Genomic DNA, 144,179 nt, shown 5'->3' with positions numbered 1-144,179 from the left:
CCACTGTATTCAGGCTGAGAGGGCTGCCTTTCCGTATGGCCGCAGATGACAGATAGGGAATTTCTGGCAGGAACGTCAATGATTGGCTAAATTCTACTACATCAACCAATGATAGCACAGTCTTTGTTCCAGCAAAGCAGAACAATGGCGTACCTCTGAGTACGATGTTTTTTTCTCTAGCACTTACAAATACACGTTCACTGCAGCACTAAATCTACTTTGCCAGAGGAAGCGTTCTGTTTTACTTCGCTTTGTGTGAGAAGCGATTAACCTTATTCCTTCACCAACTACCATGATGATGAACATCTTCTGTACTAGTATAGTAGCATGTTTGGATTTGATGATCAAAACCTGATGTCTCTAAGTAAACAAAAAATCCAAACGCACAATTGTTAGCACAGTGCAAAGATCAAGTGGAGATATCTATTCCCTGCCAATAACCTTGGTATGAATTCAAACAGTATAAAACTACCGTTATCTCTGTTCCCTTTAAAGGTCCAGTTTACCTTTGGGAGCAGTGATTTCAAAAATGTTCAAGATATCACATTTGATGCATATGTGTAGGTCTGTTGTATCATAAAACATCCTACCATATGAAATATTTGCAATAAAACCTAAAATATAAGGAGATATCAGGGTTTTTCTCAATAAACCGTAACTGTATACGGTTTAGTCTGGAAACATTTTTATTATAACTATTGTTCACATTTTGTGTATTTAACAACACTTAACATCAATTATATGGATTCAAATTTTGACAGAGGTTGTTTCTATCCGTAACTCACATTTTACAACTATTTTAAAGCACTAATGCTGGGTTTTTGTTTCATCTGCAAATGGTAAATTATGCCTTTAAGAGTGTTGTTCAATTTGAAGTGTGTTGACATAGATTATGGTTCCAGAGAGTGAAAACTTGTGTGATGGTAAAGTTAGATACCTTAGTTACAAAGTTATAACTGACTTATTCTACTCATACACCACACTTCAATGAAGAGGAGTAGATTTATTTACTCAAGACATATTTCAAGTAATCAGCTTTCCTTGTTGAGATTACATTCTCAAAATGTTATCACTATAAAACATTGAATATGATAGGCTTACCTTTGCCAAACAAAATTGACATTTCTCCCGTCTATACAAATGTTTCTGTGCTATACCCCACACTCAAACATTTTTCCTTTCTAGCATAAGTTTTGGAAAGCCTATGTTCACCTTCTTCGTCAATAATTATGTCAATTATTAGTATTCCTCTTTTCAAAGGTCCACATACATTTTGCACACAGTAGTCGGCTTTCAGACATAATCTGAAAGATTACGAAATGAAGACTGCTTGATACTGAGAAAAAATTCACATACACGGTACTCCATTACCAGCAAGCAATTTGGTGAACAAGAAACAGAAATATCATCTCATTGGAATGTGCAAAAAAGGTAACATGATCATTGACATAAAAAAGTACTAGTACTTGATAATAGTCCATGGGCCAAGACCAGATTTTTACGATATTGGTACCACTTAAAGGGACAAATTCTGCTTATGCATTTTGAAATGGTATGTATCTGTAGATGATATTTTGCTATGATAGCAATTCCAGAGAAGTAGCTTAGTCTCAGTATCAGTCGTTAACCCTCATAACCCCAAATACCTGTTTTAAGCTCCGTAAACCATTGAGGGCACAATCCGCTCCCTCTATAATTTCAATTTTTTTTTTTATCGATTGCTCTGAAATGTGGCACAAATGTAAAACAAGACATACCTTACAAAATGGCACCATCAAAACTTTTCTTGGAAACCACAAAGAGGGAGCAACACGTCAAAATACAAAGAAAATAAAGAGAATCCCATGAAATAATATTCAATTATTAACAAATTTCAAGACATAAGTCGGGCAATTAAGGCAAAAATGCAACTAGTTTTTGATGTTGATTTCTATGCAGACATATCAAGACACATTTGAACTTTATTTTGACCTTTTCAGAGCATTAATTTACAGGTCCAAATCTTAGGAAAATGGTGTTTACCACAGAAAAAAAAAAAATCAAGACAAAACATAAGCGGGCGCTGTAGCTATTTCAAAAATAATTGAATACTTCCTTTAAAAATATATATTTTAAAGAATGAATAATCTGAATACATCATAATGAGGAAGTTTCAACTCTGTAAGCGCATCTTTAGTTCGAAATGATTTTTTTCCTTTTTTTTGTTTACTCCAATAGTATATCAACTTGAAAACACAAACAATTGCAGATGTCATGTAAAGAACACTCAAACAAAGTCTGCAGATTTCTTCAGTCACACATAAGATAATAGATAACAAGAAACTAAAACTGGGTTAAAATTTGAAACCGAACTTGCTTATGTTTAGGCTGTTGTCATGGTAACCAAAATACTTTAACACAAATTAAACATATCATCTTTACAACATATAATTTATGCGTAATAAGTTTTAGGAAACGACATCAAATTTGAAGGTGATCAGACAAGATATCAAGAAACTTATGGTGAAGAAAATTTAATTTTCATTATCAGCAGAGTACCTCCCTCTCCAAATATTTGTTATTTTGGGGATGATAACAATTCATCCACTGTCATATAATCAAATGCGAGGGCATCCCCATTCACACATGAGAGCGATTGTATTCTTAGAGTTGTTATTCAACGATGCGATCAACATTTTGTGAAATATTTAGGGGAGTTAAAAAACGGCATTCAAGGACAATATCAAAGGCAAAACTGTATCTGTCACCTTTAAAAAAAAAAAATCATGATTACTATAATATTCGTAATCAAATAACTCTGTACTTCTCCAACTAAGCAGAGCCACTATCATCACCAACATTTCGATATCAGTGACCTATATAAGGCACCTCAACAAACAACCCCAAGTACCAACTCGCCAATAGCGAGATATCTACATATTCAGCAAAGAGCGCAACGAGAGATAGCAAGACATCCTTCTTAATGCTAATAATTCTGTAAAACGGGTGAGTTAATGTTACTAAAATATACGAAACACTTTATAGAGCAAATTTACTTCGACACATAATGGAAAAGGATGAAGTGACATGAAATAGGATAGATAGTGCCATGATAATCATACCAAAAGATATACGAAAAACGAACATTAATATTAATTTAAAAAAAATAATGAGCAGACACTGAATAGGCACGCAGATGTATATCATGGGCATTAATCCAAACCAGAGAGTTTTGGGGTGGCTTTATTCTTCTGTTTTGTTTTTGTTGGTCACCGCCATGTAACTTTAGAAAGTCACTAAGCCTCGGTCTAGCTGGGGAGTAGCAAATGTCTGCAAATGCAGATAGAGCTATGTCGACGGAGCAAATTAGTGTTTGTTGCAGAGTATTTGTCAGAATTTTCAGAGCAGTTGCATTTTGGTGGAGTTTCATAAGTCTCGAACAAGGAAGTTATTATAACGATCCCCTCTGACACAAGGTATAAAGAATAAAATCCAAGTAGGCCCTAGATACTGAGGAACAAAATTAGAATTGCTAAATTGACATTACTTTTCTCCTATAGCCATGCGTCATGCTAGGATAACCAATTTGCGAGAAGCACAATTAACACCCCCCCCCCAAAAAAAAAAAAAAGAAAAGAAAAGAAGAAGAAGAAGAAGAAGAATTTCTTTCATTGTTGAATGACTTTTTCAATATCTGATAAATCATTTGAAAATGTGATGTCCAAGTACAAAAACCAAAGTCTGGGTTTGGGGTAAAAGTTTTGGAATGTGAATGGGTAAAACCCTCCAATTCCCTATCTGCATACAACCCTTGGGGTACGACTGCGGTTATGTGCTAGCATCAAGATCTGCAAAGACCTTATTTTAATGTATGTTTGATGCTGTAATCTATATGTAATGGAATGTACATCAGTACTATCTTCCGCTCTGTATAATCTTGTCATTTTGAACTGCCATCTTTGTTGTGATTACTCCAGAATTCCAACTTTCACTGTTCTTACAAACAGGAAAACTCATCATCACTTATCTTATCATAATCATATGTAAGCCTTTATTAGGCTATATTGATAGTCACTTAGCCAAATGTAACCCTTGAATTGGCTGTAAAACTGTATGAAAACAATTGTTATTTTTTGTTCGGCATAAGATATGAAAAGATGCACAGTGGAATGTAGCAATTTATTGTAAAAATCAATTTCCATGGGTGTTTTACAGAGAACATGAATAGCAATAAATAGTAAGAAAATATCGTTGTGCAGTAACGTCTCCCATTCCATACACTTTTTCCTACATAAAGAGAGGTACATAGAGGGATAGAGCCTCGACTGCCTTGAACGTAGACTATCACTCCACAGAGATACACCGCGTTCAAAACAGTGAGAGCCGTAGAGACCATGCTTTATTGGTTTGCGTATAGTCTCGATTCAGACGCACAGGCTGATTATTAAAGCCCAGAATGCATTGATTAAAGACTACATGTTTCATGACTAAGCTACTCATTTGGAATTGCTATCATAGTTTGATACACTTATATATGTCTAAGAAACAAAATGGCACCACAAAAGTTTTGTCCCTTTTGGTGGTAGCAATATCTGACCTGGCCCATGGACTATAAGGGTCAATACACCAGTGTTTGGAGGCCAAAAGGGAACCAATTAATTTGACTTGGTATGATACATATATTGACATCTATTTTGTTTTCTTTAATAGGGAAAAGTGATGTTGGTGCTTATTTACAAACATTTCACAGCAAATTTCTATTTGACTACAAAAGTGATATTCATTATCTGTCAAGGAATTTCTAAATGAAAATGCCTTAAACCTCCCAGTATAACATTTCACGCTTAGAAACATCAGTATTAAGTGTTATATAAGTGTTATTCATTATCATTATCATTCAAAGACCTCAAGATTCCTATCATTATGTCTCCTCACACATGAGTGATAAACAAACAGCAGTCTGGTCCTTAAGTTCACCTCTCTTTCTACAGTCACACAGACGGATGATCATCAAGCACTGATCAAGCATACATCTGTTCTCACTACTTAACACACAACCTGAGCCTGATTAATCACCTCTCTACAACCATATGGTTGATATTCAAAAGATGAATTGCTAACTACAAACACTACAAGCAGCTTTTAGCTCTGACATCTAGGAGTCAGTATAACTTGAGTTTGTGATCTTACCACACTCAGCTACACCTAATTCCTCTACCAGTTAGTACTTCATTCAATTGTGTCAAGAGTACATTACCTCTGTGACATCGACAAAACTTTCGTCTCCAAGGGCGCTTCTCTTGGCATAGGCAAACTTAAAGGCCTCGATTATGCGGTGGTACGTGAGAACTTTGTCACTGTCGGATCTAATACTGGCAGCAGTAAAATCATACCCTGTAAAACGGACACAGAAGTCGCAATCAATTGGAAATATATTACAAAGGGATAACACAGTGAGAATGATAGCAAATAATACTGACTGGAATCATATGGCCAGAATAAACTTTAAGTATAGATTGAGTGGATTGCCATTACTCCGCCTACACTTGTTCTGAATTTAATACTAACATTTGGACTACTAGCACAGGTCTGCCAACATTCCCACATCCAAATCAGGGAGATTCCACACAGCAATGAGGGATATATCTGTGTGTTACATGCATTTAAATGGGCAAAAATAATCCCCAAATCAGGGAGATTTTAATATTCTCTTATTCAGACATGAACAGATTTTGACATTTACATGGAGACTCCTGCAGAATCAGGGAGACTTGGCAGCTCTGCTAGTACTAAATATCGGGCCTGACAATAAGTGCCCTGCTATGGATTATTAAGATGTTTTAAATGAAAGCAGAAAAATAAATAGAGACTCACCAATGAAAGATGGACATTTAAAACAAGATAATAGCATATGACATCGGCTATATTGTTCAACAAAGAAATCAAGATATTAATAGTGGAAACAGCCATTTAAAGATAAAGATGGACACAACCATTTAAATAGCTATGAAGCAATCTATTTCTTTCTGTTTCTTCTCAGGCACACTTCTCTTACCTTCAAGGATGTTGAGTATTAAGGCATAGACAGCTCCACTGCATGGTGGCCTGCCAGAGTACACAGTCATATCATTGATTCGGAAGCTCAGTGGTGTTCTCTTTTCTACACTGTAAGCCACCAGATCTTCAACTGTGATTATACCATCTGACCAGAAACAACAAACATACTCTTTGCAGTAACATCTTATTTTTCTGTGCCTTATATCTACAGTTTGTTTGTTTCAGAAATTCATCACGCACAAATACATTTTGGATTATTCTTTTATTAACCAAAACTAATAATACTGTACAAATATACAATATGTTGATATTTGAAGCATCAGACTAATTTTTGGAAACACCAACGAGAATATTATGTAAAACTTTATTATTTGCTTTATATGAGACTCAAATCACAAGACAGGTAAAAGTACACACAAAAGGCAAGACATACATCATCCGGAATTGAGTACATTTCTTTTTCCAATCCCATCACTGTCGCGTCATTTTTCAATAAAATAATTGTACTAAAAATAAATTTTCCAAGTTCCAATTATTATATGAACTGTTCAATTTCTCATACAATGAAGAAAACATAGGATTTCCATTATAACAAAGTCCTTGGGACTGGTACTTTTCTTTCGTGGAATCCCATTTTCTTTGCTCATTTTTCCACTAATAAAGAAATTTCATTACAAACAATAAAAAAACATAGAGCAGGTAACGCTTGGGTCAGAATTTTTACTTCATTGTAACCGGAATTTTGTCATATGTTTGTTACAACGGGAGTGCACTGTATGTGAGTTATTGTACATTAAAACTTTTATTACTTACTATTTGAATGATTATATACATTGTAGTTCAGTGGCCATTTCTGGTGACACAATCACATTACAGAAATTGTTATTAGGTTTAAGATGAAAGATGTGGCAAGATAATGAGATATCAACAAGCACATTTCATGACAGAACCAGAAAAAACGAAACATGTTTGTTTGAAGTATGTCCACTTCACCTAAAGATGCATATTTCCACAAAACAGTTTGGATTATGACTACAGAATGCTACCCAATCAGAGTCAAGGGGAGTTCCCATCAACCGCAGTAACTCACCTCTATTCTGAACCTCGGCTGCGATGCTTTCAGCTATCGACCCATTGTAGAATTCACTCGCTCCGTTAACTGCAATCTGGCGAAGTGTGTTGGCTAACTTCCTTCGGTACATAGTATCTCCTGCTGTAAGAAGTCTTCCATTGCTATCAGTGAAGATCTCTCTGCCATAGATAAACAAAGCATGCCAAATGGAGAGACTGCACCATGACACAGCACTGAGATCTACTAACCCTTTACTGACTCAACCCATTGAGGACGGACTGATTTTGCTACAACATGCATTTCTCATAGACACCTGCCCGAGTATACTCTGTACTCGTCCTCAACATAATGAGCCTTCTAGAATAAAAATGAATTGATATGCATCATCATCACATGTGGTGAATCTTACTGCCAACCAGATTTTAACCCTAACTAGGCCGGGCTATTTAGGTAGTTGAGCCGGGGGGTGGGGGGGGGGGGGGTGGGGGCCTCCCAGGCCCCCCCTCCAGATCTCGGCCATCGATTGCGCGATCGCGACGAAAATTGGCACACACAAATGTAATAAAAAAATTGTGATATCAGAAAAAATTCTTAAGTATTTTATTGTTTTTTAAATTTCTTATGTATTTCTCTGTTTTTTCGACTTTATGTTTTTCATTATTTTTTCGATGAAATTTGTCCGCGACATCGCTCCGAACAAGAAAATATGTTATTTATTGATTTTAATCAATAAAACACCAAAATAATCATGCTTTTATGAAATTTGCCTGTAAGCACAGTTTGCATTGAAATTGTACACGAATTCACGTTTTTGAGCAATTTTTGGTCTGACATGCATGTACATATTTATGCGTAACTTCGGAACCGCACACCCGGGCGTCGCAAATTTGGTGTCAAAAGATGCGGGAGACTCGAAAGAAAAAAGTCATGAAACATCGCCGCGATAGCTTTTTGCGATTGCGATACATCGCGTGGAACGTCGAACTAGGCCCCCGGAACCCTAACTAGGCCCCCGGCCTAGTTAGGGTTAAATCACAGATTTTTACCATTATAATTAAGGTAGCTTTGCAGAAGAAATAAACCACAGCAACTGATGATTCTCTTTATTAACCTTAATCATCAAAGTATGCTGTGTTCAGCAGATAACATGGCCTTACATACTAGCAGTCTAGTTCAATATATTTAACAATTATTTGAGAAGAAAAATTTGCGTACTGCAATGATATGATAATTGGCTTTTAGATTTATTTCTGGTATGTAAATTACATCAATCATCACCAGTAGCAGTCATCATGGCTGTCTTTAGAAGGTGTTTAGATGAGTCTTATTTTACCATTTATATGAACTGTTTTATTTGTCATGTTTAGCAATTATGATTATGAATCCTATGTCAGCAACACTCTATTCCCAGACACTCACAATATGATATTAAGATATAATACCTGAGACTCTCATCTGCCAGTATTCTCTCTGACTGTGAGTTGATGGCATTTCCAAGAGCAGTGCTAATAATCAGACCATTCTCTGCTAGCTGGATGGATGGTTCAAACAGCCGTCTCCATGGCAACCTGCCAAACATTTGGTGGGCTTCCCAGTAGCCATTGATCTCTCCAGGCACCCCAATAGCCAGGCCACCTGGGCAGGGCACAAAAAAAGACCCCCCCCCCAAAAAAAAAAATAATAATAATAAACCTGAATAGGACATGAGAAAGATACCGATGTGGGTGAAGTTCCATTCATAGGATCAATGGAATAGTACAAGCACTCACAAACACATACAACACATACTAATAGGTTTCACACAGGAAGAGACTTTTCTCCCTTGGGCTGGGACTGGGCTCATGGTTAGAACACATCAATATTGAGCTGGTGGACATAGTGTCACAAACAAAGTCATATACACCCAAATTAATTGACTCCAACAATGCACTTCATTACAGGGATGCAGGGAACTGGTAAGATGCACACATCATAACCCTTACTGTAAATCACAATATATTCGCAGCATGAAATTTTCGCCAATTGGAGCCGACGGCCTTCTTGGCAGTATGAAATTTTCGCGAATTGTCACTGGCATTCAATGCATATAGAGTAGGTAAGAATTTTCATGTGCATTTTAATTTCATGAATCTTGGCTCTAGCAAAGTTCGTGAAATTAAAATGCACGAGAACATTTCTCGTTTTACAGTAACTGCAGAATGTCAGGGGATGTGTGCTGAGGGAATGAATCTCATAGCTGAAGATAACAACATTGGGCCAGTGTAGCTGATCAACACGAATTCTGGGTGAGATCCTCATATTTTGTCTCATCAGTTGACTAGTATATCTCTGTGAAATTTAAAACATATTTTTGAAAAACCACACAAATGATAAGCATCCAGTGAATAATTTGATTTCTCTGAACAGAGAATCTAAATACTAAAGGTTGACTTCCCTCAAGGTTAGAAGTGAAGCCAAGGTGAAGGAGGTCTCAAATATTGAGAATGCGTTGCCCTTTGGAACCGTTCAACCTAAAAATGATTTATAAGAGTGGGACAGTGTGGGTATAGTATGTGAGAATGTTAGTAGCACCACAATAAATACCTCAAAAGAAAAACAGAAGAAGATATTGGGGGGGGGGGGGGGGGAGTCATCTGATACGCATAGTATCCTTTAGAGATCTAATTTATCAGACAATCAAAATTATTACATGAAGAGCCTGAACAACAAAATATCACACTACTACTGCCAGTGTAGTGTGAAGCCCTGTTTTTGTTTTTATGTTGTTGGCGTTGTTATTGGTAATGCAATGTAATGATGTGAAGTCCAACTATAGTGCCACAAATGTTAGAGACCAAAAGTCCAAAGGTATCAAACATCTCATAAAAATATGTTTGCTAAAATTTCATCACTATGAATATTAGTGGCAATATTTGTTTCTTATCAGGGGGTGTTTCATAAAGCTGTTCGTAAAGTTACGAACCACTTACGAGCAACTGGTGATCAGTTCTGATGTGCTATACTTATCAGAATTTCCATAATTCAGCACAAGAACTGATCACCAGTCACTCGTAAGTCGTTCATAACTTTACTAACAGCTTCATAAAACACCCCCTGGTAATTCATTATGAAAATTCGACCTGCAAGCTTGATGTACTCTAACCTTTGAATCTCACTTTAATCTTCTGCTCCATCAAGAAATATTGCTTTCTCATCACTACTAATTTATTGACTCCACAAACAGGTTATATCATTCTGTATTGTAAGCAAGATATGACAGACTTTGTTTTCTGCTAGACCTTCTAAATATCATGAAACAGGGTGAGGAAAAATGATGAACCACTACATAATGGTGGTAGAGATGTGGGAAATAATCTCGACACTCTTTGCATGATTTCCTTTTTGGTTTTCTTGTGTGTGTGCATGTTTGTTTGCGTGTGTTTCTTTTCTTTCATGACATGTCTAAATGATTTACAATTGGCCTTACATTAGAGTCTGTGAATATGATCTCTGAATATGTTTGTAACACTATTCTCACAAATAGTTGTCCATATTGACCTGTCATGCCATCATACTTTGTGGCAAAGCTCACATATCATTCTTACTCGAAACAGACCTTAGGCTTGAAAAGAAAATCAGATAACAAACAAATTATCAAGGTATAATTTCCCTTCCTCATTACCTTTCTATTTTTTTTTTCATATGTCATACAATATGGCTGTTTAATTTTGATGAAATGATAATGCAATATCAAAGTTTTCAGTTGAAATAAGATTGCATATGAGGAATATTCTGTTTCAAGGGGAAAAATGAAGTAAAAATTCTTGATTCAAACAGCAAGAATTAGACTCCTGTAAAAATTACAGATTGTTTTCTGTTCTGATTCAAATCACAGAGGGTCCTTTCAACGGTCTAAGGTAGAATTAAAACGAACAAACAAACAAACTCCCTACCTACTGTTGAGGCGTCTTCTGATTTGTTGACATACATATCTTTGTGAGCTGCAAGAGGCGCCTTCTCACGGGAATCCCAAAAGTGTGCAGTCCCCTCCTGCTTATCATAGTAGAGAGTGAAGCTTCCTCCACCGATGCCAGTACTGTGAGCATTGTACAGTCCCACACATAGCAAACCAGCGATGGCTGCATCTATTGCACCACCTCCATCAGTAAGAACATCTCTGTTATAATGATAGACAGGAGAAAATATGGACAGTTGTTGGACAGGGATGATAACACATAATTTGTCAAAGAGCTACAATGTATCAACTGTTGTCAATGCCCATCACTGACCACAAAACCCTTAAATAAAATACAGATTGTATATGGACAGTTTGTGTTTCTTTTAAATCTTCAGCAAGTTTTTGAATATATACTCATCAACTGGTTCACCAAAGTTTGAAGGGGAATTCATTAGTATGCCGACTTGGATGACTTGACTGTGCTAAAGCCTGGCCCAAGAAGAGAAACTATTTTTCAGTCATCAATGTACTACTAAGAGGATGAGGTGATAGAATGAGTCTCAGATCTTGGTGTTTTTTTCCCTGTCTTGTTGCTGGGTGACAGGCTGAGCTGCACAATTCTGAATCACAACATCCCACTGAAATGCCAACAGTACAGCAATCTTGCTTTAGTTTTAAAACTTTCCTGCTAAAGCCTTGACTTATCAATGCTTTGGACATGGCATAATTGAATATAACACTGTTGTGTACCCCTGACATCTGATGGGATGAGTTATCAGGCATTTAATGGTCACAGAAAAAAGACATTTCTCCTACTCTCTCTTTATATTGAATCTTGGTGGACAACTATAAAAGACCCCCCCCCCCCAAAAAAAAAAAAAAAAAAAAAAATTAAAAGTATTTAAAAAACAAACAAATGAATTCTGCCAGTCTTTCGCTGTCACTTTTTTCCTCGTCGATGTAAACAGTCACTTGTGAAAGTTTGGCTGTTGATCACATGACCATTCTAACCCACTATACTGTAACATTTAGGCCTCTTCATTAATTAGTCACCTTCCAATCTCAGAGCAGCCAGCCGCATCTGCGGCTACAGCTGCCCTCTGGTAGACAAAATCTCGACTGGGCTCACTCTGGCTTGGTCTGCTGTAGATAATGCCAATTGCTATACCTCCCCCGATGAACGCTGCCAAGATGACAGTAATTCCAAGACCTGCAAGGATTCTGAAGAGAAAAGACAAAGTCCGAGGGACACAGATGGGATGAACGGACGATATAAAGTGTACAATCTGCTACACTCTAAGAATTGGTGTTCCAGTGCACAAGATCTCATCTCGGTGATATTTTATCCAACACACGGTATAGAAAAGACAGAAACAAATGATTCTACAACAGAAAGTTTTTATTGTGATAAATTTTACAGTCTTTCAATTTCTTCAATTTACTGTAAAAGTGGATATTTTCCTGCAACTAATTTTTCGCGCTCGGCAGGGTAAGAAGAGTTTCGTGTGTTTTTGATTCCACAGAATCAAGACATCAACTACAGGAACATACAGCAAGCAAAAATATTCGCGTGCTTTTATTTTCCCGCTAGTTTTGGGATGCGCGAAATTCACGAAAATTTCCACTTTTGGGGGGGGGCATTTTTATCATTGCTATAGATGAATCTAATAATGTATGGATATATCCTTTAGACAAGACTACCTCTTTTATATACATGTTTAGCAAAGCAGAATTACTCATTGAGATCTACTAACAACAAATTCTAAATTTTGACTCCTAGGTCACATGTTGAGTCCCTCATTAAATGAATCACCCATATATATTTCTTTTTCCCACTGAATGTTATTATAACTTCTCAGCTATTGCGTTGTCATTGCTCATCTTCAAAGTCACCCTTAGTCCTATGGTCAGTGATTTGTGGGGACATGGTCACTCCTACTGCAAGCTAATGCCCTGAGAATTGACTCTTGAACCTGCTGTCTTGTTTTGTGTACTCTCAAAATTTGTTATGATCGCTTTATACTCCTGGAAAGGATGCAAAATATATGTGTATATAATATTATATAACACAATTACAGCTGACAGGGTAAACAACGAAATAATGCAGAAGAGTTTGTTGTGAATTCCCTTTCGTTCAATTGCAAGATAACAAATATCATTTCTATGTTAGGACTATGCCCAGCAAAAAACTTTTTACCTGAGAAGAACTTTAGTAGATTTACAACAGACTTTTACCTACTAGAGGTGTGAAAGTCAATGAAGTATCAGACTAATCTGAGTTTACAGTTCTTAGGATCAGTGTTTTTCCTCAGGTTAATCGTTTTATGCAACAGGCCCAGTGGTCTGCAATCATTGTTTCATTGAACATGCATCACTCTTGACAATGCAACATGGATCACTCTTGGCAATGCAATTGCAGCACACAGAGTATTATTTTGATCACCCCTTAAGTGATTCAAATATTAGGTCAGTAAGTTAAGACACACAAAAAATATATCATCTTTGTTCTAGATGCACATTGTTCATCCCAAGTCTAGATCAAAATCTATTTTGATGTGATACTCTGATCATCATGCAGATAATGTGTTTTTGTAAAGTTACGGTAATTATATTGTTACACACTTTGAACGGTTGGCTGGATCATGGCCAGGTGGAGTGGTGTCAAACATAAAATTGATGGGTTCATACTTTCAAATCTTGTCCAGACCAATCTCAATGCTGTATAGACACTTTGTGATTTATAATCTATAGACTATTCCAAGGTTTCCTAATGAGTAGATAGGGCCTATAGATGTAAAACTGGCAGTTTTATGTGTATTGTTGAGTTATCTAGGAATAGCTGTGGGGGTTTTCATTATGTCCTCTTAAGTGCATTCACTTGTCAGGCCCATGTCTGGCACTTTTCTTTGCTCATATTCCATGAAAGAGCTTCACTGCTTCAATCATATGGGCGAGGGGTGATATCATCCCTCACCCATTGGTATATAAGCTGGTATATAAGCTGGGAGTGGTGTATAAGTTGGGAGTCCAAGGTATACATACTGTAGATCAGCCTACATGTAGATATGTTCATGACAAAGCTCTCTTGGTGTGATCTCACATACCAGTTTCACGGCTCTTCTTTCAATATTCTCAAGAGCTATAATAGTACTGATATTATGTTTGTTTTTTTTCAGTAAGGACTCCAAGCTTCATGGGCAAACTGCAGGGGCAGATCCAGGAATTCCATAAAGGGGGTGGGGGGGGGGGGCAAACAATATTTCTTGTGTTACTTTTGGGTTTCATCTCATTTTTAACATTTTTTGTTTTTGTTTTCACAACAAATAAAGAGGGAGCGCATGCCTGGTGCACCCCCCTCCCTGGATCCGCCACTGCATAATGTGACAGCTAGATTATACATCATTTCCAATATTCATAGCATCTATAGATTTCTACCCAAAACATTTTTTCACTTGTTCTCGATCCGACCAGGCAATGAGACATTCTAGGCCTTTCTGCAAAAAGTTCAGCATCACTTGCAGACCCATGTAATGATATTTGTATCATCCACAAACATATCATAGATACTGCTGGATGTTACCTACTCAGGAGGTCTTAATTCACATTATCCAAAAGCTTGGGACTAAGACACTCCTCTGTGCCCTGGTGAATTCCGCTCGTTACATCATTCCAGTGAGAGAAGGGTTGACAAACATGTTGCTTCCTCCCAGGAAGAAATGACATCAACCAATTAAGCAAACATGGCAATGCTAAAAGACTCATCTATATAGATGTCAGTGTAGCACCTTGTCAAAGGCTTTCATGAAATCAACACTAGATATTAGCAGAAGAATTTTGCTTTTTAACAAGCCTGCATGTTCATCTGCTTTGAGTGCCTGCAACAATGCGCAATATGTTAGAGTGGCCAGCAACAAAAATAACTTGTTCATGTGAGATATGTATCAATGAATAATTTTTGAAATTTTGAAATTTGAGAAATGGAAAAAAAAAAAGGAAAAAAATTATGTTGCACAGCTACAACAGAATTCATACCAAAAATCACTGATCAATTCAATGCTTATATTGTCTCAGGGCAACCTGTCCATCAGCTGAGTTAATGCCACATTTCAACCTATTAGTAAATCTCATCCATCCATTCTAAAATGATCCAGATAACAATATCCCTTGAAAAGCTCCTCTTTTCCCTACAAATTATAAGTTATCAGAATTTGATTCACACTATTTAGTATGAATTCTTCCCATCCAACACTTTTTACAGGTGAGCATTACCCCATATTTAAAAGCTGTCAAACACATTTTGTCATTTATATGATCGAGTTGTTTACCTTCCGTGCCATAGAGACTTGCCATCCCTATACGAGATATCGGGAGACTTTCTTGTGCTACCAAATATTAGCGGTTCTGCTTCGTTATCTCCGACATCCAGACGGACATCGTCCTCCAAGTCATCGTATTTCCACATGTCGTTTGTGTGCGTCAGTAAACATGGACTTTCTGACAAGCTCAAGGCCTCATCATTGCTGGAAATAACGGGTTGTTCAGCTACCAGTGCGGATACTAAAGTCGAACTATCATCAACACTGCCTGAAGAAGTTCTACCCGCCGAGTCTCTCTGGTTGCACTCCGCCTGAGTAAAATATCCCGAGTCATTGTTTGTTTGGTTAAACCTTTCTTCCGAACCGGTCGAGTGTGTAAACTGTTTGAAGTCCGCATTGTTCACATGACTAGATTCCCGTGAGCTCACGAGGGCGAAATCACGGTTTCTCTGTGGCTGTTCTGTTCTATTTTTGAATAAAGATAGTTTCAATCTGGCTGGCCACGATAATACTTTTCCCGTTGCCTTCTTCGTCCCCTGTCCATGTTCTCGCAACTTGCTGTTCGTAGTAACTAGGTCTGCTTGGAATAAAACAAGGTCTTCTTCAGAGTTAGCGGCAAGGAGATTGCGGTAGTCGATGTCATCGAGCATCGGACGGGACAGAAGATTCCCACACTGATGTGGACAACACTAACACCAAACGGGCAGACAGACAGAAGCCGCCACACGCCACGGCACGGGTGGGACTATCGCTAAATTTGGCAGATGCGCTGTTGTTTACATTGCACTTGCAGTAAGGGGCGTGTCGATGCGGATAACGGAGCTAGCCCACCGAGATGCCCGCGCCCCTGACCAGGGAGGGATGTGCTCGGGCTGATGATTTAAACGAATGATATTTTTAGTAACAACTTTAAATAATCGGACCAACGTTTCAAATCTGATGCAACACGTTCGTGTTTCGGGCACAAAGAATTGAGAAAACGAATTTGTGATGACAAGCTCTCGAAGCGGAAGTCGATCAAAACACTAACGTGGAAGGCTTCGCAGCTGCCGGTGATAAAACTGAATGACATCCTCTGTATATACGAAATTACGAAACACACACACATCCATGCTCCAAACTGGCGATCACGCGCGTCACATACAGGCAGGAATCTAGCTCACACTGTGTATAAAATACTCCGAGTAGGCTGGCAAATCTGTACCTGGCTTTATCACATGAACTTCAAAAATATGAATTTTCACCCGAGTGATTTTTATGCTCTAGCGGGTAAGATGAATTTTGCGTGTATTCAATCATTTCTGAATTCCGCGGTTTATTACAATATCAATGGGGCGGATTCAGGAATTCTGTAAAAAAAAAAAAAAAAAAAAAGGGGGGGGGGGGGGACGGTGCCACCACTTCCGGGTTTGATCTAATTTTTTTTCTTTTTTTTTTAACGAAAAATAAGGTAAACTGGCACCTCGTCTACAACCAGACTGTCCACTGTTCACCTAGTCTAATGCCATCTCGTCTAAACTCGCTTCGTTTACTACCAACTCGTCTACGAACCATTTTGTCTAAATGCCAATTAGTCTAATTGCCATTTCGTCTACTAACCATTTAATCTAATCTCTAATTTGTCTAAGTCACATTTCGTCTAATACCCATTATGTCTATTGACCATTTCGTCTATTAATCATTAGGTCTATAAATGAAATAGTCTACAGCTCATTTTGTCTAATGTAATAGCCAATTGGTCTACATCCACCTTGTCTAATACTCAATTAGTCTAATAAACAGTTAGTCTACTCCCAACTAGTCTACTCCCAACTGTTTTACTCCCAACTGGTCTATACTCCCAACTGGTCTACACCCAACTCGTCTACTCCCAACTGGTCTGCTCCCAACTGGTCTACTCCCAACTCGTCTACACCCAACTGGTCTACTCCCAACTGGTCTACTTGTTATGTAGTTGTTGTTGTTTTTTTGTCTACTCCAAATTCCTTACTTAAGTCTACTTTATCTAGTTTCCTTTCCCATTGAAATAGGTTGAACACTCTTGGTGCCCCCAGTGGCGTATCTAGGGAAAACGGCGCCCAGGGCAAGCACGAAAATTGCGCCCCTAATTTCTGAAAAAGTGTTCAACCCCAACCCCATCCCGGTAGGGACTTTAAACAAAGTCCACATGATGCTTTTCAAGCACTTAAAAGGGATCTTTTGAGGGTGATTTAAATGTAATGAATTTTGATAGATTTTGGCGAGCGAGCGCAGCGAGCGAGCCGAAAATTTTTGTGTTTCAGCTTACAAAACATGGAAGTCTTGTCATTTTTTGCTTACCAAATCTTACAATTCTAATCAAGATATAATAGTGACGGCCTTCATAGATAACGATTTATACCAAAAAACTGAGGACTTTAAAAAATACTCTAAATTAGTGCGCGCGAGTGAGCTGAAACTTGTATACGGTATGTCCTCGTCATCATCACGTATTGTTCTTATCTTTTTTTATACAAATTTTGACGAGCGAGCGCAGCGAGCGAGCCGAAAATTTTTGTATTTCAGCTTACAAAACATGGAATTCTTGTCATTTTTTGCTTATTAAATCTAACAATTATAGTGACGACCTTATAGATAACGATTTATACCAAAAAACTGAGGACTTTAAAAAATACTCTAAATTAGTGCGCGCGAGTGAGCTGAAATTTGTATATATCCTCGTCATCATCACGTATTGTTCTTATCTTTTTTGTATTTCAGCTTACAAAACATGGAATTCTTGTCATTTTTTGCTTATTAAATCTCACAATTATAGTGACGACCTTATAGATAACGATTTATACCAACAAACTGAGGGCTTTAAAAAATACTCTAAATTAGTACGAGCGAGTGAGCCGAAATTTGTGTATTTCTGTGTCATCATTACGTTTTTTTCTTATCTTTTTTGAATTTTTTTTTGCGCCCCCCTCCCCCGTATGTTCGAAACCGTTGGCGTCCTCTTTTGATCCAATCGGCGATCGCTTCAGAACGAATGAAATTGCAGTCGCTGCTCCGTGTAACATTTTTCCTGCTAAATATAAAATGACACGAGTGAACACAATAGACATTATCATTTTGTCCGCTTCATCGTCACGTTTTGTTTTTATCTTCTTCTCTTTTTTTTTATACAAATTTTGGCGAGCGAGCGCAGAGAGCGAGCTGAAAATTATTGTATATCAGCTTACAAATCATGAAATTCTTGTCATTTTTTTGCTTATTAAATCTTACAATTCTAATCAAGATATAGTGACGGCCTTATAGATAACGATTTATATACCAACAAACTGAGGACTTGAAAAAACACTCTAAATTAGTACGAGCGAGCGAGCCGAAATTTTTGTATTTCCGCGTCATCATTACGTTTTGTTATTATCTTGTTTGATTCGGGGTTTTTTTGCGCCCCCCTCCCCCGTATGTTCGAAACCGTTGGCGTCCTCTCTTGATCCAATCGGCGATCGCTTCAGAACGTGAAACATTTTGCCTGCTAAATATAAAATGACATGTGTGAACACAATAGACACTATCATTTTGTCATCATCACGTTTTGTTCTTACCTTCTTTCTTATATAAATTTTGGCGAGCGAGCGCAGCGAGCGAGCCGAAAATTTTTGTATTTCAGCTCACAGAACATGGAATTTTTGTGTGAACACAATAAACATTGTCATTTTGTCCGCGTCATCATCATGTTTTGTTTTTATCTTGTTTGATTTGGATTTCTGCCCCCCCCCCCCCCCACCATTCTCCCTCCTCCCCTTCCGGGCGAGTTTTTTTTTTTTTTCTTCTTCTTCTTCTTCTTCTTCTTCTTCGTTTTTTTTTTTTCGGTTTTTTTTTGCGCCCCCAAGGAGTGGCGCCCGGGGCACGTGCCCCCCTTGCCCCCCCCCCCCCCCTAGATACGCCACTGGGTGCCCCATTTGGTTTGAATTTTTTGTTCTGATTATGACTTTTTATAAAAAGAATAATGTCACAGTGTGAAAAACTTGCTGTGTTGTAGTGCTGGATGTGTAATTATACGGTGTCAATCCAACTCCACACACACATCGCTCGGATCGTTGTAGGGAACGAATGGATAAAGGCGGCTCGCTCCGCTCGCCGGCCAACAGGTTTGTGGGGTAAACGCGCTATAGATAATACGGGGGCACGCAGAGCGAGTCGCCTTGTTTAAAGGCTAAGACTAGGGTGGACGGGGTGGGCGGTCGAAACGTAATTCTGTTTCGTATGACTGACAATTCGTTTGTGATGGAGGATTGTAACTGAGCTAGTTTATTATTATTTAGTTATTTTTACGGATGTTGACTGGATAGTCGTGTCTCACCATTAATATGTCTTCATATTCAGCATGTGCGGAATAATTAACAACTTTAAAGAATAGACTATTATTTATTTTTGTACCAGGGCAGGGTTATGAATAGTTCGTGACAGTGAGACGGACTGGACACTAGGCAACGTGGTATAATAAGCATGACCAGTTGGGAATGATCAGTTTGGGTAAATTGTTGAGAGTATACCAGTTGGGTGTAGACGAGTTGGGAGTAGACGAGTTGGGGAGTAGACCAGTTGGGAGTAGACGAGTTGGGAGTAGACGAGTTGGGAGTAGACCAGATGGGAGTAGACCAGATGGGAGTAGACCAGTTGGGTATAGACCAGTTGGGTGTAGACCAGTTGGGAGTAGACGAGTTGGGTGTAGACGAGTTGGGTGTAGACCAGATGGGTATAGACCATGTTGGGTATAGACGAACTAAGGGTTGGACGATGATAACTAGACAAAGTGAATGTAGACGAGATGACTTGTAGACGAGGTGGGAGTAGACAAAGTGGCAGTATAGGCGAAATGGATATTAGACGACATGACAAGTAGACATTGTGAGTGTAGACGACTTGGCTATTAGATCAATTGCTCAGTAGACGAAATGCTCCTTAGACGAGTTGGGTATTAGACAGTACGGGTAGTGGGCAAAGTGACTATTATAATTATGTGTACTAGACAAAACAAGTTGTAGACCAAATGGGTATTAGGACGAATCGGTAATAGACGATTTGCCAGTAGACCAATTGGAAAATAGACAGAGTGGCTGTAGACGAGGTCACTATAAACCAAAAATAAGGGGGAGGGGGCGTGCACCGGCTGCTCACGGCCACTCTGGATCCGCCACTCTGCAATATAGTATTTCATATACCAGTACCATGCATCAAGTAACAAGTATAGGTCCTATATACAGTAACATGCTTTTCTTTTGGAGTGAATCTTGTGGAGTGAACAACTTCCACAGTTTTGAAGCAATTGAAATCAAATTTGGTATACTATAGGCACTATGGCCTTGAGGTATAGATGTGGAACACATAATTTTTGTGTTTGTCGGACGAAGCGTTGCCATGGTAATCATAATTTTATCAAAATTTTGTGGATTGAATAACTCCCATAGTATTTAGGTAATTAATTTTAAAATTGCTATATATTTATAATGATTTATAGGTGTAGTTATGCAAGACACTCTTTGTGTCTGTATCTGATAAAGCGTTGAAATGGTAACCGTATTTTTTTTTTTTTATTTAATGGAGTGAACAACTTCCACAGTTTTGAAGCAATTGAAATTAAATTTGGCAGGCATTATGGCCTTGAGGCATAGATGTGAAAAAAAAATGTTCATTAGAAGTGGAAGATCTGCTGAAAGTTGAATTTTTGATAATAAGTATAATGATTATAGAATTTATCTAAATGAATTAATTGAATGAGATATTTGTAATATGTATTATGAATATAATGGTTATTATTTTCATTTTTCTGCAACAAGTATTGCAAAACATTTACTTCATGTTATTCGTAATCTGTGACGTATATGTTGTTCAACGAACAATTGTTATCTGTTTGTATCTTTTGTATGTAACGCTGGTGGAAGGCGCATTTCCACATTCGCATTGTGGACAATAAAACAATCAATTCAATTCAATTCAATTTTCGCGCGAGTTTCATGTTAGGCAAATTTCCATGCGCACATCGAAAATTTCCACCGTCGATACAGATTTATAACTTCTGTTATATTCAATTCAATTCAATTCAATTCAATTCAAAGTTTATTTCATTTTTCGACAAGACATTATAATATGTTACACTTCTTTCGACAACAGAGAATAAGGTACACAGAGCATCATGTATTGAAAAGAATGTATACACTATTGTGGACCTTAAAAAAATTATATATATATATATATATATATATATATATATATATATATATATATATATATATATAGTTGAGACAATGTAGATAACAGAAGATGTCGCATGAAACCGGCAGAGTTGTGAAGCTTTCGACCGTGGTCTTCCTCAGCTTTAATATCTGTTTGTGAAACGAATTATATGTTTTTGAGAATAACAAATCTGGAGTCATATATAAGTTGAGCATGAGTTAATAGTTACATGGCATACTTGGCAATATTTTTTGGCACTTTGCAACACATTCAACAATGTGTAACTGTAAATAAAGTATATAGTGAGTATATGTAGCATACAAACATATCATACAATAAAAGTTATCAAACATATATCGTAAATAAACTAAATAAAATAATTACCTGCTAAGCAGACGTTTGAGTTGCCTGGATGTCTTGTGGCTGTCTGGTGGCGGGATGTGAGTGATCATGTGATGTTGGGGGAAGGTTTGTGTGCGGTGGTGCATGTCGGGCAGGAGTGGGGTAGTATAAAGAATTGCCTCCTACTACCCCACTCCAGATTTGTTATTCTCAAAAACATATAATTCGTTTCACAAACAGATATTAAAGCTGAGGAAGACCACGGTCGAAAGCTTCACAACTCTGCCGGTTTCATGCGACATCTTCTGTTATCTACATTGTCTCAACTATAATTTCATTTAAGATGACAGAGGCGTAAGGTAGGAATATCAGCATCATCACACCATATATATATATATATATATATATATATATATATATATATATATATATATATCTGTGTACAAATTTCTCCAATCCAACTTAGGAAGCTGCGCTCGAGGGCTCAGAAATTATAAATCACTCGAGCTGTTCTGTAAGCTCATACTTACAGAGATAGATACATTCAATAGCTTATGACACCCCTGTATAAATAGGAAGACTTCTAATTTGCACAACATTTTTACAACACTTTTTTTTTTTGGGGGGGGGGGAGTCTTATTTGCACTTCAATTATTCTTGTACAAGTCGATGGGCCCTATATGCTGTCATTATCAAGATACTATAACAGGGACTTTTTTTTTTAGAGCTGGGGGAGAGGTAGTATGCTTGCGCCCCCAGTTGGTAACCTGGACAAATACACATTAGTATAGCATTTCTCATCCTTATCGTTTCCTGACAGAGATACGCCAGCCTAGGTCAATCGCACTTTCAACATCCTATAGAAACTAATAGGGCCTGTTAAAAAAACAACAACAACAACTTATGCAAATTGATGCCTATTATCAATTCTTTATATGTGTATCATAGGTCTACTATCCTTATACGTCTAGCGTATAATGCACGTCTACGGTACCTGTGACGTGGCGAGTTAGATGTTACTGTTCGCTTACTATCTAAATATAAGAGAGCGCCTGGAATTATATTCTCTTCACTCTACATGAAAAATTTAAGAATCGACCCGTTCAGGGGCGGATCCCCCCCCCCCGAATTCCAGAAAGAGGGGGTGCCTTTACAAAATTAAAGGGGGGGGGGGTGGTTCACACGCACCCTCCCCATTTTTTTTTCTTTTTATTTCTGTTATTTTAACAAAAATAAAGGGGGCGGGCCCGGTGCGCTCCTCCTGAATCCGCCACTGCCATTCACACTGGCTGAACCTTTGAACGGATTGCCTGATTTCCATCAAGCTTTCATTGTGTTTTACGCATCCTTCACCCGAACTAAGTTTGGCGAAGTTTCCCATTGAAAAGTCTCTTTTTTTTGCCGAAGTGAACGCAAAATGGCAAACAAAAAAAGTTATAAACATTGAAACATAATGTGTTATACATTGTTCCACCTAATCTAAGCAGAGGGCAAGGCAAAAGCCCTGGGTCTTTGCGTCATGTAGGCGGATTTGCCTCCTTCGATTAACCCTAATCCCACCGGGTTTATTGAGGGACCTCAAACCACGGGAGGGGGAGGGGCCTTTTTTGTTCCCCTTTCAGATCTCGATATTCGCAAAAAATTTGCACTACGGTAGAGGCCAATGTAATCTACAAGACTGCTTAGTTAGAGTTTTAAAACTTTAATTTATGTATTTTATATTAATTTATGCTAATTTATGCAAAAATATATATATATTTTTTTTGCCTATGAATGAAAAAAATAAAGCTCCAAGACTTCTAATCTTTGGTGAACATATTCTTTTCAATGTCCTCAACAGCAATATCGAAGCAAAAATTCGGTTTCATATTATTATTTCTTATGTATTTCCTTGTTTTTGTTTTTTACTTTTTGTATTTGTTTTTTATCAAAATTTGTCGCAGAAACTTTTTAAAGCATAATCAAGCTAAAACAAATCATTATCAGCCATTGAAAGTAAAAATATTTATCTTATATGAATTAATTGCAAAAACACAATTTACTGACCTTTGATTTGTACACAAAATCATGTATTTGAGCAATTTTTGGGTGGACCATTTTTTTTCAAAAGGGCGTGGCTTTAAAACGGTATGCCCGGAAGCAACAAATTTGGTCTCAAAAGTTGCGCGATACTTGAAAGAAAAAAGTCATAAAATGTCGCGGTGAGAGCATCACGCGTTGCGGAATAATCACGCGAAACGTCGAGGGGGGGGGGGGCAAAATGCTCCCCGTGGGAATAGGGTTAAGAGTCAATGTCGCCATACTTCTCGCACCATGCAGTAAAGACAGTGACATCAAGCCAGAAAGTGAACAGGTTTAAAACCAGGACTGTTCAAAGTGGAAATATCACCGCCTCGGTGTAGCAACTCAAAACAGTTTCGTTCCTTAACAAAAGACCATTGTGTTAAACACATTCTGGGAGGACTCATCATAAAAGGACAAACGACTTCATCACAGAGTGAGAGTCTATAGGGCATACTGTTTACATTTGCCTTAAATGGCGAGAAATGTGGGCCTTAATCCTATTCTAAATGGGCTATTTCAGACCACATTTTTACTGAGGGGGTCAATTTGACCCCCCCCCCCCCCCCCCTTCAGATCTCGGCTGCTGATGGTGCGATTGCCGCAAAATTTTGCCTGAACATAGAGCCGCATGTCAGCTACAAGATTGCAGTCATACAATCCAAAAATGTTGATTTTCTATTTTCAGTAAATTAATCATGCAAATCTATGCATGAAATCATATTCTCCCCTGTAACTCCATTAAAAAGACTGAAGAATTTCTAAATTTTTGCGTCAGAATTCCTCAAAACACATTAAACAATTTTCTTGTAAAAAGATAGCACAATCAAAATCAATTTCTTTTATTTTTCATTTGATTTGATTTGATTTGATTTTATTGTTCCACATTTCAAAACATCAAACATGATACGATCGATTGAACATAAGATTGAACATAGCGTCGTAAATTACAAAGAATACAAGAGAAGACAATTTAACAAACATATAATAATATTATGTGGGGACCTACTAAAAAGCAAAGCTTGTAATGTATAGGTCCCTGTATATATGAAAGTGTTGGTCTTCTTAAACAACCTAGAAACGAAAACTTTGAAAGGAAGGAAAGGGACGTAAAAGAAAAGAGAGCAAAAAGAGCAAAAGAAAGGAATAAAATATACGAAAGCATAGCGAAATACAAAGTAGCCACCTGTAACGCGTTTACAAGACTCCTTGTCACCAGAGCAACACAGTTACGTAACTGTAAGAATGCGCAAAAACGCACATGATACATAATGATTCATTAATTCAGGAATAGCCTTGACATAAATAACTCAGTAAAAAAAAATTGTTTTGTTAATTGCTTATGTATTTCACTGTTTTTTCAACCTTTTTATTTTCTATCGTTTTTCCCCAATTTTTTTGGCAGGCACTCTTTCAAGCTTATCTACATTAGAATTAATTAATTTCAAAGATTTAAAGTTGAAATAATCTATTTTTTTTTTCAGTTGGAAGGGAGGATGAAAATGTTAATTGGTTACTCATTATAGTTTGTTTACTTGTTTGTTTGTGTTATTCTCCTTCCCCATCTCGGAATATCGCTCTTGAACAAGATCTGATTTGTATATGGTAACCTTATGTTCTGCCTTTTTTTTTTCTACAATTCCTCTACATTGTTCAGTGATTGTGTTATACTAATCAAGTTAATTGTTGTAAATAGTGTGATTCTGTATAATTTTTCAATAAAACATAAATATAAAAAAGAAAGAAAAAAATAATTTATGTCAATTTAAAAACAAAACAAAACACAATTTGCATTGGATTTGCACACGATATCATGAATTAGAGCCGTTTTCGGGTTGACATGCATATGCAAAACATTACGTAACATCAGAACAAAGTACCCGGACGTCGCAAATTTGGTCTCAAAATATGCGGGAGACTTCAATGAATAAAGTAATGAAACGACGCGGCAAATTCTTTGCACGTTGCGGAATCGTGGCGCGAAACGTCGGGGGGGGGGGTCAATTTGACCCCCCTCCCCCCAGTTAGAATAGGGTTAATGAATAATTGAAGGACTTTCTTGAATCGGAGCTGTCTTCCATTCTCCCTCCGTCATATCCCTTGTATTAAGCAGTCTTCCGATCAGATCATTCAACTGTTCTAATATTCTCATGCTGAAAACCAACGAAGGTCGGAAAAGTATATTTGCGATAAAGATTTCAATGTATAAGATCCGGATTTGTCAATACAAATACACAAACAAATCAATTCATTGCCATTGAATACCGCAGTGAAAATGGCATGCCTTTAAGCAACTGTAGACAATCCCTTCTACTTTGTTTAACAGATAGAAATGTGATTCAGAGATTTGGGTGTTTCGATTGATGGTTGAGAAGGTAGGTGTGACGCAGAATGTTCCATTTTGACGCCCATGACATAAATTTTACAAATTGATGTAATCCTGAATCTTTCTGTTAAAAACCCCTAGCTGTCATCATGGCCATAATCTAGGGAAACACTCTCTTACTACTAAAATATTCCATCCTAAAAGACTAAATAACCACCCTATACAAACAACCTGCCTAAAAGATATAATGAACAATCGTATATGCATATATGTATATATATATATATATATATATATATATATATACATATATATATATGAAGAGTTTGTTTGCAAACACCGATAAGTCCATATTTGCCAAATGGAGATATTTGCGATTAAAGGTCAAGAAAAATAAAGAGAATAATAAGAAAATTTTTGCTTCTTTTGACCATAACTTAAATAATATACCTTTTTATGTAGTGACCAATATATCATTTAAAAGGTATTATTTTGTACTTTGTGACAGAGACCGTACTTCAAAATCTTCAAAAATGGACTTATCGGTTTTTGCAAACAAACCCTTCATATATATATATATATATATATATTATAATACGAGCTGAAAAAGGGGGGGGGGTTCCGAATAGGATGGGCATTATAAAGGGAATAATAAGAATTTAGATGGTCAGGAAGTAGATAGGGCAAAGCATAGGGTGAATGAATAAAGGGAATAAAAGGGGAGGAATAAGGTTCAGACAGCGGGCTTAGGGCATAGTAGGACATTGTAGGGAATCAGACGAAGGGAATGAAGAAGAGTTTTGTCGGCGGTTTGCTTGGGACATCTCTCGTAATCTACATTATTTTGCTTAAGATGATTCACGGTGAAAATGGGTGACAACTCCTATTTGTGAAATACCTGTACTTGGTATGGCTGCTTTTTTGTTTTGGTTTGCTTTGTTTTGTTTTGTTTTTTTTTTTTTTTGCTTTGATTGTCTTAATTTTATGCATGATTTGTTTTTGAAAATCAATAAAACACATAAAGAAAAAAAAGAAGGACATTTGATAGACAGCAGGTGATTTTTTTTTAGGGGATAAAGAAATAGATAGGACCGGCAGGATGTTAGGAGTATATGTTTGACAAGGAGTTGAGGTGTTTAACGAGTTTAAAGTTAAAGGGCTCGTAGCGAAGCTAGGTTTTGTTTTATAAATAATAGGATAAAAGGACAGTGTCAGGTTGGGTTCGAGACGCAGGTAGGTTACGCAGGTGAGAGGAACGGGTCAAGTTGGGGACAGGTATGAGCGGATTGGTCTAAAGAGGGTTGTCAATAATTCAGGTGGAAGAAATTAATTGTAATGATTGGATGATATAATATAGGAGGGATTTAAGAATGAGTTTAAAAGGGAATGCATTGTAAGGAGAGAGAAGAATTTTGCACACTTCGAGAGATTTCTGCAGAGAATTTTCGGCACCCACTTTGGGAGGAATTTCCGCCCAGACTTCTGCACACAATTTTTGGAGAGAACTTCTGCGAGCACTTTTGCAAGAATTTTTGCCCTGGTCGGGAGAGAACTCTGCCAGATATTTGAATCTTAGCGAAGATGAAGTCCTCAGAGTAGCAGATTCGAAGATGTAGCATAATTTCCTTCTGAACATTTCTGGGGAAAGGCCGAGTTTGGCAACACATAGGTGGACTGAATTGAATTATAGTGGTGTGTTGTCCTTGAACAATGATTGATCCCTGTCAGATCATCTATCCACGATAGTGCCTTGAGCCGAACTTTAAATTTCTGATGTAGGGACCTGCCATAGCAACTTTGAACTGACAATTTGATTAGCGGAAAATCGGAATCTGATTCAAATGGGAACGCCTTTTCGTGCCACTGTCCGCACGATTTTGACGTGTTAAAAGTGATTGTGAACTGTTGCACAACCACACCCGACGCCACTAATACCCCCGATGAGTGCAAGGTGAAGCAGAGCCCGGACAGCCGGATCGACGCAGCCGTATACCAGCCGCCGGAAAGATGCTGCGGGCGCGGCGGAAGCGGTACGGGTCGAAGACGACGAAGGCAGCCACCAGCGAAGTAGCGCCAGCGACAAGGACTGAGCGAAGAGGACTTCCGTGAATGATTGCAGTTATCCGCGGACAATTTCCCTTCCCTATTACCCCCCCCCCCTTTGCACTTGCACCCGAAGCTGTATGTAAGTACAATAACCGAGATGATATTGTAATAATGCGCATGCCCGTTTAAATTGTATAATAATGTTTGAATCGCCCAGTGCCATGTGATCATTGATGGGAATTGATTGAACAAGAGGATATTTTTCTCTTGAATGATAGGCAATTAACTTAATGAATTTGACGTAACGGTTTTTTTTCTTCCGGTCCTTAAATTAACTTAACTAATTGATGATGATGTGGCAGGTGAGTCTGCGAGTACGAGTGCACTAACTAAATCCCCCCGCGTCTTACAGACCGGGCACCCGGGCGCTAGCCCAGCCCAGGGTAGTGAGCTGGGTCGGGAGCCGTAGAGGGTTATATAATTATATATATATATATATATATATATATATATATATATATATATATATATATATATATATATGTATATATTTGTTTATTTATTTATTTATAATATTTCCGTATATTTCAGTACAATATACTCATCTTCTCTCACTTAGCAATTTTATGGGTAAGGGGAATGAATCTTTGAAATTCTGCGCAGGCTTCATAAAATCAGATCTTCTTTTTTGTCATTTTACTTTTATAATATTATGATAACAATATACGTATAATGAGGTGTTCGTTAATCTAATGGAAAGAAGACGCGTTCAACGAACATTTGGAATAACGAACCTCGTTGTCCTTATTTATAATTGAGTTGTTGAAGCTGATAATGAAGAATGCAAGGCCATATAAACAAGTTACGTGAACTTCATGCTCTGCCTATAGCTATACCTGCTAAAATACATGGGTCTAAATAGCTTGTTTTCACCCCCAATACTCTCTAATGTCGATATTTCTCTCAAAGCTGTTTTATGAAGAGTTTGAATATTATAGTTGATTTCTATCGTAAGTCTATGGCAGCCTGTGTATAAGGAAATGTATAATCGATTATACCTTCTGATAAACGGGGTCCTGGCGTTTTTTTGTTTTTGTTTTCCACTGAGGCTCAAAGAGACACGTACTCTGCCGTGTCTCAAGAAATCATCTCTCGATCACTCAGAGATGCAACAGGATACGGTCTCGACTTTGTGATCAATCGATGTTAACATAATTATACTGATAGGATTGTTCATTTTTATACATATTATATCATACAACAATACTATTTGAAAATGGCTGCACCAGCTTATTGATAACAGGAAGGGTGCATTTTTTATTTAGTTGGATTCGTTTTTACAGGGAGACTCCTAGTGCGTTGATAAAGTGGGAAGTCACACCTTATACCGATCTTGGGTTAACAGTGTGGCATGAGCATACTGGGTTTCATCAAGAGGGTTTCGCAAAATATAAACTGAAACTATAAAATGAAGGCAAAACAGAGTTTATACCACCCAAACTTAAGCACTATTTAACTAAATAAGTCACAGTAACTATAAAGTATGAGTGTATTTTGAATCTTCGCTATCAATGTCCGACCACATACGGCCTAATAATATACCTTCATTATGTAAATCTCTTAATTATCTTTTTTTTTTAGCATCTCAATAGTTGGAACATTTCTGACCTCTCATGCAGGCTATAAGGCGCTCAATATTTTTGAGTAGGTTAGATTACTTTAACTCCCTTCTTAAATTCAGGTGAGCGTGCGTCAGGGAACAGCTTACAAAGACTTTAACGTGTTCATAACCGAGCAGCCCATGTTCCTGGTGAGTGCTTGAAGCATAGATGGGGGTATGATTGTGCCTCTGCACTATACCTATCGCGATATAGACAAAAGAGTCACATATTAAATATTTTTGTTGCTTTTTTATTTCCTATGCAATTCTGCTCCTCAATATTAGTCCTATCGCAAATGTTACACTCTCGATCCCCACCGTTCAATTATATAAAGTGTGCTCTGCAATACTAATAGGTGCATGTTCCACAGGTACCATGACGTGTACTCAATAAGACTGTAGCTAGTTTCTCACTTTGTAGACCATCAGCATGAAAACCAATTGAAAGCAACTCCGCTCATCCCCTACGGTGTCAATTTTCAAAAAGAATCTCTAATAGCTCTGACAATGTTTTTGACCTTATAATTCTGCTCTTCTCCAATGCCGTTGCTCTCGACAATATCATCATTGTCTCATGCAGATCCAACGTTAATGTGAAACTGCCATCATCTTTAGCAAGATTCCTGTCCATATAATAATCTTAATATAAAGGCACATGACTTTGGTAATTCCACAACCAGCACTGACCAGTATGATATGACAATATAAATTGTTTGTGTTATTTCAAAGAAAAAAAAACCCCAGCGATAAATAGAGACACATGCAGAGAGAGAGAGAGAGAGAGAGAGAGAGGGGGGGGGGAGGGAGTGAGGGTGGAAGGGGTGGTCGAGGAAAAAAATTCTTCCTTCAATTAAGTCGTCAAACTTTCAAGCATAGTTTACACGATCATAGATTTTGTGATGTTTAAGGTCAGACTATAGATAGATATACCACAACATGACCTCATGCGGGACTATAAACTCAGATTGTATTCTTCCCTCCACACGATGGTCGTAAAAAGAGGTGCAAATTATGGAATCCTTGAATGGACGTCCCACAATACTTTTCTGCTTTTTTGAAAGGGGGCTGCAGCCCCTCCCCTCCCCCCCCCCACACACACACACACAAACGCACACACAAACACGCACTTCAGGCTCATAAAAAAAAGAAACAAAAACATTGACAAAGCCCATGACTTTCAGTGGCTTCGTCCGTAGATTCTTCCTGTCGAAGGGGGGGGGGGGGGGACACACGGTTCAATTCAATTCAATTATTGATTTTCTTCACACACACAAAAAGTAAAACATGCTAAAAGAATGCATTATGTTTAACAACTTGTAAATAGATGCCCGTCTCTGAATCACAAAAGCGTGGGTTCGAGTCCAAATAAACCCGAGACGTCTGCCCTTCAGCAAAGCACTTTGTCCACACTGCTGTACGATATGCTATCTACCCTGGAGCATAATGGTACCCGGTAGGATTACCGGTTGGTTCATCGTTAATGTCCTCTGAGCCTTTTTTCAAGTTCTCTTTTTATTTCACATTTTAATTTCAGATTGTAAGAAAGAGCTGATTACAGTATAGTGTATTGTATGCATTGTATTTGCTGTATTTTTTATTTGAAATGGAAATAAATAAACGAAACGAAACAAAACAAAACAAAATGTTGACTGTTTGAATGCTCTCGATGGAGAGTGAGCATTGTTCGTGCTCGTCGAAAATAATGTGTCAAATGACCGGGTGAGAAAGAAAATGAAAACATGTAAGGAGCTTTGAAATTATAGCAACAAGTCCCAAGTCCAAATTGCCGTGTGTAAAAATCAATTATTATTATCATTAAGTCATATAGTATACAAATTTACTTTATCTTGACTTGACTTGACTAACTTGACCCTATATAAAACTATATGAGCCATGCAGGTGACTCCATTATATACATGATATAGGTCTACTATTCACTGTGGGTAGCAGTCCCGAAGTGAAATAGTTATTTTAGAGATATCGAGGCCAATGGTTTTAACCAGAAATTCGAAATTCGGCAGAATATACAATCTGCTTTATATTTGGTATTTAAAAAAAAAAAAACATAAGAAGGAGAAAATATGAGGGAAAAAGAAGTGTTGGTTCAGCGGTTTCGGCCATCCATTATTATTTTTTTTTTGTCTTAGCCATCGTCTTCTCCTTTTTTTTTTTACATGTCCTTATTGGTTTTACTTTCTTCATCTCTCTCTCTCCCACTCTCTCTCTCTCCCTCTCTCTCTCTCTCTCTTTTTCTCTCTTTTTTTTTCTTTTCTGCATGACAACGAGCTAGTGTTGGCATTTGGTCTGCATGGGTGTTTGTTTACAATTAGGGCTAGTTGTATAAGTTCGTGCATAAATTTAGTTTTGTAAGTCCGCTTTTGTGAGGATATTGTAAGGGCCTATATCATTATGCAATGTACATACTGTAGTACTATCAGTAATGGGGGGGGGGGGGGCATCCGACAAGCATTGTTTCTATGACAGCATTCCTCTTCACTCGTCCACCATTTTCGTCTATTCAAAATGTTTTGCAAACATGTAGATTTCATTCATTAGCAATTGTGATGTCAGTATACATGCATTTGCCTTCGGTAAAATTTCATATTAATGCTTTTGTTATGGAGATGGAAGTAAATGGATAATGACTAAATTAATTAGTATAAAAACATTTTGTAATAGGAAAACATATTAGACACAAAGACACACATTATTATGCAAAAAAAAAAGAAGAAAAAGCTAATAATGTTAATAAAAAGTTCCGCGGTCCCTGAGTTAATAGCCAATGCAATCAGAATAGCAGACATTTAACATGTTTAAATCAGAGTGACGTATAGTGGAGCCGAGATAACGGCACTTAAAGACCTGCTATCTCTTCCTGTATCACAGCTCTTTAAGGAAGGTAACACGAAATGCTAATGGCTATTTTATAGTGTCATATTCACGATAGGTGGATCACATGGGGGCAACGGTCGAGTGATTGGAGTGATGGGGCAGTTTATCACTCTTCCAATCACACAATATTACCTTAACTTGAGTATTTACAAATTAAACTGGATTTTTTATTTCGATGATACCAATGCGGTTGCCGTGTAATTCTCAATGATCCTACAAACATATTTCAGCTACATGAGTTTGCACGATGTCGTGATATCAATGAACAAAGACACATTTTGGTGCCGTTCTTTTGATATGTCAATTCTCATCGTTTTGGTCAGACATTCAAAATATCGATGTTTTATTTTCCTTTTCTCCATTGCCACAACTATACCGGCATAATCCGATTACCGTGACTTAAAGACCGGGAGCCCATAAGATTTATTCCACTGAAAAAGGTCACAAGGTTTGATGGTCTCATCATATCAGCATGTGGCCAAGGGTCAATAAAATAAATTGCTGGCAAATCACATCCTGTACCGTAAGCCCATGAGGGGCCACAAAAAGGGGGCCCCAAAATTCATCAATTCGGCCGACGGGAGCCAAGGACAAAAGTTGGTGGATATTGTCCCTTTGGGTGTACCTATCATGAAAGCAGCAAAGCCAGTTATTTCATCCTGTACGGGGCCCCAGACAGTAACCCAAAAGGGCCCCACTCATATGGTGTTATTCAGATGGAAAGGGTCACGGCTGGTTTTTTTTTTTTTTTTTTCAATGGAAGCAGTGCACAACAGAGATACCCAAAACACCAAAGCCAGTTATTTTGTCCTTTACGGGGCCCCAGACAGTAGCCCCAAAATGCCCCACCAATATGGCGTTAATCAGCTGAAAAGGGTCATGACTAATTTCTTGTGCAATGGAAGTAGTGCGAAACACAGATACCTCAAGCACCAAAGCCAGTCATGCTATCCTTTACGGGGCCCTTTAGGCTACAGTAGCCCAGAAATGCAACCTCATATGATTTTAAAGGTGAAAAGATGCATGACTAATTTCTTTAGTGTTGCAATGAAAGTAGTGCACAACAGCTGAGATACCTCAAACACCAAAGCCCGTTATTTTATCCTGTATGGGGCCCCTACACACCGGTAGCCCAGAATAGCCCTTCCATGTGATTCTGTTTAGCTGAAAAGAGTCGTGGCTAATTTCTTTTCCAGTGATGGATGTGGAACACAACACAACCTGCAAAGAGAGTTACTTTATCCTGTACGGGCCCCGCAGACAGAACAGGGCCGGAGGAACCGGGAACCCTCCCCTCAACTTTTTTGTTTGCACCATACAATAGAATACGTACGTGTCACCACTTTTGGCCCCCACTTTTTTTTTTTTTTTTTTTTAGCCCGGAAGTGGCAGTAGAAATAGAATGAACCTTTGAGTGTGGCAACACAACTCGGAAGGCCATTTTTGTTGTTGTTGTTGTTGTTGTTGTTGTTGTCGTCGTCGTTTACAACATATGATTTTATTTAGCAGAAAAGAGTCATGGCTCATTTCTTTTGCAATGGAAGTATAGGCGCTAGGACACACCAGATAAACACGAAACACCAAAGCCAGTTATTTTATCCTGTACGGGGCCCCAGCCAGTAGACCGAAGTGGCCCCTATAAATGATTTCAAAGAAAAGTCATTGCTAACTTCTTTGGCAATGGAAGTAGTACAAAACGGAGATACCCAAAGCACCAAAGCCAGTTTATCCTGCACACACTGCTGTACGGGGCCCCAGACATAACCCCAAAGTACCAACCTTATAAATAGAGTCATGGCTAATTTCTTTTGCAATGGATGTAGTACAAAAGAGTGACATTCCCAATATACCAAAGCCCCATATTTTATGCTGTGATATGACGGGGCTCCGTCGTGTTAATGCTAAAACATATTTTCATGTCTTTCTTCTGATGAATATATCACCTGTGGAATTTGGGGGCAATTCAGGGCTACTGTCTATAGGGCCCTGTACAGGACAAAAGGGCCAATAGATGTTTCGGGTATCATTGCAAAAATAAGATTAGCCATGGTGATTGTCTTTATTAGCTAATTAAAATGACATGTGGGGAACTTTCAGCTAATTAATAAGATCATAATGTGAGGGGGCACTTTGAGGCCACTGTGTCGGGGCCCCGTAGGATGAAATGACTGGCGTTTGTGTTCTGGGTATCTCTGTTGTATACTACAGAAGTAAACTTCCATTGCAAGAGAAATTAGCCACGACTCTTTTCTGCTAAATACTAAAACCATATGTATGGGGGTGGGGGCATTTGGGGGCTACTGTCTGGGGCCCCGTACAGGATGAAATAAATGGCTTTGGAGTCTTGGGTATCCCTGTTGTGTTCTACTTTCATTGGAAAAGAAATTGGCCACGACTCTTTTAGCTAAATAGAATCATATGGAAGGGCAATTCTGGGCTACTGTAGGGGCCTCATACCAGGAGTCTTGTCTGGATGAAATAATGGGTTTTGGTGTTTTGGGTATCTCTGTTGTTGTGTACTACATTCATCGCATTAAGAAATTAGTCATGAATCTTTTCAGCTTTAAAATCATAAAATAAGGTTGCATTTCTGGGCTACTGTAGCCTAAAGGGCCCCGTACAGGATAACATGACTGGCTTTGGTGCTTGAGGTATCTCTGTTTCGCACTACTTCCATTGCACAAGAAATTAGTCATGACCCTTTTCAGCTGATTAACGTCATATTGGTGGGGCACTTTGGGGCTACATTCTGGGGACCCGCACATGATAAAATAACTGGCTTTGGTGTTTTGGGTATCTCTGATGTGTAGTACTTACATTGCGAAAGAACTTAGCCGTGACCCTTTTCAGCTAAATAAAATGATATGTGTGTGTGTGTGGGGGGGGGGGGGGACTTCGGGGCTACTGTCTGGGGCCCCGTATACAGGATGAAATAACTGGCCTTTGTGCGTTGTGTTTTGAGTATCTCTGTTGTATACTGCTTCCATTGCAAAAGAAATTAGCCGTGACCCTGCTTAGCTGAATAGCACCATATTGGTGGGGACCCGTACAGGATAAAGTAACTGGCTTTGCTGCTATGATAGGTACACCAAAAGGACCAATCTCCACCAACTTTTGTCCATGACCCCCTTCGCCTGAATAAATGCATGTGGGGCCCCCTTTTTTTGTGGCCCCTAGGCTTACGGTACAGGATGCGACTTGCCAGTAATTCATTTAATTGACCCTTGGCCACATCCTAATTTGATGAGACCATCAAACCTTGTGACCCTTTTCGGCTGAATAAATCTTCTGGGCACCCGGTCTACTAAGTAAACAGTCTGATATCGTTCGTATATACATGATGTCATGACAAGGACGAAGATAAGGCTGCACATTAATCTGATCACGCGGTCATAAGAGACGTCGAGAGAGCTGGCCAAACTGTGTAAATGGCTACAGGAATCGCTGACTCACTGAGAAAAAGAGAGCCTTGCATTTCATATAATAATCGATATTAGCGAAATTCCTTACTCCGTCACATGAACATTTACGAACAGACCTGACAGACTCTCTTGCTATCAAGAAGTAAGTAATTAGGATAAACTTTTGTGATATCACATGACAGTTATTCACACATCTTTATTTAGGCCAGAGACCAAATTCCAGACATTAAAGTTTGTCGAATGGATAGTAACTAAGCGACTGATTAGCTCAACTATTGTTAATTGTAATTTTCTTGTCAAGGTCGTATTCTGCAGCAGGATCAAAAATAAAAAGAAAGCGGATGGGCAGTAGAACACGTTGCAGGCACACACTTTGGGTCAAATATTCGTTTCTTTAATTTTGACATAAGAAAACTGTGAGAGAAAGAAATACACAGCGTAAATTCAACGTCAATCTAAACCAAATTCAAGATGATATGAAAAAGGAAATGACGACTTCTATGAAGACCAGCTCGATTTCATACATGAATTTTAAACATGAATAGCCTGAGTAATGACTTCAACTTTCTTCCGTGAATGAGGAATTTTTTTTTCTACCTTTTTCCTTTCGTATTTTCCTCTTGGCCTTCGAATATCTTGTTTCTTTCTTTCTCTCGCTGCTGTCTCTCCAACTGACATGTCTGACATCTAAAAGCTTTAAAGAATGAATGCCGCCATTCGACGGATCAAAGAGACTAAATCTAATGACTTTACTCTACGTCTGTCAATATAGAGGTATTTTCCGATCTTAACTTAATTGTTTACTTGGTCTTGAGGATAAGGATGCCAAGTGTTCAAGATTTTTCATTTTTTATATTTTTACTTGCCCAAAGGGTTCATAATATACAGAAAAAAAACAAAGAAATCTTTATTTCTTATCAATCTCAACGAGTAGAGTTTTTTCATGGCTTAAAGTTTTTTACCTTGAATTTGAGGCTACAAAATTTGTCATTCATTATGAATTTTAAACATTTTCTAATGAACAGATTAGATGGGTGGGTATCATGGTGATTTCAAGACACCTGCGATTTTTTTTTTATGATTTAAACTTATTTTTCTTCAGGTAGGAAATAGAAAGGCTGAACAGGAGAGAGCCCTGATTTTAAGGGGACGACAAAACAGATCTGATTTACAGTGATAAAATGAGGTGCGCCTCGATAAGTTAGATTCAAATTACACAACCCTATAAAAAAAATAAGCTAACAAAAGAAAGAATGACAAAAGAAAGAAAGTAAGTAAGTAGATAAGAAAGAATAATTGGACATGTCTTCAGCACCATATTTAATCAAAATATTCTTATTAAGAGGTGTATTTACATTCTATTTTGTTCTGATCATATCCATTTTGTTTTTCTAACAGTATACCAGTGAACATTGTAATCAGTGTTAATCAGCAAGATGATGATTTTCCATTCGCTGTTCACTGCTTGAATGATTTTTTTTTTGTCCAATGTCGACTGGTCGAAGTGTGGTAGTGGATGGGAAAAATGAGAGGAATGTTATTATTAACATGGGTCTCCGAAAAGTATTGGTCAATGTTAGTTATGACACTTGATTATCACTTGTCACGAAGAAAAGCATTCATTGTTGATGACGTTGTTGACGGGGGACGTCTATTTATACTCTATGATTATGCGTCAGTAGACATAGCAAGGGATAGAGATAAACTTGTTGATCAATAAGTCATGTAATTGGACTATAGCAGCAGTGCAGCAAAGACGGAACTAATTAGTGGAAATATCTCACGGAGGACGAAGCTGTGTATCCACCGAGTCGGGAAGGAAGGAGATTGTTGCATACCTGTTACAGTTACAAATATTTAAATCTTTCTTACTTGTGACTCTTTGGCGTCTTTTTCTGTGACTTGCTCTTCTCCTCCGCAGCCAAGGCGGTGGTCGAGTTGTAATTCATGATGTATAGAACTAAAGGGCGTGGTGACGAAGGATCCAACTCAACTTACTGTTCCCCGTGGAGGCTAGTCAAGTACTGCGATAAGTTAGTTGTTAATAAAGCTCAAACCGCGAAGATGGTCTATTTGCGGTGAGTTCTACGATTGCAAAGCAAACTTGGTGTACGGATGAACAGGTTTATATACCTGCGGGCGTCCTTGTGGAAGGCTGGCCTGAAAAGCTGATATTGACTACATGCACGGCAAAGGATTCAGAATCAATGTGTAACAAATCCATAAGGTCGTTGTAATTTATTTTCAAACTGCATCCAACCTAGCTCTTCAGTACAAATATACTTCCAGATTTAGGTCAGAAGTGAAATAGAACACAATTAAGGTTTCGAGATTTTGAATCCAATTGTTGTAAAGATCGAAACAAATTATGGTAAGAAGAGAGAGAGAAATAATAAGTAGCCATAAAAACTTGTGCTTGTACCTGTTCTATCTATTCAAAGCTTTAAAAAAAAAGGCTTTCCTCTGTACATGACAAATCTGAATTCATACCAAAGATGATAGTTACTTCAGGTCTTAAATAAATCGTGTAGAAAGTTCAACTCAAATGAAGCACTTTTGATGAATCAAAGGACCATAAAGTTGCTATACATTATCATAGCACTTCAATCAATTCTTTAAGTTAATAACGTCAATATTCAAATCTTTCTCTGACAAGGATCACGGCATATTCATAAAGGCTAGGTTTAATACTAACTTATCAAAGTTCTGAGTTTTAGGACGTCGAAATTATCAGTGAACTTGATAAATCTAATTTGACGAAGATGAAGAAAGCAAAGTGCTCCTTTCAGGATGAAATCGTCCTCAAAACGTTCAAGATGAAATGAAATATGTTTATGTGTGTTCATATGTTTATATGTGCCTAGGCATAACAAAAATCTCCAAGAACCTTCACTTATATAACTGCAGCATATACCTGACTATAGTTTGCACAACACCGGAAAGGTCTGCAATAACAGAGTGTGACAAAAGTCAATAGAAGTGTACAAACTAAGAAGCCCCGTTTCTTTAACACCAACGACTAATCCTTTCACGTTATTCATGATTCTGGAGAGGAGTGGCTGGCATTTGCCAGCTGGTCCTTCCTATATCTCCTCTTCTCAACTCTTATCTTTCAAGTTTTGTAAAAATTTATGTTTAATCCGATCGAAATCAATTATTGATTGGTAGATAGTATTGTTTGTAACTAAATATCAACGGAGAGAATAAATCAGTAACTATTTTTAAATTGTTTATGGTGAAATTGATTCACATTCTGTTTACACTCAGTCATCTTGGGTGAATACATCTCAGTGTTGATAGGCCTATAGCTTCAAAATCCCGCTCTGTCAGGTTTGACTTACAGCAATAGAAATTTGTCCACATTAAATCGTATCCTTTCTATTTAGCTGAAAACAACTTTAATTTTCTTTCCTCTGGAGAGTCTACCACATCCTGCTGTTTGTCGAAATCATGGGAACCACCCATCACCGTGTACCCATGCACCTGTTGCACCATGCACCCAATCACCGCATGAACTCGTTGATATTGGGTACAAGAAAAACCCACGACCCATTAAGAATGAGATCTGTTTATTACTATCAAATATAGAAAACAAGTTCGTGCTTAATTGTGCCGGCTGAGTAAAACAGCTGACATATATTTCAAGCAATGCTTCCATTTCAAGGTTTTAAACTAATAATCGAACGGAAGTGGTCTTAGAATCTAAGTCGGCGGGGGGGGGGGGAGTGGCGGGGCTGGCCTGTGTGGAAAGGAAACCAGATTTCATGTACCTGGGTATAATAATTTGTGTTCAGTCCAATAATTATGATGACAATATGAACATGTTAAGTTTGTGGTGGGAAAGGGGTACCTATCAGACCCCCCCCCCCAAAAAAAAAAAACAAACAAACAAACAAACAAACAAACAAACCCACTAACAGCAGTAGACCCTTTAGTACACGCCCACAATATCTAAGACATGGAAAATAAATCTTGCCTGCAGCTATCTGCACTTTCATATCAAAACGATAAATGGATCAAATTCATTAAAGTCATCACACCGACGTATTGGCAAACGGATCAATGGTTGGATTCTTAAAGGTACTATTTACCTTTGGGAGCAGTAATTTAGAAAATGTTCGAGATATCATATTTGATGCACATGTGTAGGTCAGTTGTATCACAAAACATCCTATCATTAAAAATTTTGCATTAAAGGCTGAAATATAAGGAGATATCACTATTTTCTCACTAAACCTAACTGTAGACGGTTTAGTCTAGAAACAATTTTACTACAGCTATTGTTCACATTTTGTATAATTAAAAATACTTAACATCAGTTATACTGATTCAAATGTTTACATTGGTTGTTTCTATCCCTAACTCACATGTTAGAACTATTTTTTGAAGCACTAAAGCCGGGTTTTTGTTTCATTTGCAAATAGTAATTAACCAGCGAATTTTACAACGGGTGTAGAAAAATCCATGAACTTTCAAAGTCTCAGTATTATTCGAAGTGTCAGACTATTACGTGTAACTTCATTTGACATAGAATATCAAAAGCGCTATAACTTATTCGACATATTTAACATCTTAGACACAATAGTGTACTAAGTATGTTGGGAGGGGGGAACTCACATTGAACCCAGTACGGTTTTTTTTTTTTTTTTTTTTTTTTACCATTTCCTTCACCCCCCCCCCCTTCCCGTGAGCACATTGCCCCCCCCCCCCCTTCTGTAAGGAAATAATCTCAAGAGCAATGCATAATGGAAACCTCAAAGACAAATATTGACGATCTACAACACATGTAGCGTAATTGTTGTCGAACCAAGTTTGTCGGCGGAGCATTTGTCATTGGAGCAATTGGCGGAACAGATATCGGGGGAGCAAGATGATGCGGGGCATTTGTCGCAAGTCTCGGAGCATTGTCTGCGGAGCTCGCTGAAGTATATGTTATAAAACCAGTAACATACACTTCCCTGTGGCTGTCATGACGGTGGTGGAAACCAATCCGCACCTTGTTTACTGCTTTCTGGAAGAGTACGTTTACACATCAACAGTTTGTCATTTGTGAGAGGTATAGCGCCACCTCTTGGCAGTAGTCAACAAAGCTCACAGTCCGACTCCAAGAGTGCACTGCGTGCGTTTCTATACTCTTTGGTTGGAACATGGTGAGAGCCAGGCGAGTGTGAAAGGAGATACGGTTACCGATAGTTATTATTGCCCATTATTGAGAATGATGAAGAACTCGAGATATTGATTGGCTCTATACAAGACCCAACAATGCTACAATATACGTACGGAACTATATGTTATGCATGTAGCGAAGAATACTAACGTGTACTATATTATCATACTACATGGAGCTGCTCAGTAAAGATGATGGCGATTATGACACTAATAATCTCTTCTTCTCCGTCTTGTTCTTCTTACTATTGATAACACTAGTGCTATTCTTACTTTTAGGACAGCTATTACATTTTGAATCCAAATTAATCCTTCATGATAACACTAATGATTGGTTGAACGAACTTCACGTGATTATTAAGTATTTTCAACTATTTATATAATATTGGATGACCTTGAGGTTAATACAAGGAAATATTGGACGAGCTATGCACAAATATTGGACGAGTCGAAGACGAGTCCAATATCTTGCTTAGCGAGACCAATATTTCCTTGTATTGACCGAAAATAGGACATCCAATATTATCATTATTATCCTATACAGAGGATTTTAGCAAAGAATATTTTCACTTACCCTTTCTGTCTCTGAGTGCTGTACGGTCTCTTACTGTACTTGATCCTGACATGGGGTATGGTACACTCTTCAGTGCAAGTTAATCCACTTCATTCCCAGCAGATCTATGTGATCTATGTATTTTGATGTACATTCCAAAGGACACTTAGATCAACGTCGAATTAACTAATATATGAAATTTGTATAAACACAGAATTTTAGAAAAAAACGATATTTTAGTTAATTCGTTATTGACCAATCACAGACGTTTTTAATTCATATTTCGTGTCATCTCGTATATCTCAACCAATCACGGTGAAGTTTATAAAAACTTTGGGGAATCCCCTCTTGCCGTCCAATATTTTAAATATTGGTCGCCTCGGCAAAAAAAAATATTGGTCGAGTTCAACAAACTTTCTAAGTGGGTCGGAGGTTATGAGGTACGTCGACAAAATAACTTAGTATTTGGGCTCTAAAAATCCTCTGTATGGATAATAATTCAGAATGTTGACCTGTTTGACACTCGATATTACTACTTGGAAAATGACGCCACTGTTGATGGCATTTTGCAAATAGTGCGCTAGTTGTGAAATGATGTCAGAAAGGAATTATGACATCACAAAGCAATTCTGACATCGCGCGCAGCTTCGTAGATCCACTTGTGAAATGTAACAAAGCGTTTATGACATCACAAAGCAATTAATCTGACATCGAGCGCGGCTTCGTACGATCACTGTGTGAAATGCAAATAAGCAATTGTGACATCATAACAATGCATAAAGCAATTCTGACATCGCGCCCTACTTCGTCACGGGCACTTTAGGATCGATCCCTGCGCAACATCCCATCAACCACGAGACAAGTTGTTTGGTTGTGCCATAAGTTTTGTATCTGTCAGGTTATTCTTAGCTGCACAATAACATTTCCTCCATCGCTCTCTCCCTCTCTCTCTCTCTCTCTCCTTCTCTCGGTTCAATTTCAATTCCCTTGCCTTGTTGCCTTTTGATATTAGATTATGTGTATACACATCTCAATTCATATCATTTTCTATTTTTAGTTCTTTCTGTTATTTTTTCGGGGGGGGGGTCAGAATTAGGGTTGGGATTAGTTATTATTAAAAGTAAGCGTTTGAGTAAAGCTATCCCGTGGAAAAAAACAACAACAACTTGTGCTATTATAATTTATTCTTGTATAAGCCCCGTAAATGTGTAAGCCGATGAGAAAAGCAAAGAATTGTCCTATCCTGGATTTCAGCAAGTGGGCTCCTAACCTCATCTCCAGGGTCCTCTTCATTATCGCTCTCGGTGATTGGCCCAACTTGTGGCCGAGGCAGTCAAGTAGTAGTAGTAGTAGTAATAGTAGTAGTAGTAGTAGTAGTAGTAGTAGTAGTAGTAGTAGTAGTAGTAGTAGTAGAAGTGGTAGTATAATAGTAGTAATAATAGGTAAGACTACTACTAGGTAATTAAATCCTTCCTTCTGATGGAGACCATGGCTATGGATCAAAGCGGACTATCCTGCAGGAACAGCGCCTGTCCGTGGGTGAACAGAGAAGTATCATTTGTGTCGCAGTATTAGTCACATTATTCTCTGTGCTCTATGAGTAGCAGTGTTCTTTTATACAGGTCCTAGTTTCTTCCGCTGCACTCTTCACTAAGTCTTGTCTTCAGTCGCACTAGTCAGGTAGGTCTACTTCTCCAGCTTGAGCGGTTAGTGGTAAGTTTCTCCATCCTCCCAATGCCCTGTGTTGATCTCAGAGCGTTCAAGTTCCTGTGGTGACCACATCTCTGGAGCGCAGCAGCGACCGCCTGTGTCTCTTTTGCCAGTTGCCGTAGAAGATGTCTTTGGAAATTCGGCCATCGATCGGGCCTCAGATCCATATACGTTAGACATGCCAGCCAGCGTTGCCTAAGGAGGGCGAATCCTAGCAGGAGAGGGAAATCCTCTTCTCTGCACTTTAATTGTTCGTCCATGAGATGCCCGATATGCAGTGGTTACACCTCAGACTGAAAACGTTCAGTCTCGTATATATCATATTAACATATTTGTTTTTCCAAAAGTTCATTTATCCGAAGATGAAAGAATTAGGATCGCAATTCCGAAACAAAGTAAACAATGCATGCTCAAGTAACGGAGAGATCAAAAGTTATTTGCTCCTAGTGCACCAAAATTTGGAATGGAACTTGAAGTAAATATGCACAGAATTTCAAAGACAAAATTTTAGAACAGCAGTTAAACGTACCGTTTAGACATAAACAGATATGCCATCTACACTGCAGATGACCTAATGAAACAAAGATCGCCGTGGTTTGCAAGTAGATAGAAGCCCAGAATGTTTCGTGAAAAATACCAGTGAAAATGCAATACTAGTATCCCTTGCCTTTATTATTAAAAAACGAGACGGAAATCAAACCTTTGTATCTCAAGATGGAATGATATTATGGGACATTATTTTTACGACCTCCGGTAGTGACAATATTAATGCCTGATGTAATGACACAACATTTGTCCATTCTAACTTTAACTTTGCACCTATTGATAAGAAGCAATCACAAGCTACAAGATGTAGATAAATTCCTTGGTGAAAACAAACAAAAAAATAAAAAAAAAGGTCTTATCAACATAATATTCCCACTATCCATTAGTCGCTAGGAGACAATCATAAGCAAAAGTTATTGTTGCCTTGGTGACCTCGCATTACTGTGTGTGTGTGTGTGTGTGTGTGTGTGTGTGTGAGTGTGTGTGTGTGTGTGTATGTGTGTGTGTGTGTGTGTGTGTGTGTGGCCTTCAACGTATATCATGTTGCAATCTTGTCAGATTAATTGCCTGGGATAAGAAATCTTCACTGGGGAGCCTCTTATTTTGGGTCGTTGTCCAGTGTTGTCTTTCGTTGTTCTGATCGTCGTTACTCCACTCGACTGAATGAAGGGTTGGTTGTATGCGAGATGATTAAATTGCATGAGATGGTTACCATAACATTTGGAAAGAAACAAAAATACAAAAGTCGGACATAATATATCAGACTTGAACAGCACATTTCCCCACTATTCATTAGTTGCTATAGAAAACGATTTAAAAAACAAAAACTACAACAACAACAACAAAAACGCATGGTTGCATTTGTAACCTCCGTACACTCTGCGAATACGTGTTTTTTGGTCCTCTACATTAATTGTCATCATGTCAGGAGATCAAATTACCTCGGATAGAAATCTCCTACGATGAGCCTTTTTTGTGGTTGTTGTTGTTGCTTTGTTTTACTATTTTTTTTTTGTGCTGCTGATTGCTGTTCCGATCGATGAAATGAATGGTTAGGTGTACGTGACAAAATTTCAATACATGATTGTTATAACCTTTAGAGATAGAAACAAAAATACAAAAGTCGAACATATCAGATATGAATAATTGATTGATTATTAATAATGCTAAGTTTATTCTTTTCATAAGTCGCTAGGAAATAATTTACAAGCAAAATATGCACACGGGTACCTTGTGACCTCGCTGTACTCTTTGAATTCGTCATTTTTATTTTTTTTTTTGCCTTCTGTTGTAATCATGTCAGAAGATCATAGAAGAAGTTTAGTTTTATTTAATGAATCTTTTGTTTCGCGTAGTTTTTCCTTTCTTCTTGTGGTCACTGCTCCGCAGGCTGAGATAGGATATTGTCTTCATAATAATACTGGAAATTAGGGTGATGTTCGAGAAGACAAGACATAAATGCACACACGCACCCACCACCAACGCGCGCGCGCACACACACACACACACACACACACACATACACACACGCATAATATTTTCAATGATAAAGAATATAATCTATTGATTTAGAGACAGCTATCACATTATCCATGCCATATATAAACATTACATACACAGTTAATGGAAGAGAGCGAGAGAGAGAGAGAGAGAGAGACAGAGAGGCGTACGAGAAACGCCAAATATACCAAGGTAATAAAGAAAGGAAAATTTATCTTTTATCATTGTTCATATTGTTTCTTATGTTTGCAAGAACCGCATCTAGTCTAGAAAAAGAAGAGCTCACACATTCGTGTTTGAGCAACTAAATCACCTCCTGCATTTTCATTCCTTTAATGGAAGCCAGATTTCCGCGTTAACACACGAGAGGTGTATTTTCCTGTCAGTATACGTCCATTCGAGAATCAATATTGATATTTTACCAACTATTCCTCCGATGTGACTCTCTAAGGACCTCACTGCAAATAGAGGTTTGTGGGAAAAAAAATACCACTGCATGCTTTGGCAATTCTAGTTTGACAAGTTCGTTGGTCAATATTCACCTCCGTCATCTTCATGTCCGCGGCGCTGATTTTAATACACTCTATCGTATAATACATGCACCAAATCAATCTCAGCAACACTCGAGCAGTAGGCCTAACCCCAGCTCTACATCCAGAGGGAAAAAATGAATCATTCGTCATTTCTAGAATGTTGTTACTTTTCTGCCCATGTCTATCACCATGTATATGTAACGTTATATTTTGTCACCTTTGGTACGTATTACGGGTGCACTCACAAGACATCGCAGTAAGATCTTAAACAAGCTTTCTTCCTCAGCTTTATGTCTGTTAAATGATGTATAAGTCGTCTTGCTTTTGGTGTGGCTGACTGAAGAGATGTAAGAATATCAAATACAATACAATGAATGTTATACTGTATATTCACACATAAGATTCGTATGAATGCATATGAATAAAATATGTATGCGTGTACGCGTGTGTGCTGTTTATGTGTTTATTGTTTATCTGTGTGTGTGTGTGTGTGTGTGTGTGTGTGTGTGTGTGCGTATGTGCATGAAGACCACAAATTCATAAAGACAAAAGTTTGTTAGCTGAGTGCAAAACACACAGGGTATCTGCGTGATTTCCTCCAAACGATTTTTTCTACGCCACTATCAAAGCTAATCTAAATGCTATGTAAAAGAGTTGGGATATGCGCCTAAATCAACATAAGAGTTTAAAAACAAACAAACAAAAAAGGCTGCGTCGTATAAGCTATAAGTAAACACATTGATTGTACATACATACATATACGCATGCAGATGGATTACCAACATTTCTCTCATCCATTGAATAAGTAGGAGGTGTATAGATAGAACTTGTAAAGTGTAGGATCGGGAGCAGTACAAATGAGACAGTGAAGTTTGTATCTCAAACAATCCTTTAGATGCTCTCATATCCTAGAGTAATTTACAAATTTTACAAGCTAATTTGATTTCCTTGTGAATTTATTCCTCTTTTCCATTTAGATTGTATTGCTTACTTGTTTATTTACCTAAAAACCAAAGTTGATAATACATCATCATAGTATTGTATCCATGTTTTGTTGAAACGTAAAATATGTGATTCAAAATACCTTGAAATATTTTGTACTCATGTAAGCGTTATGTATATTACTTTGTATTACTTTATATGGAAATAAAATAATTTGAATTGAATTGAGTTGAAACAATAAGGGAAATACTAGTAAATGAATACTAGGAATCACTCTCAGATGAAAATACCAGCTCTTACGGACTGGATGGAGAACCAAAGTCTTTTGTGTCCATTTGTGTCTAGTTGTGTAGAGAGAGATGGCATGTCGTTAACACCTTGTTAAAAAGCAATGATATGTGATGTTACATAATAATATGAATATTATGTGCTGCTGTTACTTTGCCCGAAGGTCCTTTTACCGAATAGATTTCACTTTCACATTTCGAGGAATGCCTCCATGAAGTGATCAAAGAAGTGGACACTTACCTCTGTTGCTCAAATGTTCTTCTTCGTCGTCTTAGGCATTTGCTTTCTTGTCGTCTGTACATTTTTTTCTTTTCTTTTCTTTTCTTGTGTATGAAATCATTGAAATTAGAGGGTACTCTATTATGTCTTTGCTCAGAATGGATCGTTGAAAAGCTAACAGACTGAATTGATTCACTCGCTGTTTCCTCAAATCTATGACATCTTTTTCTCCAACACTGGAAGACTCCATCAGTATTCTGCACCATTATCCAAAGTAAACCAATCCCTAGCTCATCAGTGAGTGCGCACTTAGACATTAATTTTGTAATCACACAGACCTCAGTATGGGCTCTCCAACAATAGCATTTGCATTTCTCTAAGTAATTATTGATTGCCAAATTCAAGGCAAAATTTTGTCTCTAATCATTTCACAGAAAAAAAAAGTTGTGTGCACTCGATCTGCTTAATTGCATATTCAATTAATAGAATACATGTATGGGCTACAATTACAGTCATGATCATGATGATATTGTCATAAGAGAGAATCGGTGTTAGTTGCCATTCATGGTTTCAACAGAAACTCTTTCTGAGAATCACACCTTTCATACAATCATGATTTTGAATATTTTTTGCCATGGTCACGGTGCCATGGCAAAGGTCGAAGAATGTTTTACTTTCTTCCTTCTGTATGCTGATGAAGTCTACCAGTGTTGGAGAAGATGATGTCTAAATTCTCACCTAGACTGCTTTCACATGCATGATTTCATCGAAACATGATGAAGTGACAATTATCTACTGTCTACTGCAATTTATAGGCGATAACAACCTTGCTTAATATACCCTCGGTATTTTCAAACTCATTAGGACTTCCTGAAATGCAAATAACATTAATACCAGATATCATGTTGATTAAAATGAATAAAGAAAACAAAGATATATAAAGATATAAAGAAAGATAAATCTTGTATGAATAAAGTCTGCAGTTATCCCTTGTAAATCTGTTTTCACATTGAGTGTACTATCGGTGTAGCCCAAGACAGCAATTTAAGTTTGTATGATGGTATAAAATGACCTTATTTTTACAATTGCTTTTCTGAAGTTTAGTGTTTGTTGTGGTCCCATTACACGCAAGAAGTGACGTGACATCTTCTTTTACATAAATCAGGATCAAAAATGTTTTTTTTTTTCCAACTTAAGGAAATGAAAATGAGTTTATAATAATAATGGTTTCGTAAGTGAAGTCAATATTCTTTTATATTCATGTCTGTCATTAAGGTTTTTTTTTTCTCTATAGACGCTTATATTTTCTTAATCTTGACCTCTTAAAGGTTTTTTTTCCCCCTTACATTGATTGGTAAGAGCGAAGAACGACAAACAGGACTTGCCTTTTGTAAACAATTCATCAGTTTTAGCAGAAATTCTGAACGTCAAATCTGATTTCATCCAGAACCCAGGGGTATAGAAATGCCAGTGTTTTTCTTTGAGCAAGATTTAATTTCCGTTAGTTTATCCCGCGGGAAAGCGTTTGGCGGTATATATTCGCTTATTTAAAGACCAAGAAAACAAGAGAGGTGGAATGAGAAGAAGAAAAACATAATGACGAAAGTAGAGAAAGAGAAAAGGAAGAAGGCGAAGGGAAAAAAAAATCAGTAATAACCTGGACTGTTAGTTGAATGCCTGTTTACTTTGTTTGAATGCCATCTAACACAAGGTTGCATTTTGTGTAATCTTACTTCATAATTATGCAAAAACATTAATCTACAAGAGTGTACTCTTTTGGGAAGCAGTGAACGTGTTTCCATGGACTACTTGAAACATTAGCTCAGCTAGTCAGCTATAGCTAGCATGTTCACAATAATCTTCTCTTTCCCTCTGTCTGTCTGTCTGTCTGTCTGTCTATGTGCCTGCCTCCTTCTCTCTGTATATATATATATATATATATATATATAGAGAGAGAGAGAGAGAGAGAGAGAGAGAGGATCATTGTTATCACTCCAACTTTCTGACAAATGCCAAGCCTCCAAAAGCTTGAGAAGGTTATAGATCGAAGGGAATAACGTGTGACTGGCATTATAAATATATAATTGCATATAATTGTCACGATTGTGACAACACCATAACAATATGCAATCCATGTTGGTTTGGTTTTTTTTCGGCTAACTTCAAGCTCATTTCCACCAAATTACCGAACGCTTCATTCAATTCAAATTCAATTCAAATGGTCAACGACATCAAAAATCAAACCTAAAATAGACATGCAATAGATTGTTTATTTAGAGGAATGCATGTATTGCATTCATATATACGATTTTGTCTGTCGAAAGTGGTAGAAAAAGGATTGCAATATAAAATTGCCTGAAAACTTGATTCAAAATGAATTTGGCCTTGGCTGCCTTGTTACGAGTCAAATACGTTTAGAGCATAACATCTTTTATTTAGCATATCGGTATAGAATTTTCCTTCCACCAGCCAAGTGCATGCAGCCAGTATTCGTATCAACACCCAGACATATTTGTCCGGATGCCTATAAGTAGCGCGCCAAGAAATTGACGGATGAAAAGAATCTGATGAACAAACACAAAGATGACAAAAGAGGCAAACATGACATGGTTACGAAATATAAAAGTGAATCAAACATTTATGACGTAATCAAACATTTATGACGTACATATTCATCATAATGATTTAAAAGAAAAGAAGATAAAAAGATACTTTTGACTAATAATAATGATGCCTTTATCTTCAAGTAAGCAAAATATTGTGGAAATTGATATGGCTGACATGAACTTAATTATGTGAATAACAATGATCTCTGAAAATTAATTTTTACTTAAAGACACCCAGTCGCGAGGATACATGGACATATTTCAGCCGCGGGCGGCAGCACGTAAACTCGCTTCCGAAGTTGCTACGAAGCGAAATGTGTGTGTGCGCAAGACATCCCTAAAGCAATGTATCGCGCTATAGTATCTCGTTTGCTCGCTTGATTGATCTGAGCGCGGGCAGTACGTTTTGTGTATGTGAATTGAATGTATGGTATACTGTATGTACTGTGTGATGCAATGTTCGCATGAGTTATAGTAGCTAAGCTGCCTATACTTCATACGACTACAGTGTACGCCTTCTCTTCATCGCACCGTCGATCGTCGTCACTCGTTAACTACACTGTAATCGTCAGATCAGATTATATATAGGCCTAGGTAGGGTGGCCATCATGGACGATGACACATCGTCATGGGTAGCGGATATTACCGCCGAGTTGTCCATTCTGAACGCGGACGATTGGGTCGGAGACCCTGTGTCTTGTATGGTAGCCCTACTACATATCGACGACCACCCTTATTGAAACCGACCGCGTATAATTCGCGCACTGAACACTTAGTACGCACTTCTCTGCGCGCAAAACACATAAAAATGGATTGGCTTTGAATGTAGATGAGGATGGTGTGGGAAAACGCGATAATTCATTGTTCATTAATGGTTTTAATCAAGGACAAAATTTTGAATGAATATTTTCACCGAATCGTAATGACAGCACAATGTAATGTCTATGGAAGTTTCTAAAAGGCTTCTAAAAAGCTTCGTACAACACGGTGTTCAATACAACTCGGTTTGCGTGCATTGTCAATGCAAAAACAGCGGTCGATCCTAATAACGCGATTTACCGCGGGGAGCTGAAACGAGGCCACGCAAGTTCGTCGGCGATATTTTCGCACTGAAACTTCGAATCGAAAACGGAACAACGGCATTTGATAGAGCTGGATTTTCTCAATCACGTAGGTCAAGTTTTTTTACGTGAATTTCAGTGTTAAATATTCTTATCAAGCAGATAAACATTAGGCGGTCGATTTTAGTAGGTCCAACCATACTTGCCCTGGCGTGTGTAAATTCAGGACGGGGAAGCGACTGTGCCCGTGCAGGGCCAACGGCCACAGTTGCACTGCACAGTGTACCTGTGGCCGTGGTAGAAGGGGGCCGTGCACCAACCGACATACCTTCAAGTCGAAGTAGGGCCTAAACTAGAATGAATTATTGTTAGATCTATCATCTTTGAACCTGTAGTTCCCCTGTTTAAACGTTAGAGTTCTACCAGATCTATTGGGTTAGACTACATGATGGAGCTTGCGATAGATCTATTCATTTTTTAAAAATTTATTTGCAAATCCTAAATCATATTCTTGGGGAATTTGCATAACATGATTGATATGAAAAACTTCTCATTTAATGGGACTAATGACATTAAACTGACCCAGCAAATGTCATTTCAATTACGGCATTATCATAATTTGACATAAATGAGAACTTAGAGACATTTTTCGCGGAATTATACATAGAAAAATAGGCCTACTTGTCGATCAAACGCAAGTGCCCTAAAGTTACTGATACTAGATTAGAAGTCATTCCACTTCAATCATTGATTCATGTGTAGACTTCTACTTACACATCATCTGGATCTGGATTCCTTGAAGTTGTTGACTTGGCCAGCTGGGGTCGCTTGATTGGCGTAAGCCGTGGCAACACAATTCCACCGTGCATGTCGTAACACGAATTTGCACATTCTAAATAAAAATTCCTGCAAAACTGTTCATGCAACTCCGGCAAGTGGAAAGCAAATTTTTCATCGGCACGCTGACGCTGAAGCCTCCCCCTCTGGTCTCTTACTTGTCCTCTAGCTAAGAACACGTCTCTCTGCCTTCTCCACTCGTCGATAGCGTCAAACAAGTAGATACGTTGCCTCGAGTTGGACGGTTGTTTGATCTACATTGTGAGGTTTCATTACTAAACCAAAGCCAATGCTAAGCCGAAACAGTACAGCACTTTTTATTGCAAACAGTACACGCATACCACACACAATTGACATACCGGTACCGACGACTTTCGATATGACTCCGGCCCAACGTACTGTAAGCTGTACGTATAACACATGCAGCTGACGCAGCAGACAACATTGCACGATGAGATCATAACAACCTGCCATATGGCCATATGCATTGCAACTTGCTATACATGAAGCTTAGAGTTTTAATATTTCTTCATCAAAGCATATTTATAAATACCAAATATTAAACAACGTAATATATGAATAATGTATGATATTGTTATATTATATTTTCAGACATTTTGAAATATTATTGCTTAGATTGCTGAAATTGGCACCATAGTGCAAATAAACAGAGACTGGAGCCAGATACGTACGTACGTACATCCGACAGCTCTCACTACTTGTTGTGTCGCGGACCGGGAGAGATTTTCATGCGCATGGCTGTTGTGCGGTTTTGTGCATGCACCCATTCGGCCCCATTCGGTAGGTATTCGGGCGTCCATGTTGAAATTACAGTGGACAGCTCGCACGGCGCTCGTGCCCCATCAGGTTTTCGCTGGTGCGCTGCGTAGCGTCGTGTTCGGCATTCGGTACGTACGGGGGTACAATAACGGGAGGAGCAGCTTGTCGTGCTTTTCTACTGAGCTGCGAATCGCCTGCGACGACCGGCTGCCTTTAAAAACAAGGGAATTAAAACAGACAAGTTTTATCAAAGAGAAATTGTAAAAAAAAAATGTCTGTACTTTGGCAGTGTTGCTGAAATTGGTTGCTGAAACTTGAAATATTGAAAACGAAACTGAAGCCTGTTTTACTGAGGTTATGTCTTACACACTCATTTGATTGAATGGGGATGTTGTGCCACGAACTTTAATGATTCTCTTACTATTCAGAATGATAATTATGTCAAAAATTATTACATGTCTTTTTATAAAGTTAGATACAAAACTGAAAGTTCTCAAGTGCGATTTTGAACAAAGAGGAAAGGTGAGTGAGGAGAATCGATGGAACATGAATGCTTTGCAAATAATCCGCATGGACCTTTTTTTTAATGAAATACATCCGGGAAAACCTATGTTTCATGTTTTTTTCTTCATTCAATTTGATATTTAGAGCTATTCATGCGGCTCCTTCTTTATTTTTTATTCTTGTCATTGGATTTAATTGCTATAGGCACTCAGTATTCAATTGTTCTTATGGGCAATTGGATGTGGAGTTCTGAAGAAAAAGAATTGTCTTCATTTCAATTCTTCTTGATCAAAATGGCAGGATAATAAAAATATGAAGTCACAGAAAGGTTGAGCGCTACCTTTAAGTTATTTCTTACATTCCTGAAAGCGAGGTATCAATACAAATTTATAGCCATGTCGAGTGATTGTGTACTAGCTCATTGGTGCATAGATACATTCGTGTATGTATTTACCAACTAGTGTGTTTCAAATCTATGTCTAATTTATATCTGAAACCTTCACAACTACCACCATTGCTCCCCTTTGTCTTCCTGGCCTCTACATCCTCTTCGATAGATATGATAACAAGCCTGTGATTATGAGTGCGAGAAATGGGATATTGACTCTCTATCAATGAGATTGGTTTCCTTAAATTAGCTTTGCATGCACATCGTGTTGATTTGATTACATGAGTAGGGAGGTTACAGTTCATCATTCCATGTATTCCCAAAGTTCGTAATTCCGAAGATAGAAATTCACACACAAAAAGTTCGTTATTCCGAAGGTTCGTGTGATCCGAAAATGAAGAAGGCTCGCTATTCCGAAGGTTTGCAATTCCGGAAAAATAAATAAGGTTTGTTATTCCGAAGTTTCGTTTATCCGGAAATGATATAAACCGATAGGTTTATTAGTACGCACCTTTTTTGTTTGTTTATTTTGAACTTACATAATAATTCTTACATTCACCATTACAACACTTATTATATTATTTGTTATTAGAGGGACAAATCTATGAGAACACTTTGAAAAGCTTTTGATTTGTGTGCATTTAAGATGGATTCAAGATTAAAGGACAGTTTTTTTTTCTCTCTTAGTTATTACATATTTCACGTAAGATTAGATTCATCCTCCACCATGTCCACAGGTTAACGTGTAGAAAGAATCTCTTGTATGGTGATAGTCTTCGGCAATTTTCTTAGTTATGAAGCTAAAATAAAGAGATGCTTTGTATGTATTAACTACAGTAAAATTCATCTCCCTAAGCTGTAAGGGAAGCAATTTCTGATAGCAGTATGGTTGTAAACACATCTTTTGTAGCAATTGTATGTCTTTCATTGCTGGATGTAGGTTAAGAATTTGGTTTTGTATGTTATTGGGTTAATAACCCCCCCCCCTCCCCCAAATAAAAAAAGAAAAAGACACAATGAAAGTTTAGACAGCTGATCGACAACCAGATAGAAGACATTTGTCGACATACATTATTAAATCATCTAGATTAGATCTTGAAATAGCAACGTCAACATGACAGGGACCGTGTTTGTGTCTTTGATCAGATTAAGGAGTAACCGATCACATACCAGTGGAGGTACACTCAGGATGTAATTAGTTGTAAACAAGGCCGATGTTGAAGGTTATATCCGACCTTGCTTCTGTATAACAACGCGCAGAGATCCGAGTCGCTTGAGAGAAAAATCTCTTTCCAATAAGATATTTGTGTGTGTTTGCTTTCCTTCGTAGATGCAGATTAATCACATGGAAGCACTCTCTCTCTCTCTCTCTCTCTCTCTCTCTCTCTCTCTCCTCTCTCTCCCTCTCTGTCTGTCTATCTCTCTCTATAATATATATACATATATATATATATATATTCTATTGCATATAGTATGTATATAATCATATAGGCCTTTATACAGAATATTATATATATATGCGTGCGCATTAGTGTGTGTGTGTGTGTGTGTGTGTGTGTCTGTGTCTGTATGTCTATCTCACACAGGTCTTGTCAGGTCTTCTTTCAGTATGACATACAGTACTCGTATATTGATGTGCATGTGTAACTTACATCAATGGTATCAATAAACAGAAGTGATAGGATTCTCGGGCGTCTTGATAACATGTTCGGTGCATCACACAATGTGAAAGAATTTGACTTGTCTGGATTTGTTCTAGGTAATATTAAACTCACCTGGATGTAACAATGAGGGTACATGGTCAAAGAAAACCACTTTGACTAACTATTCAGACTTTCAATTTTCATATTGCTTAGTTGGATTCTCTATAATTGAAGTCAATGATGGCAATATGAAAGGAAAAACAATATTTGTAACTGCATCCCGGTAAAGAAGACATGAAGCCATCAGAGAACGACAAAACATGACGCTACCCTCAAAAGTTAGGCAGTAAAAGAAGATGACTTGGAACGGGTTAAACGCAAAATTGAAACTAGGCGTCTTCAGGTAAGTAGAATTAAAGAATTGTAGGGAAGACAGCATTAACATAATAATTCTATGAAATTGATATTGAATCAGCTACCGTTTTCCTTAAAAGTTGATTGACTGACCGTTACTTATACGACGGCATTTTCTATCTTGTTGGTTGAAACTGTACCATGCTCGCAAGACGTTTGCCAAGTTGTGCCTATAGTTTTGACAATAAGGGCTTGATTGCATTATCGGATAGGAGAGATATGCTTAAAATCAACGGGAATATGATATCAAAATCATGAACGAAGGATTAACGTTGTTTGAAGAAAAAAATATGTTTGAGAAAATCAGACAAATGGAAGGGGGAAATAGATGATACTTCAAAATGCTGCTTTGAATTGTGCAAAATGTGAATGGCAGTAGCCTACTGCTACATGTATTTCATTCTTCATATCATAACTGCCCATGGGCAACCAGCTGCGGTCGTGTATGCGTACGGCTGTGGCTTTCAGTCAGTCCGCAGCACGTATGCTAATGAGCCGATCCGGCAAGATTTATTCAGCACTCTCGGTGACGATCTTTGCGTTCGAAAGGTGTCTCGTCGTGCGAGATTTTGCGAGACTTTGATAGGGCTATGGTTTTCACAGTGTAGCGACTTGTACATACATTCGTCATGGCTACAAGTCACGGTAAATTGTTTTCCAGACTTTGATCTTTATTTTGATACTAAATTTGCCTATAACATCGGATCTTATCATGACTATATAATCAGTTGAATTTGCGTAAATTTTACCTGCTTTTCACGGAAGATTTTGTCGTCTAAAGTTCTTTTTTGGTTCCTGACCGGATTAAGAAACTGTTGTTTCTGATTTTGGCTTTTTCGTAGAGAGGAAACTTAGATGCTCATCATATATTGGAGTCAAGGAGACGCAAGCATGATTCATACTAGTTTTTCCGTTTTGAAATGTCTGTAAAATTCACTCCTAAGCCGAAAGTATGCTCCGCACAAAGTGTACAGTGGCGCGAAAGAGCTCTCTCATTGGACAGTGCGTGCGTTCAGCGCTTGAACTACACGCGTGCCAAGAAACCGCAAGTGGCATGAAACCGTTATGTATTGCAGCGTAATGACGTAATGCAAGCGCTGAGTGCAGGCGCTGTCCAATGAGAGAGCTTGCTCTTGAGATTGCACGGTTTCAAGCTGATCAGCACTGACATCGATGTATATTTTACTGGTTCCTGACCGGATTAAGCAACAAATTGTCAATATATTTACATGGATACAAAGATTAGGAGATGGATTACCAAATAAAGCATTTTCATTGAGACGCAAGGTGAATTTGATATTTTTTTGACGTCTTGAAAGTGTACTGCACGAATTACTTTTTTCATCATTTTTCAAACTCAAATTACGCTATGATACTTTTCATTTACAATAATTTGAGTAACATGTGACGATAGTTTACGTATTTTCCTTGAATTTGATACCAAATTTGTGAATTTTTGTTGCCGAAAGCCCAAGGACAAAATCCCCTTACGCAGCTCATTACGTATGCAAGCCTAAAGCGGGCTTGCATACGAGTTGAATAAATACGAGCGAATTATCGGGTGCTGCGGACTGACTGCTTTCAGTTGGCTTACGCAGCAGCGTTTTACGGAGGACGAGGCCGCCCTCTTGTGAAAGCGAACTTAACTCGGCATCAATCCTAAATACGAGAAGATTATACCAACCATTACTACCCGGGCCGATGCTAACGTTCAGAACGTCCGTGGAAAATGAGTTTCGGAGATAAGTTTCGCGAGCAATTTCTTCCCCGAGTGTTCTTGTATCACTTCTTCCTGATTCTGGATCGTCTGTCATTGTTCTTCTATAGTTGAGCATTGTAGGTTTCTCCTTTTCGTCGATTGTCTACTTTAAGATGTTTAACTTCAAATCGAAACTCGTGGAGATTTATTTATATAGCACCATTCACTCAACATTGAAGGAACAAAACACGAAAGCTTTGAGGAAGTGATCATTCTACAGGAGAGTCGTTGCATTACTTATCACATTCATCGGTTCCACTGGCTGAGACCATCGCCGTAAAGAAGTCGTACCATTCATCGGTTCCACTGGCTGAGACCATCGCCGTAAAGAAGTCGTACCATTCATCGGTTCCACTGGCTGAGACCATCGCCGTATAAAGAAGTCGTACCATTCATCGGTTCCACTGGCTGAGACCATCGCCGTAAAGAAGTCGTACCATTCATCGGTTCCATTGGCTGAGACCATCGCCGTATAAAGAAGTCGTAAGTACATTTTGAAAAGATCTCATTGTTACCCCTTTACGATTCCATCTTTGAGGGTTCTGTGTCTGCTCATCTCCATAGAATACATTTTTATCGACACTTGCCATTAGTGATATTTTGGAGACACCATACTCGTTCTCTTCGGCCTGAGATGATTTGTCGAGGGAACAGATGTCTAATTAAATTTGCAGAGTATTAATGTCCACGAGAAATGCTATCATACATCCCTCGCTCTAGAATCTCTTGAAGTCAATATTCTTTTATATTCATGTCTGTCATTATGTATATTATGTTTAATCGTACAAAGATCTCTGTCTAATAACACCGTACAGAATAGAAAAAAGTGTATAATTTCGTATACCCACTTATTCAAATACGTTCATTGCCTTAAAATCTATTCTAGAAATTTGAAGATGTATAAGCCTTTGTGTTGGAGGTTGTAATCAATAAAAACCGTTCTCCATTAAGCAAAGTGGGAAGAATAAATGGTAACAAAGAGACAAGTTGAAGAGAGAGAGAGGGAGAGAGGATTCTAACTGAAAGGGTGGGAGAGAGAGAGGGGGGGGGGGCGTAGAATAAGGCATTACTTGCTTTATGTTGATGGCACTTAATGTCTTTCCATTATAATAAACGCTGTGACGTTTCATACCCCAGCCCATGATAGATTGTACTCATCATTGCTCATTGTACTCACAACATTGATACGTCTCTTTACAATATTTGCCCCTCTGTGGCACTTGTATAGAACGCGACATTTTCATGCAAATCTTGTTTCAAACTTTTCCTTTTATCATTCAGTGTGTTATCAATCATTTCTCCCGCTCTTTAGAAAAAAAAAATGATTATATTCTGATCAAGTGCATTATTTCAATAAAGCTTTTTACGAAGCACAGGGCATTGGAGACGTTTCAATCAGTAATGTGGACAGTTTTCGCCCGCCTGACAGCTTCCATTGTAGTCCACCATGGCTTAGAGAACCGCCTAGAAAGTCGGGTATTTATTTTGGCGTCTTCGGTATCCTTTCACGCGGCGCTTTATAACAAACACTAATACAAAATTCCGTCTTCTTGACAGAGTGGACAAATCTCTGTCATTAATGAACAGATAGATATTATGAAACATAAAAGACGATTATGAAATATGCAAAGAAATCAAGAGACCTAATAGGCTTTTGCAAGCTACAAATTAATGTTCAGTTTGATCGTTTTGATTTGATTTATTTTTTCCTAATAATCATTAATGATAGACACGTGAAATAACGCGACAAAAATTAACATAAACAATATATACACGTTACAAGAGTTCTTCTTGAACTGGCACGAATGATACAATGATTTTATTTTTTTATTTTTTATAAAGAGAAACATATTTGGCAGAGGTACTAAAAATGAACATAATAATTACTGAAACATTTTTCCTTCTTAAGAGTTAACAACATTATTCTACTTACACTGAAATAAACTGTATTTTGGTCACAGATACCGTTTACAATGAAGATACACGATTATCAAGATAATAATAATATTGAGTGCTATTCTACAGTGAGAGAACATTGACATCAAATTTATGCAAATATGTATTAAATACATGTAGATATACATGTATGATTATACACATAGATTATGGACCCATGCTACTGATCAAATATATATATATATAGTCTTTCAATTCAGCTTTCAATGAAAAGAGGCCTGAAGATTGTTTTGGGCTATTAAAGTTGACACATTCCAAAATAAGGTATCAGTTGTTTTGTTGTTTTTTTTTTCCGGGGGGGGGGGGTTGTTTGTTTTTGTTTTTGTTTTTTGTTTTGTTTTTTGCCTGAATTGGGCTATCAACAGAGGGAAATGAAAGTGAGGATTGTCTTGTGGGGTGTGATAAAAACTGTCATTTCAAACAATGAAATATGCAATGCTGCTGAAAGTTCTTGTTTGCGTAGTTAAGTATTTTTTTTTCACTGGGAAAAATGATATAATCACTTTAGTTTAGTATTTTACTATTACAAAATAACACATTTGTTGGGGATTATTTCCTGACAGTACACATTATCCCAATCGCTTTCCTCCGATAAATGAATTTATGATGTATCAATTTCAGTTTCTTGCATGTCTTGTGATTAACATTTTTTAATCTAACAAATTGACATGCAAATAAACTTTCAGGCAAGATACAATGGTAATATGACACGTTACGATTAAAACCAAACCGTCTAGGATATATTGTAGTCCATATGTGGTGAATTTCTGCGATGTACCCTTTGTGTCTTGTCGCTATTCTTATATATAACACTCCTAATTTTGTTGTAAATACAAAATTTAAATATGATAGCATCTTTGAAAATGATCCTGTTACCATCGAAGTAATTCCAATTCAGGGAGTCAAGTCAGCGATTTGATAATAGAAAATTAGATTGACTTAAGCTACGAAGGTAAATTATTCATTTTTTGTTGTTGCTTTCAAACTTAAAACCAATAAATGACTATTTACCTTCACTTTAATCAATGTTATATTTATGAAGTATGATATCACCGAGATTGATGCTATCGTTCTGTGGTTGTGGTCCATGAAATCATAAAATACAACATAATCACTTTTTATTAAAGTGAAACAGTCAAACAGAAAAGAAGAAAGGTTAGACAGTCAGATATTTATACTTATGTGGCATACATTAATGCTGTGCGATGCGCAATCCGTTGATATAACCAAATTATGCATAATATTACTTCGGTTTTATCTATAATGAAAAGCGAGGTTTGGGTTGAAATATTTCAGTTTTAACTTGATTGATATTTCTATCTGCTAGAAATCCCGTAAGGAACTTGAAGTCGATTATTCGTTTTCATCAAAATGGATTTAATTTCAGTGTCAGCTGTCGACAGTGTTTGCCCGTTAAAGGTTCTGTTTACCATTGGGAGCAGTGATTTTAAAAAAATGTTCAAGATATCACATTTAATGCATATGTTTAGGTCAGTTGCATCACACAACATCCTACCATGTACAAGTTTTGCAGTAAAGCCTAAAATGTAAGGAGATATCACTATTTTTCTCAATAAATCATAACTGTAGACGGTTGAGAAACACTTTTATTATAACTATTGTTCAAATTTGTATATTTAACAAAAAAAAAAACCTGAACATTGATTATACAGATTTAAATTTCTACATTGGTTCTATCCCTGACTCACATTTTAGAACTATTTTGAAGCGCTAAGGCTGGGTTTTTGTTTCATCAGCAAATGGTGAATAAGGCCTTTTAAAGTTGCTCGTCATATGGGGTAAAAAACTTTTATATGACATTGGGACTTTTTTGATTTGCTAGGTATTTTTCTGTGTCCCAGTTTGCTGGTTGTCAAGGTCATTCAATCTGTGTGTGTTCTCCGGACGTCTTTTCTGAAAGTGACTGTCACAACAATATCAAGTATGTCGACTCTCATTTATGAGAACAACAGCAACACTTCGTGACGAAAAAAAGCACGCCATGAGTTTTAGTAAATTATTGTATTAGGTTTCGACCGCATTAGACGCTTCAAAAATGAAACCGGATTTCATTTGCCTGGTGATGAACAATTGAATGTGTCGGTATATGAGTAAAACATGGGCATGCTTGCTTAGTATGGGGGTAAAGAAACCCGAAGTCAAGAACGTTAATCTGCACTTTTCGCGCTTTCTGACCTGACGAATATAAAAACTTTTCGGGTGTATTACACAATATTTTCCCGCAGATAAACAATTCAAACCTGTAACCTTTGTGATACACGATATTACCACGTTGTACATATAATTTCTGGGGCATTGTGCAACCAATAGAAAGCACAGGTTAATTCATCATGGGACTTCCACACTTCCCACGTGGACAGTCCTATTTCCCTTTACAAATTCACCATGGCAACTGCCACTGTAGTACCTAACATTAGGTAGCATCGTGTACATACACTTATCTCGTGACTAGGGGATATAATCAAAGTCTTTGCCACTTCCAATTGTAGTTCAAAGTTCTATATCCCCTAACTGACGCTGGCGACGGGTACCGCACATACCACGACACCTGTATACTGTTCGAACGTGGACCTTGTGGAAACCGTAGACGGCATCAGGTAAAATGTACCGTGATCCTGGAATCTTACTCTCTCGTGATTACTGGAGCAATATTCCCCACGTTTAGTCATCAGTATAACACAGAGTATACAATTACATCATCCGTGTTAAAGGTAGGGGATACCTTTTACAGAACTCCCAAAATGCAGCAAAACATTAAATATGAACCTCAGGGGACTTGTTTAGGCCACTGCTTAGAAATTTGGAAGTCAACAGTTATCTACAATTTGAATAATGCACAAAACTCAACTACTCAGTAGTTCTGGGTGTCAGCCACACTTAAGCCTTTTTGTTGCAGTCTTCTGTATTTTTTTTTTATCTATAAACACAAATCTAAAAGTATAAGAGCTGATGTAATAACATATAGAGTGTGTGGCAAGAATGTATATAGAAATGTTTGTAAGTTTTGATGAACTTTCTTCACAAAATATACATGATGGACACACATGCAGTGCATGGGTCTGCAAAGGTAGCCTAGTAATGTACTGGAATTTACGTTGAGCCCCGAAAAAAAATCAATTCAAAATCTAACGGTCAATAAAAATGTACTTAATGTTACCTTCCACTTTCAATACTTTATGGGAGTTTCTAAAATGATACTCTCTTCAACATACCACTGTGTTGACACAACTCTTCATTTAAGGCATGCAAATGGGATTCCCTACCTTTAAGAGGAGGGTGCCCTGGTCATTATTGTACTAGATCACAGTGTGATATCAAAACAACTGATACTTAATACAATACTGAAAAATTTCATCCTTGAGAAACCTCTTTCGTACGGAGTATTTTAAAGAGTTGTTCTCGGTATAAGGTAAAACAAACGCTGGCAGCCTGTACCGGCAAATTTGGATCCGTGTTGCACGCAAATGTCTGCTTTGGTTCTGTCATCTTGAAGGTAGTTAATAGTCATGGGCTTGTGCCGAAAGGGTGGGTTGGGTGGTGGCGCGTCGCGTTAATGGGAACACCACCCTTCGTCCAAAGCCCCCCCCCCCCCGGTTTTGCCGAAATGGTGCGTTGGGAGCGTTGGGTCGCGTCGCGTTGACTGGAACCCCACCCTTCGTCCAAAGCCCCCCCGGTTTTGCCGAAAGGGTGCGTTGGTACTTTTTCTCATGTAATATTAAAAGACGAGTTTTGAATTTATATTTAACCTTCAAACAACCATTTCAAAGAGGCTATCGTCCGGATCGGTTTACACTCTATTACCACTTGGTCTACAGCCAGTTGGTCTAATAGACTGTTTAATATCAGTTGGTCTAATAACCAGTTGGTCTGGTCATCATTTCGTCCAATTACTGTTTGGTCTAATTGTTATTTGGTTTAATTACTATTTGGTCTACAGTCAATTCGTCTAATAATAGCCATTTGGTCTATTTTTGGTCTAACACCAATTTATATCATCAAATACCGATTTGGTCTATTATGAGTTGGTTTAATTCCATTTCGTCTAATCATCAAATGGTCTAAAATAAAACCAAATTTGTCCTATATAAATTTGGTGTACACATCATTAATTTTGGTCCATTTCCCAGTTGGTCTAGCCTTAGTCTGTCTATCATCATTTAGTCTACACCCATTTAGTCTAATAACCATTGATCTTATTGTCATTTGGTCTAATAGCCAGCCTCCTGGTCTAATCAGGTACCATTTGGTCCAATCATTGTTTCGTCTAAATGACCAACTGGGTTATTATTACTATTATTATTATTATTTTCATTTTTTTTTTTTTTTTTTGGGGGGGGGGCTTTTTCTACGACTACGGACTACCCTCTGACCCTTCATTGAGGGAGAAAAAAAAATATGTTCATACACATGAAATAAGATTAGGGTAAAGTTTAGGGTCCCTCGCCCCTCCCCCATGGTGCCAGGCCAGCACCCCCAGCAGCTGGACTATAGATAAGCCACTGATTATCCACATGATCCATGCCCTGTAATGTAAAACAGAAACGGATATTAGACCAAATGGATCTTGGAGCAAATGAACATTGGACGAACTAAATATTAGATCCGGACGATAGCCTCAGAGAAATGGTTGTTTGAAGGTTAAATATAAATTCAAAACTCGTCTTTTAATATTACATGAGAAAAAGTACCAACGCACCCTTTCGGCAAAACCGGGGGGGGGGGGGGGGGCTTTGGACGAAGGGTGGGGTTCCAGTCAACGCGACGCGACCCAACGCTCCCAACGCACCCTTTCGGCAAAACCGGGGGGGGGGGGGGCTTTGGACGAAGGGTGGTGTTCCCATTAACGCGACGCGCCACCACCCAACCCACCCTTTCGGCACAAGCCATAGTCATGTATTGTTATTATGCCTATGCTTCTTAGATCTATCAACTCCGGAGGATTTGAATCCAAACTTGATGTTCCATGTGAGTCATTATTTGATGTTCACTTGATATAGGTCTATAGGTATTAAAAACATGCGTCTCGAAACAGCATATGCTTTATTTATTACTCTAGATAATTACTTCGTTAGATTTAATGGGGTCATCCAACGAGACCGACACTCACGAGTCATACAACCCACGAGTTCGACAACGAAAACAGGTCCATGAGTCATACAGCTCACGAGTCATACAGACCATGAGTTCAACACTAGGCAAATAAAGCCCATGATTTCGGCACTATGTAATAGGTAAAAACAGTCCACGAGTTCGACATATACAACATGGGGCTTAATGTGTGGGCCTCGTGGGCCTTGTTAACTTACTGTCGAACTCATGGGCTGTATGACTGGTGAGCTGTGTGTAACTCGTGGGCTGTATGACCATTGACCTTTTTTGTAGGTCCATGGTATGACCCATGGGCTGAATGATTCTTGGGCTGCATGACTCGTGGGTGTTGGTCTCGTGACGTGCACCCGATTTCATTCCCATTTTATTTGGACATCAGTGAACAGCCAGTACTAAAACTTGTCGAGTCTGAACAAATATTCCAAATGAAGTAGGCCTATGTAGCCCTATATGTTTGGGGTGTTTTTTTTTTTTTGTTTTTGTTTTTTTTTTGCTTGTTTATTTGATTTATTTTCTTCAACATAATTTCATACTACATAGGCCTAAATAATGTTTTTTTTTTTTCAGATACATTTTTGAAAAATAAATAAATAATACAATGTACATGAAGTCACACAAAGTATTGATAGGAATTGACAATGGTACATAAAAATGTAGTATAATTTGCAAATTTTTAACGCGTATAATGCAACATTTTGTAACTCAGATACAGTTTGATGTTACCGAAACCAAGACAAACCAACACACAAAAATCTCTTCACTATCCTCACTACTATGCTCAAAACCGTGCTCAACACTTTGTTTCCAGATTTTGTGCAATTCGGTTTATCGTTAGATATAGTACATTCTGCATTACATTTAAAGGTACTCCAATATCCCTTTCTCCCGTTTTCACGGTCCCTTTTGTCCACCAGCCCTTTGGAGCCCTTGAAAGTACAGTGTACATCCATCTATACTCAGATGCCATTTTGATGATCCTCGGCTGTTTGAATTGCTTTGTGTGCCTTTTTGTATTGATTGCATACTTTCACTTTCTGTCAAATGGCGTATTGATATACAGTAAAACATATTATTTGATATGTGTAGATTCGTAGAAGGTACTTAAAATCATATCCATCCAAATTACATGGGAACTGGGCAGCCGATGGAACAAAATTAATGGTACACAAATACACAAGTGGCAATAAAGAGGTAGAATTCAAACATTATTTTGTAAAGCTGACAAGAGTGATTTACAGAGGTACCAAGAGAGAGAGAGAGAGAGAGAGAGAGAGAGAGAATGGGAGAGAAATATATAGATTGCATGTATTTGAATACAGTAAAAATATTGTTTGATTTCATAGTCTGCCAGCATGCTCCGTGACGGTAACTAGGAAAAACTTGTTGTCTAAAATATACGGTCACTATGCAGTGTAAAGCCCAAAGTGGCTCCACCCATGGACATTCATTTAGTTTGTACCATCGTTAAATTTTTGAATTTTCAATGCAAGCTTCTCTTTCTTAATACCTATCACTTTGATTATCATGGATGTTATGTACAAATAATTCTTATTTCAAGGACTGTTGTGACGTACGTTACATGAAGTAGAACTATGCCGTTGATTCATCCCGGAAGAATTAATTAATTGGTCGCTATTAGACTGGGAGTAAATTTGCGGCTTAAATATTTGGTTCATTAAATTTGGGATAATCTTTTGAGATTGTTCTTTTATGAAAACAGAATCAATGCACAAAACAATTGCTTATCTGAAAATATGTCAAACATATATATATATATATATATATATATATATATATATGGTTTCATTTGACGTTGTCTTAAATGGGATGGCTAGTAACTGATCCGCGGGAATCAGTGGGAATGCTGGGGGATGATTGTTCCAATCCTTGTGGGATTCATTTAAGAGTACATTATATATCTATTGTTGTGTGAAAATTATTTGATTCAGAATGGCCTCATATTCAAGTAATGCGCAGTTTAATGTTTCCAGGTTAGCATGCCTGTACAGTGACGGGGCATTAAACTGCACATTACTTGAATATGACACCGTTCTGAAGCAAAGAATGATTTTCACACAACAATAGGTGTATAATGTACTCTTAAATGAATCCCACAAGAATTGGAACAATCATCCCACAGCATTCCCACTGATTCCCACTGATCAGTTACTAGCCATCCCCTTTAACTATAAGGCCTAACATGCACACGTGATATCAGTCGCATTAAGAAAAAAAAAAATATCTAGAATTCCATAACTCAATAAACTCATGACGGGCTCTTTGGCTCATTTCCAGATCCAGTATTGGCTGCCACGAGACTTATACCCCCATCAGGTGATGGCAAAATAAGATGTGATCTACGTTTTTGCCTATGTCAAATCTGTTTCGGATGTTAACCGCGTTTTATTTCATTGCATATTTCTCATTTGTTATAAACACACAAACGTGTACAAAAGAGAACATTGTTTCACTGAGTAGTCCTTAATGTCGCTACGAATTAAAAATTATTCTGCTATTTTCCCCCGATCTTGTCATATGTTTCAATCTTTCGTGGTCAAGTTACAAATGATTAAGATCGTTGAGGATTAACTCTCACACGAGATTCATCTTATACGTGTTATATATCGTTTTACTCACGTGTCCGCTACAGATTCTGTGGGTTACCGCCAATATGCAGGCATTAATGAAGTCGTGTCTGTCATTAGATTGGTCTGAGTTAGCTTACTTCTATATCCAGATTCTGTTTGCTGCTATTGATTGTCTAGACGACAGGCATATCTGCCATGACATGTTTGACAATTACTATGTCGGTAATGCAGCATATAATTTTATGAGGCTCACCAAACAATAAGAGGCAATTTTTACTGTTCAGTGTTTGTTTTTATGCATTACCTTTGATTGGGTACATGAGTCTTCACTAGGCCTTCTTCTCCAATTACTTATATGCACATCCCTCTTCGTTCTCAATTCTCCTCTAAAAGCCCCCTCACACCTGAGCGAATGTAGGGGGACGAAGGGGGACGAATGAGAAAAACGTACGAAATGCGCGCGAATTCAACGATTTCAAATAAAGTTGCCTTCAAATCATCCGATTATAAACTAAAGTCAAATATGATCAACGAACGGTAAGCGAGGATAAATATGACATGCGAAGGATAACGATTTTCGGTTCACTTCTTTGAGTAAATTGCGGCCAAAGGCGAGCGAAGGGTTGATATGACCCGATAAGACGAACGAACAATGAGCAATGGTTTGATATGGCGTGCGATTGGAAACGAAGACGAAAGAATAGATCAGGCGTTCTCGTACGTATGTGTGCGCTCCTTGGGGAGTATAAAAGCGACCAGGTCCGTCCAGATTTCAGTGCGGCCAGAGAAATCATCCACGCAACATTTACATTTAAAGGACGACAAAGATAAACAGTAAAATCAGCCAGAAGATTCCAGTATTTTTGGCACTGTAAACATTAATGTTTTTTTTTTTCGCAAAAATTGGGCGAGAACGTGGAAGGTGATAGTCATCACGATGACGAGTTGGGTAGATATGAAGAGAGTTATTTCTTATGAACATGTGCAAAAATGTCAGGAAGCTCATCAATTGAAAATTTATACATAAAAATACCAACATTATAATGAAACAAATCAATCAATTTCAGATTTTTGCTTCTACACAAAAGATCATTTGTGTGAAATAAATATCCAATATTATTAATCATTCTTAAAGCACGTTTTTGAAGAAGAAAAAGGGTATCAAGCAAAAACTGAGATGAATCGCGCCAATTGCTATCATTTTAGCAAAAAAATAAATATTGAAACAGTAACAATAGAGGTGAGATGATAACAAATTTGACGTACCCCTAAATTGACTCGACCTACCCCCTTTCCCCTATTGTATCGTACCTACCACCAACATCGCACCAGATAAATTTGTAGTCACTGTCCACTATGATAGCCAACAGGATTATACTAAAAAAGCCCTTGTAGTTGCAGCATAGCGAGCCGGACAGAGGAGGCTTTCTGATGACCACATGCTTGCCATCAATAGCTGTCACACAGTGGGGAAAATTCCACCGCTTGTAGAATCCACCAGCAAGTTGTTTCCATCCATCAGGGGTTGAAGGGGCTGTTATGACTTCATCTGCATACTCGTCACATATGGCCTGACACACTTCCCTGGCCACTACAGATAGGGGGTTTTCAGGCACCGTCCACCCATACTGCATGTCGGAGTACTTGGTGCCAGACACAAGATGACAGAGAGTAGCTACCAACATGAGACCTTCTTCCAGCGGCTCCCTGTACCAGGTGTACTGCCTCCTGATTCTTCCTCTGACCCTCTCCATGATTTCATCGTAGAGTTCAGGGGGCATACAGAGAAATTTCTTGAAAGTCGAAGGGTCTTCTCTTCGGAGCTCAACCAACAGCTGGTCGTAGATTCCAAAAGCCCTTCTTCTGGCAGGGTTCAGCCACGTCCTTCTCCAGATACGACGTCGTCTGAAGCCTCGTCTCCATCTGAATCGACCTCTGATGAACTGGTGTAGGTTCAGCTGCTGATGTATAATATCATTCTGAGCTGGACTCTGAGGCGGGCTGCATCTTCCATTTTTCTGAAGAAACTTTGAAACTTTCAGGTGGAATGCTTATATATGAGTAGCGTGGCGAGTGGCTGGTCACAGAGAGCAGCTGCATTCGCCAATTTTTTCGTCAGGTCATTCGCTCGTATTCGTATCACTTCGCAATCCATAGTTTGTCATAGTATCTCTTAGACTTGCCTTCGTGTATGCATCGCCTTTCAAATTTAGTAAAAGTCAATCTTAGTTTCCCTTCGCATATAAGATGGCAAGCGAAAATACGTTTGTCATAGTATCTTCGTTTCTATGCGTAAGTCATATTTAGTCATCGTGTTGCTTCGTTTAGGGTTCTTTCGAGATCGGTCCACCTTGGCAAAAGCGCGATGAGGGACTATGCGTGACGATAGCACACGAACGATAAACGAACGATTACCGCAGACTAAATAAGAGATGCAAATGATAGACGATTTTTCAATTCGTCGGGAAATTTTAAACATGTTCAAAAATCCCGTGCGAATTTGAATTATCGCAACTGTTAGTTCAGAAGGTGTACGAACCCAAACACGAAGGGTAAATATGACTTACTATCAATTACCATTGAAAACGATTTTTCCAAAAATGCCTTTCGCCAGCCATCGCAAGTCATATTTCAGGCAATTCGCTCAGGTGTGAGGGGGCCTTAAGGCCCGAATTCACGAAGGTGGTACAAATGAAACCATGGTTTAAACCATGGAGCGCCAAGTGTCGCATGGAATATTTCGTTACGAAATCAGTCATTTCGTCGATGAAACGATTATTTTGTAACGAAATGACAACATTTTGTAACTAAATGGACATTTCGTCCACGAAATGATAATTTCGTTAACGAAACGGTCATTTTGTTGACGAAATGACCAATTTCGTAACAAAATATTCCGTGCGACAATTGGCGCTCCATGGTTTTTGTCCATGGTTTAAACCACGGTTTCATTTGTACCACCTTCGTGAATTCGGGCCTTTATGTCTATGTATTGAAGATCCAGTGGTCTTATTCTTTCCTGTAGAAAAGACATCTGCCATTATGTATGTAAATTCAATCCTTCTCCCGCTGCTCAAATCAAACGAACCAACTCAATTGCCCTTTACGCTACACCCTACACACCATCGCACTTCACATCTTTAGCCCATTGGTGGGTCTCTCTCATCACATGCTTTAATGGCAACGTTCTTTGCACTTTTCATTCTAACGCCCGTTTACACACAGCAAGAATTCATCACAAAGCCCACGTTGTCAATCATTGCTGTGTTAGTTGTTCTGTTTATCATGATATGTCACGACACAATAATTCAAATAAACACAAGACCCCGATACCTTTCTTTCTCATCTTTTTGTATCGCTATCTCTCTCTTTTAATAACATGAAATCAATATTTCTTAAACGTGGAGTCATATTACATCTAACGTTTCGCACAATTTCTGAATCCATCCTTCAACACGAGACCGCTTAGAACCAAGCTTTCTTCGGTAGATCGCAACCTTTTGACCCAATGACGTCAGCATAGATGGCGGGGGTGGGGTGGGGCATGAGTTATGTAGAGACAGAGCATGCCTGTTTCTAAGAATATAAATGAGGACGCTATACGTTTTGAGAGCTTATCAAACACCCTTTAAAATTCCATTGCTGTCATTATGCGTTTCCTGCATGTGAAGTGATAACTTTTATTTTCTTTCTATATGATATGTGGGGAGTCATCTTCAGACCAATACACACACAGACACACACAGACGCATACTACATTAATTACACATGCACCATGCAAATTGTATGTAGGCATAACGATACACTGTATTCTGAAGTTAAAGAGGTGAAAGTTCAAAGTCCTTGTACGGTGAGATTCAAAACCGATGCCTTGCGTCTCATAGTATACACGCTGTTTTGCCTAAAAATAACCAGTGATTTTTCGATGCATTTACCAAATGGAAGAAAGAAAAGATTTAAAAAAAAATTCACTGAGTCGGATTCACCTCTCCATTAGTCACTGACAGTGTTGATGATATTTATTCTTATTTGCTTTGCAGGAAGGTTAGCAACAAGCTAGGCATAACATAATCTCACTTGCTGTTTGATACACATTCAAAGAGAGAGAGAGAGATAGAGATCGCAAAACATTTCCATCAATATAAGTTACATTATCGTATGGTTCGTGACTTTTTTGTTCTTAGAAAAAACGCTTGAATAAAAAAAAAATACAAAACACCTGACATCACTATCAACACCGTCTTTCCATTGATAAGGAAAACCGATTCTGACAAGACTAACGCAAGAATATGATAGAAGATTTAATGATTGTAACTTGACTTTACAGTGGCTAAATACGCCAACATTTTGAATTTGCAAGATAATTAACAAACTCGTAACGACTGTCTTCCATTTCACATTTGGGGTTTTTTCTCTTTTTCTCTCGTTCCACTTACGCCTTTATGTTTTTAATCCATCATGTCTTTTCCCCTATATATCTCTCAGCTGATCCAATTTACGATACCCAAATCAACTCACTGAAATGAGATGAGAATCAAGACCCCAATGTCTTTTTCCCCATGCACTTGTGCTCCCCAGAGAGGCAGTTACAGAATGTTAAAGTATACACGATCCCTCAATGCATTAGCAATACGCACTGAACGTATACAAGAATGTATGTTGCTTAGATATTATCAGAGTGAAATATTACCACGACAACTTCCCTGCTTTTACACAACCGACCTAGATGAAGCAAAAATAGGTCAGTGTCTAATGATAACAATTTCATTTCACCGCAGCTATGTTGATACAAGCTAGATCCACTACTGTGATTCATGAAAAGAAGAAAATCCGTTCTTTATTCTGATTAATCCTTCGAGTGATTGGAGGTTGAGACAACATGTTGTGAAATAAGAGCGTCTTTTGTTACTGAAAGGAAGATATACTCCAATCGGTTCGACAGTGAATTAGCACTAATGGACAGAGATTGCGATATCGTATGCAATTGTGAGTTTCATTTCAAATCAACATTCAGACAAAAGTCTGACAAGGTCAGTTTACAATACTGTTTGTCAGCACCAACATATCCTAAAGCACTTACATCTTTAATAAATAAATCGTATTGTAGATTGTTAAGCACACATGAGCCAAAGGCTCAAGTGAGCTAATGCGGTCATTCATGGCATGGCGTCCGTCTTGCGTCATCCGTCTTAACTTTTTACTTTTTCAGCTTCATCTTAAAAAACCCTCTTCAGATTTTCACCAGACTTGGCATGTAGCATCCCTAGGGTAAATGGATCTGAATTTGTTTGATTGGACACCCGCATACCTCCAAATTACAGACCCTTCAAAATTCTTCTCCAGACCAAGAAGGGATCGAGCTTAGTTAATGCTATAAGTATATACACTGTGAGTACCTTGGTGACTGTATAGTTTCAAGTTTTTTCATGGCGGATCCGGAGGATACTTCCTCGGGGCCTGGGGCTGTTAATATCTGACAATTAAGTACCTGACAAGCACCCCCTGTATACAAACATCTTCTGCTTTTGAGTTCATTATCCATTCTAAGGTTTATCGTATTTATCTGTTCATTTTATGATATATTATCAATTTTTCTAATGAACAAGATGTATATGAATTTATCCTGTTCAAAATTATTAGAAAGCATACCCTGAACAAAAAGAATAACATTTTAAATAAATCATGAATACGAGTTGGTCTTTTTATTCCACTATGCTTTCATCAAGTAGATTACTTCATCAATTAAGTGTCATGGGTTGTTGGGTTGATGGATGCTTTTCATTTTATAATGAGCTCAATTTGGGTTTAGCCTTGTTTTCGGGCAAAATAGGTCAAGCATTCACTTTCTAATCGATGGTCAGTCCACTGTCAAATACAGGCCTGGTCTAATTTACCCTGAGAATGAAGACAAATTGACTTCCGGTGGGAAGTGATGAAGGAGATTTTGATCGATATAATGGCAATTATGGTCGAGATGCATGATCTGTGGCAAGTTTCTCAATTCACGACGGATGAGGTCATTGGTCGTAGCAATGCCAATAAAATTCCTGTGTTTTGAGGCAATATATTAATTCTTACCCCGTATGTCGCTTTTTATTAAGTACAACTCTCTATACGTCACCCCCTCTCTCTTTCTCTCTTTCCCTCTCTCTCTCTCTTTCTCTCTCCCTCATTGTTCAATGTTCTTCCAGGCACATAATCACCCATTTCCACTCATAGAATATTTCAATTTACTACATATTAATGATTATTTAATATGAAAATCTTTGAGATTTGCCATTATAACACGACGCTCTCAAGCGCGTTATATACTAATTATAAAAAATGAATAGGACTGCCCAAGGACTTGACAGTCGATAATTCATTTCTACCAGGCGAATTAGTTTGTTATAAAAGGGTTTGTTGCAAGCAGGCTTTCTATGATATGCTTTTGATTGATAAAATCTCTTCTCGTTTGCATACAGCCAGTGAGTGAAACCACAGAAGTTTATTCAAAGTGAGCTACAGTGTTTGATGTAGGTAGTCAAAGCTGTTAAGGTTTGCTTGACTTTCTTGTGTCTCCCTGTTCGTGTTTGATGGATTCAGACTGAATCGAATAGCTTTCATCAAGATGTGACCTCAAATAAGGAAGGTATGGAATTGGGGGGGGGGGATCACATAAAAGCAGTATTATCATCGCAACCACATCATAACCCATATGCAAATCATATAGATCTGAAAAGTTGACAATCTCTGACAATTTCAGTAAAATCCTTGGTTTTGATTAGCTGAGAAGCTCTGGTCACTGACTGTTACTATGGTGATTGTCATAGATTGATAACTTTTATGAAATGGTGCCTTGGTGACCATCACCTAACGATTCTTGATCTCTTGGCTTTGATGCAGATTTATTGTCAAAATCACGTGCTTCTGTCAATGATTTCACTACTTCAATCCTCCCTCCACACAAGCGATAATTGCAATAATTATATCTAGTGTGGATATTGTCCTTTAAGTTTTAAGAAAATAACTAGGTCAAGTAAAGGTTGGTGCAAATCAATGGGACACTTGTGGGGAGACGATTATTATTATCAACTGATTTTTGCTTTAATGGCATGTCACGTGTGAGGAAACGTTAAGTGAAAGAAAAATATCCGTGACGTCCGGAGTTTATGTCCGAATTTAAGGAAGTGCCTTCCATACTATTGAAAAGTTCCATTTTTTATATTGGTGTCAAGTACGACGTGCAGTATGATTGATGTCTGCATAGGATACTTCGCTCTGTGCTTCTCAGTCGAAGTAAATCAAAGAACTTTTAACTTCTACAGATTTGAATATCTGATTCTATCCAATCCATGCAAGTTTGATATCAGTACCAAGAATATCAATGTGTGTCCCAGGTCAACATGTGTAAGAAAATTAGTTCAAACATAACATAATGCCAGTAGGTTTGTCACTACGTCACGTGACATAGTTTTGTGTAATAATCGGAAATACTGTAGCAAAGTCCAGTTTCCCGATAACTGAAATAAGTATTGTAACTGTATATTTAATGTCAGACCATCCAACTGCATGTCTTGCTGCAGTCTTTTAGTGAATATAAAGGCAAAATATGCAACGTGCGACTGACACATAACAGGATTGATTTTCGTGTAAACAATAGGCCCAATGCCTAGACAGCAGCCTGTGTACGTCCTGGTTGTAGCTCCCGGGGCAGAAGGTAAAGCAGGGTAGAGAGGTTCTTCCGTTTCACCACCCATCTGGCAACGATCAACTTACCATTGATCTCTCAATCATGTCAGTAAAGCAAAAGTTCGTTGCATCCCTAACAAACTAATGTATACGCAGTAACTACTCTTTATAGCTGTTAGCATTCAAGGGAAGTTCTCAACACTCAACACTCTAGTCTACCATGGGTAGCCCCTGCCATTCAACCGGGTATCTCTTCGCTCTTCTGATTTCTGCTCGCAACATCCTAAGGCAATGGTTTCCTCTCCTCTTCGCAGAAAAAAAAAAAAAAAAAGGTTTCCTGTTTTTGGTCAAGCGATTTATTTGCATAAATCACATGGCAGTGTGATATCTCTGTAAGTCTCAATAGATTGTGCAACTTAAAGTTTAAAAGGTTCATCGTACTCTACGCTTCGTTTCAATTCAGGCACATTACTCTCATGTACAGTTATCGTAAAAACCCTCTCCTCATATCTAATAGCTGCTGCTGCTGATGATGATGATAATGATGATGCCATTTATCTGTATTAAGAACATTCCAAGGCGCCCGGCTCTCACAATATGTCTCACTTTATTTACAAAGCTGGCTTTTTGTGTCTTTGGCGTCGCACGGTTATAAACTACAGGCATATAACAACCACAAAGTGGAAATGGTCCAGAGAAGAGCTGCGAGATTCACTTTAAATCGCTACCATAACACCTCAAGTGTCACAAAAATGCTGCAAGAACTTGATTGGACAACTCTGGAACAGCGCAGAGAAAATGACAGGCTAATTATGATGTACAAAATACACAATAATCTTACTCATCTTTCAGCACAGGACTATAGTATCAAACAGGTTACTCAGCTGACGAGAACCTCGCAACCAAATTTCTATCAGGTACCATACTCGAGAACTGAATCGCATCGCCATTCGTTCTTTTAAAGAACTGTAAGGAACTGGAATTCCCTGTCATCAGAAATTGTTTCAGCGCCATCTGTAGGATCATTCCGAAACCGACTAACGGTTGATCACAGTGGCTAGTTATTTTCTTCAAATTTTCTATGTGCTTGTAAATATCTGTAAATAAACTGTATTATAATGTAAATAGCACAGTCTGCTAGAATCTTCAGCCTATTGAAGGAGGCAGACTTAATCAGAAGAAGAAGAAGAAGAAGAAGAAGAAGAAGAAGACATGTATAATGATTTAATACGACAACCGAACCTTTAATAGTTACGTCATCAATAGGCGACGTTCAACCTGATTTTGAGTCCTACAGTTGTAGTATAAGAAATTGCAGATGCATATCAATGTGAAATATAAGTACAAGTAATATATCAATGGAAAGTGGTAGTCAGGCCCCTACAGATTAATAGCAATTGATATAACCTAGTGACTTGTTGCGCTGCGGCACTAAATCGACGTTTTGTATTCCTGGATTTTTAGCTCAAACTTGACTGAAATGAGCATGCGCATATCGCTGAGGCTGATTGGTCTCTTTGCTGAATCACCCTACCATTCCCATGAGAATTCGAGATTTCTATTACTTGCTTCCAAAGCTCGAAATGGGCGCTCACTTCTCATCAACACTCACAAGTGCCGCAGCGCAACAAGTCACTCCCCGCATTGAGCATGGTATCACTGGAGATTTATCCATGCATCATTGTACTCTCTCATCGATCTTTTCTTCTTCTTTTCTTTTTAAAAATTAGTATTGGGACCCACTGCTCATAGTTAACTTATGGTATTTTGCAGCTCTTTTCTCGATTTGAATAATTTATACCAACATCCGGAATGTTTACTCTGTAGATGACTATCGGCGAAAATGAAAGGCAAACAACTTATTTTACAGGCACCAAGATGAGATGTGCTATGCATTGAATAGTCTTCTTAGTCCTCCTTTCGCTCTTGTTCTATTTTTCAAACGGCGCTTGGAACCACCATTGTCAGAAGCGTATAAAGGGTATATTATTTATTTCTGCTTATCACTGCAATGGATTTGATGATCATTATCTATAATAATATTGATATTGATATAAATCAATTAACACTATTTTGGTTTCTTCATCTTCATAATTTTCGTTTTCAGACGATAAATAAAATAATTGAATTTGTCGGATTCGTCGTATATGATCGACGTCATTGTTATTTGTGGAGACTGTTGTAATTTTTTTTTTCTAAAATATTCTCTCTTTCGCAGATCAAGTGGCATTTTTCCTTTTCCGTGAAGCGTCATATCCTGTTCATGAAAATTGGTCATGGCTTCGGGTGGCGGATAGCTGAGCTCCGTATTCCAGTATGTTACTTCAAGGTTGTCCAAGCCCTTCAGCTGTCATGGCTGTATAGTGCCCTACTTGTATTAGGTTTCACTTTGTTTTTTAACGGGTACTGATACAAAGTGTTATCTATGCCTATACGTGCATGTTCAGACCAAACATTTGATAATGCGATGGAGGTCACATCTTCGTTCTATACACAGGACAGTGATGTCAGCAGAGCGATGAAAACTTGTAATCCTCTTGGACCGTGAGTGATATTCCGCAAATGTTATGTGCAAGGTGGAATGATTGATTAAGATCATTGTGATATTCTTTGTATGTTTCAGATTTCCTCACCTTTCCTGATGCTTCAGAGGTGAAACATTGTTGAATGCTTTACTGACCAATTTGGTAAAAATTCCTGCCTCATTATGGTGAAATAACGAATATAATTAAGTTGCCTTCTATTGCTACGAAAATGTCAAGATGATCACTTCTCGTCCTCACCTTTACTCTTCTTCAATATGGCTACAGGTTGAAGGCCAATGTCAAAGTTTTCACTTCATGACGAAAAGTATCCCAGCTCCATAGGACGTGTTCTATACATGGAGAGTTAGGTAAGTCTGTCAATCGATCGAGGCCTTGCCGTCACTCCCAGGTAGGATGACGTGACGATAGAGTCGACACAGTCTGAACAACTATAGACTGAACATCATTTGTATACATGTACTATAGTTAATATTGTATTTGTTTTAATTGATGCTATCGAAAGTACGCTGTTATTTTTATCACCCATGTTATAACGAGAACTATCTGTAAAACAAGATATTTTTGCGGCATGAAATTTTCGCGAATTGGAGCTGACGGCCTATTTCGCAGCATGACATTTTCTTGAGTTGCCTCTATCATTCAATGCATATAGTGTAGACAAAAACTTTCGCGTGCATTTTAATTTCGCAAGTCTTGGCTCTCGCGAAATTCGCGAAATTTAAACGCTCGCGAACATTCCTCGTTTTACAGTATAAAGATAATAATAAATTCACAATCGCTGCCAACCCCATAAGCAGCAGCATCATCACCACCATCATCGCTATACCATTACCACTCTCAATATCACTCTCTGATCTACCATCACTTTCGTCTAAAACAAGCATCGTTGGGACCGTCGATATCGACTACAGATTAAAGTATCTTTCACAACCATCATAAATATCAGCACCACTAGCCCACATCAATCAATCAGTTTGTGTGTGTGTGTGTTTGATTGTAGAAACCATAAATTCATCTGCACTCCCAGACTCAGATAATCCGCAATAATGTTATTTTAACATTACCTATTGTAAAATCTAAAACCAAGCAAGACCAAAAAAAAAAAAAGAAGAAGAAGAAGAAGAAGAAGAAGAAGAAGAAGAAGAATCTTACATGTGTTTTCATTGTGTATCTTCGAGAGATTAAAAAGAATGCTACAGACTGTTTTTTTTTTTTTTTTTTTTGCTCTGTACAGGAAACCTTCAGTGTTTGGTATCGTCGTATCATCTCAGCCAGATAAGCTTGAAAGGAGACTGAGAGGCAATGTGTGCAATCGACTTGACGCATTGTCATCCCCTCTTCTCTCTTGCTCGTCTCACTATGCCGCTACGTCACGAATTAATGTGGCATATTTGTTAAACCACTGAACTCATGAGTCAAGCATGAGAATATGGGTACAAGATCGTGGGAGTGTTTAGACGTTCAGCACGTATCTTTGGTAGACATGTGGCTTTCTTTATATGAAATTATGTGTCTTTAGCTAAATTCGACGATCGCTACATACTATCAGCCAGACACATATCTCACGTACACTCGAAAACATTTATTGCAGAATCGACGTGCCAAATCGGGAAGTGGAAATCAATCTTTGATACGTGTATTTCCGTTGTGCGATGCAGCTAAAGTGAAACACCTTTTTTCCTGAGTGGAGGATATTAAAATTTCGTGGAATTATCAGCCAACAACCATGGATGAAGTGATCAGTGTTAGTGACAGTGACACATCGACGTTTGCATCCACGATGATACTGACATCGACGAACACGACTTTACATTCGACCACGTCCAGTCCAGACGATGATCAGGGCTGGGGTGTCGGTACCATCGAAAACATGGCGGTAGTTCGTACGGTGTATGGTTTTATTGCCATCATTGGTATCCTTGGAAACTTTATTGTCTGTTTTGCCCTCATCCGTAACGCCACTCTGCGCACGCGCACTAGTCATTTCATCATCCATCTGGCGGTCACTGACCTCTTGACTTCATTCTGGATCATCCCATTCAATTTGTTCCCGCGCCCACCCGACTTGGCAGACAACATCGGAGGCGAGATCGTCTGCCGACTGTACTCCTCCAAGTTTCCCCTCTGGTGCACCATCTTCGCCTCAGTCTACAGTCTGGTGACGGTCACCATCGAGCGCTACTTCGCAGTCGTCCATCCGATTAAGTTCAAGATCTTCTTCCGCATGAAATGGTGCGTTCTGATGATGGCTGCTACCTGGGTAATCGGTTTCGCGTCCAACATCTATTTCTTCTTGGTGTATGATGCTGTGGATGGGGCGTGTGTATTTACAGGATACGCGTCGGTTGCTGCACAACGGATTGTAGGTGTGTACACCTTTTCGGCGGTTTACGTTGTGCCAGTAGCGCTCACGCTGTACTGTCACCGTAAGATGATCGTCTCGCTGAAAAAACAGATGGATGCGATGCGAAAAGACAAGCGACAAAATCGTGCAGCAGGTAGGTCTCTGACGGGATGATGAAAATCGGTCAGAAAATGAACTTCCGTTTCGTCACTACCAACAATCTCTTAATCATAACATGTATGTCAAGTCATTCAAAGATCCAACACGAATTTGAATTATATTCCCGTTTTAAAGTCAATTTCCCCATCATCATATTACCCGTAGGGAGAGTTCATCCGAACATATCTACGAATATGTGAATTCGTTAATGTAGGTTAGTGGAACACTCGAGGTGCTCGATAAAAGCTTATGGAAAATAGGAAAATATGGAGAAGTTAAAATACTTCCAGAGTTTTGATTAATCCCATGTTTCATCTCTTTAGGTTGGAAGCTGTAATGTCACTCATAATGTATAGGAGAATAATTATTATATCAAGAAATATTTAAGAACAGTTTTCACAAAGTTTCATATTTAAAAATAAACATTCCCTGTACTTGTCGTTCAGAAAACATTGAAAACATTATTTGTTATGCCGTCCCTTTGAACGATAATCAAAGTAGCAATAATATGAAAGAACCGTTTATCAATTCTGTTCAGTGATTGACGGAACGAGTTGATTATCTCACACATGAACACTAACGATGAAATCAAATGAAAGGTCGTTATGCATGCCAGTCGTTTGTTTGTTTGTTTGTTTGTTTGTTTTTCTAATGACAGGTCCTATGTTTGACCACAAATTTAAGAAAATTGTCTGCATCGTTTAAGTTATTCATAATTGCTGTTTGCTTATTTGGTCATCCATCTATTCATAGAAAGGGCCTTCTGCTTTCATTGGGAAACTGCAGTCCATCAGTAGGATCTGGCGAGACTTACAAAAGAATGCACATCAAATTTCATGATTCCATTTCCATCTCAAATTCCTCATGGACGAAATGGCTGGTATGAATATGATGCTAACCTAATTAACTTCTGCCATCCATGGTCGTTACCAGTAAGACTACAAGGTGATATCTCGCCCACATTTCCGTCCGACCTTTGATTACGTCACAAAAGGAGTTTCCTTCTGTCACGTTGAAAAAAAAAAAAACCCGAATCAAAACCGATAATAAACCAAGAATACAGGCAATGAAATGTATTTAACACCTTCAATATCGGGGACTTTGGGCAGTGCGCACATCAAATACTATTCGTTTTCTGTGCCAGACAGCACCAAAAGCGCAAGTGTGTCATACAAATCACCCTCACAATATAGACATCGAGTCTCATGTGATATTCCGATTTCTACAGATATCGTGAAGGGATGTGAGAGATTTCACTCCGCCTTTAGACAGGGCTCTCTGCAAATCTGAGGGAATCCCTGTAAGAGGGGGCCAGGGAAATATGTATTTACTGAGTATGGTTCTGATTCTGACATGATTAGCATGCGTCACTCGATGAAGGACACTTGCAAAAGTTTAGGTTAATTATAGAAAACCAAAGCTCAACATACGACTTTTCCCCTTCTGTAGAAAAACAATAAAAAAAAATCAAACAAACAAACAAACATAAAGAGAATTGAACACAGATACACACAAACACACACACACACACACACACACACACACACACACACACACACACACACACAGAAACCGAAGGAAAGGACATTCATATCTAATGAAGCGTTTATTATCTAATTATACACAGGTCACAAGTCCAAAAGGGATGAAAACGCCTGGCAGTTGAAAGCGACAAATGAGATCCAGAAAACATTGTTTGTTGTCCTAGTCACCTACATGATCTGTTGGGCGCCAAACCAATTCATCTTCTTTGCCTACAATCTCGGTGCCAAAGTCGACTTCACGCAACCCTACTACCACGTCTCCGTCATGTTTGCCCTCTGCAACTCGTGCCTCAATCCGTTCATCTATGTTTATAAGAACAAGTACTTCCGACAGGGCGTGGTTGAGGCGCTGGGCTGCCCTCCAGGGGTAATGGTGTTCCTAAACCGCATCGGCCCTACGAGCACACAGGTAGACACACCTACCAACACACTGGACAACACAGTACATACGGCCAATCCGTCAGAGCTCAATAATCATACTGACAATGCACTGGTGTGAAGTATGATGGAAGCATGTATATAGGAGCTATAGTACAGGTACTCTCAATCAAGAACAACATAAACTGGCATGTTCTTATCTTCCTGAACAAAAGGTGCGGTCACTGTACACTGACCGTTGAAATGTTTGGGTGAAAATTTCTGGAATATCCTGGTGTGCAATTATGTACATTTTAAAATGAGCGTGTAAATGACTGTAAGGTAATAAGATTCTCTGTCTGGTTATGCTGTCGATTTAAGTGAATGTACAGGTAGGAAACCTCATGTGCTCAAGTACATTGGGGAAATCAATGTGTAAATAACAAATTGTGTAAATTGTAAATTGAATATTTTGCTAATTTCAGAGAGATCGCGCCTGAATTTCATTCGCTGTCATTACAGCATAATCGTAAGTTGGACAAGGAAAGCTTTATAATGAGGGTCGGTGGAAGATGCCTGTCGAGCATTGGAAGTGAAGTTATACTGTATACATTGAAAAAAAAAAGTATTGATCAGGAAATTATGTGGCGGTTCATTCCAAAATGATACACATTTTGTGTCAGTAATGAAACAACTAACGAATCGATCAACACTTCTTGTGTTCAACCTATAGGAATACAGTATAATACGAGTAAGGCGGCTTCTTTTCTCTCGTTTTTCCCATTGAGTAAAACGGTTGTCTTGGCTTTTCCAGAGAAGTACTAACTTGCAATGCAGAAAAAACAAAACAAACAAACAGATATGAATCAATGTTACAATTCGATATTCCGAAGGTTCGTTAATCAGGAGGGGGAAAAAATCGCTACTCCGAAGGTTCGTTTATCCGAAAACGAAATAAAGTTCGTTATTATGATTATGCACCTTCTTATCATTTTCGGATCAACGCACCTTCGGAATAACGCCACAAACGCTCACGTTTGTTTGCTTGTTCATTGTTTATTTGTTCTCCATTTCATATTAAAAAAAAGGACACATCCAGAACAATACAGAAATAATTCATAGATCAATGACAGATTACAAAATGGATGAATAAGAACATCGCTATACGGATTTTGTGTGTTTCGGAATAACGAACCTTCGGAATTAATAACATATCATCTGAGTCAACATCTACATCTTCTTCCCAGACTTACCTTCATCCTAAAGTATTACCTCAAGGTTTATTGTCTTAAGAGATTTTTGATTTGAGATAGCTTATATACAGACCTAAAGACTTTATTAGAAGTTTATTAATACTTATTCTATATATATATTATCATTATCACTTTATTCCCCTCAGGAAAGGTACTTTTTGACATAGGAGCTTTTTTCTCTCTCACTTTTCAAAGAGTCCAATTGCCTTGTATTTCGGCATAGATTATGATGCGTCCTTTCGTTGGTGGATTTCCAGTATTGTTATCTTTCCACTATGTCACGTGCCTCTTAGGGATGAAAAACCAACAAACAAAAGAATACAGTCAACCTTGCTTAAGTCGAAGGTCTTTTCAAGTCCTCTTCTCTTTATATTCTATTGAGATCAACCCCTCATAAGTCGAATTTTCTCTAAGTCGAAGTCATTTCTTCAATCCGAGACTAAGATTCGATTGAGGCAGGGTTGACTGCATTCAAAAGAAAATAACCTTTAAAGGCGAGGTGCATGGTAGTTCATTCAGTATAGGCATTGACAAAAAGTGGTACATTATGCATGTATATATATATATTGAAACTTTGCTCAAAGTTTTCGCTAATATATATATATATATATATATATATATACACACGTATATATATATATATATATATATATTTTTTTTTTTTGGGGGGGGGGGGAGGGGAGGGCGAGCATGCACCTGCTTCCCTCCCCCTTCCGTCTTTATGTATATAACCATGGATGGATATTGTCTAATACTCGTTGTGGTCATCATACAGCGTTTTCTTTATCAGTCACCAAAAGAAGCCGAAAACAAGTTCTGTAAATTTTTACACATGGATGCATGGGTACTTCATATCAATTATCAAAAACATTACTATGTATAAGGAATCTATAGATTCTAGATGCAGTTGCTTGATGATGAAATGGTGAACACTGTTTATTTCTTAAATGGTAAAACTCATTTCGCAAATAGAAGTAGGCCTACTGCACAGAAGCGGATCTAGAGGGGGGGTTGCAACCCCCCCCCCCCCAAAAAAAAAAAAAAAAAAAAAAAAAAAAAAAATCCGGGGACCATTTTTTTTATCTTATCTTTTTTTTTTAAACTTGTAATTTTATTTTTTTCTATTTATGGCAATGACCTCTATACCAAAAATAGTGGTGTTTTAGATGCAAGAAAACGCCATTTTCACACACAGATTTTCAAAAATTCTCCCTACTCTGGGAGGGGGGACACCCCCCTCCCACACCCTCCCCCCTCGCTCGCTCCGCTCGCCCAGGCTCGGTCACTACGTTCCCTCGCATACCACCCCAACCCCCTCCTTTATAAAAAGCTAGATCCGCCCCTGCTGCACTTGTCATTGTTTGATATTTACACCACGTGCATGCTAACATTGTTTGATTTCGATCACCTGCTGTCGCTTTACGTAATCGTATGATAATTGATTGTCTTCTGCCTGTGTGTATGTGTGTTTGTGTGTGTGTGTGTGTGTGCTTATAAGTGTTTGTGAGAGCAGTGTATTAATATGACGATAAGAGTGTTAAATGAAAGAAAGATATTATTCAGAGGGGTGAAGGTTCAGGTGTGAGTTTCTTCACTTTGTCTCCCCCTACAAATCAAATTTGTTAAGATCGCAACTGCTGATCTGTAAATTAACAAAAATAATAAGTATAAAAATGTTTGTATTGGCCATCTGAAGTCTGCGTCTAACACATGTGAACACAGTGGAAACGACAACTCTCAATGACACCATTAACAAGTCTGTACAGCGGCTTTACGCCGAACATAGAAACGAAAACTAGTTTAAAATGTCCAACGTGATTATATAAGTTCCTTGAAACTTTTCAGCTAGTTCTCTCAGTACGTAAACATGACAAAGTTTCACCTTATCAATGACAAACTTAATTGCGTAACATGCAATCATGCGTCATTACCTTCCCCCGTGACAGTAGCTATGGTAAGTATATAGTGTGCGTCTGTTGTCTGTATTTTATTGTTGATTTAAGGCGTCCTCGGATTAACGCTCAGGCTACAATATGAGTCTGATATACAATCTACCGCATTAAAATATATTATACGTGGGTGAATTTAATACAAGTCATCGATGAAATTACCGGGCGTAATTTGATGTTTATACACACACACACACACACACACACACACACACACACACACACACACACACACACACAAACAAACAAACAAACAAGCAAACATCACCACACATACACATGCACAAACTATGCAGCGTATTGTATTGTTTCATGGATGTGTATATCCTTCAAGAAACATTGTAACGCATGAAATTGTTAAAACATGATCGCAAATTCATACATTTTCTTTTTCTAAACGGCATTATACAAAAGAACGGAAAAGGATAATAGTGAAGGGGTAAAATCTTCCAAACATTACGGAGAGCGTATATGAGTAAGATTTATTCTATGTTAGTAAAATTGGGCAGAGAAGACGATCATATAAACATGTAACATCTAGTCTTGAATTTTCTTCTATGTTGGCATAGATGCAGACCCTGTATAGTGCAGAACGCACATTGTGTATACACTATAACTTACGCGAATGCATCTTCGTGCATGAACAGTTTTCGATAGATGACAGAAGAAGAAGACTTGGTTTGGATCTAGGCACTCATTTGAATGTTTTTTCCACATTCTAGTTTCCTTGGAAGGGATGAGGAAGCGTGCCAGGTAACGTGAATTGATCAGCGTAAACAATTGATGTAACTCGTTTGGTTTCTTCTCCACTTTTAAAATAGCGCTTGTATGTCAGACCTTCCTCTCAGGTCGATGAGTTCTACACGCAACACAACAACACAAACTTGATTAAATGACGAATGTATACAGGTATGTATAGAACACCTCTGTGTGAGGGGTTTGGTCAATTATCATTGTGTTCGCCTGACTGGCTCCTAACATCCAAGAATGTGTTTTGTTAAAGAACTCTTGGCTACCCCTACAGGTTCATAACAATTAACAATGCATTGTGACAACATACGGTATTTCTCCATTCATAACTTATGCCAAATTAAATTTCCAAATAGCGTGTCATCGCACTCGCTTGTACCTTTATGACCTCTGCTTTTGCTAACTATAAAATGTATTAACATTTAGTTTTAAACGGTGAAAAGAACAAATACAGTATGTTAGAAAAATCAATAAACTGGCCCTATTATTGTCTACGAGCTGAAAGGAATAGAACGATGAAATATATAAGTTCACTGATATCTATATCCCGTCTCTCTTACAGCTGTTTTTGTCAACCATTTGCATTCAGTCAGTCAAGTCCATCCTTCTGAGCACTTTCGGTATAAAAGAATCACAGGCGCAGATTTTATTAACAGAAATCCGTGAGTTAGCAAGTACTAAGATCCGAATGAGTCTAACGGCAGGCACTTCGCAGCAAACGGAATATATTTTCTCTGAATCCTTTATTTGAATGTAATGTGATAGAATAAAAATCATTCACCAAGAAACGATCACATGTACACACATAAAGAACAATAACAGCTAACATTCTACTCATATACTGACAAATTACTCACACAGGTATTGTAAAGAAAGAAAAAGAAACCCACACTGTTTACGTGTTACTCTCACGTCAAGTTGAACTGTCGTGCATTGCAGGACACATACATCATAGACACGATAGGTGGTTTAATTTATGTACACAATACAATGTACATAATACATTCACACATAATTATACACGCACATGTACATTATGCTGTATATCTTCTGTTTGATTTAAGTTAATGTTGAAGTTATAAAAGTGCTTTATTTTATTTTCCAACATGATTAAACATTTCTTAATTCATACCTCCAGATCATTCCGCAATTTAGAACCAAAATATTTTATTGTTGTGCGAGAAAATTCAAAGTAAAACTGTAGAGATAAATGAATGTGACTTGTGTGTATTTTGTCTGTTTCAATTAAACGTGAAATATAATGAACTTCTATATCATTTTGGTTATAATGCTTTACAGTACAGTATTCGATGATGGGCACATTATATTGATGGAAGTTCAAAGGGCACGATAATAACCTATGGTCGAGGAGAGGACAGTAAAAACCTATGATTATTACAATCACAAAGAGCTAGACAACTACATTGTATTAAGCTTTATTCGCCTTTCACCTATACCAAGCTTGGTATTCCATTTCACTTTACACTGTGAAACATGTTGTTGAGATGTCATATTTTAGAAGAAAGCTGGGTCAACATGAAAATTTCGGTGGAATTGGAAGTACGATGGTCACCATGGCGACAAAGCACGCGTTAGTAGTATAGTTTGAGGAGGATTTGTTGACCACTCTCTTTGGAAAGCAATGTCCAATCATCAACCATGGAACTACTGGTAGTTCCATGGATCAACATTGCTCTTATTAATAGCTTTCAATATATCCTTGAATTCACACTTCTTTCACTAGTCGCACTTCGTGTTGTTATAAGTGACAGTATGATATAGCGACTCTATGCGTCTCGCTGAAGTCCAGAGATTTCGTACAGAAAGGCTAAGCCCCCCCCCCCCCCATCACCATCATCACATAACATGTAAATATTATATTTGGGATTCATTTATGCATTATTCTCCATTGCGAAGTCACTTTCCGTACTGCATAATATCATTAGACATTGCAGAGGTCTCAACATGATGATTTAATATGTCCACCAAACAGTGAGGTTTGCGGTGGAATTAATAATTTGTTGAGCGGAAACTCTCAAGGTTTACTGTAGTATTTTCCCTCATTCTGTGTAAGCTTTAAAGGGACTGTACAGTACTGGTTGAGGTGGGGATTCATGTTTTGAACATTCCTAAGTGAGATAATGAAAAGCCTCTTATGAAATATAAAAGAGCATGTAATTTTAAGAAGGATCCAACGTTTATTTGATGAAAATTGGTTTTCAAATGGCTGAGATATCCAAAAAAGTGCTAATAATAAAAGGCGACATGCCACAACTTTATTAGGGTCTCTTTGTTTCACCTTGTTTTTGGATATCTCAGCCATTTCAAAACCGATTTTCATCGAATAAACTTTTGATACCCCTTAGAACTGCATGCTCTTTGACATATCATAGAGTGGTTTCTGAATATCTCGCAAAACGTTAAAAGCTAAATCCTCACCTCGACCAGAACTGTACACACCCTTTAAACTTTGGTCATGTGCAAATTACAGTCCTCTCCGCTTAATCGGGTAGTGCCAGGCAGAGCATTTCTTACCCGATTAAGCGGAGGACCCGATTAGTCGGTGAGCGTGCTTCTTTCACGCCACAGCTACCACACACTATCACCTTTCTACACCACATACACAGCATGCACGGTATGTCACTACAGCCACAGCTCGTTTTAAGTCGCGTAGAGCCTTCGCAGAAACCCCAGTTTCTCTCTTTATGGTTTCAAGGAAAAGACATTTGCACTAACCCAACGAAATGATTGTTTTACTGTACATTGTAAATGACCAACTGCAAAGGATATCGATTATCGCTACGTGCTCTTTGTAATGTCCCGATATGTCATGGATTTGTGTACACTGTACATTTCTTCAGCACACAGCGCACCCCGTTTAACAGAACAATGTACAAACGGTCCGACACACCAGTTTCCTATTCTCCTTCATATTATCAGTAAACCTATATATATTCAAATCCAAATATACGCTGTAAAACCCGTATAGTGCAAATTGTTGAAGATACCATGCCCACGCAGGGATTGATATATTTCTCTAGTGGCATTAGGTTTATCATTCTGACTTCGGTTATGTCGTATTGCAATTGCAACTATCGTTATTATTGGAATACTAAAAAGTCACACGAGGAAGAATAGTCTGGTAAGATAAGCGTGGATATTCCATTCATGATACATGTTGATGTATGTGGGAAACGATGAATCCTGAAGGTCAGCGGTTGGGTTGATGAACTTTATCATCGCGTAAAGACCAAACAAGACTCCAATTTTTAAAAAGGGTATGTGCCGAACCAGTAGAAATACTTCTCGATATCCACGTATTTTGTTTAAAAGAAAGGAATAAACAAACAAACCACACACAAGCAGGGTCCTACTCTTACAGTAACCTCTTTTCTTTGTTCCATAGACTTCTCAGTTCCACGCAAATGTTAATTTTCTGGGAATTGATTGCGTCCAGCAATCTTTTTTTTTTTTCTCTTCTCCCGTTAATGGTGGGTAAACATATCCGACAAGTGAGTTTGACGAAACTTGTGAGCTTATATAGTAGTGTTTTTGTTAACAGGTGGAAAGACGTGTGTTAATTCACTTTAAAGAGTTCTTCAAGCTTTTTCTTTCCATTTTTTTTTATGTTGCAGGTACTCATGCCTAGGAAGTAAGTGAAATGAAGGGAATGAATAGAGTGTAGTAATTCATTGTTTCTGAGTATAGCGTTGGTATACTGAACATTACAGCATTCAGCCATTAATGGGTATACATGCCATGGCCTGACGTCACTCCGCGTGCTGACAACGAGCATGGCCACACAGCAGGGCTGTTCGCGCGTGCTGTCAGCGCAGCGACACACATTACACTCTACTGCTGTAACTCCGCTGAAAAGGTTGTCGAGGTGTTTGTCCTGTCGTAATGAACGATAGTGCTAACCTTGAGATCAGTAGTTTCAAGAATTAAACATGAACTCAGAGCATGTAAACTCGTGTGCATTAGATAAATTGCGTTAAAGTAAATGCGATACACGAAAATCGAGTTGTCGAAAAATGGATTTAATTAAGATTACACTTTGTGACCTTGCTCGAAAGGAGGCTAACTCGAGGAAAATGGAGGAAGGATTGCAAAGTAAAATATGCCATTGAATGGTTAATGATGATTTGCATCTGAAAGTCAGTGGGCCTCTTAACTGTCACGTATAACCCATTCACGTACGTTTACTTCGCAATTATCTGGACATCGCGATCACCATGGAAACCAGACATCATAATATAATGTACCCATCATGCTCCTGTTAGGTGAGGGGAATGACGATAAATGGTCGTGTGAGGATATCTCTTCAAGGCCTTCAAGGACGTCATCATCAAATTAAAGTAAGAAAGACGATGAATGTGATAAAAAATAGAGACAGTGATATCAACTGCGAGGACTAGAAAACGAAGTGACGTTGTATGTCCTGGTACTATACTATTGAAAAGTACATTGTTACCCCCTACCCCCACCCTCTTTATACGCTGTCGCGATTCCACTGCTAACCATACAATGCACTATCAAGAAACATGTCTCGCAAGACGATTCTTATTGGGTTTCCAAGCGTATGGTGGTGAGAACGAACGCAAATATGAAAATATTCATGTCTATCAAAGGTTAAGCCATTTGAGAGTAGTCAAAAGATAACAGGTTTGCCTTTTAGAAAACCGACTTGTGTTCATATCATAGAAAACGTTAGGCAAGATTAAAATGTTAGGGACAATTAAAATGTATGGGACGATTAAAATGTTAGGGACGATTTAAATATCAGGGACGATTAAAATGTTAGGTACAATCAAAATGTTAGGTACAATTAAAATGTTAGGCACGATTAAAATGATGGGCACGATTAAAATGTTAGGTGAGATTAAATCCTCAATCGGCCAAGTTGTTCTAAAACTGATTCCCATTTCTTTGTTGTTCTTGTTGTTCTTTTGATTTGTTGCTTTTTTTTTAGATCGTGTTTTTTAGTTGTGAGGCCATAGGAGAAGGTAGCTCTGGTGAATGACAAACAAGTACAACCGACTGCAAAAATCCAAAAACAAAACAGGAATAGTATGTATTACAAGCTCTGCTAATATGAAGGACACTTTACAAAGAAAACTAGAAATGTCGCTATGGCGACTGGTATGCCTCCTTCATAATGTATATTTCTCCTTAAGGTCTATAGTACGTCTTGACAATGTGTGATGACAGTTTCATGTACATATTAAGTTGGCAAAATATAAAAATGACATGTTATGTGTTGAGTGCTCACTTTTCTTGAACTAGGTTTAACCGGATGAATGGCTACATTTTCTGAGAGCATGTATTTGGGGATTTGAGTATTTTTACTTGATTTTTGACCCTTTTATAATTCTATGCTTTTAGTAATTTTAACGGTATAGAGAAAAAGTGGAACTTCTGTATTAAATAGTAAATTGTTAGCATTTTGACTTGGCCATTGACCCTTGACCTTTGACCCTATGACCTTAAAATTCCCAAGCGAATCACTGTCGGGCAGAACATTAGTTTCATGATGCCTTGAGCCACTTGACTTCCAAGATGTGGAGGAAGAAGTAAAATTTAGCACTTTCACTTGACATTTGACCTGTGACCTTTTGGCTAAAAACTTCCTAGAGAATCTCTATTGGGTACGGTTGTACATGTATACACCAAGTTTCCAGAAAAATCCTGCAGGCATTGCATAGATATGATGGAAAAAGTAAAATTTAATGAGTTGACCTTGACCTTTGACCCCCTGATCTTTGACCTCATGACCTCCAAATTATCTAGATAATCACTGTCAGTCAGTACATGCATACGTACTATGTTCCATGAAGATACCTTGAACCATATCTGAGGTATGAAGAAAAAGTAAAATTTTTACATTTTCTCTTGATCTTTGACCTTTGAACATTGACCTCATGACCCGAAACTCTCACTCAAGAATCTTTATTGGGTAATACATGTATGCACTAAGTTTCAAGAAACTAACTTCAGGCATTGAATAGATATGGGGGAAATAGTGAAATCTTGAGCACTTAATATTGACCTTTGACCTTAAGCATCTGCACCCAAAAGTTGATACGCACACAACTTCACCCCTTATACCTGCCAAGTTTCGTGAGGATACCTCAAACGGTTTTTTAGTTATGCTGTCCACAAAATTGATTACGGACGGACGGAAAGACGGAAAGACGGACGGACGGACGGAAGGACAGAAGGACGGACAACCCGAAAACATAATGCCTCCGGCGACACTTTGAGGCGGAGGCATAAAACATCACTTCAAGACGGCGGTTTCAATCTCCATCTTTGGAAAAAACTTGCCTCACATCCACGCGAACTGAGATGTCAGCCTTGAGCTAAGATACCAGTGGACATGAAACCACCACTAAAAACCTGGAAATAGCGATGAGATCCAAGGAAGTGCGTCCCTGTACACAAAAGCTATACACGAATAGACATCACGTTTCACTTTAAATAACTTTATTACAAACTTCCATAACCAGCACAATAATGATATTAAGATATTCTACTACTGATATTCTACTACTTGATTAACTCGAGGAAAATACAAATGTTATAATATGTGAGATTCCTTCCTCATATCCCTCGCTTTCAAAAGCAAATGTATCATTGAAAATATCTAAAATATCAATACATCTCGTCTGATCTGTATTTTATAATAAAAACACCCATACAGTAAATTCAAAACATACACGTGTACTCCTAGACTCATTATGAACAATGAAATAAAATGAATATTGAACAACAATGAACAAAACACAAATAATCAGCAAGAGTAATGAATAGATGGTATAAGTACTGCACAAAATAACACCAAATATTGTTAACGTTGCTTGGAGCATGAACCACCACGCCGAAGTACATAGAGGAATACATCTGTACTGTCTATTGCACAAGGTGCACTGAAAGATACAAATCAATGGTACTGGGATTTTTTTATCAAACATTCAAACCATAATATCCCTGACATGCCACACACTTAACAAGTTCTTTTCTTGACTACTCAAATACAGAATACAATGTTTTCATTTGTGCATGATAATCATGTGAAATATAAGACAGTGCAAAGCATATTTATAATAATGTCTGCGCAATAATTTGGAAACAATGCAGTACAAATTATATTCACAACGCCTGGCTTTGTCTTAATTCATGATTTTTTTTTTTTGTATTATCAATGAAATCGCATATATAGCTTCAATACATAACTTACACATGACATGAAACTTAATTACAACTTCTGCTCTATGGCATGAAAATAAATATTTCTGATTTGTGTTAAAAAACAAACAAAATACAACTATATATATATATATATATATATATATATATACAAATATATCTGGGCAATTCCGCAGTTAGGTGGACATGACATCGACAAAAGAAATGTGCCTCTTTATCTTACTCTTTAATTTAGGTATCAACTAATGCCATGGATGTTCACCAGTCATTTAGGTCTTTCAAATTCAGTAGATTTTATTTTTTTATTTTTTTATTTTTTTTTTTATTTTTTGGTTTTGCGAGATCTGAAACCATCATTTAAAATGTACATGTGGGACTAGGGATGCTAAAATTCACTTAAATGCCAATTACAGTGGGTTCCTTTGAAAAAAATTTCCTCAAAGTTTTGCTTAAGGGTAAAAGATAAATACATTTAAACACTCTAGAAGTCATGTGACATTTTGTCAATTACAATAGGGTGAAATGACCAGCGGAAATACTCCGGACAAATGTAACGTTACTAACCATGCTTTCTCGGGTCTAGCTAATAAATTACTGGTTGAACTGCGAAGAATATTTGCGTGAACATTTGTCATGATGCAATAATTGAAATTAATGAAGCACTTTGTTTGAAGTAACTTGAATTTTTCAACACTTTTTTTTTTTTTTACAAGACATTGATTTTTTGTCATGTCCTCTTTTCGTAACGTTACTAAGCAGTCTTTTTAGTTGCCATAGTAATTCTAATATTTATTGGATTGTATTCATTCTTTGCTATGTCATAGACCTGAGTAGGATGCACATGTTTTTAATATGATTTTGACTTGAAATGAACAAATTGTGATTTAGTAGTTAAAATAACCCTAAAAAGACTGGGGGGGGGGGGCTAAAAGGACACCCCCCCCCCCTCGACATTTCCCGCGATTACTCTGCAACACGCAATGCTCTCGCCGCGATGCTCTATGACTTTTTTCTTTCGAGTTTCCCGCACATTTTGACACCAAATTTGTGACGCTCGAGGGTACGGTTCTGAAGTTACATAACTTTTTGCACATGCACGTGAGGCCGAAAATGGCTCCAAAATGTGATTTTGTGTACAAAGTCAATGCAAATTGAGTTTTTTCACATGGTTCATACAAATATGCTTATTTTTACTCTCAATGGCTAAAATTAATTTGTTTTAGGAGTATTATGCTTCAAAAAGTGTCTGCCACATATTTTGATAAAAAAAAACAAAAACAAAAGGTCAAAAAACAAAGAAATACATAAGAAATTCATAAAACAATAAAATGAATAAGAAATTAATTTTGATACCGAATTTTTTTTTCAAGTACATTTGCTAAGAATGCCACAAAGAATAATTAGACCAAAAATGAGCACTTTTAGAGCTTTATTTACTGATTTAGATCAAAGAGTCTGATTTCTCGCATAAATTTAGCATAATTAATCAAAATGAAATAAAAGAAGGCTATTTTGTAAAATTTAAATATACGATCTTGTAGAGTACATCGCACACTACTATTGTGCAAATTTCCGCGGCGATCGCGCGATCCACGGCCGAGATCTGAAGGGGGGGGGGGCCCTTTAGGCCCCCCCCCCCCCCAGTCTTTCGAGCTACCAATATAGCCCAGTCTTTTTAGGGTTAAATGTAACGTTACTAACCGCGGAATTGCCCATATAGATATTTGATTGTCTTTGATGGGGAAAGAAAAGTGGGATTTTTATTTTTTTTTCAGCTACAAATAATATCACCAAGGGTTGGTGTAAGTTTCCCACGTTAGGTTGTTTTTGAGGTGAGAAGTGCAGAGATGGTCTTTGATTCTTTACATGTTCTGATTCCCTTTCAAAAATTTGCAAGAATATAACAAGATAACAATATATCAAAGCTAAAATAAAGACACTGTCCAATGCAGACAGCAGTAGCACACAAAACATTGCGACCTCAAGTTCCACTTTGAGCACCCATGACAATACAAATGGGAATTTTTGCAAAGAATTACCCTGTATCTAGAGTCTAAGTACTTGAAAATGACAGCATACAGTTTGTACAGAGATATTTAAATTTCTGAGTTTCATACCAATGTATTCAAGACCTACAATTTCTTGTGTAAAAGCAGGAATCATTTAAAATGCCTCGTTCATACTAATGAAGAAGAATATTTAGGTTTGATTGTTGGCCAAACTCTTCTGGGCCATGTGTCTCCTCAGCATCTAAGAAGACTGAAGATTAAAGTCTCCCTCAGAAAATATGCATTAATACTTTTGACATAATAAATTGCTATTCCTATACCATTTAATACAACCACAACAAAAATAGCATCAAACAAAAGTTGAGGGCATCACACATAAACATGAAGTGTTATATCACATGTAGTACAAGCTTATTCTTTCTTCACTCAGTAGATTTCAAATTTGGCCAGAAAAAAAGAAAGTCACTAAGAGTAGAAGAGTGAGATTATACTCTGTACCTGTCATTTCTGTGTAACACACATTTTATAGCTTTTCACTGCATCCGGTGTCTACAATTTCACAGCAATGCATCAGTAAAGTGGTACAGTAAGTAAAGTCTTACCTGACCATAAAGAACATGTGCAACAAACACAATCACCTTACAAACTATATTTGAATATAGCAGAAATTCACTTAGATTTCATATCAATATGTGACCTGTGTAAATGATATCCAGTCTGCTAGATAAAGTACATTATTACTGAATTTGGTCTAATTTGAATTATGTTGCACACCTGAGTGCAGACTGCACTCTCACTATGGACTATGGCATAATGTCCTCATTTCATATCATCTGAATGATAAAACATTAAACATTTTATATACATAACTAAATACTGAATCCACAATAAATGACAGTCAGCCTTTTCAAATACCAGTTTCATAAGTCATGACACAATCTATCAAAAATAGTACATGTACAAGCAATCTGTAATACAATGTGATTTTGAGACAATGTCGTTTCACCATTTAAAGTCAGGGTGTTGCACTAAAAGTGTTCTATAGCAGAAGACAGTGTCACTACTTTGATCCCTGAAATCAGACCAGTCACTCTAATACACCCTCTATGCCTGAAACCAGGCAGGTATTGTTGACCAACTTCTGGCACAGACATGCACACACACACACACACACACACACACCATGGTTACAGTCTATGTTGTACCTTCAGCCAATATTCACCTGCTTGGCTCTACATTAAGCTTGGAATTGACTGCAAGATTGACATTGATCATAACTCAGTGAATATTGAATAAATCTCTAATCAATAAAAGTAACAAAAAGCAAGCCCCTCTGCAGGGGATAACATCAGGATCCTTCTTAAAGAGAACCACTAGACCAAACTAAAGGAGTCTCTGGTCACTCCTTGACCCGTATTCTGAAATCAGGTTTAGCTGGACACTTCATCAACTGTAGACATGGTGTCAACCTAAACCTGACCTCAATATTGACTACAAACTACGCATGGTCTCGAGGAATTCCAGCTTCTGAAAGTCAGAGCTATAAACAGTGTGAGTGAGTTTAGACTTAAGTTTATTCTAATATGATTTGATGAATATTTTGGCATTGCATAACATATATCCATTTATATTGAATAATAGCACTAAATAGTTTTGGTTGTTTTTTCTTGGTAACAAAACTTTACCATCATTAACAGATTTTTCATGTACCAATTTAGGATAATTATAAATTATAAAAGCTCCTGAAGATTCATGCAAGTCTCAAGAATCCTCAGGACTGGGGGAGCCAGATAATACAGAAAAACAAGGTAAACAGCAAATTTTCCATAAAGAAACACTGCATGTCCATTTCACATGTGCATATAAAGCCACATGGGCTCCATTTCATAAAAGTTGACGAGATATCAACTCTTGCTGATATAGAAACTTCCCACATCAACAGCCAATCAGGAAGCTAGATTCTCATTGTTATCGTGACAATTGCCATTCCAGCAGGAGTTGCTATCATATCAATTTTTTTTAATGAAATGGGGCCCAGTTCTTTGGGGATTCAGCCAGATGCTTTTTCAAAATAACACAGAGAGTGATTTCAAGTTTGGTGCTAGTGCTATTGCTAGTGCTAGCTCCCAAATAACTGTGTTAAATTGAGCTCCAACATTGGCGGTCAGATTAACAAAGTGATACCAATCAAAATTATCGATCCCAACACCGAAGTGCTAGCATAGCACCACCGTGCAGTCCACAAGAATTGTGCGACGAAAAAAATCATCTCGCATGATTACAGTCAAATATCAAAAGATGCAGCCATGACTGCTTAGTTTTGGACACATAATGAGGAAGACTAATTGAAATACCACAAATTTCATATCTTCTTGAAATCACAATTACCTCAATTTTGTTCCTAGGCTCAGATTTATATAGCCATGTCGAGAGTGTTCGTGTTCGTTACGTGGGCAACCACTGCATAAGCATAGACTTTGCACGTAAAACGTGCATCTTATTATGGAAGTGAATGCGGGTCTCGCACGACAATGCTAACACCAGCACCGAACTTGAAATGACGAAAATGATAATCCCTAGGGGCTAGTGTTAGTCAATGGGGAAAACGAACGTAAATCGCTAACACGAACGGCGGAGCTTGGTTCAGCAGACGACATTCAACACCGAGCCCAGCACCAGCAACCAGAAATACATCATAATTTTGAGGTCAACTTCCAACACCGACATGATTTCAAGTTCAGTTTTATCGCCGGTGCTAGTGCTGAGATTGCACTAACACAAGCACTAGCACCGAACTTGAAATCACCTAGAGTGTGTGGATGAAAAGACATAATGCAGAAAATATACCAAATCAATACATGTGACCTTATCATTTTTAAGTTTAAGTTCTGATTTACCCCATAAAACTATGACATATAATAAATCATATCAAATCAATTAAAAAAAAATTAAAAAATCCCATTATCAGAATGGGGAGCACAATGCAGGGGTGGGTTCAGATAACACTGGTTTGCAATATCCCACTCATAATTCTCATTTCCTTTTTTGAAGAATAGCTATATGGATCTAGTAAATCTATTACTAAAACATCAACTCTCAGCATTCCATTCTTTACCAATAGCCAAAATGGGCAAGGTCAATGGACATGACCTACTTCCAAGGAAGGCAGGCTGGAATGTGGTACACAAACATATCGATTTCTCAAAACGGAAATTCACTCTACTTAGCTTTCGCACGTCCAATGTTGAATAAATGGACAACGCAGGTATGTCATTGCAATACATTGGCCTTCATGGAGGCAACCATGTAGTGGCGCTAAATTCCACTGAATTGTTGGCAGTAACTTTTATTTCATGACCATTATTAGATAGAAGGAGAATAATAAAGAAGTATGCTGTGTTCTAACACTACAGTTTATTTATGTGTGCCCTATCAATCTAATTTTACACTGTATCAACGTCAGTTGTCAGTCTTGCTAGTGAAAGTGTGTTTTTCAATGGGAAAGAGCGAATTTTGTTGAAAAGTTGGTGGTTGTAAGGTAATGGGCAATGTCACTTGCCTGAGGTCACTTGCATTGACAAGGTGTGAATAAAAATGAATAATATTAATTTAACATATCATTGAATAAACAAATGCATACACAAGAAGAATATACAAACTTAATAAAGACCCTGTACAGTACATACGTCTGCATAATTTACGATGATTTGAGGACATGGTTACTTATTTGCAGGTTTTCTTTTCTCTACACAAATGCTGCAAAAATGTTTCACTGTGAATATTTGCCTTTAAGACAGTAACATTTCACCTTTTATATATAGTGTATTGTTAGATGTTTTCCACAGCATGGTAGCCCGATAACAGGAAGAAACAAAATACCAATCAAGTCACAAAATTTCCATGGACTGTAATAAAGTCACTGACTTTACCCTCAGGACTTTTCAATTATCACCTCCCAAATATCAGCCTCTGATACTTAAACACATGATTTATGAATACTTCAAAATGACATGTTTACAATATGACTTTAGAAGCAAAATCTGAGGATTCTGGCAATAAATATGACACCAACATAAGTCTTACAGGTTGAGTATTGAAACCCCAATAACGATTATTTATGGCCCTATGAAAATATGTTTTTGACTTTAAATGTCATCATATGAATGTATTAAATACAAACTAAAATTTGAAGTGATAGTTGGCTGAGGACTTTGATTAACTCTTTATGTGGCACGTTTGCACCCCCAACGACGGCATGCCAAGTTCACGTATTTTGCTCAGATGCACAAACCCACCCCAACAGCTGATAAATCACCATATACCACAGTACAATGAAAGTTCCACTCATGGTTCCATTCCTCTCACACATATCTTACATTGTGTGGTGATTGAATATCAGGTAGTGTTTACTATAAGTCAATTTGAGTAAATTCTAAGTTTCTGACACTTTTTGTGTGCAAAAGTCACGCCTGAACAATAATGTACAATGTAGCTACTGTTCATTTGAAAGAAAAATAATCACTGATTTGTCGTAAAATTTACATCAAAACAATGATTGAAATTTTCTCTAGAAATTTGCTCACTGCATGTCTAGCAAAACAAAAATCTATAAAATGTTACATGGAGATGAAAAACAGATTGTTTTCCCATAGCATGGCTGCATTGCAGTCTCAGAATAATGTGGCACACAGGGGGTATACACTGTGGTGCATAAATAATTCAAATGTTCAAATCCAGAAGGATTATCAAACCCGAGTGTAGTCAACACCCTATAGAAACAGGAAGAAATCAAAGTGTACATGTATTCAATGACATTTTTCTCATACAGAATCCTTCAACATGACAATGTTAAATATTAGATATATTGTAAGATACAGCCATTAAAATTACATATTTGTGTCCTCATAGATCTTTAAATAATATATTGTGGGAAACACAGAAGGGTGTTAATACTTTACAGAGCTACTGTGAGTATCTTTTGTTTTATAGTCACCTCTCAATAGATTTTATATATTCAGCTCTGACTTTAGTCTACTTCAAGGGCACTTGGGATTCAACTTATCATGGTTAGTGAAGTAAAGACTCCAGTAAGGTCATAGAAGCATCATTCATCTACTAAGCTGTGATATCTAAATAGGAATACATCAGTTGGAAAGATAGAGCCTCTTAAGAATTGCACAATGGAGAAGAATATACTCTTACTTTTATATATTACCTCTTTAGATTAAGTGCATTATGCTTCATATTGTTATTCACCCTGATAAATGTCCAAGAAAGACAACTTAATAGAAAGACAAGTGGCAAAAAATAAGAAATGTATGAACTCTAACTTTTCCTCACTACTTCTTGAAATAAATATTCTTAAGCCCCTGGGCATAATGAAAACTGGATCAACAAAGAAACAATTGTGAACAGACTTTAAGCTGTTTGATAGAGTTCCTAAATATTTGTAATGAAGAATATTTTCTGTGACTGATGTAGGAATGGTAGCAAACAACTGATCAATTAAAGCATCTTTATACATTGTGTCACTGGATCCATATAAAGCCTTAATCTAACTCTTTTGGTCTTCCTAGTGAAGTACTGTCTCTTTTGTTTGCAAAACATACCAACTTCCACAGCACAATTATACCAAAACATTTTTATCTATACTCAACATCACGTTTCTACCAGTAATAATCGCATTACAATAAACACAGTTACATTCTCAGCAATAGATACATGTCACAAAAATGTGCATTGTTGCAGCAATTTTTCCACTTTGTAAAATTATCGATTTTTTAAAAATCTATCCCAATATTGATATTACAAAGATTCTAATAATGTTGTAGGTATTGCTGTTGTAGAATGCATAATGTTTGCAAAGTAGAGACGCACAGGTTTCAGTACATGTACTGCAGTCAGTGACTATAGCGTGGATCACTCCACAAGATCAGACTTAGATATTGCTTGTCATAAGACCAAGCCAAGCACACTGACAAAAATGTTTTCAGCTACACGGTCTAGCCTCTGAGACGGTCAAATAGTACTATCAATCACTGGAATGCTTGTATATTTACAAAGTGGCTGAACAATGTAATGCATTCTTTCACATATTCCTACTTTGGGGAACAAGTGAGAATGTTCATGTCCTGACAAAAAATATGACACACGATGTCTTACAAGGTAAAAATCACAGAAAACGTTTATAGACCACCTCAACTTACATATTCAATACTTACATAAAATATTGTGACCTGTGTAATACACCCCAGTAAAATCTTGCTGTGTGTGGTACTGTTCATCATTTCATCCTTCTAATACCAGTCACCTTATGATGCTAACTAGTTTCTCCTTTGATACTCAAGGAAATTAACCATCCTACTTCTTACAATCTCAAAACTTACAATTTTCACAGGTAAAACATATGTTATATTGATGTGAGCATAAGCTGTTCACACTATGCAAATTAACCCAACTGATACAAATCTATAACAAACTTGGTACATGGTATGATAGAGGTATTCATACATATTTATCTGTAAAGATAGTTTCCATGAGTCATTGACTGTAGCACTGGCAAAATATAATTCCACTCAATACTTCTTCATGCCAGCCATCTACAACATTATTAACTCATTAGTTTGTGTTTGTTTGTTTTTTTATTCTTCCGAATGCGTCACGAGATCTTGAAGTATGTAACAGCTGTTCCGAAATATATATTTTTGATCAGAAAAAAAAGAAAAAAAATCTCAGAAGACTCAGTATCATTAAGATTGTTCAGTATTCAAATAAACCTCTACCAGTTGCACGCTAAATGTGAATACATAATCAACATCACCTTGATATAACACACAACTTAGAACCTGTAAAGCCTATACAGTATTTAGGTTTATACTCAACAAAGTAGTACAGCATCATAATCATACCAGACATGATGATATGGACTTCAGCTTGGATGATGGGATGAAAATTCCGTGTTCAGGAAGTTTTATGATGACTGAGAATTTGCAGAGGACTATGATGAGAGAATAAAACAAATAGAAAATAATCAGTGTACTCAATGTCATCCAGCAGAGTATAAGAGTTAAGTGGTTCTGCATTTAAATACTGTATACTTTGCAGCATGAATTATAAGAATCAATACCACTGCTGACAAATTGAAGTTTCAAATCATTATCAATTCATTGAGAAAATGGTAACTTTTAAAAAGTACAGAACTAGTTTGTACCTGTGCATTTGCTGTGGTCATATTTTGCTTCCAAAGTTTTTCATCTTCTCTTCAAAACTGACAAAATTTACTCTGACTTGACTCTTTTCCTTTGCAGTTTGCTCTAACAGCCATAAATGAAGATATTAAAACAAAGGTGAAAATATGAATTAAGGTATCTATCCTACATGTAGATCAAACAGTGCTAAAGCATGAAACCTGTGACACAAATCAAATCTATATCCACTCATACCAAAGAAAGAAATCAACAAGTTTTGAATTTACAACAAGGGCAAGCAAGATTTCACAGTAAAAACAAAAGACTTGGCAAGAGGCTACACATTCACTTGCTCTGCATCTGTATCTTCCTTCTTATATGATCCTATTGCTTTCATCCAAAGGAATTAATTTCCCAGTATATGGCACTCATCTTGTATTATTTCTAATTAAGACCATTCAGACTGTACCATTACATGGGAAGGGGGATTGGGAGGGGGAGGGGAAGGGTTGATGTTACTTGAGCTCATCTCATATTAGTTTTGATACAGATAGAGTGGCATTAACTCTGTAATGTAAGAAGTGGGGCATTTTCATTGATAAGTTGTTTCCCCCTTTTTGTATATGGATAAAGATAGAATGATAGAGTTTCAAAAATTATTTTTCCCACAGCAGAAACACTTCAAGCCGATGATATTAGTAAGATGATATACACACTATAGACACTTCAAGTCTTGCTTTCTATCAATTATTGAGGAATAAAGAGCTGTTACAACATTCAATATTGAAGTCTGGAAGTAAAAATGAGGCCTCCATTGTTCTATCAGTACATAACTGTAATACATAGGCCTTGAAGCCACTTGTCAGTGTTTGAATTAGTAAATCATGTTATTTTCTAAGCTAGATTCAAATTTATATATATATATATATATATATATTATGAAATAATATCAATAATAGCATGGTTATGTAAATGCATTGATTTACTATATACACCGAATATTTCGCGAGGTTTTTATTTTCGCGAATTTCGCGAGTCGGGTGCTATTCGCGAAATTAAGGACACACGAAAATATTGACTCTGATTCTGATGTGAATGTGACGTACGCATGTACACTTCTTTGTTCAGTCCAGGACTCCACGATCGCGAATTTAATCACTCGCGAAATCGTCAGGAATTCCCAGTTCGCGAAAATTTAGACTCGCGAAATATATGGCGTATACAGTAGATAGTTGTTTTATGCAGGCAAAGAAAATATAATAATTCAAAGAATTAGCAGTCTTATATGAATTTTCTGGTTCAAATGTGAGATTTTGCATGAGTTTAAGACAAAAATTGTTGCACATCAGCAAATGTGCAACAAAAGCTGTCCATGCCAATCATGTTTGCACAACTTGCCCACTTTACCTCTCTCTCTCTCTCTCTCTCTAAAAATTACATGTGTATTACATGATACATACATTGTATAAATTGTACACACTCGTTCAAGCTGACAGCATGTTTATATGAAAATAGCAGAATATACTAGTGGTGAATAGCATGTGTACAGTTATTGTTTAAACTGTTATTTTCGCATACAGATCTTTTCAGGAATGAACGAGGTCACAGACATTTTTGCAAGATGATGTTTTTGTGAATTGACACTGAGGATATTGTTAGTGCACTATTCCCAGAGTGCATGGTGACATTTTTGCGCATTGTTAAATTTGCAGACAAACAGTGACTCGGAAAATTTGCAAAAATAACAGCTAATACTGTATAAAATCGAATAAGAATTCAGAGGAACTTTTAAAAATGTTGTGTCTTTTTCACATCAAGATTGTAATCACAACCAGGAAATCAGAGCAGATAAGCCAAAGACAAGACAGACAAATGCTAGAATCCTTGGCAAAACACGTCTGAATGATCTTTAACTTGGCAGATTGGCTCTCTCCTTATTCTGAACATGCTGTAAAATGATGTTCAAGTAGATCAGGATGCCAAATGGCTAAATGCATGCAAAAGAAATGAAAATTTTTCGTTTTCTTTTTCTTTTCTTTTGCTCTGACCACATCCACTAGTATATGTACCATTAATGGAATGGCTTATACATACCATTCACATGAAACAAAACAATTGTATTGTAAATTTTGCCACTAACAGATTTGATCTTTTCTGAGCATTTACCATGTTTTTTCATCAGATCCTTTCTTTTCCAAGCTTCACTTTGTCAGTTGAGAATGAGAAGGACATTAGTCTCAAACACTATGAGTTTAGTGGCAACTTAACGCCCCTCTCATTTTCACCTGATGATCTTCTACCGTATGTACCAAAAATCTTTAAAAATAGTGAATCAATCTAAATACAAATTCAGGGTATGAAACTATAACTCATTGCCCACATTTTACAGAAAACCCCATTCGATTTGCTTCAGTGGTCAAAGAGAAATGAGGAGTTTTGTAGAGGATGTCAGAAATCTCTTCCCTCCAAGTTCTGTCTATTGTATTCACACACAAGAGCATCGAAGTGCTAAACTTGGAAGAATCACCACATTTCTCTGTGACCACTTAACCAAATTGAATGAGGTTTTCTGCAAAATAGAGCTAAGATATTGTATTTTAAGACTCTGAAGGAGCATTTAGACAGTTTAATCGTATTGGATGTTATCAATGCGAAAATCTGATTGTAATTTTTTGGGGGACATACTGTACATATATATATAATATCAGAGGCATTCATAAGACAATGCAGCTCACATCACAAGCTGGAAACATTGTTGAACACCACTCTCTACATAGCATTTTATAATGTACAGTCTTTTGATTGCGTATGTTAGAGTGGCTGTAAGTAGTAACATCAGCTTCAGGCAGAAAGCTCTTAACCCGTTGAGGACGCTTTGATTTTGCTACAACACGCATTTCCCATAGACACTTGCCTGAGCAGGCGCGCCGGAAGCAGTTTTGGATTGGGGGGGCAAACATTGGAGGGGGCTCAAGATTAGACCATGCATATGTTACACAATATACACATACACACACACACACACGCACACACATCTATTATACATATATATATATATATATATATATATATATATATATATACATATGTAAAGTGGCGTACGGAGGGTCGAAACATGGGGGAACCCATAAAGTAATTTTGACGGTCTGTATGCTTGTGCGTGTGTGCGTGACCAATAATGGGACTACAATACATTACGGAATGTGATACATTCAACAACGCAGTCATTGAGGAACATTGTAAGTTTTCCTTACATGGATTATGGAATGACGGTGTGAAACGATCGACAAATTATATACTGTCAGCAACATAAGGTGAATGGCATAACAATAAAATGCGAGCGAGCGAAGCGAGCGAGCTTGAAAATTTTGATATTCTACAGTTCCAAAACTGGAGTTTTAATTGTAGCTACATATTTCGCTTTGAAATAAATGGGGGCGCATCAGGCGCAACTGCTGGCAATTATTGGTAGCAACACTAGGAGAATGGCATAACGATTCAATGCGAGCGAGCGAAGCGAGCAAGCTTGAAAATTTTGACATTCTACAGTCCCAAAACTGGGGTTTGTAGCTTTATCTTTCACTTTGGAAATTAATGGGGCGGCGCATCGGGCGCAACTGCTGGCAATTACTGGCAGCAACATTAGGAGAATGACATAACGATTCAATGCGAGCGAGCAAAGAGAGCGAGCTTGAGAATTTTGACATTTTACAGTCCCAAAACTCCCGTTTGTAGCTATATCTTTCGCTTTGGAAATTAAGGGGGGGGGGTTCATCGGACGCAACTGCTGGCAATTACTGGCAGCAACATTAGGAGAGTGGCATAACGATTCAATGCGAGCGAGCGAAGCGAGCGAGCTTGAAAATTTTGACATTTTACAGTCCCAAAACTCCCGTTTGTAGCTATATTTATCTTTCGCTTTGGAAATTAAGGGGTGGGGGCATCGGGCGCAGCTACTGGCAATTACTGTCAGCAACATTAGGAGAATGGCATAACGATTCAATGCGAGCGAGCGAAGCAAGCGAGCTTGAAAATTTTGACATTCTAGAGTGCAACAACTGCCGTCGTAGCTATGTTTTTCGCTTTAGAAATTAAGGGGGAGGCGCACCGGGCTCAACTGCTGGATGCGAGCGAAGCGAGCGAGCTTGAAAATTTTGACATTTTACAGTCAAAAAGCTGCCGTTTGTAGCCATATTTTTTCCCTTTTATTCATATATATACATATTTATTTTATTTTCTTTGTTTATTCATTTATTTTTATTATCATTGTTATTATTATTATTTTTTTTTTTGGGGGGGGGGCTTTTTGGGGGGGCAAAAATGCGTTTTGCCCCCCCACTTTTTGGATTGGGGGGGCGGCCGCCCCCCCTGCCCCCCCACTTCCGGCGCCTATGGCCTGAGTGTACTCGGGACTCGTCCTCAACAGGATAAACTACTAAATGCACAGTGCTGCAAGGAAGGAGGGAAGTGTTACATGAATGCGATGTTCTAGTTGAAGGCAAGAATGTGTTAGAAGAGAGAGGTTTCACTTGTCAAACTTGTCAGGCAGGTGTAATATTCAAATGTATACCAAGTCACCTTTCTTACCACAGATTTTAGGCTGACACCGATGAGCCTCCAGCCTGTGAGAGAAAATGTTTCTTTCCTGTGTTCTTATCAAAGTCAACACTTGCTAGCAAAGGTCAATATTGATACCCAGTTAGGACAGTGAAATCTGGTACTCTCTTGCATTACGTTGAATACCCTCTTTCATCATTTATGTACTTTTTCACATTCAAGCATCTTCATCTGGGAAATGCATTATTCATTTTCTGTAAAACACACAATTCTGTTTAAAAAAAACACACACAAACAGACAGACAACAACGAGTACATTGAAACCTACAGACCAAGCTTCTCTCACAAATCTCATCATAGTCCAGTGGCAAAATGAAATGATTGCTCAATTTTTCTAAAATCAACAAATTTGGTACAAATGTAGATCAACTACTCTGCATAGATCTGGACATTGAGCACTCTTAAAATTTGCCAAGGAAATCCCCTGAAAGGCAGCCATTTTTTCAAAAAACAAGAGACCACAGTTTTCTGCGCTAACCCAAGTATTGCAAGTTCACCTTCCATGTATAACTGCAGATTACTACCTAAGAACACAGAAAATTTGAGCTTTGAGGGTCTCCAGGGGCATGCATCCATTTGTATTATATTCCATCACACTGGCAAAAAAACATCCAACAAGTATGTAGAATTAAGCACACATTCTCAAAAACAAAATCAAAATGTAACAAGGCAAACACCAAGCGATGCCTCTCCTACATATCGCAGTAGTGATAATATTATTTTTCAATGCAAGTTTTTTGACTTTTGACTTTATTGGAATTCACCCATATTTTAACACGACCAGCATTTTTAGGTTCTGTACCTGTGGTGTGAGTTTGGTGGTCATAGGTCAAAGCTATGGAAAGGGAGGGAGAGTACATCAAATTGTTGATGGTGGTGCTGCCACCGCCACTGACAGAAAAGTGATGCTTATGTCTGGCTTCTGCTCTGCAGGCAAGACAAAAACTCGGCCCCCATTATGGTAAACCCGAAAGTTGGCCCTGACGGGGCCACCCCTGGATCTACCATAATCAATTTTGAAAGTGCAATCACCAATGTCTTTACTCAGGGTATTTCTGATTTGTACAGAAATACATTCTGTCACGCTGGTGATAATGCCTGCCAAGTTCAGAGACAAATTTGACCATGTGTTTACACACAGATGAAATTGTGAAATTTGGACCCCAATTTGGACCCTTTCCCTCCCCTCACAGGGTCCTAAGAGAGGCAACCCTGGATCTGCCATGAACAAACTTGAAACTACAGTCACCAATACACTCACTTCTTGCACTAACATAGCTCTATCACTTCAAGCTCTAGAGAAGAAGATTTTTGAAAATTGATTAAATTAAAGGCGACCCCTCTGGGGCCCCTAGAGGGGATATAGTCCCAACTAAACAAATTGAGATCCTACCCCCTAGGGATGCCACGTCTGTATTTCTCTATAAAATTTTCTATATGCAACATCGCACAATGTTGTAATCTTCAAAATATCAGTTTACATGTGTGCCAAATTTGGTGATTTTAGACAAAATTGGACAAAATGGTCTAAAAATATTTGACTATGCCACTGTACTATTGTGACTACTTTATCTTGAAAACTGATTAGAATTCTAGCAAACATCAACAACAATGTACTCAATTTTCCTGGTGGCAATAAACTGTCAAAGGTAATAACAGATATCGGTGAGTCGAGCAATGTACTGTGAATGCTTCAACAACTCCAAATGAAATAAACTTTGCATTTATACAAATGTTGCAAACACAACATCACAAGACAGAGATGAAAAGCTTATAAAAGAATCAAAAACTAAAATCTTCATAATTTTTTTTTATTTTTTATTTTTTTTGGCATATGAGAAAGAAGTAGTAAATGCATTAATTTGCTTCATTTATCTTGAGATAGAAATGAAGAATTTACCTGCATGGCACGTCCTTTGGTCTCAATAGGAAGAAGCAGGCAGGCAAGGGCAGCCACTAAACACACAGCACCATACACACCCACTGTTAGGTTCTTGGAGATGGGCAACAATACCTTTTGCAAGAAAGAATAACAAAGACATCATACACCTGAACAGCTAAAATGCTGCTGTGGTTTTCAAGTAATTTTCATCCTTTCAACAAACTGAATACAGTTAGCGTCTTTATGAAGCACGAATGTTACCTATTTGAAACATGAGACAGAAGGACACACTATAAAATCTCTTTCAATTCATCGTGGGAAAAAAATCATGATTCCCAAATCAAACCGTGTAACATACTTTCTTTTCTACATACAATTCAACACGAATACAACCCAATCGATTAATGAGCAGTTTACCAGTGCTCAATGTTAATACATTTTTATCTGCAACACAATGGTTCAATACATTTATGTAAGTATTCAATGGCTTATTGCACATCTTATATTGAACACTGTGTAGTGGTATTTTTGCTTTTTAGGACAGTCCACTGTCTACTCAAATGGGGTTTTTTGGCTAGCCGGGCGTGTGACTGCAGCCATCCAGACCAAACCCTGTGTCACATTGTGGAAGACTGCCACCTGCGGGAGTTCCCAGGCAGGTTTGAGGAGCTTGCTCAAGCAAGTGATGCTGCCCTGGACTGGATCCACAGCTTAGATATCAACTCATGAGTCTACAACCCCTCACTCACCCCATTGTTTGTTTGTTTGTATGCTTGTATTTATTTCCAGATTATATTAAAAAAAACACATACAAAATATATAAAATATCAAAAAAATGTACTTCAAAGTAAAATGGAGGACTGTGTCATATGACAGAAGAAGACTGTCATAGTCTTGTCTTGCAAATTCACTAGTAACATTAGAGAACAAAATCAGCTAAACCATGGATTATTAATCTATTTTGACACCTACCTGGGCTACAAATGGCGTAATAATGGCACCAATACGAGCTGCAGCACTACAGCTTCCCAGACCTACTGCCCTCATGGCTGTGGGATATACCTAGGGAAGTATACAAACATCAGATAAGCAACACATTTTTCTATCTTGTGTGAAAATATGTCACATAATTTTGTTGATCAGTTTTTTATTCATTTATTTTGTTTTGCCTTGCAGCTTATCATTCTTTTTTTTTGGTAATTTTTCTTTTTACCTTCCTTATAAATGACATACTTGTAAATTTCACGTATCATACTTTGTAATGTTAATATATGTACTAATCTCCAGGAGAAAAAACATTATAATATGTACTATTTTCATGTTTTGTTGGAGATAGAAAAAGGATGAATGACTGACTGACTGAATGAATGAATGAATGAATGAATGAATGAATGAATGAATGAATGAATGAATGAATGATTTTTCAACCATGCATAGAAAAAAAATGTACTTTGGTGGTGAGCTTTCAACTTAAACATGCATGTCTTGGTTTCTATACCGGTACTTTTCTCTCAGGCCAGGATCATCAATGGCTCGTGGCAATGCCTCTTATGAGTGATTCATTTTTCACACCCTTTTTTGTAATCTTGGAAACGGGCTGACCCTATGTCAGAGAGAGGAGCTCAGCACCCTCCATCCCCCTAGCTGTCTGTTTTCTCTGTTCTATCCTCACCCTTTCCGCTATTCTTCTATCATTCCTCCTCTTCCATGATGTCCCTGCCTACTAAGCTAATAATAATATAACACCTAGGCCGATAAGTCACTAGAGGCGCCTGCCCCCGGGAAAGGCCGAGACTTCACCGGTGTCGGCGGGCGGGTCCTCTACCTGCTTGGCCGACGGGAACGGCGTAACCTTGCATTTTGGTGCAGGAGTAGGCAGGCGACATCTTTTCCTAAAACCTGTCCCCTTTCTTTCTCTGTAAATATCTCATTTGTAAATATTAAAAATAAATATAATTAGATTTTGTAAATAATTAGAAGTAGTTTATGTTTTTTAATAATTGAATTTAAATGAATATTTGAATTCAATATATTTTTTGGAGTAAATTGCCCACCCGGCAGAGAGCTCCACAAAACTAAAAGAACAACAACATCAACATTTGTAGTGATGGCGTTGTCTAACATTAAGTAAAAAATAGACAATTCACACTCCTCGTAAAATAAATCTTCTGCACTTCTCTCAAAGTGTTACGAACGGACACTATGAATACTATAAAAAAGATATGAGAAGATATCAGATTGCCTGTGAATAATGTGTGTCTCTTTTTCAACCCATAAAAGCCACAATGAGACAAAGTTACGAGGCATACCTCTGGAGTGTAGACATAGGTTGCCTGGAAACCGCCTGATATGAATGCTCGAGCCACAAAGAGGAAAATAGTCAGCACAGTTCTAGAGGAGGAAAGATGAAATTATCACAACTTGTAAAGAAGTATGATAACAACAATAACTGTACAATCAGCAACCTAACACAAATTTTGATTTTTATGTACTTAACTGTACATGTAACTGTTATCTTTCACAATATCAACACCTGAATTCACTTATTGACTCGATAATGAAACTAATAATACTGCTTTGGCAACTGGTAGGCCTCCGTGGCAAATAATCACTATCTGGCAATATACAAATCTTCATGGCAATATTTCTGAGTATTGAAACTTTAGCATTTTCTCCTAACCTCTGACCCCATGAGCCACATCTTTTCCTTCAGAATCATTGTGTAGTATAATGTATGTGTTGTATATACCTTGTTAATTAATGGGATACATTGAGTCATTTCTAATGTACATTTAGCTGTGTTGAAATATTATAATTTCAGCAGTAAGTAGATTTATTTTAGCATTTGACCTGACCTTTGACCTCATGACCCAAAATTTCCCAAGAGAATCATTGTCAGGCAGTACATGTATATGCACTAAGTTTCATGACGATACCTTGAGCTACTTTCGGGATATGGAGAAAAATATTAGCATTTTCATTAGGTGATCCGAGTATCCTCTCGGATCACCTTCTGTATCTGTACTGATTCTTTATTCTTCTTCTTTGTTTGTTTCTTTATTTCTCCCCAAAAGTTGTGCAGAGGTTAGCTCAGAAAGTCCCCTGCCTATCAATTTCAAAATTATACCATGTATGCATCATGTCCTAAAGACAACAAATCTAATGCATCATTGTGATCAGTTGACCGTGACGTCACTATGACGTCATTATATGAAAACACATTCTCTATCATATCTCATTACTGGAATGCAATTTTTCAATGAAATTTACGTCACATATATTTCAAGTTATGTGCATTCTACTCATATTCTCAAAATCCATCTCTACCCTTAAAACGTGCGCGTACGCGCGCGTTGAAATATTTGTATACTCCAATCGAGCTCAAAACTTTTTTGCACACGTTTCAGACCATTTAGAGCATTTTTTGAAAAATTGAAAAAATTGGACGGACGCGTACGCGCGCGCACATATGTGCACGCACAGCTCATATGCAATAGAAATTTCCCGTTTTTTCACTTCGATCGGATACCTGAAAAGTCAAGGAATATTTCTACCAAGTTTCAAGTCAATCCGACTCAATATGACGTCATAAGGGCCCGTCAAAGTTGAAATTCCGCGCGCGCGTCAATGGCGATATACAGTGCAACTATGCCAAAAAACCGCCAATTTTGAATCCGATTTTACTCGTCAGGATGGACGGTGACCCCCTATTTTCTTTACATATTCTGAAAGCTGATGAGTTGTACATGTCATTTCATGGGTTGGCGATGCTGAAAAAATGATTAAAAGATATCAAATATCTTAATAAAGTAAAAAAAGTAAATTTTCAAAATGACGTCATCAAAATTCAAGTTCACTCGAGCGTATTTCACTTATCCTTTGCCGATTTTCACACAAATTTCAGTATGTTGTAGGTTATTAAATGCTCTTTCATTAATATAATAACAGCATTTTGATTGGATGACGGCATCACCTCGTAAAAATGGATTGAAAGTAATCTTGTCAAATTTGACCAGTTTACGTGTTATCTCTATGGGAGTGCAGTTTTTCTGGAAATTGAAATTGACATGACTATCTTTCTCCAGCACTAGCTCACTTATGCTTCGGTAAATTTCTTCCAAATTTTAATATGTTGTAGCTGAGACTTTGGGCTATCGTAAGTGTGCCCTTCGTTTTTTCATACGACGTCGGCATCACGTCCAAAAACTTGGTTGAAATTCAAGCTTATCTTCGATGTATTGAAATATTTCTTTCTTTCTGCAACTTTCTTTGCAATAACTCAAGAAAGACAGCCCCTATCACCACCATATTTTGCACATGTTTAGTTCATGTTACGTACATTATTTCATGAAATAACAACTACTTGATCGGACACCATCTTGGGTATGTAAATTAGGGTCAAAGGTCATAAATATTTCATCCTGTATCTTAGTAAATACATGTCCTATCTTTCCCATATTTTGCACACGTAAAGACCATGTTACAAGAATCATTTCACAAAATAACGACTTTTTGCTCAGATGCCATCTTGTCTGTGCAAAGTGGGGTGAAAGGTCATATGTACTTCTTCCTGTATCTTCGTTATTACGTGTTATCTCTATGGGAGGGAATTTTTCTAGATATGAAAATTGACATGATTGTCTTTATCGACGACTAGCTCACTTACCCTTCGGTGAATTTCTCCCAGATTTTAATATGTTGTAGCTGAGACTTTGCGCTATCGTTATGTGCCCTTTGTGTTTTCATACAATGTTGGAATCACGTGAAAAATCTTGGTTAAAATTAAAGCTTATCTTCGATGTATTCAGATATTTCTTTCTTTCTGCAACTTTTCTGGCAATAACTCAAGAAAAACACACCCTATCACCCCCATATTTTGCACATGTTTAGTTTATGTCACGTACATTATTTCATGCAATAACAACTACTTGATTGGACAATATCTTGGGTATGTAAATAAGGGTCAAAGGTCACAAATGTTGCATTTTGTATCTTGGTGAATACCTGTCCTATCTTTGCCATATTTTGCACACGTATATAGACGATGTCGCAGGAATCATTTCACAAAATAACCACTTTTTCCTCAGATGCCATCTTGGGAGTGTACAGATGGGTCAAGGGTCATATGTATTTGTTGCTGTATCTTCGTTATTCAGTGTATACAGAATTTGGTACCAAAGATGGCAGATATGACTCCCTTTTCTAAATGAGAATCCAAACATCACACGGCCAATGTCTCTAAACACAGACGAAACTTGTATGGTCATGCCTATTGCGATCAGGACTCGAATCATTGATTAAAAAAAAATCGGATCACCTTAATTTGTCAGTAATGACAAATTACAATCTCTAGTTTGACTTTTAACCTTTGACCCCAATGGTCTAGAACTTTCTCTAGAAAATCATCACTTGGTCATACATACACAAACTTCATGAAAATACCATCAGGCATTGTAGAGATAAGGGGGGGGGGGGGAGTAAAATTTTTGAATTTGACCTTGACCTATGACCTTGAATGTGTGTGCCAAAAAGATGATAAGTGCAGCTTTGTTCACTCATACACATATACATATATATGCAAAGCTTCATTTAGGTAAGGCTGTTTACAAAATTTATTATGAACCGACAGAAAGACAGATGGACGGACCGACGGACAACTGAAAAACGTAATGCCTTCAGCAACACTTCCTGGCAGAGGCATAAAAAGAGTCTGCAATAAATATGTATGAAAATGTATAACATAATCAAATGTGTACAGAATTTACTCCTATCAGGAAAAGCTCTAAGTGACCTTTGAACCAAAGTCATTCTGGATCTGTGAGATCATCACACCAGCGGGTACATGAAAGTGTTGCTCCAAATGTGATTATAAAAGCTAAATCTCATTCACCAATGCTGAAAAAAAAAATATATGCTCATGATATTTCTGTCAGGTATGGATATAATCTACTTCAAAATTTGAATAATTTTGAAGCAATCTATTTGATATTTCTAGCTTCACATCATAGTGTCAAAAAGTCAAATCCCACTCCCATTTCCTTACCTTGTTGTGCAGAGAAAGAGAAGGAATGCGAAGACGGAAAAACAGGCAAACTCGATGGCCATGGTCTTTTTTCTTCCCAAGACCTCAATGAATATGAATGTGATGATAAGACCTGAGTAAAAAGAAAGAGATTCATCATTACCTAGTGTGAAAGGTCACACACTAGACATGGTCTCTGAAAAGGTCTCGTTAACTTTCTTTGTTTGAAATAGAGTGCTGAAGTGAGATGTCCTTGCCATCCATTGCCATGGAAACAACCTCAAACAACCTGAACATCTGTGAACAACAGTTGCTTGCCATACTTTAAACCTGGTTCCAACCCACTCACTGCCCGAAGCCTTTTGTAAGGGTATTTTGGGAGGAACCTTCACTAAGTTAAACAAAAGACTGTGACATCATCACTTCAGTGGTCTATTGGCCATTTTCTTTTGTTTTGTTTGTTTTTTTGCTTCCATACATGCCTCTCAGTGATAATGCGTCAGAGTGGGATGTATGCAGGAGGCTACCTGTGGATGTAACACTTGTCACAGAAGAATTTGTTGGGATGTAGAGACCCCACCATGACAGGTGGGCAGGAAGGCTTTAGGCTGTTGGGGTTTTTTATGCTTTGCTTGGTTAAAATGCTCACTGGAAACACGCCCTTACATGCACAGTGATCACTGTCATAGTTTTGTGACAATTACAATGTACAACAAGACTAATAATACTAATAATGATGATGACAAAATAATTACAAGATGAAGAGGAACTGATTGTACAGCAGGAACCACAGTCACAGTCAATTTTCTTTCTGATAGACATGAAGGCACACATAAGAAAAGTAAAAATCAAAGGCTTCTAAGATGCACATTCAACTAACAATGATACACTTTCTGAGGCATGAAAGTGTTTTTGAACCTCTTGGTTGCAAAGATATCACAAGAGAATGGATTAGTGTTTCTCTCACTGCCAAGTGCCCTCCACTTTGGGAGATCCTGCAAGTCTCACTGAAAGAAATGGAATAAAACTTCATTCAGTGAACACTGAAAGCACTTTGTTGTATTATTCATGATGATCCTTACCTGGGAATTCAGCCATTGTAGTCCACAGCAATGAGACGTAATCACCTTTGGTCAGAGTCTTGCATTCATCAAAGCAGTTAAAGTCATCTCCTGTATCACTCTTGCCACTGTTACCTGGGTAGGACCCATACAGAGATCAGTCTATTTAAATCATTCCTTGAAATCTCCCTTGGGTATTACTTTACACTTAGTATTCAATAGTCATGCATAATTATAATGATAATAAATTCAGCATTTGTTGTGTGCCATCGATCTAGTGACCTATTCTGAGGCGCAGAGGGATATAATAGTGAATTACACACAGTTCTATATGTTTAAGAGAAAAGGAAAAGGGAGAGATAGAAACGATATAAACAAATATAACAAATGTGACCCGCTACAACAAAATGGTCCTAAAGTCGGGAGAGGTCGATTATTTGAAAATTGCATGGTATAATTCCTTAATCTTTCTGCTTTAAATTGATATATAACACATTTTATAGAAATAATCGGCTGCGGAGATATCGATGTTTAAAAGAGAGCATGTCGAGACGTCTGGGAAATCACTGTTTCGAGAAAAGCGCCCTAAAAGTCTTCCTTTCGACGCAATCGCGATCAACACACGCAAGTCAGTTTTCACCTCTGGACAATAGAAGGTAAGCCCTAGCAACCCCCAAAGAGTTCATTCAAGCACATCAGCGTCGGCGATCTCCTCACCAACCAATCAGTGACCATGTGAGAAGCGGCTGAGCATAGCGCACCCCGCCCGCACGCACCAGTCGACTGGGCAGTGTGCGAGCTTCACGCTTCGGTTAGCAGCAAGCAGCAAACTGACCAATGAGATCACTCCGGTCGTTGTTAGGGGCGGAACCTATCTGTGGCGCTCAATCCAAATTTTCGAACCAGTTTCTGCTTCGTTGAAACGCCAAAAAACATGGCTCAGAAAAACGCTATTTTTTGGTCTTTCCTTTCACCATTTTGCTTCAAAATTTCGACAGATGATAGAAGACATGTTAGACTTCAATAATATATCAAAATCAGAAAATCGTAAGTTTTGACCAATCTTAATGCTCTGACTTCAAACTCGATTTTCATGGCTTCGAACGTGCGCGACTTTAGGACCTTTTTGTTGTAGCGGGTCACAAATACAAGTGTGACTATACAGGGCTGTAAATCTACCCAAGAGCTTTGTAATGAGAATGAGTCAAATGATGAGAAATTGCTTGGACTACTTTTAATGATGACAATGATAATAATCCAGAAGAATGAATGACATGCTTTGTAACATCAATTAGTCATGAGTGACAAACCTGAGCAAGAATCCCCGTAGGCAAAGAGCTCAGTGCTGAGTAGAACCAAACCATAGTAAGAGAAAGCATTGGCAAACCTGTTGAGAGAAATGAAAATAGATTGATTACAAAACCAATGCTTTGGGGGAAATCCCACATTTATAAATGTTCTGTTTTTCTTTATAACATTCTGGTAAAGCAAACTCTTATGCAAGTGTACCTTGGTAATTGTCTGACAGCAGACCCAACATTACCCTATGATTGAATGTTAATACAGTGCACTCCCGTTATAACAAACACAGTCATAACGAAATCCCGGTTACAACGGAATAAAAATTCAGGCCACAACATTATATCCTTTCTATGTTTTTTTATTGTTTATTTGTTTGGTTATAATGAAATTTTGATATAACGAAAGAACTGTAGCTTGGTCTTATTTGTATTCAAAAAGTTTACTGAATTTAATTTTTATCATATCATAGCATTGTAAGATAGGTCAAATGACTTATTAAAATCTGCTATGTTGAGCTAGGACCGAGTGGTTCTAAAATGCATTTTTTGATAACGCACAATGATCATACATGCCATACCCAATATTTCCCCTAGTAAAAAAGCAACTGTGACATGGGTGCATATATTCCTGCTCCTATTTGGCAGTAATGTACTACAAGGATCACTCAAGGTTGGTGAACTCACCAAATAAAAAGCAGGAGTGCCGTTGTGATTCCTAATTCTCTGGAACTGAACAGGTCTTGATATGAGCCTCGTTTCTGGGAACAGAACACAGAGAAACATAGTCAACCATAAGCAAGCCTACAGGTCATTCATTCTTCCCTGTGTATCAAGTTTCAATGCTTAAGCGAGATTAATATTTCTCATTGATCTATACCATTATTAAACAAGATTCTTAGCACTAGAAAATGATAACTTGTAAGATTTGCTAACTTTTACATCTGTGAGTATAATAAATAATACAAAAATAAACCGATGAGGAATCCACAAGTCAGCCAATATCCTATCAGTGGTTAGAATTGTAATAAGGCAAATTCTGTGTGTATACATGTAAGTAATGTAAATGTGGAAATTTTTGCACATTTCGTGTGACTACAAACTAGATGTGCGAAAATAAAAACAATAAAAGTTATGTGTATGACTATACAGTATAGCCCCCCCCCCCCAATTTTTTTTTTTTTTTTTTTTTTTTTTTTTTTTTTTTGCAGTGATAACACCCAATGTGATTGAACTGTCTAGATGCTACTTCAGAGTCTTAAGATATAACACCTTAGCTCCATTTTGCAGAAAACCCCATAAATGTGGATTGTTGTAAAGCATGTCATGAGTCTAATTCTTCCAAGTTTAGCACTTGGGTGGTCTTGGAACTGCATATTGATGTGTAAACACAACAGAAAGAACTTGGAGGGAAGGGATTCCTGACATGCTCTACAAAAATCATCATTTCTCTTTGACCACTGAAGCAAATTGAATGAGGTTTTCTGTAAGATGTGGGCAGTGAGTTATAGTTTCATACCCTGAAATTATGTCTGGATTGATTCACTATTTTTACAGTTATCGTTGCGGAGGGTACCGTTGTAATTGGGGGGTTTTTTGGTGGGGGATACGGTATAATGTCTGGATTCTGCGGAATTAAAAACACACAAAATTCATCTTACTGTACATGTACTTGATAGACCAGGGCATAAAATACTCACAAGAAAATATCCTTTTACAGTACATGTGTGAATGTGTATATAATATATAAATATATACTGTATATAAACAGGGTATAACATTAGCAGCAGCCCAGTGGCCTTAGGCTACTACAAATTGATGTCGGGCCACCAAATTTCTTAAACAAGAAAGTTTATCTTTCAGTGGCCTAATTGGGCAGTTAAAATTCAAGATGAAATCATATCCTTTGAATTCTGACCACTACATTTCTTTTTTAAGCCACCAAAACTTCAAATTCAAAGAGTTTAGATCTTAGAAATATGTTAGTACCAAGCTCTCACATGTTACAGAGAGAGAGAGAGAGAGAGAGAGAATATACAGATTACCATAGATAGGGAGTGAACTTTATGGCCCAAATTCACGAAGGTGGTACAAATGAAACCATGGTTTCAACCATGGACAAAAACCATGGAGCGCCAAGTGTCGCATGGAATATTTCATTAAGAATTATCAGTCATTTCGTCGATGAAAAGATTATTTTGTAACAAATGAAACCATGGTTTCAACCATGGACAAAAACCATGGAGCGCCAAGTGTCGCATGGAATATTTCATTAAGAATTATCAGTCATTTCGTCGATGAAAAGATTATTTTGTAACGAAATGACAACATTTTGTAACTAAATGACAACATTTTGTAACTAAATGAATATTTCATCCACGAAATGATAACTTTGTTAACGAAACGGTCATTCTGTTGACGAAATGATCCGAAATGATCAATTTCCTAATGAAATATGAAATGCGACACTTGGCGCTCCATGGTTTTTGTCCATGGTTTAAACCATGGTTTCATTTGTACCACCTTCGTGAAATCGGGCCATTATGTACATGTATGTATTTAGATTACATAATGTCTTTATGTCTCCATCCAGACTGCAGTAGTCCCATCCATACTCACCTGTGTATCCTCACACTTTAGCTTGCCCAGTGGCATGGGTTTGTTGTTGCTTAGAGCAACACTCTTCAGGATTTCATGAGCTTTAGACTGGTTGCCACAGGCAACCTGATACCGAGCACTCTCTGGCAACCACTGTAAGACAAACATAACATCATCCATCTCAGACTGTTTTACATCTTCTCACCCATACACAGGTTTGATATTCACAGTGAATAACCTTCGGATTAAAGCCCCTGTATATACTTAACACCAATCAGAAAAAAGGAACAAAATTAAATCAAGGCCAGGCTTTGCTTATATCACATTCATGTTGTAAAACAAAAAGGTTCGCATATGATATGTACAATTGTAAGATGGTACTGTTAATGTCTGAAATTTGTATGAATATCTACTTTTTGATTCAGAAGAGATATAAAAAGGTCTCATCACTGAAATGTAATCACAATAAAAGTTGCTCGTCCAAGTACCCATATCCGTACATGCAGTCAAAAGAGTTTCAGAGTTTGCAACAAGTTTTAATTTCTTTTTACATTGATCTTGTCCACAGAATCAAGAATGTTGTGAAATCCGCATTATCAACTATTCAGAGTGAAATCTATACATTTTCTACGGAAACATTATTTCCTGATAAAATCTACACTAGGGTTTAAGTGATGATGATGATGATGATGATGAAACAACATTTATATACCGCCATTTATCTGTAGAAACATTCAAAGGTGAGCGGCTCCCTCAATGTGTTGCACATCATTCACAAAGTGAGACAAGATAGTAACTTTCTCCGCTGGTGACATTCAGTACATTCTAAGTGCCAACTTTTATGTCAAAGTTGACTTGAGATTTGATAATCCATATTGTAACCAGATTACAAACATAAATGACATTTTTGCTGTCTTTTTCAGGAGACTCTTTTGACATGACAAACTTAGATTTTGAGGTCTTTTTGCATCTAATCAGATGCAGAGATTTTAATGTTACACTCTGTGTTAATAACATATTTTACATCTACAAAACAGCTGCTACTTCTACCAAACAGAATCACAATCTGGGATCTGGTAATGAAAGCACAATCAAGAATCCATTGCATGTCACTCTCGTTAACACAATTGTAATTTCAATCGGACTTCAAAGAGCATATCATCTCAAAATAAGACCTTACATACCAGTTTATCAATATGCTAAAATTCTTATGCGTACATTCATATTGACAGTTGCTCATAAAATGCCGGAAGGCTTGATTGAAGCTTGTCTAACACGACGACTACTCATGCACATACATTGTACATTGTTGGATTACATGTACATTGTAAGTACAAGTATGTAACCTAAACATGTCAGGTAAGCAATATGTTACTAGATCCCCTAGGTTTAAAAAAAAAAAAAAAAAAAAAAAAAAAAAAAAAAAAATTACTGTGGTAATTCATGAATCATTCATGAATGAAAACCACAGAGGGTATTCTTACCTTACACATGAGAATGAAGATCAACATAGGAATGGCAGAGAAGATGAGAAGGTACTGCCATCCTAGGGTTGGCACGACAACCAAAGCAAGACACACCTCCAGGATGGTACCAAGAGCCCAAAATATCTTCATGAATTGGGAACATGATGAACATTATGAAAATGGTTCAAGGAATCTATTAACGAACAATTTTGAAAAAGCTTAATAAAATCAAACTACAAAATAGAAAGACAAAAAGATTACATATTCTGTCCTGTCAAATATGTGAAGGATTGAAGAAAAACTGCCCTCAAGATATTTGTACAGGTATGTGTTTGTACATTTTGATAAAGAATATTAAAGCAAGAGTGACATATTTCTGAGAGAAAAATCTATGCCTCCCTGTCTGTGAATTCAAAGAAACACACATATAACACACACGTGTGTGTGTGCGTGTATGTGTGTTTATGCCTCTGGTTGCAACTAAACTTATAACATAATCAACACATTGATATATATTTATTGTAATTAAAAACAATGATGTCAGATTCTACTTTACTAAATTTCATTCACTTCCCTCTTTATAATCACTTATCTTTAATATCATTCTTCACAAATAAACATTTAAAAGCTGGATAAGAGGGGAAAATGTAGTGCTGAAAACAATGAAAATGTTTCACTTCACTCAATATTTCAGAGACTTTCCAATTCATTGCCCTACTCAACTGTTGTTGCTTTTTTACATCAATTATCCGAATGCAACCAGGATTCTAATTATCACACATTATACATATATGAAAGAAGACATAGATGTCATGTTTATCAATAATATTGCTTGCATTACAAAATGACCAGCACGTCACATGTAGCTAGCATTTTGAATGTCATCCCAAAAAGACTAGCATGTATTGTGTAGCTACATATGTAGCATTTTGAATATCTGTATACCATGTAGGGTGTGAAAATCCTCACCTCAATACACGTCACACACAGGCCTCTGACCTTTGAGGGCAGGAATTCTGAATACAAGGTGACCCTGTGATGAGGGAAATCAATAGAAAATCCACAAATAACTGAAATTTTATCAGATTCACTTCAACTTAGGTGTCTGGGCATTGTAGAAAGACAGCCAAAACATAATCACACGATAAACAAAAGGACAAAATCAGATTGAAATTAACACCTGATCAATGATAAAACCAATTAGCAAGACTAGAATGTACACTGCACTAGAGCAGATGTAAGACAGGACAGATACATCATTCGCTATGTGAAAGTTTTGGTATTTTCAACAACGGTATGACGCTTAAAGGTAGGGGATACCTTTTACTGACCTCCCAAAATGCAGCAAAACATTAAATATGAACCTCAGGGGACTTGCTTAGGCCACTGCTTAGAAATTTGGAAGTCAACAGTTATCTAAAATTTGAATAATGCACAAAACTCAACTACTCAGTAGTTCTGTCAGTCAGCCACACTTACGCCTTTTTGTTGCATTCTTCTGTATTTGTGATCTATAAACACAAATCTAAAAGTACAAGAGCTGATGTAATAACATATAGAGTGTGTGGCAAGAATGTACATAGAAATGTTTGTAAGTGTTGATGAACTTTCTTTACAAAATATACATGATGGACACACATGCAGTACATGGGTCTGCAAAGGTAGCCTAGTAATGTACTGGAATTTACGGTGAGCCCCGAAAACAATTCAATTCAAAATCTAACGGGCAAAAAAATGTACTAAATGTTACCTTCCACTTTCAATACTTTATGGGAGTTTCTAAAATGATGCTCTCTTCAACATACCACTGTATTTATAGAACTCTTCATTTAAGGCATGCAAATGGGATTCCCTACCTTTAAAGGGACTGTACAGTACTGGTTGAGGTGAGGATTCAGGTTTATAACATTTTTTGGTGAGATAATGAGAAACCTCTCATGAAATATGAAAGAGCATGTAATTTCAAGAAGGATTCAACATTTGTTTGATGAAAATCGGCCTTGAAATGGCTGAGATATCCAAAAAGGCGATCCTAATAAAATTGACAGGCCACAACTTTGATCTTTGTTTTTTCTTTTTTTTTATATATCTCAGTCTTTTCAAAACCGATTTTCATCAAGTAAACTTTTGATTCCCCTTAGAATTGTATGCTCTTTAACATTTCATAGAGTGGTTTCTAAATATCTCGCAAAACGTTACAAGCTGAATCCTCACCTTAACCAGTACTGTACAGTCCCTTCAAAAGCAGTGCTGACAAGGAAATATACAACTAAGATAACCAGGAAGATACAAATTCTGCACATGTTCAAAAACAAATGTATTTATTTATTTTCACAAACATTCTATGCAATCTTTGCCATTAAACAGATTGGTTACACAGACTGAAGCCTTTTCAATAATTCACCCAAGCTAAATCTACAAGATTAGAAACACACTCTCAACTTTCTCAGGCACGTTACATTGAAGAACCAGACCTTACAGTTAAGTTTATCTTACAACAGCATGCAAAATACATGACTTTGAGAATTATAATGTGTCATGTAAAGATTGATAACACAGCATGTAAGACTGAAGTGATTGTGAAGTAAAATAATGCATGGTGGTAATTTCACTTCATTAAAATCTTTACATACAAAAATAACAGGTAAACCAGTGAATGATCACTACAATACTACTTTCTGCATACAGCATCAGGGTGCAAAAATACATTTGTATGCAATTTTTACATGTTAAGTCTACCCAACACTACGTTTCTGCATGCCATGCCTCTGCAACAGTACGCAACAATGTGTTAGTGTACACCAATGCCTATGCAATAGTATGCTGCAAATCTGGCAGACTCTAAATTATGACAGTTATAAAGAGATACCAATTTACAATTTTCAGGAAAACTCCTGTAGAATTGAAAGAGACTAGACATAGAGTTCTCTAAATATATCATTACACACATGTACAAGCACGCCTATACACACAAATCTGTACAGAGCCTGAGCTTAAGGTACTGGTTTGCACAATATGAATTCCTTAATGTTCAATGCAATGATATGAATACCAGTATCCAGGGGCGGATCCAGGAATTCCGTCAAGGGGAGGTGCCTTTACAAAATTAAAGGGGGATGCATGCGCCCCAATTTTTTTTTTCTTTTTAATTTCTTTTGTTTGAAAAATAACTCTCAACTTTCTCAGGCACGTTACATTGAAGAACCAGACCTTACAGTTAAGTTTATCTTACAACAGCATGCAAAATACATGACTTTGAGAATTATAATGTGTCATGTAAAGATTGATAACACAGCATGTAAGACTGAAGTGATTGTGAAGTAAAATAATGCATGGTGGTAATTTCACTTCATTAAAATCTTTACATACAAAAATAACAGGTAAACCAGTGAATGATCACTACAATACTACTTTCTGCATACAGCATCAGGGTGCAAAAATACATTTGTATGCAATTTTTACATGTTAAGTCTACCCAACACTACGTTTCTGCATGCCATGCCTCTGCAACAGTACGCAACAATGTGTTAGTGTACACCAATGCCTATGCAATAGTATGCTGCAAATCTGGCAGACTCTAAATTATGACAGTTATAAAGAGATACCAATTTACAATTTTCAGGAAAACTCCTGTAGAATTGAAAGAGACTAGACATAGAGTTCTCTAAATATATTATTACACACATGTACAAGCACGCCTATACACACAAATCTGTACAGAGCCTGAGCTTAAAGGGGAAGGCTAGTAACTGATCAGTGGGAATCAGTGGAAATGCTGGGAGATGATTGTTCCACTCCTTATGGGATTCATTCAAGAGTTCATTGTATATCTATTGTTGTGTGAAAATTATTTGCTTCAGAACGGTCTCATGTTCAAGTAATGTGCAGATTAATGCTCCGTCACTGACCAGGGACGCTAACCTGGAAGCATTAAACTGCACATTACTCGAATATGAGACCATTCTGAAGCAAATCATTTTCACACAACAATAGATATATAATGTACTCTTGGATGAATCCCGTAAGGATTGGAACAATCATCTCCCAGCATTTCCACTGATTCCCACTGATCAGTTACTAGCCTTCCCCTTTAAGGTACTGGTTTGCACAATATGAATTCCTTAATGTTCAATGCAATGGTCTGCCACTGAGTATCTAAAGTGGAGAGAGAGAGCAATTGTGTGTTTTAAGCCATCACATGACTGTAATGAATGCACCATCCTGTCACAAGGAACTAATCTCTGAGTCTCTACAAAACTGCCCACAATCCCTGAATAGAATCACTGCAGCGTGAAGTCACAACCTATGCATGCGTAAAGTCACAACCTATGAGTTTACCCCATCACAAGGTGCCTTAGGCAACCAACATATTAGAATAACAAGCTGACATAAATGGTAAATTACAGAAGGACTTACTTCTATTTAATAACAACAATAACTTCCTTACTCAGGTGACTTACAGAGCCAAAGCTACTCTGCAGAATGCTCAAGGCACAGTCAACAATGAATGAATCAAGTTACATTGTATATACAGGATTGACACAATTGATTAAAAAAAAAAAATTTTACAGTGATTTTTAAAGGAGTGAGATGATTTACATGTCTATATGTCTTCAGAAGGGCTGTTCCATATGACATGCACAGGCTCTTTTTCCTAACATTTCAGTCAATTCTAAAATGACAAGACCACAAGAATTTGATACGTATAATTTTTGGGCAGGTATATATCAGGCCTTACTAAAGAAATTTTACACTGAGGAGCTGAACCTTGAATGCAGTGTAAACCAAGCAACGAAACTCTAAAACTAATCCAATGCAGAGATTGCGAAATTAGGATAAGACAGGTGTCTTTGAGTAGTCAAAGCAGCAATGTGAGCTTCTGCATTCTATAGCTTCTGTTACTTATAAACTGAGTAAGGGGGAGATGAAACAAAAGTGTGCAACCAAAATTGAGCCAGGAGATTCAGTGTGGAATATCTCTTGCAGCATTGGCACCCGACTAACTAAATTGCAATTTGAGCAGTGATAGACAGGTTGCAGTAAAAAAATTTGCGAGGCTTGTGACATGTTTGAGAATGTTAATAGTGTGCCTCAAGAAAGAAACTTATTTGTACAGTATTTGCTAAGCTGAGCCTTGGAGCTAAAAATGACATATTCACAGTCTGCAAAATTCAAACTCCAAAGCAAAGGAGAGCAGAATAAGCATGCAATTAACTGCGACCAGCAGTAGCCCCATACGCATAGCGTAATGGGGCTTCGCATTGTAGCATTCAGGATCATGACAGATTTAGTATCGCCGGTAAATATCAACTTAAAATCCAGAAATTTCTTCAATTTGAGGACTTACCAATTAAGTTGAAGTATTGAAAACAGGCTTCGGACAACGTTTGGTTCTGCCAGTAGTCCCTTTCTGTTCGAATTGATGACTGAATGTGACTCGGTCGAGAGGACCTTGGGAGAGCTACATACACTGAATACTACGGCCAGCGTATGCGCACACATCACATGCGCACAAATTTCAAATCCATGAACGGATAAGATGTCTGTGCGCGCATGCGCTGGCCGTCAATTCAGTGTAGCTCTCCCAAGGTCCTCTCGACCGAGTCACATTCAGTCATCAATTCGAACAGAAAGGGACTATTGGCAAAACCAAACGTTGCCCGAAGCCTGTTTTCAATATTTCAACTCAACTGGTAAGTCTTCAAATTGAAGAAATTTTTGGATTTTAAGTTGATAATAACCCGCGATACTATATCTGTCATGATCCTGAATGTTACAATGCGAAGCCCCATTTAGCTATGCGTATGGGGCTGCTGGTCGCAGTTAGCTATGCGTATGGGGCTGCACGCTGCTGGTCGCAGTTGTCATGCAATAATGGTTTCATACAATACGTGTACTACCTCACCGCCGTACGGCGGTGGCTCTGGTACGAAACCATTATTGCATGATTACTAAGACATGAGAGCACTTTGGGGCGAGTAAGTCTCACAGTGTTAGTTATATGAAAGGTACTTTAACCTGAAACACAAACTAAGACAAGGAAATTCAGGGTACCAAAACTTTATATTATCTTTAAGTTTCCCATATATTCATGAAATGTCCTACGGGACTAATTAATTTCACAAACATATGATGAAGACAAGAAAAGAAGAGAAAACTCACGCCTGAGGGACTCCTCCTACTCCAATGCCGACCATCCCTCGCATCATGAGGATCCAACCATAGGTTGGAGAGAAACTGCTCACAATCCCAAAGTAAAAGATCCAACAGCCAGAAATTATGAGACCCTGTAACAAACAGCATAGTCACAGAGTTAATAAGTCATTATGTTGTACAGTAAAAAGAAGAAAAATCTTTTCACACAATCATCAAGTCTCATCCACTCAAGAAGCATACCAGATAACATAATTATTTTCCTTTTGAATTAAGACTACAGCCTGCCTCAGGACAGAAAACATTTTAATTCATTATTGGGTATTGGTATACATATTATTAAAATGCATGTTAATCACTGGGAAGGTTGCATGGTCATGTTCGGTAAGTGGGAAGATGCACTCACCGTTCGTCTGCCAAACTTGTCACAGATCATACCCCAAACAGTGGAGCTGAGGAACATTCCAATAAAGACGACTGTAGTGATGAGAGCCTCCTCCCAGGATGACAGGTGCCACTCACATCTCAGGATGGGGGAGAGAATGGACAGAATCATCATCTCCATCGCATCAGCCATCTGATGGACCCAAGAAAGATGACATTTCAAGCACTCAAAGTAACCACTGCATCAGATTTTTAACACCACACTCTTTTTGTTGATTGACAGAGTGTATACTAAGGACGAGTAGCAGAAATGTAAACATAATTTCTCCAGGACATGACAAAACAAACAATGAATACAGTTTATCATTATAAGGTGCGTCATACTCACCCAGCAAAATCCTGTTAGTCCAGATATCTTTAACTGGAACCATCCAAATCCTATCGCCTCAACTGCTTGTTCCACAGAGAATTCATCTAGGGTGACAAGGTGGAAATCAAATGTCAGTTAAGAAAGTAAGTATGGTGTTTCTATTTCAAACTTCTTCTAATCTGGTTCAAAGGATTAATTCTAAGATGATATCATGAAATGCCATATTTACAAGCAGATAAGATTAAAACAGCAGCAATAGAGCATTAAATAGACACAACCAGGCTTCTCCTCCAAGTATTGATAATCCCTACAGGCTTAACCATTTCTGTGCCAGGGACTTTGGTTTCCTATGCCAATTGGCACACATACATTTGTGTAGCGCACAAAGGTTTTAATCATAGCACATCCACTTCTCACAAGCATTGGGTTTAAATGTGTAAAATACTGAAGCAGTCAAACCATCATATTTACAGTCTGAATAAGTCTAGTATTTAGTATTTGTAATCTTGAAATTTAAAGATGTACAGTTTGATATGTATTTTTTGTAAACACAACTGTACTACCTTTAATCATTATGTCAAGACTCTATCAATACATGATAGTTTCTTTGAAATAGAGTGAAGAGCTTAAAGATGCTTGGAATAGTTCTTTAGTGGTTGTAGATAACTAATGATTTTTTTTTCCTTATAACTACAGTCACAATATAATGGGAATTTGCTTTTCTTTTGATTAAATCGCTATTCCTGTTACACATACATTTGTAACTATAAAAGCAGAAAAACAAGAGCTCCACTGGTAAACCCAATATCAACTGAAGTATAAGTGGAAGGAGAGGAAATGACAGGATGGAGAGGAGAGACTTCTGATGATGATCTCACCTTCACATTCCCCTCTCGCTGAAGCTTCAGCCTGCTCATCAAAGGATCCAAATCCTTTACGGAGTGGGCTGTCTCCCCCCAGTGCCCCAAGTCCTGCACCCCATCCAAGGTCCACCTCATCCATGCTCCCTCCACCAGCACTGGTTCTTGATGGGGAGTCATTCTCACCCCCACTACTGGCAGGCTGACCACCACCACGACGAAATTTGACCATACTGCAATGTGGCTGTTGAAAGTCTGATCTAAAGTGAAATACAACAAGAACAAGATAGAGCTGGACGAAGCATTTCACTGCTAGTTCACTCAGCAAGCTCTATTATACCGACAGATTTCTATTTTACGACAACAAAAAAAAAAAATACCTCACAATCCCTTCAGGGGGATGTTTTGTCAGCCTGGCTTTATCACTTTGTAGAGATTAATGTGTCTGAACAAATTAGGAGCTAATAGTACAAACTAAAACAAACACACAAAAATCTACAAACAATTATATTTTAAAATAAGTAAAAAAAAACAACAAAAATCAAAGATCAAGAAAAGATAATTTTTGATTTCTGAAGGTTTTTACAGTACAGCATCAGACAAAGTGGCTTTTCCTTCTAGAAGCAGACTGGTATGCAGTTATTTCTTAATTGTATTGTTATAATGTATTTTTCTCAAATCACGAATGTGTTAAAAGAAGTAAATTCTATCATTAGCTCATACTATACAATCAATGAAACTGATTATTTTTTCACTAAGTGTAGCAAAAAAAAAAAAAAAGCTGCTGAAAACTGCTTATCAAATAGTGGCGAGCCAATGGAGTAAAATGGAGTCAAAAGGGGCCTGAGCTTTCGATCCTAGCAGAATCTTCATAACAGATAAGACAAAGAGGATTTAAAGGTAGGGGATACCTTTTACAGAACTCCCAAAATGCAGCAAAACATTAAATATGAACCTCAGGGGACTTGTTTAGGCCACTGCTTAGAAATTTGGAAGTCAACAGTTATCTACAATTTGAATAATGCACAAAACTCAACTACTCAGTAGTTCTGTGTGTCAGCCACACTTAAGCCTTTTTGTTGCAGTCTTCTGTATTTTTTATCTATAAACACAAATCTAAAAGTATAAAAGCTGATGTAATAACATATAGAGTGTGTGGCAAGAATGTATATAGAAATGTTTGTAAGTTTTGATGAACTTTATTCACAAAATATACATGATGGACACACATGCAGTGCATGGGTCTGCAAAGGTAGCCTAGTAATGTACTGGAATTTACGGTGAGCCCCGAAAAGAATTCAATTCAAAATCTAACGGTCAATAAAAATGTACTAAATGTTACCTTCCACTTTCAATACTTTATGGGAGTTTCTGAAATGATACTCTCTTCAACATACCACAGTGTTTATACAACTCTTCATTTAAGGCATGCAAATGGGATTCCCTACCTTTAAGGAAGATCACAAGGACGTGATGCAACAGCAGAGAATGAACGAAGTGTAGCAATTACACACATTTAAATGACTGTGAATAAGGATAAAAATTATACAATCTTTGAAAGACAGTGACCACAATCTTTGTGCAACTAAATTTGCAGATGGGACAATATATTAAAATTGCAAGGTCATAAATAGATTATTAAATCTCTATTTTGTCTCAGCAGAAGCACTGATATTTAACAACTTTTATGGTCTGATGTCTTACACAGTGATTAATTTGAGCACTGGCAATTTGGAAGCATGAAACATATAATAGAATGATAATTAGCATGGGAATGATACTGTACAACTTTCATGCTATCATGGAACTACAAGTGTATTTGAAGTTTACTTTATGATAACTCTGACGATGTTGAAGAAAACGATCATACCTTTTACAAATATGGGTACTCAGAGTCAGTTAAAGATGGATGGATGGATTGTCAATTCAAATTGATGCAATTTGCCTTAAACACATCAGTGTCAGTCAGCATCATATCCAGTCAGAGAGAGCACAACTTACACTGTCACTGAACTCTATGAAACGAGAACAGAAGATGAGATACTGTTCTTAAAAAGAAAAATCAAAACAAAACAAAACAAGAACAAAGAGACCAAGAAAAATGTTGCAGTATGTTTTACAAAAATATGTGATGGGTACAATGCCATCACCATATGTCTGTGAGAGGGCCATGCCTTTACAACCATCACCCCACTACCACAGCCATGTCTCCAATAAACTGGTTCTGTAATGTATTCCCAGTTGTTATGCATGCTTTGCTCACAAAAGTTGCCCATAATAACCACAAAGCTTGCAAGACACTTGCCCTACCTACAATTTGTACATGTAGCAACAACTTAGTGAATTCCTGGCTATGGAACTTAATGGGAGGGACCACATGAATGAACTTATATACTTGGCTGTAGGAAAAGAGAAATCCATAAACTGTAATATTACAGAAATGGTCTAATCACCTGGATCAAGGGGACATTTTATATCAGGTAAAACATTTGCTTCAGGACATTTAGCAATGAGCAAGATTCAAAGTTATTTTCTGTGCAACTAAATTACTGCACATTGGCACTGATCTTGCACAATGCACCACGCATCATGCTCATAATACGTATTACTGTACACAGTGTTCTAACAATGGACTCTCTGCTGCCACTGCTGCAGCTGAGGTTGAACTCAGGGTATTCAGGCATGGTCATCATGGTCATGGAGGCAGAAACAAATCCACCCCTATACAAAGCTGTAATTAGTTTTAGATACCAGAAATGCCAAAAGTATGCCTATTTGAATGGTTCTGAATGTAAAATCAGGACACACATGTATCTACCTTTAGGTTTGGGTGAGGTTTGAATACAACAATTGATTAAATCATAAAATGAGATTTACAATTGTTTTATCACCAGGGCTGTGCCACCGGCCTCTTACTCACTGATGTATACACAATTTTCAACATTAATGAGTTGCTGAAAGGGATTCAAAACTGCAAGGTTAAAAAAAGTTTAAATAGAATATATAGAAGTATAAATAATGATTAATAAATTTATTATCTATAACAACTAGTAGGCCTAAATCTAGTAGCTCGACCAGATGCTGCGCGAAGCCTGTTGCGACACTTAGGCCTGAATTCACGAAGCGAAGGTGGTACAAATGAAACCATGGTTTAAACCATGTACAAAAACCATGGAGCGCCAAGTGTCGCATATGGAATATTTCTTTACGAAATCAGTCATTTCGTCAATGGAATGATTATTTTGTAATGAACATTTCGCCCACGAAATGATAATTTCATTAACGAAACGGTCACTTTGTCAACGAAATGACACTTGTGTCTTGGTGCTCCATGGTTTTTGGCCATGGTTTAAACCATGGCTTCATTTGTACCACCTTCGCGAATTCGGGCCATTGTGACTTAGATTCTAGCTTGTGTACAGCAAACAAAGGGCTGTCTGAAGCCGATTCTTGAATACAGCTTAAGTTTACATTCATTCCTGAACATGCTGAACAGTGAAAGTGAAAGCGTTTATCCACTTTCATTCTGCAAAAGCGCTTCATACACACACACAGAAAATATGACACTGTCACACAAGCTATCGCTCAGCTCAATTTACATCATGCATGACTCACGAGCTATTAGAGTACAGACGTCTAGATCAGGTGGTGACAAGGATTTTAAAGTGAAAACTAAGTTCTGGTAAGGGCCTGAGAACCCGTCTGACACCATTTCATATTTGCTTGCAATATATCGAAAGAGTCTACAAAGAAACTTACCTGGCTGACGCGGTTTGCCGGAATGATGAGTCGTTTTGGAGTATTTTGAGAAAAATAATAAAATTCGGCAGACCGACTTTTATTCCAGAAGGCTCCAGACTCACTCGGTCTCAGGGAAAACTCGACCCTATTTCAGACAATTTACACACAGTTCGTGATCGCCATGTTCATCAGTACTCTATACTACGGGTACCAAACGAGGCCTTGATGAGCAGACAGGAAAGTGCGTGCTAATCCTGTACAAAACAAATGGACAGCGCGCGGTCCTCAAGCCTAAATACGCACATCACCTCAGTTGCTGAGACGCGCGGTCTTTGAAGTTTTTGTTGTTTATCAAGCGTCTTTGATTGCTTTTAGAGGTGCTTGAGAGGCGCACACTAATTTTGCATGCGCGCCAAAGAGGTTTTTGATGCGCGCGTTGTAACAACTCGGACCATTACTGCGAGTAGCCAGAACGCTACAATGTAGTTTATACAGGCCGCTCCTATATGCATAGTACAGTAAGGGTACCGGTTTTCGACACTTTAGCACATTTCCTTGTTTACCATCAATACTGCACCGTTTTACCTCGGAATTTCGATATGAAGTTGAGCTACAAAGGCCAATAATAATATGCCTTAAACGAATTCCCATTTGAATGCACTCGTGTTCAATTTTTAAGCGATTTCCGTCACGTCGTCGCTGGCATCACATTTCGACACCCAGCATCATTTTTTCGACACAATCACAGCGCGCATCACACAGAAATCACACGGCGCGTACAGTACGCGTACACTGCATTGTGGACGCAAACTAGCAGTCATACTGGCGCAAGAACTTGTTTCCTCTATAACGTGTCTTGATATGGGAATGTCGAAATCTGGTGCCACATTCTCAAAGCCAACTCTTTCTACAAGTTTGCTCATTTATCACGAATTCAGCCATAAAATTACTAAAGAAGATTATGAAATAAAACATCAAGATTTGGCCAACAAACTGATACTAAAGCATGATAGCCGGCACGGGTGAATTTAATTTTACGGCGATGTATACAAAATGCGTCATATTGTTTTGAACCTCTAAAAATGGCTGACATTAATATTTCTGCTGACACTGTGTTGCTTTTCTCCTAAATATTCTACCGTCGGATTATGATGACAAGTGACAAACGGTGTTTATATAAGACTATAGAAATGTGATTGATAACTTGGTTGATTGCTGAAGTCAGACGTTTGTATCGAGTATAAAATTTAATAAGAATTATCTGCTGGGTGTCGAAATCTGGGTCCTGTCGAAAACTGGTGCACTAACGGTACAACGCTGTACAATCCAGAGGGACAACCAATACAACTCATCCCGCCGTCAAGCACAGCGAGACCGAGTTATCCCCGAGTCCGAGTCTAGCCTGACCCCGTTCGGGTAAGTTCCCATTTTCCCATTTTCGTCGTTACCCATCGAATATTTTCTTATTACAGCGTTATTCCGCACATTTCCTAGGCACACGTTCACATTTTGGAGCAAAATTTGACAACTTTTGCAGGCGTACCAGAACTTTCTTTGGGCTTTAATAAACAAACATGACGTGGGATTCTTAGCTAACTCAAAATAAAGGAGGTGGGACTGCAGCATACGTTATTGCTGGAGCACAGGCCGGCGCCCAGCAAGGAGAGCCGACATTACTTAAATTGAAATGAAGCGCAAATATCTACCCGCTCGACGTTTAACATTCCGGCAACATTACATTTTAGATTGCACAATATCCGGCCTAATAAATTTAATGAAACATAGGTTTAATCAAACGCAAAAATATTACCTCTAACAGTTAGAGTCTCGGCTTGACTCCGCTGCACCGAGTGTGACGGGAGAATGCACATAAATTACCAAAATAATGTAAGATGGCCAAAAGTGAAACGCTGCCGGGGAATGCGCCAACTAGCGTTGAGCGGGTAACTTTTCCAGATAGGCTTTACTTTCCCGATACATTACTTTGTGTGAGATCAAGATAGGCTAAGAGAAGAAAGAAGGAATACATGTAACAGTTAGATCTAAAGAATCATGAGTAAATCTAGGAATTGGTTCAGTGCATTAAAGGGGAAATCCAGTCCAAATATAAGTTAGTCTGATAAGAAAGAGTAAAATATTACGAGTTCAACGGTAAAATTTTGATCGAAATCGGATGAAAAATAAGGAAGTTATGACATTTTGAAGTTCTGCTATAATTATTGAGGAAACAGTTCTTGAATAGTCAATACCATGAATATGCAGATGGCAAAGTGAGCATGTCCTCCCCTCACAACTTGCCATAGGCCCTATAGTTTGTACATTAAATTTTGAAATTTCCAGATTTTCATTCAAACGCAATTATGCCCGAGGCTCAAATCCTAATATGTAACTAATCACTATTCTGAAGTTTCAACCGGGAATAACATCATGTTTGAGACTTCATTGACAGAAACATTGAATTTTCATCATTCTTTGTACACGATCAATGGAAAATTGAGAGGGTATGACATGGTCAGCTCACTCATTTGCATATTCGTATTCACTGTACAAGAACTGTTTTTACAGAAATTAGCAAAACTTCAAAATTTCATAACTTCCTTATTTTGTCATCTTCAGTCAAATTTTTACTGTTGAACTCCTAAGGTTTTACTCTCTTTATATCAGACTAAGTCATTTTTGGACTGGATTTCCCCTTTAAACTGCACCAATGGCTACACCAAACCGTTAACAGGTTCACCATTACTTCGATTTCCAAAAGATCCTGGAAAGTAAGAAATGCGTTTCATTATTCACATTAGATGTAGATTTCTAAATCCACAAACAAAACATACACAATAACTTGTAGGCCTACTCATATCCCACACACACAAACACACACTCTCATGCTCCCAAAACTGACGTAACGTGAGGTTATTGTTGTTCGCTATTTTTGATTCACTTTTTAGCTTGAGATTTGTGTAGAAACCATGGCTTTTTTTTTTTCAAGGGGGTGCGTTTTGACACTAAATAATGTACTGTAACCCACTATAACCTGCGAGGGAGCGAAGCGACCGAGCCCGTAACATCAGCTAGCGGGTGTCCCCCCCCCCCCCCCATGAGACCATATCTTTTTAATTTATAGTTTGTTTTGGGATGTGAAATTTTGCGATCTGGTGCATACTTGATAGAGTATTTTAACATTATACTTTAAGAGACATTACTTTTGTATTTAATTTAATTTTGGGTACTAATTGTCACAGGAAATTTACATGTACTTTATGTACTGAACTGAAAATCAGCCATGGTTTAATTAAACACACGTACACACACACACACACACACACACACACACATTCGATTAGTGACGTACGGTGAGATACGGAAGTTGTCAGGGGAAGGGGGAGGGTGTAGGAAGGAGTAGTCCCCTCCCCCACGACTGAGCTTTTGCATTTTTAGTATTGACATTGAACGATCTGATGCACATATTTGTGGAATATTTTGAAAATTGTTAATCCCCACAGTGTGCAGAGTGAATGGATAGGAACCGAGCTGAAGAAAGGTAAATTAAGGGAGGATGAGGGGACTTTTAGATTTATTACAATTGAAATGATAGATCTGGTGCACACTCTAAAGATGAAACATTTGGAAATCTAAATCTATCTACACTTAAGAGTATTAAGTCTATAGGAAAAGGGGGAGGGTGCGGGAGGGGCTATCCCCTCCCACGCGAGAGAGATTTTACTTTTACAGAATTGACATTCAGCAATCTGGTGCACACTTTGGATGAAATATTTGGACAGTTTCTATCAAAAAAGGCAAGAAAATTTCCTCATTTCGGGCAATATGGGGGAGGGGGACTAAATGACATGTTTGTACCCTTTGTCCTCTGGGATTGATGCCCATACATACGAAGGAGCTTTTGAATTCCAAATAAAAATATCTCATGAACATATTTTTGATAGAATCAGGAAGCTGTCAATCCCCAAAGTGTACTTAAGTTTTAAATGGAAACAAAGCGGGGAAAAGGTTCATTGAGAGAAGATATCCCCTCCCATACCCGACGGAACTTTTGCTTCTTTAAAACTGAAGTTAACGACCTGGTGCAACTTTTAGATGAAACATTTTGTCCCACGCGAGAGAGATTTTGCATTTTCAGAATTGAAATTCTGCAATCTGGTGCACATTTTGGATAAAATATTTGGACAGTATTCTATCAAAAAAGCAAGAAAATTTTCCTCATTTCGGGAATTATTGGAGAACAAAATGACATGTTTACCTCCCCCCCCCCCCCCTCCGGTGGGGGTGGGGTCATTTGCAGACCGAAGTGGTGATATGTCAAACTTTTTTTAAAGGTCTGAAAAGGGGTGGATTGAGTGAATGCAACGATATTAGGGCCTACATCACTGAAATTTTAAGGAAATTTCAGACAATCCGTTTAAAGGGGAAAGCTAGTAACTCATCAGTGGGAATCAGTGGAAATGCTGGGAGATGATTGTTCCATTCCTTATGGGATTCATTCAAGAGTTCATTGTATATCTATTGTTGTGTGAAAATGATTTGCTTCAGAATGGTCTCATATTCAAGTAATGTGCAGTTTAATGCTTCCAGGTTAGCGTCCCTGGTCAGTGACAGAGCATTAATCTGCACATTACTTGAATATGAGACCGTTCTGAAGCAAATCATATTTACACAACAATAGATATACAATGAACTCTTGAATGAATCCCATAAGGATTGGAACAATCATCTCCCAGCATTTCCACTGATTCCCACTGATCAGTTACTAGCCTTCCCCTTTAAGAATTAAGAATTTTTGCAATTTTGATGCAACCATCGCTGGATGAGAAGATTAATTACTACAGTAACTCTGTGTAGATTTCGATGTGGGAACCACAAGCTGCCTATTGCTAATTGTCGATATTTACCTGATCAAGCATCCGAATTAATATGTGCTTTATGTAACTTGCAGGTTCGAGGGGATGAATTTCATTACTTGTTGGTTTGTCCTTTCTTCAGTGAAACACGCAGGCATTATATCAAAGGTATGATACCTTTTACAGAACTCCCAAAATGCAGCAAAACATTAGATATTAACCTCACTGGACTTGTTCAGGTCACTGCTTAGAAATTTGGAAGTCAACAGTTATCTACAATTTGAATAATGCACAAAACTCATCTACTCAGTAGTTCTGTGTGTCAGCCACACTTAAGCCTTTTTGTTGCAGTCTTCTGTATTTTTCTATCTATAAACACAAATCTAAAAGTATAAGAGCTGATTTAATAACATACGCAAGTGTGTGGCAAGAATGTATATAGAAATGTTTGTAAGTTTTCATTAACTTTCTTCACAAGATATACATGATGGACACACATGCAGTGCATGGATCTGCAAAGGTAGCCTAATTATATTGGAATTTACGGTGAGCCCCGAAAAAAATTCAATTCAAAATCTAACGGTCAATAAAAATGTACTAAATGTTACCTTCCACTTTCAATACTTTATGGGAGTTTCTAAAATGATACTCTCTTCAACATACCACTGTGTTTATACAACTCTTCATTTAAGGCATGCAAATGGGATTCCCTACCTTTAAGAGGTATTTCTCATGCCGTCCTAACGTTATTAAATTCCATCAATTATTTAGTAGTAGGAGTATTAAAAAGTTGAAGAATTTGTCCAGATTTTGTAAGATAATTATGTCGAAGAGGACTAGAATCATTTTTAGTAGTGCCAAAACTGTGAAGTGTGTCAGTTGCCACAGTGTGCTCTATTTGTTGTTAAATCTTGCCGATATTATGTTACATGTATTTATGTGTTGTGACTGCCAAAGATTTTATTTTTGTGTGTGTGTGTGTGTGTGTGTGTGTTTTATACTCATTGTATTTCTTCCATGCCCCGGGAGGGGCCGTTTTAAGAAATAAAATTCATTGTCATTCATTGTCATTGTCATTGTCATTGTCACAGTTTGTCATGCCATTATGAAGAACAATAATATAGTGAAACTATACAGAAATTCAACAGAACGCGTCATTAAAAAAAAAGTAGGCCTCACACATTCCCTCGACTTGAAACTGATAATGTTGAGGGTAATGCTATTCCCCTCCTTCCTAAATGAGCAAGTCAATTGCCGTTTCACTACTCTGCCAGGAAGTGACAATTTGTTGAATTTTAAAGAATGGGGGGGGGGGGGGCATAACCCTTGGCCCAACAACCACGAGCACTCACCTATCTCATTCTCTATGTCGGAGCCTCCCACCAAAAAGAAAAAAAAAAGACTAATTAACAACAACAACCAAAAAAAAAACTATCTGTATAAAAATATACAAAAACAAACAAGCAAATAAGCACTTTCACCAGGAAAGTAGGAAGGTCAACGTAAACTGGTGACTCCGCGTTTTTTCGATATTTTTTTTTTCATTTTTGATCATGATGAGCAAACCAGAATACTAGTATCCCGGGATTAGTATCATTAAGCGTTATAATGTTTTGCAGAGTGATCATGCTCAAACAGCCCTGCAACCTACACAGTTTCTGAACTGCGTGTTGAAGTCTTACATTATACATTATTGAAACTGGTATACTGAAGTTTCCAATGGCTATGTGTGTTCACACTCTGAGTTGAGATCTGAATCGGTGAGTACGAACCTCTAGATTATGGCAAAAATTTTGTTTTTCCTACTATCGCTGATAGATAATTAGAATCAGAATTGATTAATGCCAGATTACATCTTAAGCTGTCAAATCTGAAATGGAAATCGTCTCTAAAAGGTTACTTCGCCAACATAATACCAATAGCTGGGTGGGCTGAGGGCAGCATATAGCTATATAGAAAGAAAAATGGATATCATCCGCCTACAGTCCTACAAAAGGTTCTCTGTGGTGGGTGTGACGGGGTGGGGTCGAAGAAAGTGGTTAGGGGGTTTGGTATAGTTTTGGTTGTGGTCCCAATAAAAGGTGGGTCCCAGGCACCTTTTATTAGGACCACTTTGTTTTGGGATGTCTCCGCCATTTAAGAATAGATTTTCATCATTTGAACTTTGAATTCCTCTTAAAATTCTTAATGATCTTTCATAATTTATATTTGGTTTGATGAATATAAGTTTTGAAAATAATGACTAAGACATCCCAAAACAAAGTGGTTCTAATAAAAGGTGAAACCCGCCTTTTATTCGGACCACAACTAAAACTATACCTTCCCTTTAAAAAGGCCGTGCTCGCCGGGTACAAGGGGAGTCCCCCCCCCCCCCCCCCACACACACACACACACAGACGCTATATGTCGATGAACATACATTCTATTGATATTGATGTGACATAAATAGCGGTTTAAATTTGTTGTGATGCAAAGCTAAAATATGACCCAACATCACTCCAAAAAAAATGTTGCTAACCAAGTCTAACAACATGCATGATTGTTTGCCTGCAGAATCAGACTGCGAATATGCAAGCATTTTAAGTGGATAATATACTCGTTTTCTGTAAATAATCATGCGAGTCAAACGATTCTTCATTATGTTAGTGGAAACCTGTATAATGTTGTTATCGACATGTAAAATTCTCTTTACTTTTGCAGGTGGCTTTATGACCAATAATTATATCTTCAAATACTTTTTAGCTAGATTTCTTTTTAAGGATGTTGAACATGTCAAAAAAATTGTAATGTTATCATGACGCTTTCTTTGGCAATACTCTGTGAATAGTAATCATTGGGTCTTGTTGATCGAAGTTCATGAATTATTATACACCTGTTGTAAAATTTTCCCTTTATTAATCCAACCCTTGATCCGCCTGCCAATACGTCGGTGTGGTGATTTTAATGAAATCGATCCAATTAAAATCATTTTGATATGGGAGTGCAGATAATGAGAGATGAGGGCGCGGTTTAGTTTCCACGTCTATATCGGTGACATGTATAGTTTTTTTTTTAATATTTGTATAGTTGGATTGTACAGGACCTTGATGTAAAACAGCATTCACTTGCTGATCTTGTTATCCTGTCAAAATATGTTGAAATAAAATAAGATAAGATAAAATGAAATAAAATAGAATAGAAATAGCAATGTATAAGTAAGTGCTTTTTTTAGGGGGGGGGGCTGGTGGGCACCCTCTTGTTCATCGTCATCATATTGGACTGTACAGAAATCATTATACGGTTTCCTTTCAAAAATAGGCCAACCTCCCTCCCCCATCTCCCCCCCCCCCATCCCCCGCGCTCACTTTGATTTCAAGACCACATCCGTTCGATTATCAGTTTCAAACCTTGAGTTGGGAAGCACTGATTGCAGCTATAGCTTTATTCAATTGGTACAAACTCGATCGTGTTTTCCGTTTGATAGCAATAAATGGATCTGATTCTTGATTGGCCATGAGTTTTTCTCACACTGGATATATTATCGAGTTCATGGTGATTGGGTTCATGGTGCAACAGGTGCATTGATACACGGTGATGGGTGGTTGCCATGACCTGTAAATCATTCGACAAACAGCAGGATGTGGTAGACTCTCAATGGGAAAGAAAATTAAAACTGTTTTTCAGCCAAATATACAAAACATAAAACGTGGCAACAGGAAGAATCGCTATTGCTGTAAAATCAAAACTAAACTGTGAGATGTTTGCGCCCAATAAGACCGAGTGCACTCATAGTGTGAATCTAATTTTCGCCATAAACAAATTGTGAATGATTAACTGAAAATTTGATGCTCTGTAGTACTATTATGGAATAGAGTGGTGCAAACTATATATCTAGCAATCAATATTTTATTTTGATCGAATGAAACATAACTTCTCACGAAAATTGAAAGATCGTAAAGGAGTTGAGAAGAGGGGATATATAGGAAGAGCTGGCAAATACAAGCCACTCCTCTCCAGGATCATGAACAACGTGAAAGGATCATATAGTCATTGATGTCAAAAACAAACAAACAAACAAACAAACAAACAAAAAACCCCGGGGCTTCTCAGTTTGTACTTGTGTTGATCTTTGTCACTTTCTGTGACAGCACACCTTTCCAGTTTTGTGCAAACTATAATTATGATAGTCAGGTATATGCTGAGTGGAGGATCTTGTTATGCATTATAATGTTGAATGGGATTTCGATGTGGATATCCAGAAAATTTCAATAGAATCATGGTAACTGTTTCGAAGACGATTTCCTCCAGCAAGGAGCACTTTGATTTCTTACTGTTCGTAAAACATCCAAATATGGATACATTCTGTTTAAAGTTTCGACATCCTGGAACTCCAAACTATGATATGTTAGCATTTAGATCTGACTTCCAATTCGGTATAAGATATATGCAATGACCGTAAAATATAGAGGAAGATTACAGAAGACTGGCGTTATTAACTTGATAGAAAAAGTTTTCAATTCAATTCAGTTCAATTCAATCATAGTTTATTTCCAATCAACGAAAATCAAAACATAGTACAATTTTGACTGAGATGTTAAGATAGTGTGTAGTAATTTCAAGATCCTTTATTCAGAAAAAAGCATTAAATTTCAATAAGATTCATTTAAGATCTAAAGTAGCTGTTGACCTTTGCAAACTGTGATTTCAGATTATATCTGTCATGAAGGAGAAACAGGGGATATTTCAACAGCTATACAGGTGCAATCACAAGTTCGTATGGCCGCCAGGTCTCTCTTCATTCCAAAATTTATGTTTCAATATTTACAACAATTGGATTAAAGATCCACAAATCTATAGGTGTTCTATTTCACTTCTGACCTAAATATGGAAGTAACGTCATATCACTCTGTCATCAATGAGGACTGACGATGTTTGGGGAAAAAAAAAGTTTGAACGACCTTAAGGACCTTAAGGACTTATCACACATTCATTCAGGAATCCTTTTTGTCTCGCGTGCAGTCAACATAAATCAGTTCTTCAAGCCATCTTTCCACGAGGACGCCCGCGGGTATACCCCATTCATCAGTACACCAAGTTTGCTTTGCAATCGTGGAACTCATCGCAAATAGACCATCTTTGCTGTTTGAGCTTTTATGAACAACTAACTTATCGCAGTGCTTGAGTAGCCTCCAAGGGGTACAGTAAGTTGAGTTGGATCCTTCGTCACCACGCATTTTACTTCTCTACATCATGAGTTACAACTTGACCACCGCCTTGGCTGTGGAGGAGAAAAGCAAGTCACAGAAAAAGACGCCGACGAGTTACAAGTAAGAAAGAATTAAACACTTTGTGACAGGTGTATGTGATGATTTCCTTTCTTAAATAATTTCCCGACTCTGTGGATACACAGTTATGTCTTCTGAAATAAAGTTGTTATTGTTTGTTTGTTTTTATTTCTGCATTCAATCAGATACAAGTTGAATACAAATTTCAAGAAGTACAAAGACAAAGAATAGCAAGTGCAGTGAAATAAATCGATAACAGTACACAAATAGATACACATAGGTGATTGCATTGAGCAATGTACTCTCTAAAAAAATAGAGTGAAAATATTCACTCCTAAAAGAGTGAATACAAAAAAGAGTGAAGTTAGAGTGAAATTGGAGAGAATTTTGAGTGAAAATGTTCATTTTCACTCGTTTTAGAGTGACCTCAGGGATTACTCCAAAATCTTCTAGTGATCCCTGAGGTCACTCCAAAATGAGTGAAAATGAACATTTTCACTTAAAATTCACTCCAATTTCACTCTAAATTCACTCTTTTTTGTATTCACTCTTTTAAGAGTGAATATTTTCACTCTATTTTTTTTAGAGAGTAGGTACACAGAAACATAAAATAAAATATACAGTATTTTTCAGTAAACAACAGAGATCATTGCATGCAAGAGACCACCATCGTAAGCAGCAATTAAGCTTGAAATGGATGGAGGCCTCATATCATCTATTATCTAAATATACTGTAGTTAAGTGCACGTCCCAATGTCCCTGGGGAAGAAATACTCATCTCATTGTACTAATGCACTATGAAATTTTTTCAATTTTTTTCAATTTCAATTTATTTTCGTATTTTTCGATGGAAAATACATGGTATATAACAAAATATAATACAGAATGTCCAGCTTGGATATATACATGAAGAAATAGGAATACAAAAGTAATACATAACGGTCGATGTGTCATTTTCAATCAAAGTAAAAGATGCGAAGAGAAATACAATGGAACCTACTAAAAAGCAAAGCTTGTTGAGTGTAGGTCCCAACAAAAGCCTAGTAAGGGGAACAGGATGAGGAGCACGGGTACAATTAAGACCAAAAATAATGATAAACAAAAGAGAATTACTATTACTCGGGGCTCAGAAGATTCTTCTCACATGCATTTATGTGTGTGATAAAATGAGAACAAGTAACCACATGCTGCACAC

At 37.6% G+C, this 144,179-nt stretch overlaps 4 protein-coding genes across 4 annotated transcripts in view; 1 reads left to right on the top strand and 3 right to left on the bottom strand.

Annotated features, from left to right (window-relative positions):
• The window catches only part of LOC140227393 (glutathione hydrolase 1 proenzyme-like), a 17,496-nt gene extending 6,239 nt beyond the window's left edge, over positions 1–11,257 (bottom strand). Inside the window, exons 1-5 of the mRNA XM_072307801.1 lie at positions 11,041–11,257; positions 8,551–8,743; positions 7,127–7,287; positions 6,035–6,181; positions 5,237–5,373 (exon numbers count right to left, since the gene is read on the bottom strand). Of these exons, the coding sequence (XP_072163902.1) occupies positions 5,237–5,373; positions 6,035–6,181; positions 7,127–7,287; positions 8,551–8,743; positions 11,041–11,077 (675 nt within the window). The 5' untranslated portion in view covers positions 11,078–11,257. The remainder of the gene's footprint in view (positions 1–5,236; positions 5,374–6,034; positions 6,182–7,126; positions 7,288–8,550; positions 8,744–11,040) is intronic.
• A 56,555-nt stretch (positions 11,258–67,812) lies between these two features.
• Positions 67,813–69,218, bottom strand: LOC140227955 (uncharacterized). Its single transcript, XM_072308337.1, has 2 exons — positions 68,753–69,218; positions 67,813–67,841 (listed from the first exon to the last, which is right to left on the bottom strand). The coding sequence occupies exons 1-2, from the start codon at positions 69,216–69,218 to the stop codon at positions 67,813–67,815; spliced, it is 495 nt and encodes a 164-aa protein (XP_072164438.1).
• A 10,163-nt stretch (positions 69,219–79,381) lies between these two features.
• On the top strand, positions 79,382–82,200 carry LOC140227954 (allatostatin-A receptor-like). Its single transcript, XM_072308336.1, has 2 exons — positions 79,382–80,152; positions 81,785–82,200. Exons 1-2 carry the CDS (start codon positions 79,435–79,437, stop codon positions 82,198–82,200), a joined length of 1,134 nt encoding a protein of 377 aa, XP_072164437.1. The 5' UTR covers positions 79,382–79,434.
• A 19,902-nt stretch (positions 82,201–102,102) lies between these two features.
• On the bottom strand, positions 102,103–129,358 carry LOC140227392 (synaptic vesicle 2-related protein-like). Its single transcript, XM_072307800.1, has 15 exons — positions 129,145–129,358; positions 128,285–128,370; positions 127,919–128,089; positions 127,522–127,646; positions 122,329–122,392; positions 121,378–121,503; positions 119,915–120,046; positions 117,983–118,056; positions 117,304–117,384; positions 116,019–116,125; positions 114,958–115,069; positions 111,224–111,305; positions 109,887–109,976; positions 108,933–109,046; positions 102,103–102,225 (listed from the first exon to the last, which is right to left on the bottom strand). The coding sequence occupies exons 1-15, from the start codon at positions 129,356–129,358 to the stop codon at positions 102,199–102,201; spliced, it is 1,605 nt and encodes a 534-aa protein (XP_072163901.1). The 3' UTR covers positions 102,103–102,198.
• Between the last annotated feature and the right edge of the window lie 14,821 nt (positions 129,359–144,179).

This window comes from Diadema setosum, chromosome 4 (genome assembly GCF_964275005.1).
Source record: "Diadema setosum chromosome 4, eeDiaSeto1, whole genome shotgun sequence".
In the NCBI taxonomy this organism is placed as follows: Eukaryota; Metazoa; Echinodermata; class Echinoidea; order Diadematoida; family Diadematidae; genus Diadema; species Diadema setosum.
Note: the sequence above shows the minus strand (reverse complement) of the source record. Positions and strands in the feature narration are given on the sequence as shown.

Coding starts and splice junctions, on each gene's coding strand:
- LOC140227955 (XM_072308337.1), bottom strand. CDS start 69,218: ATGCCCCCTGAACTCTACGATGAAATCATGGAGAGGGTCAGAGGAAGA. Junction 67,842..68,752: donor TATCTGGTGCGATGTTGGTG/GTAGGTACGATA, acceptor ACATTCGCTCAG/GTGTGAGGGGGCTTTTAGAG.
- LOC140227954 (XM_072308336.1), top strand. CDS start 79,435: ATGATACTGACATCGACGAACACGACTTTACATTCGACCACGTCCAGT. Junction 80,153..81,784: donor GCGACAAAATCGTGCAGCAG/GTAGGTCTCTGA, acceptor AATTATACACAG/GTCACAAGTCCAAAAGGGAT.
- LOC140227392 (XM_072307800.1), bottom strand. CDS start 129,358: ATGGTCAAATTTCGTCGTGGTGGTGGTCAGCCTGCCAGTAGTGGGGGT. Junction 128,371..129,144: donor AGCGAGAGGGGAATGTGAAG/GTGAGATCATCA, acceptor TTGTCACCCTAG/ATGAATTCTCTGTGGAACAA. Junction 109,047..109,886: donor TTACGCCATTTGTAGCCCAG/GTAGGTGTCAAA, acceptor TTCTTGCAAAAG/GTATTGTTGCCCATCTCCAA.